Source organism: Lichenostomus cassidix, chromosome 10 (genome assembly GCF_008360975.1).
Source record: "Lichenostomus cassidix isolate B80296 chromosome 10, HeHo_3.0, whole genome shotgun sequence".
Classification (NCBI taxonomy): domain Eukaryota; kingdom Metazoa; phylum Chordata; class Aves; order Passeriformes; family Meliphagidae; genus Lichenostomus; species Lichenostomus cassidix.
Genome location: NC_139491.1, coordinates 949,578 through 1,071,729, shown reverse-complemented (window position 1 = coordinate 1,071,729; position 122,152 = coordinate 949,578). Strand labels below are relative to the sequence as shown.

Sequence of the window (122,152 nt, the reverse complement as noted above, 5' to 3'; positions counted from 1 at the left end):
TTAACGGTGCGGCTAAAGGGTTACTGGTGCTAATAAAGAGTTATGGGGCCGATAACGGGTTCACGGTGCCCATAAAGGGTTCCGGGGCCGATAAAGGGTTATGGGGCCGATAAGGGGTTAGCGATGCCGATAAAAGGTTCCGCTGCCCATAAAGGGTTACCGATGCTGATAAAGGGTTACGGTGCCGATAAAGGGTTAATAGGGCCCGTAAAGAGTTACCGGTGCTAATAAAGGGTTATGGGGCCGATAAAGGGTTCACGGTGCAGATAACGGGTTACCGGTGCCCATAAAGGGTTCCGGGGCCGATAAAGGGTTAGCGGTGCCGATAAAGGGTTAGCGGTGCCGATAAGGGGTTCCGGTGCCCATGAAGGGTTCCGGGGCCCGTAAAGGGTTAAGCAGCGGCAGTCCCGTCCCCCCCCGCCCGGCCGCTCCCGCGGGCGGCGCTGCTGCGGCTCCGTCCCCGCTGACATCACGGCCCGCCGCGCCGAGCTCCGCGGCCGCCGAGCTGCGGGAGCGCTCCCCGCCCGCCCGCGGGGCACGGCCCGCGCCGCCGCCCTGCTCCTCCTCCTCCTTCTCTTCCTCCTCTCCTCTTCCTCCTCTCCTTCTCCCCGGCTCGATTCTCCCCGCCGCCGCCGCGCCGGCCGCATGCTCGTGCCCGAGGTAAGGACCTGCCGTGCGCGCTCCCGCCGCTCCCCGCAGGTGCCGCGCAGCGCTGTCCGCCCTGCCCGCCGCCGAGCCCCGCGGTTCATCCCAGCTCCTCCCGCCGCCGCCGCTCCGGCCCGCAGCTCTGCTGCAGTTTTAACCCTTGGCGGGGCCGGGGGGGCTGGAGAGCCTCGAGCCGCGAGCGAGAAACCCCAAAACCGCGCGTCCCCAAAACCCAGCCTCGGCCGAAACGCGCGTCCCCAAATCGAGCATCGCCCCCGGGCTGCGCATCGCCAAAACCCGCACATGCCCAAAATCCGCCATCGGCCCCAAAATCCAGCATCGGCCCCAAAACCGAGCGGTCCTGAGACCCCCGGACCGCTCAGCCCCAAAGAGGAGCATCCCCCCCAAACTGCGCATCCCCCAAACCTCGCATCCCCCTAACTGAACATCCCCCAAACGGCGCATCCTCCCCTAACTGCGCATCCCCAAAAACGCGCACCTTCCCCGCACGGCGCATCCCCCCGGCCGCTGCCCAGCCCCCCGCACGGCCCGAGCATCCCCCGGGACCCCCTAAGCCGCTTTGGGGCGGCAGATGCTGCCCGGGCCCTACAGGTGGTGGGAAGGGCGGGGAGAACCTCGGGAATGGCGCGGGGGGATTAGGGAGCAGCGCGGGGGGAGCGGGTGGGAGGGGGCGGGGAGGGCTGAGGGGTGGGGAACCCCGAAATCCATCCTGGAGGTGCCTGGAGGGGGAAAGGAATCCCCAAAATCCATCCCGAAGCAGCCCCGGGTGGGAATAGAATCCCTAAATCCATCCTGGAGCAGCCCTGGGTGGGAATGGAATCCCCAAATCCATCCTGGAGGTGCCTGGAGGGGGAAAAGAATCCCCAAATCCACCCTGTAGCAGCCTCAGCTCGGCTCTCCCACATTCCTGCTGCTCCCGAGGGTTATTCCCACCTCTTCCCATCCCGATCCCTCTGAATTCATCCCACTTTCCCAAACCGGGGAAAGCTCCAGCCCCGAGGTTGTGCCCTGGGAGTGACCCAGAGTCCCCAAATCCTGCTGGATTTGGGACACGGAGCAAAGGGACAATTCCAGAGTGTGGGAGCCTTGGGGTTTGGGAGCAGAGAGCTCCGATTCCAGCCTGGATTTGGAATTTCCCATTCCAGGGAGCTCCAAGCTGTCCCCAAGCCGAGGGTGTGGCGCAGACATTCCAGGGAAGCAGCCTCGGGAAGGGTCTGGAGTGACCTCTGTGGGATCTGGGAATGGCACTGCTGATCCCATAAAAACCCTGGGTTGGGATATTGGGACAAACTGGGATGTTGGGAATGGCACTGGAGGAACTGGGAGCGAACTGGGAGCCATTCCCAATCCCTGCCATCCTCCCAGCCCTCCCAGCATCCCTGGAAAAGGGTATTCCCAGGAATCCCAGAGGGGGATTGATGGGCAGGCCTGGATTTGGGTTCTAAAAAAGCACAATTGGGATAAAATAATCCCAAATTCCCAGATATCCAGGGGCTCAGTTGGATATTTGTGGTGCTCATTGATAGGGATTTTTGGGAATGGGAACGGATTTATCTGGAGCTACAGCAGGAAAAGGCCCCAGGAAAAGCACCTGCAGCAGGATGGGGAATTTTCTGTTAAATATCAGGGAATGGGGAATTTTCTGTTAGTTTTCAGGGAATGAACGTGGAAACAGAAAAGTTCTCCATCGTCTGACCCAAAATTCCTTCGGTTAGATCCACATAAAGCTCTCCTGATGGATTTTAACATGGATTGCTGAAATCCCAAGAAAATCCAGGAGCAGATTCCTGACCTGGGACAGTTCCAATTCCAGGGCCTTTCCATCCAAAACTGGGACACGAATCCCAGCGCTGGGAATTTGCCCCTCAATCCCTGGACATCCCCGGGAAGCTGCACAAGGATCTGTGGGAGAGGAGAGGCTTTTCCGGGAATGCTTTTGGCTCTCAGGGTTAGTGTGGATCCAGGAAAGGCTCTGAGGAAATGGTGGGATTTGGGGAATTGTTTCCCACGGCGGGGCAGGAAAAGGGGGAATTCCTGGCTGAACATCCTGCCCTAACTCCCGGCGTTATCCGGGAGAGGCTTTTGGGATTCTCCGGCAGCAGCTCCTCCCACGCTGGAGCCAGGCGGAGCAGGAAACCATGGACAGGCTTCTCCCAAACTTTGCAAATATTCCCGGAGGAAAATCCAGCTGAAAATCAGGAGGCCTAAAGCCAGGCAGAGGCATTGGATAGGGAGCCCTGAAAGCTTTTCCCGGGATTTTCCTGGGATCTGGAGGGCTGGGAGAAGGCTTGGAGTGGGCTGGAATATCTGCTGGGAGTGTGGGGAAGCAGCTGGATCCATCCCTGTCCCGAGCCACCCCCTCCCTTCCCACGGGAAGAGCTGCAGCCTCGCTCCTGGGGGAGCTGGGAAACCGGGAATTGAAAACAGGATGGAGCTGAATCCATGGAAATCCACACCTGAGCTGCCCAAATTCCATGGAACCTCCCGGCATCACAGCACGGATACCTTGGAATGGCCATTCCAGCTTTTTTTCCCCAGCTTTCCATGCTGTAGGAATCAGGGATAACTTCATGCCTTTTGTGGATCATCCAGGCCTGGGAGGGAATGGAAAACCAGCCCAAAAGTGGGAATTTCTCCGTGGTTTATCCCTCATCCTGGGTAACTCTGCTGGGAAGCAGGAGGAGAGGGAAAATGAGGGAAAAGCAGGATTTGAGGGAGAAGGGATATGGGAATGGAAATGGGAGGAGAGAGATTCCTTTGCCATGGAAATGGGATTGCTGGGAATACTCCAGTGGGAATTCTGCAGTCAGGGAAGGGCTGGAGAATTTATCAGGATATCAGGATATCCTTGGATCAGGGCAGGAGTCACTGGTGCTCCCAAATCCCTGGATACAGCTGACAAATTGATGGGAAGAGGGGTTGGAAATGGCTGGAATATTTTCCCTGGAAAATGCTGCTCCGAGGATGATGTTATGTAGGAGATCCCAGGATGATCCCATGGCTCCTCTGGCTTTAATTGGGAAAATCGTGGATCCAAAGGAATGGGAGTGCAGCTAGGAAATGGAGCCAAACCCATTTGGTTTTGGAATTCTGGATCCCAGAGAGGAAATTCCAACTATTCCCTGTCGGGATCAAAGGGAGGAAATCGATGATGCCCTACGGAAGTTCTCCATGGCTGGGAGGTCAGGATATTCCCGGTGGGAATCTCAGTGTCCTCTGCCGCCTTGGAAGGGCAGAATTGGTGTCCGGAGCAAATGCTGATCCATGGAAAAGCTGATATGGGATCAATCAGCCGGAAGCTCGATGGAATCACGGGGCTGGGCGAGCAGGAATTGGGCTTTGGATAACAGGGATCGATTTCCGGGGAATGCAGGGGGAAGGATTCTCCAGGGAGCTGCTAAAAATGGATTGGATATCTCAGCTTGTCCTTGAGAATTCCAGATATCCAAAGGGATGGAGGGACAGGACACAGGGAATGGCTTTAGGCTGAAGAAGGGCAGGGATAGGTGGGATATTGGGAAGGAATTCCTGGCTGGGCTGGCATTCCCAGAGAAGCTGTGGTGCCCCTGGAATGTCCAAGGCCAGGTTGGAGCAGCTGGGATAGTGACAGAGAGAATCCATGGAAGGTGGGAAGTTATTCCTGCTTTGTTATCCCTTCCCTTCCCTTCCCATTCCCAAATTTCTCAAAATCCTGGGAAAAGCCCAGCTGGGATCACCAATCTCTGGGATCGCTGGGGGTTGGGAACAGGGATAAGGAGCCGCTGGGATTTTATGGAAGATCTCTGTTCCAAGAAACATTCCCTTCATCAAAGGCAGCTCGGCTTTTTAATGAGTTCTAATTGGGATTCGGTGGAATTAATTGGGATTGAATGGAATTAATTGGGGTTGTTAATGGGGCCTGGCGGGATCGCTGCGATCCGTAACTCAACCCGGCCAGGCTGGGTCATTCCCACCCCCCTTCCCGCTCTTTTCATGGAATTTTATCAAACCATGAATAGTCCCATTCATCGCCCAGCTCCGAGCAGCCCAATCCCGGATTCCTATCTCCCGAGTCATCCCCCAAATCTGGCAGAGGGGAAAAACTCTCCGGATGGAGGCAGCTGCTCCGGTGAATCCATGAATCCGTGAATCCCGGCGCTCCCGGCTGGCGACGGATCCGTGCCAAGCGCCGCTCCCAGAAATCCACACTCCTTTGTTCACCGGCAAAGGGCTCTGGCTGCGGATCCCGGCGGGAATGGGGCTGGAAAAACTCCGGGAATGGCTGTGCCAGGGAAGGGCTGGAGAGGGCGAGGTGTTGGTGGAGTGGCAGAGAGCGGAAAAATCGGGATAAACAGGGATGAATAGGGATCAACCCTCGGGATGTGAGCCCAGAGCTGGGAGATGCTGTGGGGTGGGAAATGTGGGGATGGTGATGCCACATCCCTGCTTCTCCAAGCTCATCCCAAAGCCAAGGGATTTCAGGATCGGGATGGCAGCTCTGTCTGCCCTCCCTGTCCTGGCATGGAGCTCCATCCCGATGGGATTCCAGGGATTTTCCCCTCTGGAATGGTGGTTTCTTCCAGCAACACCTGCTGTGCAAATCCCAACGAGTTGGGCTTTGTGGAAAAATCCTCCTTTGCTAAAAAGTTGGGAATAGCCGAGTCCAGCGAAATTCCCTGTGGTGCATCCCGGGAAACTGCTGGGAATGGGAATGACCTCAAAGGCTGAGAGCCAAATCCCTGGAATGTCAGCTTGGAGCAGCCTGGAACGGCGGGAGGCATCCCTGCCCATGGAATGGGATGGGATTTTTCCCACCCAAACCATTCCATGATTCCCAGAGATGCTGGTTGGATTGGGATCCCTGCGGAGCCATGGATGTCCCTCTGGAATCAGCCCTTGGAATGCCACCGGGGCTGGAGTTAATCCCAACATCCTCCAGATCCTGATCCCACATTTGGTGCCACCAGGGTTTGGGATCAATCCCGGCTGGAAATCAGGATCAGGCAGCAGCTCTGGTAACCCAAGGGGTTTTCCCCTCTTTTCCAGGCTCCTGGAGCAGCCCTGATTCCCTGAGCTCCGTGTCCATCCCGGAGGATCCGGAGGCTCCCGAGGATCCGGAGCAGAGCAGGGCAGGTGAGAATCCGAGGGAACCACAGAGGGATTGGAACATCCCTGGAATGTGGTGTCATTCCCAGGGTGGGAATCTCCATCCCAGATTTCCCTGCCGGGAGCTGGGAAGGCAATTCCATAGCCAGAGGAGCGTTTTTGATCCACAGGATATCTGTGGCTTTCCTCCCAAAATCTGAGCTGTTATCCCAAAGGATCCCTGTGGAGCAAATCCACGGAATGCTCAGTCTTTGTGGGAATGAGGGAAATGCATGAAGGAAGTGATCCAGGAGGAAAATAATTCATGGGAATATTGGCTTGGGATGAGCATTCCCGGGAGAGATTCCTGCAGGATTTTGGATCCAGAGGGATCATCCCAACCTCTGGAAAAGGGAATCGCTCGAGCAGCAATTGATTAATAATTGATAATACTAATCGAGTATCAGGGGGAAAGAATCCCAATTCCAGAAAAACCCAAGGAAAAGCAGGAAAAAGTCGAGATGGGGTGGGGGAGGGACACCAGCTCCCGGCTCAGCGCCAGGAAAACAAGGAAAACAAGGATAGCAGCAGGGATAACAAGGCTGCCTTGCCTTGCTCCGGAGGGTTCTGCTCATCCCGGAGCACAAGGAAAGGCTTGTCCTGCTCGCATTCCCGGGCTTGGGAAGGGGGGTTGGTGCCTCCCGCATCCCAACCCGTGACCTCCATCCTCCTCCGGCGCTTCCTGGGAATCTTCCAGCCTGGAATATTTAGTGGGTCCTGTTTTGTTCTCCTTTTCCTCTTGGGTTGATGGGTTTTTGCTTTTCTCTTCGCTTTGTTTCCGTTGGAGAAGTTTGACTCCCAGCTGGGAGGAACTTCCCAAAAAAAGGGGTGGTTTGGAAGCTGTAGGGGAGCTGTGGGATGCTCATTCCCGGGAATATTTGGGATTTTTTCCATGGAAAACAGCAAGCAGGAGGAGCTGCTCCCTGGAGCTCTGTTCCCTTGCTTTGGAAAAATCCCAGGATAAATAAATTTCCGTGGTTCACATCCTGTGCGAAGCTGGGGCTTGGAAAGGGATTTTTTTCCAGGCTATCCTGAAGTTTCTGCTCCCGGTGGATTTTTCCTGCAATTCCTTGATCCTCTCCCACCCAGCGATTCCCTAAGGAATTTTTTCCCCATGGAATCCCTTTCCCCAGACACTTCCAGCCCTTTAATCCCCACTTTATGTGGCTTTTCCTCCCTTTTCCAGCTAAAAATCTGACTTTAGGACAGGCTGGATTTACGGGATTTTCCCACCAGAGGATATTCCCTGTTTATTCTGCTCCAAACTGCTGGATCCAGGTTTGAAAACCCTGCTGGATCCAAGGATTTGTGACAGGATGAGAAATAATCCCCACGGATTATCCCCACTCATTCCAACGGGAAGAGAGACTTCCCCCCTCTCTGAATTCCCTAAAATCCTGGGGGTTGGGAAAAAGCCTGGAGCAGTTTATTTCCCTCAAGAAAACCGGAAAATCCCGGGGGTTGGGAATGCTTTGTGCTCCATCCGGAGCTTCCCAGGGTGGGAGGAAAACTGGCTTTGCTTCCGGAATTCCTGGCGGAGGGGGAGATTCGGGATTGTTTTCGGCACGTGGGGCTGGGAAAGTTTGCTTTTCCTCCTCCAGATGTTTTCCCAGAGGGAAAACGATCCAAACTCCGCACCGGGGATGATTTTCCCATCTTTCCCAGCATTCCATGACATCTGTGGGATCGTGGGAAGCAGCTCTAGCATCCCTAGGAAGCCAAAATCCTTGAAAAGTCAAATTCCAGAGAAATCCCAGGCACTTCCAGGCTGGAAAAACCTCAGCTGGAGGTTTAAAACTCCAGGAATGCTCATCCCTCTTGGTGTTCATGGGATGAATCCCAAATATTCGTCCAACCAACCTCCCGCTCTTCCCAAGCTGGAAAAACATGGGAAACAAGCTGGAAAAATCCTCCCTCTTCTCCTTATCCATCTCCTAGGGAACAAGTGGCTTTCCCAACTTCCATCATCCTTTTCCCAACTTCCAGCATTCCTTTCCCAACTTCCATCATCCCTTTCCCAAATTCCAGCATCCCTTTTTCCCCTCCCAGTGGAGTTTTATCTTCCCATGTGTTCTTCAAGGATGGAGGGATTGGGAATGGAGTGTTTTATGGGAAAAGCCTCTTTTCCCAGTTTATTCCCATATTTCTTGGATCCCAAACGTGTTTCCTGGGATGGGAAACTTCCTCCTTTTCCCAGCTGCTCCAGCTGTTTCCGTAGGGAGAAAACAGGGAATTTTCCTGCCTGATGTGGGATTTGGGGTTAGGAATGCTGGGAATGGGGTTTGGCATCAGTCAATATCCCACTTCCCACATTCCATGGATTCCCTCTGTCCCTATCCCAGGAAGCTCCAAGCCCCATCCTGGAATGTTCCAGGCGTGATGCAGCCACAGTTTTTTGGGAATCCTTGGCTTCCCCACTTGCCCAGGGAAGAATTCCTTCCCGACATCCCAAAACCTCATGGAAGTCCATTTTTTTTTGTGGAATGGCTTTGTCCTGTAGAATAAATCAGGAATGGGGAATTATCCCAAACCAGGGAGGAGGAGATGGGGTTGGAGGCACGGAATTCCCTGCCGGGGATCGGCAGGAAGGGTTTGGGGTGTTTTCCCTGGAATTCCCGGGGTGGTGAACGGAATTTTCTCCCTCTCTGCGCAGAGCCCTCGGCGAGTCCATGAGGGACAAGTGTGACGTGCTGGGGAGCAAGCGAGGCCTGGTGAGTGTCCCGAGCCGGGAATTCCCGCAAGGCTGGGACAAAATCCATGGAAAACGCATCCCGAGCGAGCCCAGAGCTCCGGGAATCCCTTGGAGCAAAGGGAATTCCCTGCATTTCCACCGCACATCCCGCATTGCTTTGGGTTTTCCATCGGTGGGGTGAAGCAGCAAGGCTGGAGTGGGAATTCCAACCCCCTGGCCAGGCTGGATTGGGAATTCTAACCCCTTGGCCAGGCTGGATTGGGAATTCCAGCCCTGTTTGCTCTGGATGTCCTTTTTGGGGTGATGCCATTTTCCCATTTTCCTGTTTTCCCATTTTCCCGTTTTCCCATTTTCCTATTTTCCTGTTTTCCCATCCGAGTGGGAAAAATTCCTGGATTGGGATCGGGAGGTGGTTTTGGAGAAGCTCCCCCAGCACGTGGTGTTTTGAGATTTTCCAGCCTGGATTTAGGCTCTGGATATCAATCCCAAAAAAATCTCCTGGCTCCAGGATGTGGGCTCAGCCCAAATCCACGGATAAATGTGCCACATCCTTTGGGATTTAATCCCTGAGGCTCCCAGGGTGCAGAGGATTCCCAAATCCGCAGGAAATTTGGGATCACGGCTCTGTCCTGGGAATCACCCCAGGAATGTGGCACAGCCACGAGTCCAGGGGGGGAATTTTCCCTAAAATAATCCCGATTTTAATGTTTTTTCCCTGTTTTCCACGTGAGGAAACTGTGGGATGTCCGTGGGGTGGGATTGGGCAATTCCAGCTCCTTCCCAGGGATTCCATCTCCCTGCTTTTCCTCTGGAAAAGCAGATCCTGTTTTTTCCGAAGCCTCAATGAGCGATTGATGCTGGAAATGTCAAACTCCAGCACTCCTGACCTTTCCACGGGAAAAGAACTTCCATCGGGATCCGGAGGGAAGGAAAACAACCCCAGGGACAGGGCTGGGATTGGGATGGATTTGGGATTTCCCCCTGAAAAACTCAGCCTGGATTTTATCTGGAAAATCCCAGACAGGGAATGTTTGGCACAACCTCCATGCCAGGAGGGAGGCAGGAAAATCGGGAATAAGGGGATTTTGGAAAGGCTGGAGCTCCTCCAAACGCCCTCCCGAAAACCCTGGATTTTGAAGTGTTAGATTTCCTTTTTCCCAACGCATTTTTCCAGGCAAATCCATAGTTTTTTCCCACTGGTCAACCGAATCCCGAGGAAGGAACCCTTTGTTTCTGTTAAAAATCCACGGGACCTGGGATGTGCCGTGGCACCAACCCAAAGAACTACCAGAAAGGCCACAATTCCCAGGAAAAAAACCCCAGGAATGGAATTTTCACCCCCAAAAATCCCAGGTGAAGGCGGGAATGAATTCCCCCCCGAGCTCCGACGCCCGTGGCAGATTATCCGGAGCTATATTTAGGACATCCAGGTTTTTTCGGGATTAGGGCCGCGGCTCTGCCTGTTGCCGCGTCCGGATCTCCCTTTCCCGAGCTTTCCCTCTCTCCCGCCGTTGCCAAGACTCCCGAGGTTTGAAAAGATCCTTTGAAAAACCCAAACACATGGAGACAAGAGCTGCTGCTCCCGGGAAAGGCTGGAGCTGCCAGGAAAGTGGGAAAACATCCAAGCACGGCTGGGGGCAACTGCCGGCTCCTTATCCTTGTTTTCCAGGCTCTTCCCAGGGAATGAGGGGTTTGTTCCTGGGTTCCTTTCCCGATTTTCCAGGTATTGTTCTTCCCAGGAAACGAGGGGTTTGTCCCTGGGGTCTTTTCCCGATTTTCCAGGCATTGTTCTTCCCAGGGAGAGAGGGGTTTGTTCCTGGGATCTTTTTCCTGGTTTTCCAGGTACAGCTATTCCCAGAGAATGAGGGCAAAGCTGGTGGGAGTTTGCTCCTGGGATCCTTTCCCAATTTTCCAGGCATTGTTCTTCCCAGGGAGAGAGGGATTCGTTCCTGGGGTCTTTTCCTGGTTTTCCAGGCATTGTTCTTCCCAAGGAATGAGGGGTTTGTTCCTGGGATCTTTTCCCGGTTTTCCAGGCATTGCTATTCCCACAACTGTTCCCAGTGGGATTTCTCTGTTCCTGGGTTCAGATCCATGTCCCCCTCAGCGTTCCAATCCCCTTTTCCCGGAGGAAAAACCTCGGGATTCTATCCACATCCTCTGGGAACAGACAGAGGATGGGAAAATATTTCCATGTGGGAACTGTGGGATTTCTTTGTTTTGGGATTTGTGGTCTTCCAGGATCAACTGGAGGATCCTTGGGATCTCTTTCCCCCAGGATCAGCTGATGGATCCTTGGGATCCCTGCTGGATCCCTCGCTGCTCCATATAGGAAAACCTGTGGAAAACGAGCCATGACAGCTGAGTGTGGAATATTCCCACTTCCCGGCATTCCCTCCCATCCCACTCCAATTCCCGCTCCAATTCCAATCCCTTTCCAAGCCATCGCATTCCAAGCCGTAATTCCTTTGGCGTGTTCACCCGGATGAGCATTCCTGCTCCAAAGGAGAGCAGCCGGAATTCCGTGGCGCCGCGGAGGCTTTGAGAGCCTTTCGTGAGCTATTCCGGCACCGCGGGGACGCCTCGGGATTTTTGGGAATTTTCATGGTGGATCAGCGCCATTCCGTGTCCCGCCAGGTAAAACAGGAACAGGAGAGCAACCAGGAATGGGTTTGTTGGGAATGCTGAGCCCTGTTTTGGGATTTGTCCCTCACTCCATGGGGAAGCTTTGGATTTTTCAGGAATGCCTTAGGTTTCTCAGGAATGTTCATGGCGGATCGGCGCCATTCCATGTCCCGCCAGGTAAAAACAGGAACAGGAGAGCAACCAGGAATGAGGTTTTTGGGAATGCTGAGCCCTGTTTTGGTCCAAGGGGACACCTTGGATTTTTCAGGGATGCCTTAGGTTTTTCAGGAATGTTCATGGTGGATCGGGGTCATCCCGACACTTCCATATCCCACCAGGTAGAAACGGGAGAGCAACCGGGAATGGGTTTTTTGGGAATGCTGAGCCCTGTTTTGGTCCAAGGGGCAACTTGGATTTTTCAGGAATGCCTTAGGTTTTTCAGGAATGTTCATGGCGGATCGGCGCCATTCCATGTCCCGCCAGGTAAAAACAGGAACAGGAGAGCAACCAGGAATGGGTTTTTTTGGGCATGCTGAGCTCTCATTCCATCCAGCAGGACACTCTAGATTTTCCAGGATTGTCGCTGGCGGAACGGCCATCCCACACTTCCATATCCCACCGGCTAAAACCGGGAGAGCAGTGTCATATTTTCGGGAATGCTGACGGCCGCGTTTTCCCGCAGATGTCATGGCGGCCGCAGTACCGCAGCTCCAAGTTCCGGAACGTCTACGGGAAGGCGGCGAGCCGGGAGCACTGCTTCGACGGAGTTCCCATCACCAAGAACGTCCACGACAACCATTTCTGCGCCGTCAACGCGCGGTTCCTCGCCATCGTCACCGAGAGCGCCGGCGGCGGGTCCTTCCTCGTCATCCCGCTGGAGCAGGTCAGCGGTCGGGAATGGGATTGGGATCGGGAATGGGATGGATGGAGAAGGTCAGGGATTGGGAATGGGATTGGGATCAGGAATGGGATTGGTGGAGCAGATCAGGGATTGGAAATGGGATTGGGATTGGGAATCAGATTGCTGGAGAAGGTCAGGGATTGGGAATGGGAATGGGATCAGGAATGGGATTGCTGGAGCAGGTCAGGGATTGGGACTGGGATAAGTGGATGGAGCAGATCAGGGAACAGAAATGGGATTGGTGGAGCAGATCGGGGATTGGGATTGGGAATGGGATTGGGAATCAGATTGCTGGAGAAGGTCAGGGATTGGGAATGGGATTGCTGGCCAGAGACAGCCCAGAGGAGCCAAATCCCTGTGGGTTTTCCTGGGGTTTCTTTGTGGATCCCGGGAATGGGATTTCCAACCCAAAGGGGGTAAATCCCTGCTTGTTTTCCTGGGGTTTCCTTGTTATCCCGCTGGAGCAGGTGAGACCTTTGGGAATGGGATTTCCAACTGGAACCATCCCAAAGTGGCCAAATCCCTCTCAGTTTTCCTGGGGTTTCCTCATGGTTCCCAGGAATGTGATTCCCAGCTGGAGTCATCCCAAAGTGTCCAAATCACTCCTGGTTTTCCCAGGATTTTACCTGGAGTTAACTGGGTTTTCTTAAGGTAGAATTTGAAAAGCATTTTTGGAATCTCTCCAGGAGTTTTCCTGGCATTTTGGACACTCTGGGAATGTGTCCATCCTGTCCCACCCCAGTGGAATCTTGGATTCTGGGATTCCCAAGAAATCAGGGATTTGAGGTTGGATATTAGGGAAAAATTCCTCATCCAAAGGGTGCTCAGGCACTTTTCCATGGGAAAAGCAGCGTTTATCCCTCCATCCTCCATCCTGCCAGGATCTTTCTCCTCCTTGGTTGTATTTTTCCTTCTCCATCTCCATCCCGGATTCCCCCCAGCCTTTCCCAGGAATTCCCCCCGGGATTTGCCCATCTCTTCCTCATGCAATTTTAAATTCCCATCAATCCAGCTGCTGCTCCAGCAGCTTCCCGCGGGATCCACGGATGGCTCCGGGAGGGAAAAGCGGCAGCAATGACCTTGAGCTTGGAATTTGTGTTCCCTCGGATAGGGAAGGGGGAGGGCTTGGGTGGGAGGAGAATCCGGAAAAATCGGATAAAAGGAATTTTTCCGAGGAGGGTGGTGAGGCCCTGGCAGAGATTCCCAGAGAAGTGGTTCCCTGGATCCCTGGAATGTTCAGGGCCCTTTGGAGCAGCCTGGGATGGTGGGATGAGATGGAATTCCATCTCAAGATTCTGGGATTCTCGGTTTCTTCGCTTTTCCCTGGGATCCTCCTGCATTCCAAGCTGGAATCCACATTGGGATGCTCCCAGCCTCATTCCCAGTGGGATTTTGGCCATGGAAGAGCTGCACTGCCTGTCCCTCAGGATCCACCATTCCCACATTCCCACATTCCCACCATTCCCACATCCCTCACCCTCCTGGACGGCAAATCCAGAGCCAAACCCACCATTCCCAGATTCCCAAATCCCAAATTCCGGTTGGGAAGGGAAGCTGGGAGAACGGAGGAATTCTCCCCTCCACCCCCCACATCCCATCATTCCTCAGCCCTTTCCCTGCCCAGCATTCCCACCTCTCCCGAATTCCTCCCTCATTCCGGAGGCAGCAGCTCCAGATGGAAGGAATTCTAATCAGGATTTAATTGCAGAGCACAGCTTGAGCCTCATTAATATTCCCGGAGAACCGGGAGCTTTGTCTGAGCACCCGGAGCCTCATCCCTGCTCCTTCCTCACGGGTCCCAGCTGGAATCACCAGCCGCACCCCCCCGATCCCAAATCCTCAGGAATAACCCAACATTCCCAGCAAATCTCCCTTTTTTTTCCGGAAAAATCCCAGCGGGATAAAAGCAGGGATGCTCTTTGCAGCTTGTTCCGAAGGGATGCTCAGAATTCCTGGGATATCCGGCCGATGAATCCCGGCTGGAGCAGCCCTGGATGCTCCGTGAGCTGAGGAGTTAATCAATTCCTGTTTTTTTTTTGACTGGGGCCTGATGAGCTCGTTAAGGAGAAACTCATTTTCCTTGGAAATCAGCAGCCCTCCAATTAATTGGGATCCATAATTAGCACCTAATGAAGGTAACCCGGATACCGCGGAGCAGCTCCGGGTGGGATTCGCCGCCGGATTTTTGGATCCTTTCCCTGGATTTTGCCCTCTAGTTCTGCTCAGTGCAGCTCCCGGAATCTGGGCCGAGCCTTCTGCTCCTCCGCACATCCCAAATCCAGGGTTTTTATGGGATGATCCAGGGCTGTGTGGGTTGGCTCTCCCTCCTCCCGGATCCCGGATTCCCGGCCGTTGGGAATCAGCCTCACCGCCGGGATATAAATATCCCAAGGGAGTGGGCGAAGGAACAGCGCCGAGGGCTGGGAAGAGCGGGATTCGCTCCCCAAACCGAGCCGTGAAAAAATCTTGGAATCCTGGAATGGTTTGGGTGGGAAAGGAGCTTAAATCCCATCCCATTCCATGGGCAGGGAAAGATCCCACCATCCCAGGGTGCTCCAGCCGGATCCAGGATTCCACTGGCGTTTCCATGGAAAATATTCCTTGAAGACAAGGAGCAAAATCCTTGGATGGTGCAATTCCATAGGGAAGCAGCTCCTGGAGCTCATCCTGTTCTCCTGGATCTGCAGGCAGGCCGGGAATGCTGGGAATGGAATCCCTGGAGAAGGGAAGGATCCAGGGAATCCTCAGAGCTCCTGCCAGTGCCCAAAGGAGCTCCAGAGAGCTGCAGAGGGATTTGGGGTTTGGGATAAGGAATTCCCGGGATGAGCACGGATCCCTGGGCAGGGGGTGGTGGCGTCACTTCCATGGGAACAGCGGGATTGGCGTTCCCGGCGGGAATGAGGAGAGGTTGTTTTCCAGACGATGTTATCTCCCCGGGAAGCGCAGCAGGAAGGAGGAGGTTTGCCGCAGGAAGCTGAAATCCAAACTGCTGCTCCCGGCAGGGCTGGGACTGTGGGAATGGCTGGGTGTGGGATTTGGGACAGGGCTGGATTTGGGATTAAATAAGGGTGGATTTGGGATAAAACAGGGGTGGATTTGGGGTAGGATTGGGCTGGGTTTGGGATAGGATAGGGCTGGATTTGGGATAAAACAGGGGCTGGATTTGGGATAGGATAGGGCTGGATTTGGGATTGGACAGGGATGGAGTTGGGTTAGGGTAGGGCTGGATTTGGGATAGGAAAGGGATGAATTAGGGATAGCACAGGGATGGATTTGGGATAGGATAGGGCTGGATTTAGAATTAGACAGAGCTGGATTTGGGATAAAACAGGGCCTGGATTTGGGATAGCACAGGGCAAGGAATTCCCAAACCCCCCGGGATCCCTGAGCAAACAGGGACAACCCATGGCCAAAGCCGCTCCGGCATTCCCTATCCCTCCTCCCGCAGAATCCCGGGATGCGCCATTCCCGATCCCGAGGATCATTCCCGATCCCGAAGATCATTCCCGATCCCGAGGATCATTCCCGATCCCGAGGGTCATTCCCGATCCCGAGGGTCATTCCCGATCCCGAGGGTCATTCCCGATCCCGAGGATCATTCCCGATCCCGAGGATTTGCAGCTCCATCCCTCGGCCGGGCGGATCAGGGACAGCAAATTCCCAGGGGTGACATCACCTCCCAGTGTTCCCCTCGGGAATGTCAGCCTGGCGAGCAGAACATCGGGAATTCCAGGATTCTCTTTATCCCTCCGGACTCTGATCCAATTTCCACCTCCTCGGAGATTTTTTTTCCGCCTTAAAATAAATTCGGGACACGGGAGATTCCCTCGGTCTGAACGAATTTCCTTGGATTTTTTTTTTTTCTCTTCCCGCTTTTAGTCTGCGGGAGAAAATTCCCTTAAAATTCCCTTAAAAAAAAATCGGGATAAGATTTTGATGCTGGAGCAGAGGAGGAAAGGGTTGGGAATGAGGAATGTGGGGTGGAAAATCGGGAATTTTTCCAGGTTTATTTTACGGAGGTCGGGAATTGCTGCGCCGCCCCAGCCCTTCCCGCCCCCTCTGCCGGCTGGAATCCACGGGAATCCCTGGAAAACGGGGCTGGTCATTCCCAAAAGTTCTCTGGAATGTCCCTAATCCCGTTGAAAGGGACATGATGGAGCCTTTTGTTTTTTTAATTAGAAATTAATCCCTGCTCCTCCTTTTCTGGGGAAAAAAAAAATCCTCGGGGGTGTTTAATCCAATTCGTCCCGAAATCCTGGGGGAGTTTGGAATTTTTAGGGATGCAGTTTTTGTGTTCCGGGGTTATTCCAGGTGGGATTCGTGTCGGCTGATGGGATGTGACGGATTTATCTTTAATTTAGGAGCTTTCATGTTTAATGGCTTTCTCCGGGAAGAGCTGGGATTTCAACCTGGGAAAAAGGGTGGATTTCTTCCCTGGTTTTTGGCCTGTGGATAATGGGAAGAGGAGTGAAATCCCAGAGAAATTGCTGGTGGATTTTAGAGGGGCTAAGCTGGAAAATCTGGGAGTTTTTATCCCGAAGGATCCCGAAATGTGGAGTTTGTAGGGTTGGATTTGGGATTTGGGACAAGGAGTGTCCAGGGAAGGGAATGGGGCTGGAAAAAGGCTGGAAAAGCACTGGGAATGGCTGAGGGAGCCAGGAAAGATCAGCCTGCAGAAAAGGAGGATCAGGAGGAACATTTCCCCCTCTGGAATTCCCTGCCGGGTGGGGATCAGGATTTGCTCCCAGGGAACAACGGGAAAAGAGGGAATTGCCTCAATTCCACATTATTTCCTCCTCAACTCTTGAGGAGGAGGGAAATCCTTTTAAAAAGCAGGGAATGAGTTTATCCTTAATCCCTGGAGACTCGTGGGGACTCAGGGATTTCCTGGGAAATCCCCCTGGCTCAGGCAGTGCATCCCTGATCCCAAATCCTGCAGCTAATCTGGGAGCAGCTGCAGAAGCTGCTGGAACAGCAGGAGTGGCCCTGAACTGATATTCCCAAATTTTCCATCTGGGAATATCATCCGGAGGTGCTGCCGTCGGTTTTCCATGTGGGATTGAAGGATAGAGGGGAATTAAGGGATTTTTGCCACATTTGTGGATCTTCCCGGGAAATCTGAGGGTTTGGAAATTCTCCTGGTTTGCCTTTTCCAGGGGAAAAGCAGGTTTTTGGGAATTTCAGATATTGAAATGATTTGTTGGGGATTCCTGTTGGATGGATAGGAAGGAAAAGCAGAATTTAGCCACGGGAAGAGCAGAATTCCCACCCAAGGAATTGGTGGGAACTGTGGGCTTTTCCCACCCTTTGGGTTTGGGATCTGATGGGGAAATTCCTCGGAAATGCTGTGATCCCATTCCCCAGTTCTGGAATGCTGAGAGCATCAATCCCTCTGCCTGCTGCTATTCCAGCCATTCCCAGAATTCCCTCTCCACCCCAAAATCCACAATTTCTCCAATTCCTTTTCCCTTTCCCCAACACAATGATTTTCCCTTTTCCAAGCTCTAAGCAAAGGGAGATGCCGGAAAACAGAAAATTCCCTCTTCTCCGTGGAAAAGCTGGGAGCTGCCGGAGCTGCTGTCCCTGCAGGGTTGGAATCTGGGTCAGTGAGCTTCCCCCAGCAGGGATCAGGGATCCAGGGATTAGGATTCACCTTGGATTAACTCCCGCCTGCCGGCAAGGCCCCTCTGAAAAACGGGAAAACACAGCCGGAATTTGGGATTTTTTAGGGGTTTTTGTCCTTTTTATTGCTTTTATTTTTCCTTCTGCTCTTTCTCCTCCACATTCCTTGTCTCTTCCTACTGTGCTTGACTGATTTTAATCCAAACTCTGGATTTCTTGGGAAAAAAACAATCCCAAATAACCAAACTCAGTGTTGTTCTCTTAAAATCCTAATAAATTTTGGGAAAATCCATCAAATCTTTTCAGAGGAATCCACTGGGCTGATTCCTCAAAATAAAAGGGGGTGGAATATTAACATGTGCTGTTAAAAATTCCATCCACCTGGAATTCTGCAGTTTCTGCAAGAATTTCTCCTCCAGCCAGGGGCTGAACGAGGTCATGGCAATGCAAATTGGAAATTAGGGAAAAGCTGGATAATCCGAGCCATTGGATAAGCGCGGGGGGCTGGAATATTTAATATAACAATGATAAAACCAGGAATTGCATCCCAGGAATTCACTGGGTGAGCAGAACTAAGGACGTTCCAAAATTCCCACATTTCCTTTCCTTCTCTGTCTCATCCTTGGGAATTTTCCTTCCCAAACTTCATCCCCACAGCTCAGGATGAGCAAATCCCAAAAAACCTCGGGAGCCGCAGCTCCGCGGCAGATCCGGCCGATTCCCGGTTGGAATCTCCCAAGGGCAGAATTCCCGGTGCGTTCCCTTTGTTCCCGATAAACGGCGCTCGGTCCGGAGGGAAGATCCATGAAATATTCAGCGCCGTGCCGAGCTGACCCAGTTATTCCGCACGCTCCGCCCGCCGCGCCGGCACGGAGCAGGGAAGGACAGCGGGGTGGCATCCGGACACCGACGGGATGGGAAGGAATTCCGGCAGCCCATCCTGGTGGGAATCTTCCCCCGGATCCCCCGGGTCATTTGTGAAATCTTGGGAAGGATCCCATCCTGCAGGGTTGTGGATTTGGGATCGTTAGGCGGGAATCGGCGATTCCAGAATTTGGGGTTTGATCTGTGGAGGAGCACCTTGGACAGTGGTGCTTCCCGGTTTGGGAAATCCCAAATTTTGGATTTCCTTCCCAAATTTTCCCTCCCAAATCCCGAATCTTTGATTTAGGAGCTTTCATGTTTAATGGATTTCTCTGGGAGGAGCTGGGATTTCAACCTGGGGAAAAGGGTGGATTTCTTCCCTGCTTTTTGGCCTGCGGATAATGGGAAGAGGAGCGAAATCCCGGAGAAATTGCTGGTGGATTTTAGAGGGGCTAACCTGGAAAATCTGGGAGTCTTTATCCCGAAGGATCCCAAAATGTGGGGTTTGTAGGGTCAGATTTGGGATTTGTAGGGTCAGATTTGGGAGGGAAATCCAAAATTTGGGAGGGTAATGCTAAATATTCCAACTCCAGACTGGGCTGGATGATCATGGAACAACCTGGGATAGGGAAAGTATCCCTGGCTGTGGCAGGGGTTGGGATGGGATTTCCTGGAGGGTCCCTTCCCACCCAAACCATTCTGGAATTCTGGGATTCACGGATGGTCTGAGAGCTGAGCTGAGCTGAGAGGTTTTGGAGCCTCTGGAATCCTTTCCGGTCCTTTTGCCGATGGATTTGGACCATCGTGAAAGGAGAGGTTTGGGTGGATATTGGGAAAATCCCCTCAGGGAAAGGGTGGAATTCCCATTCCTGCAGGAATTCCAAATCCATGTGGATGGGGCACTTGGGGACACTGGGGGCAGTGCTGGGAATGGTTGGGCTCCAGGATTTTGGAGTGCTTTTCCAACCCCATAATTCCATGATTCTGGGAATTGCCACTGAGCTCCCGGCTGTCCTTTCCCTGCTCTTTGGAAAAATCCCTGTCCATCCATGGATCAGCTGGGAATTCCGATGGGATAAACCCAATCCCTGCCTTAGCCTCCTCCAGCCAAAACCCCATCTGACCCAGATCTCCCTCCTCCGACAACTTCCCATCCTGGAAAACACCAATTTCTCCCTAAATTTGATGGTTTTCCCATTGTTTTCCTTGATTTTCCATTCCAGACTGGCCGGATCGAGCCGAATTATCCCAAAGTTTGTGGCCACCAGGGGAATGTTTTGGACATCAAATGGAATCCCTTCATTGAGAACATCATCGCCTCCTGCTCCGAGGACACCTCGGTGAGCTGGGATTCTGGGATGAGCTTCCCGGATCCATCCTGATCCCATGGATTCACTGGGGATGGGTTTATATGGTTATGGGTTATGGGTTTATATGGCTTTTTTTGGGGGGGGGTAAATGCTGAGGGAAAGGAGATCAGAGCCAATCGATTCCCAAATTGTGCCCAGCCTGGCTCCTCATCCAGTTAAATCTGGAATTTTTTATCAGCTGGAAGGCTGGATGGGAAAAATTCCCATAATGGCCGTGAGTCACCGGGAGCTGTCTCCCAGAGAATTCCCAGAGAATCTTGGAGACACCATGGAAAAAAGATGTCGGGATGGATGTGGGATACTGGGAACATTCCATGGGGAAACCTGGGAATTCAGGATGAGCATTTCACAATATGGAAAATTCCATCCACATCTCAGCTGGATTTTTCCCAAGGCATGCCAGAGCCGTTCATCCATCATTTACCCCTGAGGGACAACCAGCAGCCAAGCTGATCCTGAAATTCCCAAAACGCTGCTTTTTTGGGATGGAGCTTTGGGAGCCGGACGCCCCGAGCCCATCCCGGCGCTATCCCGTTCCAGGTGCGGATCTGGGAGATTCCGGAGGGAGGGCTGAAGCGGAACATGACGGAGGCGGTGCTGGAGCTGTACGGACACAGCCGCAGGGTCGGCATCGTGGAGTGGCACCCGACCACCAACAACATCCTGCTCAGCGCCGGCTACGACTACAAGGTGGGAATGCTGTTCCCGGGAATGCCATTCCTGAGGCTTTTCCCGGCTTTTGGCACCGCCGGGAGTGACCTGTGCACAGCCGGGATCGTGGAATGCTGGAATGGGTTGGGGTGGAAGGAGCTTAAACGTTGTCTTGTTCCGTGCCTTCCACAGAGCAGGGAGAACTTCCATGGATCAGGGAGAATTCCATGGATCAGGAACAGTTTCCATAAACCAGGAACAACTTCCATAGATCAGGAATGCCTTTCATAGACCAGGAATAGCTTCCATGGATCATGGAGAACTTCTGTAAACCAGAAATAACTTCCATAGACCAGGAACAGTTTCCATAAACCAGGAATAATTTCCATAGACCAGAAACAGTTTCCATAAACCAGGAATAACTTCCGTGGACCATGGAGAACTTCCATAGACCAGGAAGAATTTCCACAAGCCAGGAACAGCTTCCATAGACCAGGAACAGCTTCCATAGACCATGGAGAACTTCCATGCCCCAGGAACAGCTCCCATAGGCCAGGGACACCTCCCGCCATGCCAGGCCGCTCCAAAGGCTCTTCCCGCAGATCCTGATCTGGAACCTGGACATCGGCGAGCCGGTGAAGATGATCGACTGCCACAAGGACGTCATCCTGTGCCTGTCCTTCAACTCGGACGGGAGCCTCCTGGCCACCACCTGCAAGGACAAGAAGCTGCGCGTGGTGGAGCCGCGCTCCGGAAGGGTCCTGCAGGTGCTGTGGGATGCGGGGTCGGAAGGGGATTTTAGGGAAGAATCCTGTGGAATGTCTGGAAATATCCACTGTGGGATGTTTTCCAGGCGTTGGGATGCAATTCCCAGCCTGGTTGTGGGGATGATGGGAAGGGCTTGGTAGGAACAGATTCCATAGGCCAGGGAGAACTTCCATCAACCAGGAACAACTTCCACAGACCAGGAGCAGCTTCTCCTGGGTGTTTCTCCTCATCCCAAGCAGAGGAGTTGGAGGCTTTCATTCCATTTTTAATTAGGGATTTGGGGAAATGGTGGGAATTCTAGGGGAAGTTGGAGGAAGTCTAGAGGAGAATGGGGAGTTCTCCATAAAGGTGGTGTCTGATCTGCAGGAAAATGGGAATTTTTGGCTTTCCAGGGGCAGGGGCTGAGGGACAGAGCTGGAATCTCCCCAGGATGAGGTGGGAGAGGTGAGGGGAGGAAGGAAGGAGTTTTCCTGGGATGAGAGGTGGATCCAGGGAGGATTCCAGAGCTGGATCCAAGGGGAATTCCAGAGCTCATCCCTGTCCTGCAGGAGGCCAGCTGCAAGAACCACCGCGTCAACCGCGTGGTTTTCCTGGGAAGCACCAAACGGCTCCTGACCACCGGAGTGTCCCGCTGGAACACCCGGCAGATCGCGCTCTGGGACCAGGTGGGTGACAGGATCCTGCTCCAGCCCCGCTGGAATTCCTGCTCCATTCCTGCTGGAATTCCTGCTCCATCCCTGCTGGAATTCCTGCTCCATCCCTGTCCACATGTCTGCTCCATCCTCACCACGATCCCTGCTCCCTCCTTGCTGGAATTCCTACTCCATCCCCACCATCATTCCTGCTCCATCCCCAGCAGGATCCACCCACCCAAAACCCCCACCCACAACCCACCCACCCCCAATCCCTGCTCCATCCCCACCAGGATCCCGCTCAGCACACAGCTAACAACGGGATTTTCCTGTTTTCCAGGAAGATCTCTCCATGCCCCTGATCGAGGAGGAGATCGATGGCCTCTCGGGGCTCCTCTTCCCCTTCTACGACGCCGACACCCACATGCTCTACCTGGCTGGGAAGGTATGGATGCGCCGAGCCTCCGGATGCAGCATTCCTAGAAAATCCCCCAGAGGATTGTATCCCAGGATATTTGGCTCATGGAATGGTTTGGGTGGGAAGGGAGCTTAAAAATCATCCAGCTCCACGGGTGTTCCTGCCATGGGATGCATTCCATGATCCCAGGGTTCTCCAAACCCCTTCCAACCTGGCCTTGGACACTTCCAGGGATGGAGAATCCAGAACTTCTCTGGGCACTCTGTGCCAGGACCTCACCCCCCTCCCAGCCAGGAATTCCTTCCCAATATCCCATCTATCCCTGCCCTCTAAATCCTCTTATCCAGGTTTTTCTCCACCTTCCCATACCCAAATCCACATCCACCCCTTTTCCTTGCACCGCTCCAGGGCGACGGCAACATCCGTTACTACGAGATCGGCTCGGAAAAGCCCTACCTGACCTATCTCATGGAATTCCGCTCCCCGGCTCCGCAGAAAGGACTGGGTAAGGATGGATGAGCTGCGGAAGCTTGGAAAGGTGGATGTGGAAGGTGCTGGATTAAATGGCACAGGGAAAAGGGTTTGGATTGGGTTTGGTAGGAGCTGTTCCGGATCTGGAGTTCCTGCAGGGCAACATTCCCATCCCTGTGGTGAATCCCACATGGTGGGCTGGATCCTGGCTGGATGCACATCTGGGGACACCATTCCTGCTGTCCCACCTCATCAGTCTGGGAGTCCCGGGATTATCCCAAATAAAAGCTGCTCATCCTTTCCCCAACATCCCTGCTTCCATAGACCAGGGAGAACTTCCATAGACCAGGAACAGCTTCTGTAGATCAGGAACAGATTCCATAAACCAGGAAGAACTTCCATAGGCCAAGGAAAGCTTCCATAGACCAGGAACAGTCCTGTCTATCACCTCAGGGTGATGCCAAGGATCGATCCAGCAAAGCCCTGGATCTCCTGATGGCGAATTTTGGGATTCTCCATGCCGGGATGGTGGGATGGCTGATCCGTGGGCTCTCCGCAGGGGTGATGCCGAAGCACGGCCTGGATGTCTCCGCCTGTGAAGTTTTCCGTTTCTACAAACTCATCACCCTCAAGGGCCTCATCGAGCCCATCTCCATGATCGTCCCGAGGCGCGTGAGTCCCGGGAATGGGAATGGGAATGGGAATGAGGGGCATCCAGAGCAGGTCTGGAGCCGTGCAGATGCCCCACTTGGAGCAATCCCACGGATGGATCTGTTCCCGCCATCCAGAGCTCTCCATCCTTACAATCCCAAGGGGGTTTCACCTGAGGTTTAATGGGAATGTTTTTAGGGAATGTTTTGCCAAGGGGTTGATCTCACCTGAGGTTTGGGAGCTGGTTTTGGGGAGAGAGCTTGGACTGGGGTTTTCTGAGAGGCAAATCCAGCTGCCAGCCAGGGTTGGGTGGAGGATGCAATCCCAGGTTCTCTGCTCCAGCTAGCACTTCCCAAATTTCCTCTCTGTGTCCTGAGTTTCCCAGCTATCCAGGGGTGTTTATTCCCTCCATGGGATGGGAATTATTCCCATATTCCCGGATCCCATCGCTCTTCTCTTCCCCTATTCCCAGTCGGAGACGTACCAGGAGGACATTTATCCCATGACTCCGGGCACAGAGCCAGCCCTGACCCCGGACGAGTGGCTCAGCGGGGTCAACAGAGGTAAAGCTGCCAGGGGGTTATCCCAAAAATATCTGGGATTTGGGACAGGGCCACATCCCAGCCCTGATCTGCCCCCTGTCCCACAGATCCCATCCTGATGTCGCTGAAGGAAGGATACAAGAGGAATTCCAAGGTTGTTTTCAAGGCGCCGGTGAGGGAGAAGAAGAGTGTGGTGGTCAATGGGATTGACCTCCTGGAAAATGTCCCGCCCCGCACGGAGAACGAGGTGGGTGGGAATTCCATGGGAATGGGAGTGGGATTGGGAATAGGAGGGGGATTGGGAATAGGATGGGAATGGGAATGGGATTGGGAATAGGATGGGAATGGGATGGGAATGGAAATGGGAGTGGAAAAGGGAATGGAATGGGAATGGGATGGGAACAGGAGTGGGAGTGGAAATGGGAATGGAATGGGAACTGGATGGAAACAGGATTGGGAACTGAATGGGAATGGGAGTGGGAATGGGGCAGGACCTGGCTGGATGAAGCCGGAAACGCTCCGAGGCCGGCAGGAGGACAAAATCCCGGGATGAGCGGATGGTGTGATCCCAGCAGCTCCATCCCTTCATCTCCATCCTCCTTTTCCAGCTGCTCCGGATGTTCTTCCGGCAGCAGGACGAGATCCGGCGGCTGAAGGAGGAGCTGGCGCAGAGGGACATTCGGATCCGGCAGCTGCAGCTGGAATTAAAGAACTTCCGGAACAGCCCCAAGAACAATTGATCCCAGGGACCTTTTCTAAATAAACTTCCTTTGTTTCTACCGAATTCCTTGGATCCGCTCGCCCAGAACACAATTCCGGAATTCCGCGGCCGCCGAGAGCCTGGAATCGCGTCTTGTCCGGCACTAATCCCGCTCTAACCCGATCCCTGGGAAGGCCCGGAGGCTCCCAGTAAGTCGGAGCCGCGTCCTGTCCGTCGGGATGAGCCAGCCCGGGGTGGATTCCCCGGAAAGCGCGACGCTTCCTTGCTATTAATTTCTTTTCCTATGCAAAAATGGGATAACGGGAGCGGAACTGGAACGGGGGTGGGAAGTGGGAAGGGCTTGATCGTTGAAGGTGGTGTCCGGGTGGGAATCTGGGATCTTTCCCATGGTGGAATCCCGGGAGTCATCCCAAGGCGGGAGCCCAGGATCCATCCTGTGATCCTTTCCCATGTTGGAATTCCAAGACTCTCCCCACAGTGGGATCTCCCGGGCTCCTTCCCAAGCTGCTCCAGGTGTCCATCCATGCACATCCTCCAATATCCTTTAAAATAACAAAAAAAAATCCCTGGAATTCTCACCTGAGAGGGATTTTTGCTCCCTCCACACCTGGAAAAGTGGGATTTTCCCTCCTCCTGCCTGCTGGGACATGGCCTTGGAGCAGGGGGAAGGATGGATCCGGATGGATGGACCCAGAGTGAGCTCAGCACATTGGACAATCCCAGGATGGATGGAATTTGCCCGGAGCACAGGGAACAACACCGAATCCTGCTGGTTTTCCTCGAGATCCCTGTTTTCACTCGATCCAGGTGGCTGAAATTCCCAGCATTCCCGGTGCTGGTCCTTCCCCTCCGTGTCCCACATTCCTTCCCGGCATTCCCGGTTTTCCTGGCGTTCCCTGCTGCGTTCCATGTGCTGTCGTTGCCGATTATTTATGCTACCACGGGATAGTGATGGAATAAAATCTTTTCAGGATACAACAGCCGTATTCCCGTTTTTTTTCTCTTTTTCTCCAGCTGGGAGCTCGGTGGGAATGCTGCTCCTGCCTCAGGGGGGTGGGAAGATCCCAAGGAAAATTCTTGGATGTGCTTTTCCGGAATGGGGAGCTGATGGTGGCTGGAGGGGAGAGCAGCCAAAGATGGAAATAGGATTCTGAGCTTTATTCCCATTTTTTCCTGGGGCTGGGAATGCGTTACCCTTTGGATTGGGATTTCCCACCTTTATCCTTCCTTAGAGGGCAAATCCAGCTTAGGATTTTAGGGATGTTTAGGGTGAATCCATGACTCCCAACTTTTTCCCTCCCAGATTTTATTTAAAAGCTTCCCGACTATTCCCTGGATTTCCACTCCCCTCCAGGATCCGGAATCCCGAAATTCCCATTTATCTGCAGCCCTTCCCAAGCTGTCCCCATCCCAGTCCAGGCTGGGATCCCACTTTTCCCATCCTCACACCTTCAGGGATCCCAGGATTTCAGGAAAAGTCCTTAGGAATCCAACCCTTCCTTTTCCAGGCGCCACGGGATGATTCCTTTCCCGGTTTTCCCCTTTCCCTTTAATTCCATCCCTCCCTGCTCATCCCAAGCTTCCTGACCTACTTTTGCTTCCCGGAGTTTTCCCTTTGTTCGATGTTTCCCAGCTCCAGGATTTCTGTGGATTCTCCGTTTCCCAGCGTTTCGCGAGGCCCTGCTGGAAGTTAAAACATCAGGATTAGGATTAAAATTCCCTGGAATTTGTATCCCAAATCTGGGATGGGGAATGGGAAATGAAGGAGGAGCTGCTCTGGGTTTATTTTAATTGGGAATTTTCCATGGATTTCAGCCCCCATGGATTCGGCAGCTCCAGCCACACATTCCATGACTCCACCGGAAGCACAATTCCCTCACCGCAATTTTTTAGGAATTTTTCCAAATTTGGTGTATTTTTAAGAATTTCACCCTCTTGGACCTGAGGTGGGATTCCCACAATCCCACTTTTCCCACCCCAAAATCCCTTTTCCAGCCCCAAAATCCCACTTTTCCCACCCCATCCCAGAGGTTTTCAAACACCCAGCTGGGAATTTGGATGTGGAGCTCCCCTGGGATTTATCCAGGAAATGGATCCTTCTCCAGGAGCTCCAGGAAAGCTGGAGAGGGACTGGGAAAAAGCCTGGAATTCCAGGATAACAGGGAATATCTTCCCCCTTCCAGAGGGCATGGATGGAAGGATCCATCATTCCCACCTCCAAATCCAGGCGCTTTTCCCCAAATAAACCCAAAGCGGAATAAATCAGGGATTTTCCACAAAATTCCAGGAGCCTCATCCAACCCCAACCTCTTCCCGGGATTCATCCCAAGGTTTTTTGGGATCAAGGTGCTCCAAACATCCGGGAATTCCCGCTTTTCCGGGGCCGCGATTCCTCCTTTTCCCGGGAAAGAACGCAGAGGCGGAGTTTGTATCAAAAACTTTATTGAAATTCCTCAAAGCCAAACAGACAGAAAACTCCAAAGGTGGCTCTGCTGGGCCCCCAAACTCCCAAAAAAAACCTGGAGCCGATGGATTTATACACATGGAAGCTTCCCTAGGAAATACAAGTCACTTCCAAAGGGATTTTTTTTTCCCCGAGGGATCTGAAAGTTCCGCTGTACATTCCCCCCAAGGATTTTCCTGGATTTTTTTTTTTTTGCCTCCCCACAAGGTAAGAAAATACAATTTTCAGGTATTTGGTGGAATTTCAGGCGTTTCCCTGGAATTCCTGGCTTTCGGGGCTGGAAAATGGGGATTTTTCCAAGTGGTTTTTCCCGGATTAGGGGTGGATATTCCAGAGAGATCTGATTGGGAAAGGGGGGAGGAGTTGGTTTATTCCAAGCGGGAAATTTAGGTTGGGAAATTGGGGAATTTAAGGTATTTTTTATATATATTTCTATTTTTTTTAATGCCTGCCATTTCCAGGGATTTGGCTGCGCTCGAGCCGCAAAAATTCCCAAAAAATTCCGCCCCCCAAAAAATTAAAAAAGGAAGAAAAAAAATCCCCAAAAACCTAAAATTCCCTCCCCAAAATTAAAGGAAAAATGGAAACACACAACACACAGGGCAGGGATTGCAAAGTCCCCCCGGATCCAGCTCCAAACCCATCCCAAAAAAAAAAACATTCCCAAAAGAAACAACATTTGGTCACTATTTACAAAGAGGAAAATCCCAGGGAATTCCCAAAGTCGGGAAAAGGGGCTGAAAATGGCAGTCATTCCCAAAAAAACATGGAGCAAGGTGCCATTCCCACTCCTGGGGCTGGGCAGGGAGGAGGCCTGGCTTCCATTCCAGCAGCATCTCCCAAAAAAAATGCGGATTTTTGGGATTGGCAGAGGTGGGAAAATCCCATCCCAGCGCAGGGCTGGGAATTCTGGGCTCATCCATGGATCTCAAACTTGGTTTTCTCTCCTTGTTTTGCTTCCAAGATGTCCAAGCTCCACTCCAAGAATTCCCACTGGGTTTCTCTCAACTCAACTCTTGCAGCTCCAGGGACTCAAGGAAGGGATCCAAGGAAGAAATTCCCAAAGAATAGGAGGAGGAGTGGCAGTAAAAATAGGATTTTATTCCCTTGCCCACCCTCGCTGCTCCCTCTCGGTTCCCACAGCAACGTTACAATCCGGAAAAAAAAAAAAATAAAACCAAAAAAAAACCAAAAGAAACCAAAAAAAAAAAAAAAAAGGAAAAGAAAAGGAAATCCAAAGGGGTCGGGATGTGGGAAAAAAGGGGGAATTCCGGGATAAAAACAGTCAAATCACAAGAGGGAATTTTCCAGGGAGGGGGGGCTCAGTCGTCTTCATCCCCCTCATCCTCGGGCTCTCGTTTCCTCTTCTGGCCCTGCGCTTCCTCTGGAAAACACAAACACAGCCCGTCATTCCCGCTCTTGTTTTTTGGGAATTCCACCTGAAACGAAACGGAATCCTGGGAAAGCAGGAATCCTGGGAAAGCAGCATCCATACCAGGCTCTTCCTCGTCCTCCTCGTCGTCCACCTCGCCGTCGTTGTATCCCTCCTCGTCCTCCTGCCGCGGGAATGACGGGAAAAAAAAGAGTTGGAATGACTCCAGGAGTTTTCCTGACTTCCCGTTTTTCCAAGGAGAGAAAGTCCTTGGAATAGCCTCAGAAAGGAGCTGATTCCTATGGATTTCCACAAGGGGTTTTTTTGGGGAATAATGGCACTGAAATCCTAGGGAATCCCTGAGGTGAAGTTGGGAATTTGGGTCTCATTCCCGAGTTTGGGAAAACTGGATCAGGCAGGAGGTGGAGAGGGAAAAGCTGGATTTATCCAGAGGCTCAGAGGTGGATTTGGGAGGCTGAGGAACATTCCAGAGGGGCAGGAGAGGATCCAAGGGAAAGCAACTTCCCATAATCCCATTTTCCCTCTTCCCATCCCATTTTTTCTCCCATCCCATTTTCTCCCCTCCAATCCCACTTTTCCCCCACCCCAGAGTTCAGCTGGTCCAGCACCAAGTGGATCCTAAAAATCCCCAAATCCCAGATTTGGTTCCTTTCCCACCCAGCCATTCCCAGCTGGATCCCACTCATTCCCAAATTCCAAGCCCGGAATTCCAAGCCTCACCTCCTCCTCTCCGCTCACGTCCTCCTCTTCCCCTTCCTCCTCCTCTTCCTCGTCCTCCTCATCCTCCACTACCTGAGCGTCGTCGTCGTATTCCTCCTCTGGAAAAACAAAAAAAAATCCATTGAAAAGGTTGAGGTTTGTTACAATTCCACCCAAAAATCTGGGAATCTGAGCAGAGAATTATTAGGGATAGCCCTGGATTTTTGGGAGCTCTGGGAATGCAGCTGCTCCACTTCCCGTTATTCCTAAGGATTTGGGAGCTGTTGGATATTCCAGTTATTCCAGGATCCAGCAGGATGGAGCAGAACTTTCCCATCATCCCAGGGATACGGGATTCCAGCCCCTCAGGGATTTCTGATCTCTTCCCGAAAGGAAAGCCCCCAAATCTAACCATTCCCAGAAAACCGGGAAGTGTTCAGCTCCTGGAATGTTTTCCATGTGTTTGGGAGTTTTTGGGAAGCAGGCAGTGCCAGCCCTTCCCAGAGCTCCTGCTCAGCATTCCAGGGAAAAGTGCACATCCAGCTTTTCTGCTTTTGCTGCGCGGCTGGGATTGGAGAGTCCAGCAAATTCCCCGGGATCGGCCGGATCCTCATCCCGGGAAAGGTGGCACTGGGATTCCCTGAGATTCCCTGGAATTCCAGCTTGTTCCTTCCTGGGTATTGGAGCTCCTAGGTGTTTTCCATGCACTTCCCTCATGGAGCAGCTCCCTAATTTCCGCTGTTTTCCATGGAGCTGCTTCTCCCCTTCCCCTTTTCCATCAGGATTCCCACACCCGCAGGACATTCCTTCTTATCCATGGCTGCTCATCCCTGCTCCCTCAATTCCTCCACTCCCTTTCCCTGGTTCCTTCCCTCGTTCCCAGATTGAGGAATGGGATTTTCCAGGCTCTGCAACCTCCTCCCCTCATTCCCTCAGGATGCAGGAATCCCACGGAGCACATTCCACTCACCATCCTCATCCTCCTCCTCGTCATCCAGCCCCTCCACGTATCCCTCGGCGTCGGAATCCGGCGCTTCCTTGTCGTCCCGGTCTTTCACTACGGATAAAGCTGAGGAAGTTGTTCTTTCAGGCCCTGCCCAGCTCCTTCCCGCCATTCCCTGTCCTTCCCGCCATTCCTTCTTCCTGCCATTCCCCGTCCTTCCCGCCATTCCCTGTCCTTCCCTCATTCCCTCAGGACACTCGGCTCCTTCTCCCGCCATTTCTTCAGGTCCTTTCCCTCATTCCTTCTCCTCATTCCCTCAGAAAGCTGAGGTCCTTTCCCTCACTCCTTTCCCTGATTCGTTCAGAACACCCAGGTCCATTCCCTCGTTCCCTCAGGACACTGAGGTCCTTTTCCCGCCATTCCTTCAGCTCCTTTCCCTCATTCCTTCCCCTCGTTCCCTCAGGACACCAATATCCTTTCCCTCATTCCCGGAGGACACTCAGCTCCTTTCCCTCATTCCCTCAGCTCCTTTCCCTCATGCCTTCCCCTCATTCCCTCAGGAAACTGAGGGACTTTCCCTCATTCCCTCAGGACACCCAGGCCCTTCCCCTCATTTCTTCAGGACACTGAGATCCTTTCCCTTATTCCTTTGGGACACCCAGGTCCTTTCCCTCATTCCCCCAGGAAACTGAGGTCCTTTTGCTCATTCCCTGAGGACAATCAGCTCCTTTCCCTCATTCCATTCCCTTATTCCCTGAGGACACCAAGGTCCTTTCCCCAATTCCTTTCCCTGATTCCTTCAGAACACTGAGGCCCTTTCCCTCATTCCCTCAGCCCCCTTCCCTCATTTCCTCAGCTCCTTTCCCTCCCTCATTCCCTCATTCCTTCCCCTCACTCCCTCAGCTCCTTTCCCTCATTCCCTCACCTCCTTTCCCTCAGGAAACTGAGGTCCTTTTGCTCATTCCCTGAGGACATTCAGCTCCTTTCCCTCATTCCTTTCCCTCATTCCCTGAGGACATTCAGCTCCTTTCCCTCATTCCCTCAGGACACTGAGTTCCTTTTCCTTATTCCTTAGGGTCCTTTCCCTCCCTCATTCCCTCAGGACACCAAGGTCCTTTCCCTCATTCCCTCAGCTTCTTTCCCTCATTCCCTCAGGACAATCAGTTTCTTTCCCTCATTCCCTCAACCCTTTCCTTCATTCCCTCACCTCCTTTCCCTCATTCCCTCTTTCCCTCATTCCCTCATTCCTTCCCCTCATTCCCTCAGGAAACTGAGGTTCTTTTGCTCATTCCTAAGGACATTCTGCTCCTTTCCCTCAGCTCCTTTCCCTCATTCCCTCAGTTCCTTTCCCTCATTCCCTCAGGACATTCAGGTCCTTTCCCTCATTCCCTCAATCCTTTCCCTCAGTCCCTGAACCCCTTTCCCTCAGTCCCTCTTTCCCTCATTCCCTCACCTCCTTTCCCTCATTCCTTTCCCTCATTCCCTCAGGACACTTTCCCTTTTCCTTATTCCTTAGGGTCCTTTCCCTCCCTCATTCCCTCTCACTGAACAGGTCTAAGCTCTTCAGGTTTTCCAACTTTTTCTGGGGAAAACAAAGGGATTTGGGACGTTTGGTGATGCAGGAATTCCTCACAAAGCCAAGGAATGTGCTCCAGGGCTTTCCAAGGGAGTTTTGGGCTCTTCCATTTGGGAATGTGGGAGTGGGAAAGGCTCTCCCTGGAGTGCAGAACCCGAGTCCAAAGTTTGGGAAGAGTTGATGGTGAAAAAGTGGGAATAACTGCCATCCAGGGAGTTATCCCAAAGGAAATCCTGCAGATGGAAGCACGATCAGAGCATTTGGAGCTTTGCTAAGAGAGATTTAAAAGAATGGAATGATTTTCCCTCTACCTCTGGAGAAGGAGAAAAGACCTGAAAAAAAAGACACAAAAATGACACAGGAATTTAATTCCTGGGGTTTTGTGGGATTTTTTTCAGGAAGGTCTGCAGTGCCCACTGCACTTGGGAATCTTAATAATAAAAGCCCAAGGAACTAAGGATTTGTATCCAGGGTTATCCGTGGATAAGAAATATCCAGTCTTAGGGAATCTCTCCCTTCCCTTTAATATGTAGAGCGCTCAGGAAAAAGAGCTGGAACTGGGAAAACTGGGAAAACTGGGAGCAGTTCAAGGCCTCTCTGTGAATTTCACAGCTCTGCCCTTCCCATGTTCTGCAGGAAGGAGATCCAGCAAGGGAACTGCTCCTGGAAGGATTTTCCGGGAATTCTGTGCCTGGAGATGGATCCAGAGCGCAGGGAGTCCTGGGAATGTGCGGTGATTCCCGCAGGGAATGGGGAGCCCAGCCCGGCAGCCACTAGAGGGAAGCAGTGGCTCACCGGGAACAGGGAGAACTCGGGATGTGGGAATGGATCCAGGGGCAGGGATAGCTGGGATTTTGGGAAGGAATGCAGGGAGGAAGGCCTTGGCACAGGTTTTTCAAGGAGCAACATTCCCTGAAGTGTCCAAGGCCAGGCCTTGGGATAGAGAAATGTATTCCAAGGGTTTGGGATGGGATGAATCCCATTCCCTGGAGAATCCCAACTCACCAGGATTTGGGATGTGGGTCTGGATGCAGGGGGTAGAGACAGGATGGGATTTTGGGAAGGAATCAGTGTGGGAAGCCCCACCACAGGTTATTTCCTGGAAGTGTCCAAGGCCAGGCTTGGAGAAATCTCAGATAGAGAAACATATTCCAAGGGTTTGGAAGGGATGAATCCCATTCCCTGGAGAATCCCAACTCGCCAGGATTTGGGATGTGGGTCTGGATCCTAGGGACAGGGATAGATGGAATATTGGGAAGGGATGAGTGTGGGAAGCCCTGAAAGTTATTCCCTGGAAGTGTCCAAGGCCAGGCTTGGAGCAATCCAGGGTACCACAAGGTATTCCAAGGGGTTTGGGACAGGATGAACCCCATTCCCTGGAGAATCCCAACTCACCAGAGGTTCTATTGTCCCGAGATCCTTGATTTTGTTCCCGCTGAGGTTGAGGTGCGTGAGGTTCGGACACTTCTCCGCCAACACTTCCAGGCCTCCTGAGATTCTGTTGTCGCTCAGCTCGAGCTGCAACGGAAACATCCTCAGAAATCCCGATTTTCCCCCGGTGGGAATGGGAAAAGGGCGGGATTTGGGCTGGATTTACCTTCTTGAGTTTGTTTAGCTTTGGTAAGTTCGCGACTGAGGTCAGGCCGACGTTGATTGTGCTGAGGAATTCCAGCTCCTCGAACTCATCCGTCAGGCCCTCGATTTTCCCTTCGTACGACCGGCAGTTGTCCAGAACCAGCTCTCTCACCTGGAGAGGGAGCAAACCCAAGGGAAAATGTGAGGAATTCCAGGGAATCAGCGAGAATCAGGAGGTTTTCAGCAGCAGAACGCAGGAATTTGGGATTACACAGAAAACAAACTCAGGATTGAGGTAGAGCTCCCGATCCCACAGAGATGAGGGGAAAAAACTCCCAAAATTCCCAAAATAAAACTCCCAAACCACTCACTGGGTTGGAATTCAGGTGGGAAATTTGTGGATATTTCCCCTCAGCAGTGTTTATTCTTGGGATTTTCCATTTGGGGATAAACTGAGAGTTTTTTCCATCATGTTCTCCACAATCCCTCACAATTCTCGCCAAAAATATTCCGACTCAAAACATACTCTTAATTAAATATTATCATTATTTATTATATATGAATATAATGAAATAATGTTATTTAAACAGCTAATTCTGTCTCTAAACAAATCTAGAATTAATCACTCATTTAAATTATAATAATTCCATTATATTCCGGGTGAATCCTTTGGCTCAGGAGATTTGGTAAATGAGGCAAAGAATTCCTAAAGACATGGAAACCAAATAAAACATCCCAAAAATCTGCCCCTGAACAGTGAATTTTTAAATTAAAAATTATGGAACTCCACCCAATTCCTGGGATATTACAATATTTTGGTAAAATGCATGGAAAAACTGCATGGAAAAGCTGCTGGAGATTTTTAATCCCTGGAAAACCAGAGCACACCTCAGCAAGGGATTCATGGAGAGGAGGAGCAGGGTTAGACAGGAAAAATCCATGATTTTCCTGGAATTAGGATAGGGAATGACTCCAAAGTCTGCCAGAGGGGGGAGAAGAAACCTAAGATCAAGGTGGTGCTGCTGATCCCACATGGATGAGGAAAAAAAACCCCAAAATTCCCAAAAGAAACTCCCAATCCACCCACTGGATTGAAATTTAGATGGAAAAACCCCCAAAATTACGGAAAATATGTGGATCTTTTCCCTCACCGGTATTTAATTATCAGGAATCTCCAGAGGATCCATTTGGAGATAAACAAGCGGGAAAAGGTGGATTTTGCCTCACAGGAATTTGGGAATTCCTCACAGGAATTTGGGGAGATGAAGGAAATGGGAATGGCAGGAAGGAAAATGCATCTGAGGCTTATCCTGAGGGACAAACAGCTCCCGCCCTGATCCATCCCTGAGCATGGAAAACAGCGAAGTGGGCAACAAAAACAGGGAATTGGACAAAAATTCCCTCAGGAATAGCACAGAGATTTAAGGAGAGCTGGAAAATAGCCTTGGATCTAAAGGAAAACCCTTTGGCGCCATGGCAAATTATCCAACTGGGGTTTTTTTGCTTTTAATTTCCTTTTTTTTAAGAATCCTGGGATATGTGGGGCTGGAAGGGACCTTAAGGATCATCCCATTCCAACCCAACTGTGGAATTTTTAGGGCCTTTTTTTTAGGCAATCTTTTCCTCTCCACTTTTCAGGAATTTTGATGCACAAGAATTGCTACTCCCTCCTTCCCTGTTCCCAACCTCCTGGAATCCAACTGGCCACGTTTGGAAAGCCTGGATGAGTCCAGAAGTTCTTTGGGAAGAGCAGAGCACATTCCCAACCCTTCCCAAACCATGTCAGTGCTTACACCCTGAATCCCTGGAAAGAACAGCATTCCAAACAAAATTCCAGGATGGCTCCACGCCCCAAGATCCCCAAGGAAATCCAGGTGTGCCAAAGGAGGAGGAACTGAGTTTGTGGGATTTTTCAACTTCCACACATCCCACTCCTGCTTTTCCATGGGACATTCCACCTCCATAAAAACCCGGAGTTTCCATGGAGGAGCAGCCAATGTCCCTCAGGAGCTCCCCCAGGCCATTCCCAGGGCTCTCCCTGTCCCCAGGCCATCCCAAATCCCCTTCCCGACATTCCCAGGGTCTAGGGATGCTGCCTCTGGATTGAACATTCCCTGGAGCTCCCGAGGAATTCCCCCAGAATTCCTGCTGGAGGTGAGAAATTGCATGGATTTCCCACTCAGATCCCACCTGGAATGTGACCAGGCCAAGAAAAGCTTGGATGAGAATCCTGCTGAATCCCTGGATTTCAGAGCTGCTCCGAAGGCTGGGATGAGTCAATCCCTGCTCCAAGATCATGACTCCCAAAATCCCACATTTTCCCCACATTTCCATAACCACATCAATAAATCAGGAACACAATAAATCCAGTGCCACAGAAAACTTTGGGAATTCTTAGGGTTATTACTCCTGGAGCAGCACAACTCCATAAAAACTTCCAACACTGAGGAACAACCTAATTACAAGAATTCCTTAATTAATTAAGGACAGCACCATTTCCCAAGCCCTCTGGGATCCAGCTCCCGATGGAAAAGAGGGAAGGAGAACATGGAATCTCTCCAGCCTGGATCAGAGCAGCTGCTCAGTGTCCACTTGGCCACAGCTCCAGAGCTCCTGAGCTCTTCCAGGTTTTCCAGAGCCCTGGAATGCTGCCCAGGGCAGGGAGGGCAGCAGGTGCTGTGGCCTGTTTCCATGGGATTCCCATTCCAGGGGGATCCCCAGCTGCTCAGGAATGAGGATGTGACCTCCAGCAGGATTCGATTCCCGAGGAAAGGGAAAATTCCCAAGGTGTTCCCACCCTTTTCCTCTCCTTCAGGTGACAATGGATGGGTTTTCCATACCCAAAGCCCCACGGGATTTGGAATTTGGATTCATCCCTCCAGGGTTTCTTAGGAATATCTAAGATGGGATACACTGATTTCCAGCCAGTTATCCATGACCATGATCCTGGATTTGGGATACACTTGGAGCAGAGGAGCAGGAATGTGGATTTATTCCTTGATAAACAGCACAGAATTCCTGCAATTCCTGCCGCAAGGCTGGGTTAACCCAGCAAGATTCCAACTGGGATTTTCCCACCCTTTTCCCAGCAAATTAAAGGCAGGAAGAGAATCTGCAGGAAACTCCTGGAGTTTGGGAATTTGGCAGTGGTTGGGAAAGATTTTTCCCGGATTTTTCCCTCAAAGCTGCTCCGTGGTTGGAGACAGCTCCAGCAAAAATCCTGGCTCAATATCCAGAATTTTTTACCAATATTTTGTATTTCCCAACTATAAATCCTAGGAAAAAAATACCTATGGATGGATGGCTCCAATTATTTTACATCCCTTTGCTCCATTCTGGGAGAATCCAAAGATCCAAGGGAAATACTGAATGGCAGAAAGGTGGAGAATCCTGGGAATCTCTGGCTCCAATTATGGGACACCTCCAGGGACTGAAGAAACTCCAGAAGGAAAAATCCATCCTTGACCCCCAACACATTCCCTAAATCCCACAAATCCCCTTTCCCACGTTTCCAGCTCAGTGTCCATAACCACATCCATTAATAAATCAGGATTTATCAGGATTTAAGTGCCATGGAAAACTTTGGGAATTCTTGGGGTTGTTCCTCCTGGAGCAGCACAGAAACTCCCGATACTCCAGACACACTGGGAATAAACAAATCTGGGAATAAACAGCTTCACCTTTCCATTTAATTCCATTCCACTCCAATATTCCCATTATTTCCCAGCAGCTGGGATCACTTTGCTCCTGCCTGGAATTGCCCCAAATCCAGGGATTTTTTTCCCTGGAGAAGCAGCACTGCCACATTCCAAACGTTTTTCCTCCACTGCCAGCTCTCAAATCCGATAAAACAGAAGGAAAAATCGGGATTGCAGCACATTTTTTTTCCCTGGAAAACTCTGCAGGTTGGGATTGGGAGCCTTTGGATGTGGAGCTGGGCATTCCCGGGATGAGGTGGAGACAGGGAAAAAAAATCCCTGCATTTAAATGAAGATTAATTAGGATTAATTAGGACAAATATTTGGGAAATAGAAGCTTTTCCTGCTTTTTTTGTGGTTTTGGAGTGAAACTATCCAAGCAAATCCAGGGACAAACTCCAGAGCATAACTTCACTCTGTGGTGGAAAGGCAATCCATGGATATTTTTCCCTGATTTTGGAAGGAATTCAGGGATTGGGTTTCCACAAATTTAGGGATTGATTGGGGCAATCCAGGAAATTCCCAGACTCCTCATTTCCCAGTTATTTTATCTGCAGGAAAGGAGAGACAAGGAAAAATTCCTGCAGGGAAAGAAAGTGCAGCAGTGCCATGGGAAAAGCATTCCATGGATATTTGGGATGGATCACCAATGGAAATATTGGGATTTTTTCAAACACGGCAAAGCAGAAAATATTTCCAAAGTCCTAAATCCCTAAAAGGACCCATGAGATTCCCAGGTTTTGGGAGAAGAGCAGGAATGGGGATTTATTCCTTGAAAAACAACACAGAATTCCTGCTTTTCCTGCTCCAAGGTTAACCCAGGAAGGGTTGGAATGAGATTTTCCCAAGGATTTAAAAGCAGGAAGAAAACCTTTGATCTCTCAGGAATTGCATGGAATTCCAGGAGGTGGAATCCAACAGAATTCCATCAGTTCCACCCCAGCTTTCCCTCTTAATCCATTTTTCCACCAGGAATTTCGACACCTGAACGCCAGAGAATATCAGGAGCTGCACTTCCCGAAAAAAAGGGAATTTTCAAGAGGCAAAAAGTCATTCCAATATTGTTTCTTCCCAGAAAAAAATGGGAAAACAAAGGGAAAAAAAGACTTTTTAGGATATTTTTAATTTTAATGAGAATTTCGCCCATGTTTTTGTGTCAATCCCCTCCAAAATTAAAATTTACAGGGGGAAAATAAAAGAAGAATGAGAATATCAGGAAGTTTTAAAGGAGAGCAGAGCTGGAATGGGGAGGAATAAAAGTTGGAATTTGATCAGCACCAGGATTTTGAGTGGATAAAGGATTCCTTTCCCATATTAAATCCAATTTTGGGCCTCTTTTTAACCCCCCCTTGCCCCTGCTCCCAAATATTTGGATCTGATTATGGATTTTCCGATGGGAATGAACAGGAAAGTACCAAAATCTGCCCAGGTGAGAACTTCCGGAAGGGAATTAATGGGAAATAATTACAGTTTCTGGGAGGTGATTAATTATAATTGAAAGTGATATTGATAAGAGAAAGCAAGTGATGATTTTAATGTGACTTGCAAATATAATTGGATTAAAAGTGGGAAAATCTGGGGAGAAAAGGAGAGGTACAAACAAAACTCTGAACAACACTAAAAAACCCCAAATTTCCAGTGCTGAAATCCAGATTTTCACAACATTGGATTCATATGGAAAAGAAAGGGGAAATTTTAAAAATAAACAACAAAAATGAGATTGAGGAAGAAATCTCTGCCACAGCATCCACGTGAGGACATTTATGGGATGTTTTCTGGGATTATCCGATGGAAAAGCCCAGAATTCCATAGAAAAATAGGAGATGCAGCTATAAAATATCCCAAACAGGCTCAGAAGCACAAAACCCCCATTATTTAACCCTGATTTATAAAAATGTTGGTCCTGCCTGATTTCAGGATATAAGAAATTAGGAAAGCAGCACAGAATTCAAGGAAACTCCAAAATTCAGGGATATTTAATCAGGATTTTTTCTATTCCATATAAAAACCGGGAAATCATGAGAAAGACAAACACCGACTGTCACAACTTAAGGACAACAATTCCCAAGCCCATCCTTCCCATACCCCAAAACCTCCCAAAATCCATCAACAAATCACTTTAGCATTAATATTCCTCGGAAATCCCACTGTCGGAGGGTGGATTCAGCAGAATTTCCCTTTAACGCTTGTTTTAGAGGAGCAGAATTCAACCCACCCGCTCCATCCCCTCACAAACACGTGCGCGCAGCCGGAACAACTCGCAACACAACAACATTCCCGACGGGAATTTCCATCCCTCCTCCTGAAAAACGGCAGAGTTTGGGTTTAAAACACCCAAGACACCAAACTCCCGGATAGATCCCAAGGGTGTCGAGGGAAAACAAGAGGTGCCGGGTGGGATAATCCTGATTTTCCAGCCCAGCAGGGAATTCCCTGCTGCTCCCAGCTTTCCTAACTTTCTTCGGCGTGAGGCAAAAGCAGAACAAAATCCGAACGTGGAAATGAGGGGGAAAAGTCCACTTAACACCTCGGGATGATGCTTTGGGATAAAATGGGCAATCAGCCTCCGGCAACAGGAGCGAGGCGGGAGGGGAAAACGACCGAACCCGATAGAAAACGATGCCAAAATGATGAAAAAGCCACTAAAAGGCAGGATGGGAAGGAGGCAAAGGCTTCCCCCAGCGCAGCGCTCGCTCCGCAGGCCCGGCCCAGGAAGGAGGAGGGTTCTGCCCGCCGCTCCGCGCTCGGTGGGCCGCAGGGCTCTCCCTCCGCCTGCCCGGCCCCGCCGTGCCCCGAACACTCAATAAACGCCATCTGTAAAGCCTTTTTCGCCCCGCCGCGGCCCTCGCCAGCCTCCTCCCGCCCGCGGCCGGCGACAAAATGGCAGCGGCGGCGCTCTGCCCGTCATGTCGGGAAGGCCCCGCGCGGCCTCCGCGCCGCCTCAGCCCCTCGGCGGCGGCACCGCGCTCCCTCCCGGCCCCGCGGGGCCAACCGCGGCCGCGGCAGCGGCGGCACAAGGAGGAGGAGGCGGCGGCGGCGAGGGAAGGCGGGGGGGCAGCACAGAACATGGCGCCGCGTCCTACTTGCGGCGCTGCCCCGCTCGCCTGACGGAGCTCCCCGCGCCGCACGGAGCTCATCGCGCCGGCCATGGCGGCCGTGCAGCTCCGCGCCGCGTCCTCCCCCTCAGCCCGGCCGCCCTCCTCCTCCTCCTCCTGCCCGCCGCTCGCCCAGGAGTTTTTAAACTTTAAAGCGCAGCTTCCGCTGCCCCGCGCCCGCCTTTGTCCCCCGGCCGAGCCCGCGCTCGGTGGTGCCGCCGCGCTGCCCCGCTGAGGTACGTTCGGCCCCCGGTGCTCCCTTCCCGCTCCCTCCGGCGGGCGTGTGGCGGGGCCGGGTGTGGTGAGCCCTGCCCGGTGAGCCCTGCCGGTCACCGCCGAGCCCAGCCGAGCCGAGCCGGGGGCGCTGAGGGGAAGGAAGGCGCTGAGGGGAGGGAAGGGGCTGAAGGGAAGGAATGGGCTGAGGGGAAGGGAATGCTGAGGGGAAGGGAACGCTGAGGGGGGAAGGAGCTTCCCGCGCCCCGCCTGCCCCCGGCCGCCTCCCGCCCACTCTTTTTGGGGTGCTTTGCCTTTTTTTTTTAACCTCCCATTCCCCCCCGCCCCGCGCTATTTTCTCTCTCGGTTTTGGGGTTGGTTGTTTTTTTTCGGCTTTTTTTTTTTTTTTTTTTCCCCCGTCCTGCCAAAGTTTTTCTCCGTCCGTCCCCCGTTTATTCCGCGGAACAACAAGCTGAAGTCCGGCCCCGGGGGAAGGGAGGGGGAAAGGGGGAAGAAGGAAAAACACGCACACACATCCAGCCTTTTTGTGCGTGTGTGGGGATGGAGGGGGTGGAGAGTGCCTTCATCCCTTCCGATATTTTTTTTTTTTGGGGCATTATTGTGATGATTATGATTATTGTTATTATTATTCAACGCTCGCGCTACCGGCGGCGATGCCCCATCGCCCGCAAGAAAAAAAAAAAAAAAAAAAAAAGGGGGGGAGAGGAAAAAAAAAATAAAAAAAAAGCCCAAAGCGAACCCAACCAACGCTAAGCATTGGTTTCAAAATTCTTTCCTTTTATCTTCTCAGCATCTGGAGAGAGGGAGAGAGAGAGAGAGAAAGGGCGCGTTCATGAGGACTACAAAGTTACAAATATGGCTCCCCAGTCTCTCCTGCCTGATCACTGCAAAGAAATGAAGACGCACTTTAAACTAAACCATTCGCAACTCACTCGCGGTCCCTGTCTGCCTCTCCCTGCCCGGCACCCTGCACAAATATTTGCCAACTAAACACGCCGAGAGAGAGAGCAGCGAGCAACTTATTTTTATTTAAAGCACGGCGAGCCCTGGCCGAGGCATCGCAGCCCGGCGCGGGCAGAGCGGCTCGGGGATCCCCCGGAGCTGCCCGGAGCGCCCCGCGCCCCCCAAAGCGGGGGGCTGAGCCCCCCACACACACAGGTAGGCACCTCAAGGGCAGCGCCGGCCCCGCCGACACCTGGCACGCTCCACCCCGCCAAAAAAAAAAAAAAAATTAACCGTGGGATGCCTTTTTATTATTCTCATCATTAGCGTTATTATCATTAATTTTTTTTTTTTTTTTTTTTTTGGCATTGCATTGCTTACATCTGAGGGCGTCCTGTTCCGCAGCTCTAAGTGGATCCTTTTCTTCATGTCCATGTCCGTGGCTGGCGGGAGGCGCGGAGGGTGCCCGGCTCGGCTGGCGCAGTGACCCCTGTGCAGAGCCCCCCGATCGCGGGGCGCGGAGGGACTCGGGCTCGCCCAGCGCCGCTCGGAAGCCCGAGCGCAGCACCGCGGCGCGCACTAACCTGATAACCGCGGGGGCGGGCGCTCCGGGGGCTCCGCCGTGACGGGCGGCGCTCACGGCCAATCACCGCGCGCCGCCGCCGCGTTTCGGCCAATCGGCGGCGCGAGGCGCGGCGGAAGCCAATGGGGGAGCGGCTCGGCCGGGCAGGGGGACAGCCCGGCGCCGAGCCCAGGCTCATTCCGCGCTGCCGCCCGATGGGGACGGAGTGGCCGCGGCTCCGCCGCGCCTGCCGCGCCGCGCGCTGCGCCCTCCGCCCGCCCGAGCCCTGGGGGAGGCGCCGGGGCGGGGAGCGGCGGCCGAGCCGGAGCCGCCCGGGCAGGGGCGCGCAGCCAGGAGGGAGGGAAAGGTGCGGAGCGGGGCACGGGAATGGCGCGGGCAATGGCGCGGGCCCCGGCGGCGGGGGGCGGGCGGAGCGCGAGCGGCGGGCGGAGCGCGGCCGGGGAGGGAGGGGCGGCGGCTCTGAAGGAGGGGGGGAGCCGCCCGGGCCGCCCTCGGCGGGTCCGCTGGGCTCTGGGGGAGAGAGAGCCGCCTTCAGCAGGGTCCGCTGGGCTCTGAGGGGAGGAGAGCCGCCCTTATTGGGGTCCGCTCGGCTCTGAGGGAGGGAGAGCCACCCTCGGCGGGGTCTGCTGGGCTCTGAGGGGAAGGACAGCCACCCTCGGCGGGGTCTGCTGGGCTCTGAGGGGAAGGACAGCCACCCTCGGCGGGGTCTGCTTGGCTCTGAGGGGAGGAGAGCCGCCCTTATTGGGGTCCTCTCGGCTCTGAGGGAGGGAGAGCCGCCCTTATTGGGGTCCGCTGGGCTCTGAGGGGAGGAGAGCCGCCCTTATTGGGGTCCACTGGGCTCTGAGGGGAGGAGAGCCGCCCTCAGCAGGGTCTGCTTGGCTCTGAGGGGAAGGAGAGCCGCCCTTATTGGGGTTCTCTCGGCTCTGAGGGAAGGAGAGGCGCCCTTATTGGGGTCCGCTGGGCTCTGAGGGAGGGAGAGCCGCCCTCGGCGGGGTCTGCTCGGCCGGGGCGGCTCTGAGGGAAGGGCCGGGCAGCAAGGCCCGCTGTCCCCTCAGGAAGGCCCTGGGTGGCTCTCGGGGACTCGCTGGGCCGCGAGGAGGTGGGACAGGGATGAGAATCCTCGGGTTCACCACAGGAAGGAGGGAATGGGATTTGTTACTCGCTGTGCCAGGACAAGGGGGATGGATTGAGGCTGGAGGAGGGCAGGGTTAGGTGGGATATTGGGAAGGAATTCCTGGCTGGGCTGGAATTCCCAGAGAAGCCCCTGGATCCCTGGAATATCCAAGGCCAGGCTGGGATAACCTGGGATAGTGGGAATATCCCTACCCATGGGATGGGATGGGATTTAAACTCCTTTCCATCCCAAACCATTCCATGCTCCTTTTCCAGGCACTGCTGGGCTGAGGTTCCAGCTGGTGGATGAAGGATCCAAACTCACACCTGCTCCTCTCTAAGGATTTGGGATTCCCAAACTTTTTCCCATCAGCTGGAGCAGAACACAGGTAAAAAAAGCTTTTTTTCTCCATTGTAAAATTCCTGTTTCTCCCTTCCTGCTGTCCCTGGACTTGCCCAGCTTTCCCTGGCAAACACAGGGCTGGAAAAAATCCTTAAGAGCTGTTGGAAAGCATCAAAAGAATGAAGAAAATCCCTGGAAAACTTTTATTTGATCAAAATATTTTGCAGTGCAGGATGAAGATGAAGTCTCAGCTCCGTGTGGATAAATCCCAGGAATGTGGATGATAACAGCAGGAACTGTGTTGGGAATGGGACAGGAAAAGGTGATGAAAATCCAGCTCCAGGTAAAAATTGTAATGTAAGGAAAGCAAAACTGATATTCTGCAATAAGTTCATCTTTTTGGGATGTTTTAGGCGCTTATGATAAAATTCTGGGATTGGCTGACAAATCCTGGCTTGGAAATCAATATTCCAAACTTTCAGAAGTGTTCAGGAGTTGGGAATGAGAGGGAAGTTTATCTGAGCTCTGTCTGAACTTCTCCTTTCCAGGTGTGAGCAAAGGTGCCTCCTGGGCTGATTCTTCAGGAATTTCGGGTGGAATTTGTGCTCCTGGCACTGCTGAAGAGCTTTGGAAAATGACTTTTCCCATGGAAGGAAAACTGCTGGAAGAACAGGAGATTTTCAAGGAATTTCTGGGAGTCCAGAGCTGCTTTTTCCATTGTTTTCCCAGAAGGAAAAATGTGTGTTTGGGTTGTTTAAGGGTGCAGAAAATTCTTCTTTTTTTAATTATTGAGGGAATTCATTCCAAGTTCAACCCCAAAATTCTAAAGTTGATTCTTTCATTGTTTGTATTCCAAGAGTTTGGGAATGCTGGGGAATTAAATGGGAATTACAATATTGGAAATAAATGGTAAAGAAGATTTTTGCAGGGTACAACTCTAATCAACAATTAGTACATTTGTGGGGTTGTTCCTTGTTTGTTTTTAAGAGGATTTTTTTTAATTTCTGGTTTTATTTCTTTGTCTGTTTTTAAGAGGAATTTGAGGGGTTTTTTCCTCTTTGTTTTTGACATGAAATTTGAATTCGTGGGGTTTGTATTTACCAGGAATTTAGAATTTGTGGGATTTTTCCTTGTTTGTTTTTAACAGGAATTTGAGGTTTTTTCCTCTTTGTCTTTAACAGAAATTTTTAATTTGTGGGTTTTGTTTCCTTGTTTATTTTTAACAGGGATTTTAAATGTGTGGGATTTGTTAACAGGAATTCTGTATTTATGGGGATTGTTTTACCAGGAATTTTTATCTCAATTTGTGGGATGGCATTTTTCCTCTTTAATCTTACCAGGAATTTTTAATTGGTGGTTTTGTTTCCTTAACAGGAAATTGTGAGTTTGAAAAAATTTTTTGTAGGAATTTTAAATATAATTTGTGGGATTTTCTTGTTTATTTTTAAAAGGAATTTTTAGTTTATGGGGTTTGTTTTCACCAGGAATTTTTAATTGGTGGTTTTGTTTCCTAGTTTGTTTTTATCAGGAATTCATGGTTAATTTCCCCTTTTTTTAACAGCAATTTTAAATCTAATTTGTGGCATTTTTAACTTAACTTTTGGGAATTCTCCTGTTTGTTTTTACCAGGAATCTTTACTTTGTGAGATTTGTTTACAACAGGAATTTTTAACTTGTGCTTAAAAACAAACAAACATGAAATTGTGATTTTTTTTTAACAGGAATTCTTAATTTAATTTTTGGGATTTTTACCCTAATTTATGTGATTTTTCCTGTTTACCTTTACCAGGAATCTTTACTTTGTGGGATTTGTTTTTAACAGGAAATTGTGATTTTTTTAAACAGGAATTTTAAACTTAATTTGTGAGATTTTTAACTTTACTTCTGGGATTTTCCTGTTTATCTTTACCAGAAATCTTGAGTTTGTGGGATTTGTTTTTAATGGGGATTTTAAACTTAATTTGTGGGATTTTAAACTTAATTTATGGGATTTTCCTGTTTATCTTTACTAGAAATCCTCAGTTTGTATGATTTGTTTTTAACAGGAATTGAAGTTTTTTTTTTTTTCCCTGTTTGCCTTTAAGAATTGAAATTTTTCCCTTAATTTTCCCCAAAATTCCTTCTCCTTCCCTTCGTTTTTCCAGGATTTTTCCCACTGAATTCCCACTGGAAAATCCCTGCCAAAGCTGCACATTTGTTTCTCCATCCCTAAGAATCTCCCTTTGTTTTCCCACACAAAGAATTCCTTCTTCTTCCCTGCAGCAGCTGGGAATGGCGATGGGAAAAAAATTCCCATTTTTCCACCCTCAGCATTCCCAGCTGAGCTCCCTGAGGGGAATTTGGGAATCAAACAAACCTCTGGGATCCAAGAATTCCATGGAAAAAAACCTTGGAATTCCCTGACCTCCTTAGTTTGTGGTTTAGCTCCTTAAAATCGGATTTTTTGCAGCATTTCAGGGGAGAAAATTGGGAAAATCCAATTAAAAAATGGGAAAATCCAATTAAAAATATGAGGAAAAGTGATTTTAAATTAAAAAATTAGAGAGGAAAAAAGGAAAAAATGCTGGTATGGCTCCAAATTCCCCCAAAAAGTTGAGTGGAAAACATTCCCATTTTTAAAAAATTAATATTAAATATATTTTGTTTTTTCCTGGCAAAATTTGTAGTGGATAATTGGAATATTCCTTCTTGTAGAATTGAATATTCCAAGATTTTCCTGCTTTGCTCGCCTTGGATTAATAGGGAAAATTTTGGTAAAATCCCTTGGAAGCCAAAAAAAATCAGGAATACTTAAAAATTCCATGAATTCTGGGAGAAACCTTCATAAAATGGGTGGAAAATACGGGAAAAAATGGGATTAGTTGGAAGTGGAATCAGCAACCTTTTGGGAATTAAAATCAAATCCCTTCAGATGTGGGAAAGGATTTAAAATCCAGTTTTTTTGGGGAATTTTTGGTGTCAGAAATCCACGAGGAGGATGAGAAAAAAGCAGGAAAACAAAATTTCAGAGATCCTTGGAAAATCCCTGAGAAAATTCCTTGGAAAATCAGAGAGAGGGAAAAAAAGGAAGGAGGAAGAGGAAGAAATACCAATTTTGGAGATAAAAACTTCAGGAAGTTGCAGGAAATTTAAGGATAAAACCCAAAATATTTAGGTTTTCTGTAAAAAATGGATGGAAAGGATGAAATTCCTTAGGTTAGAAGCAAATCCAAAGAAAACTTTGGGATTAAACTCAGGAAAAGCCGATGATTAATCAATTAATAATGTAATTAATGAATTCTTTTAAAATTCCAATCCCTTTGGAAGCCGATAAACCAAAAAGAATTCCCAAAAAATCCTGTTTTTAATGGAAAATCCGTTTTTTCCAGGGAATTCCAGGGATGTCCCAAGCAGCTGCTGCTCCCTGGAAGTGCTGAATTCCCCTTTTTTTTAATTGGAAAAGCTTCATTGGGAACAATTCCAGCTTTTCAGAGGCACCAGGTGGCTCTGGCACCACTTTGGGGAAAAATCCCTTTAAATTGGGATTGGCAGCTGCAGGGAGAGCAGCAGCTCCGGGAAAATCTGGGAATAAATTGGAATTACTGGGAATAAAACTCCTCCAGTCCCGGACTGAAGGTGAGGGGAAATAATGGGAATTTGATATGGGATTAGCCACTAAAAAAGGGTTTTTTTCCCCACTTTTGCTGGAATTTAAGGAGAGATTTTCCCATTTTTCATGGGATTTAATTCATAATTAATAAAATATAGTATCAAATATCATTAAGTAATATTAATATTGGATTGTAATGAATTCTGATTCGGTTCTGTTCCATTTGGAATTTGGGTTTTTTTGCTTAGTGTAAAACAGGAGAGACTCAAATATTTGTGTATCAATTAAATGAAATTGTTTATCAAATTAATTGTGAATAATAAAATATTAAGTATCATTAAATGAATAAAGAACTTATTATAGAATATCTAATAAGATATTTATTTATAATAATTAAAAAATTAATACAAATTAATAACACAAATACAAATTAACACCAGATTAATCCTTAAAATAATACATTTTAATAAATATTAATAAAATAATCAATATAAAATTATTAAAATGTTTATATCTTTTATATATTTCTATAAATATTTCTATTTCTTGTTTTGCTATTGATAAATTTTATTCTGATATTGATATATTAATAATTATTGTTTTAACAAACTCTTAATACATTTCCCAGAAAACTGGGAATTTGGGAAAGGAGGGAATGGGAAAATCCCCCTCAGTGAGTTCCACTGCAGAGCTGATCCCAATCCCAATCCTGATCCCAAATTCCAGAGGACTTGGAGCTGCTGCAGCAATTCCAGAGCAGGGAGTTGGGAATGCTCTGGCTGGGAATGTTGGGAATGTTCTCCTGGAGAAGGGAAGAGTCCAGGGAATCCTTGGAGCTCCAGGAGAGCTGGAGAGGGATTGGGATTTGGGATGGAGAGACAGGAAACAGGGAATGGCTTCCCACTGGGAAAGGGGATTCAGATAGATATTGGGAAGGAATTCTGGCTGGGCTGGAATTCCCAAAAAAGCTGTGGCTGCCCCTGGATCCCTGCAATGTCCAAGGGCAGGCTGGGATAAGCTGGGATAATGGGATCATCCCACCCACCCCATCCCAGGATTCCCCAGCAGAATCCCAGGATTCAGGGTCTCCATGGGAACCATCCCTGCCCTTCCCACCAATCCAGAGCGGGAATTTGCTCCCAACTCACCCACCTTCCCAAAAACCAGCGGGCAGGATGGGATTTTCCAACCAGGATCAGCATCCAAACCCTCCCCGGCATTCCCTGCCCGGAGCAGCCGCAGGAAATCAGGGAATCAGGAATGTTTTCCCACCTGGATTCTGCTCCTGACATTCCCATGGCAACCTCAGCCCACTCTGGAGCTGCACCAGGCGGATCTGGCCGGGAAGGAATAAAGGATGCAGCCTGGAAAAGACATTCCCAGTGTGCTCCTGACGGGCGGGAATTCGGGAATGAGCTCCCCGGGAGTGCCGGAGAGCAGCTGGATTTGGCAGGACACACCATTCCCGAGGGTGGGAGGGGCAGGGAGCAGCAAATCCTGGGAATATCGAGTTTGGGGTGTTGGATAAAGAACAGCTGGGAAAAGCAGGATCACCTCGGAGTGAGGTGGGATAACGGGAATGAGGTGGGAGAGGGAATTTGGGATCCATCCCGGGATCCTTTTCCGGGATCACCCTTGGGAGCCGCTGGAGATGGGAAAAGGGTCCCAGAACCCCGATTTTCCTTTGGATTCCCGGGATAAAGGGATCCTGGGGTGGTTTGGGATTCTGGGAAGTGCAGCTGGATCTCACGGGGGATTGGAGGAATTGTGGGGTCGGGAGGAGGGAGGGAAAGGATGGAATGGGATGGAGCAGGAGGAGCATCCGGAGAGGAATGGGGATGGGAGACAGAACCAGCATTCCCGTTCCCTGCTCCGGCTTTCAGGGAAAAGGGAATCCCCAGGGATGCCCCGTGATTGTCCCAGAAATTTGGCTCAGCAGCTCCTTCCCTTGATCCATGGAAATTTGGGATTCCATGTGCATTGTCAGCACTGCTGGAATCCCAGCTCATCCCAGATGGATCTGATTTTGGGATGCTCCATCCCTGGAGCTCTCTGGGATGAGGCTGGAGGTGCTGGAAGTGCAGCAGGAGCTGGAAAAGAGGGAATTCTGAGGGAATTCCGATGGATTCTGAGTGTCCTGCGCAGGCTCCAGAGCCATGGCAGCGCCGCAGGACAGCGAGTGGCTGCGCTGGGTGAGCAAACAATTCGGGAATATCGCCGGGAAAGACAAGGAAATCAGCCTGGAGGAGTTCAAATCCGCCCTGCAAGTGAAGGAGGTGAGGGATCCGTGGGAATGAGGGGCAGGATCCGTGGGAATGAGGGGAAGAATCCGTGGGAATGAGGGGAAGGATCTATGGGAATGGCTCAGGGTTTTTCCCACCTTTCCCCCCTCAGGTGAGGTCCCACCTGTGGAGCTTTTCCAGCTCCAAATCCCAAAATCCAGAGGATTTGGGAGCAATTCCAGAGGAGGCCATGGAGCTGCTCCAAGGGCTGAGCCAGGCTGGGAATTCTGGGAATGTTCACCTGGAGAAGGGAAGGATCCAGGGAATCCTTGGAGACTTTTCCAGGATCTAAAGGGGCTGCAGAGAGCTGGAGAGGGATTGGGACAAGGGATGGAGGGACAGGAATGGCTTCCCACTGGAAAAGTGGAGATTTAGATGGATATGGGGAAGAAATTCCCAGCTGGGCTGGAATTCCCAGAGAAGCTGTTCTGCCCCTAGATCCCTGGAATGTCCAAGGCCAGGCTGGATGGGGTTTGGAGCAACCTGGGATAGGGAAAGCTGTGAGAATCCCACCTGAGCATTCCCTGATCCCACAATCCTTGGGGAATTCCTGCAGTCCTTCTTCGCCGAGAGGTTTTTCGCGCTCTTCGACTCAGACGGCAGTGGCTCCATCAGCCTGGAGGAGCTGCTGGGATCCCTGCGGATGCTGATCCATGGGAATGCCATGGATAAACTCCAATTCCTCTTCCGGGTGTACGACGTGGATGGTGAGAGTGGGAAAACTGGATTAAGTGGGAGTTTTTGGGGATGGAGTTGGGAATTGCTCTGCTCTGAGTCCAGGAATTGCTCAGTCCAGGATGAGGCTGCTGCCCTCGTTCCATGTGGGAATATCCAAAATCCAGCTGGGAGCATTGGATATTCCCAACACTGGTCACACAGCAGGATTTCCCAGGAAGTGCTTTCCCCAGGCTCTGCTCTGCTCCAATCCCAACTCCCCATCCCGCTGTCCTGGGATTGTGGGATCGTTTGGGTCAGAAAAACCCTCTGGGATCATGTCCAAGCATTCCTCTGTCCCCATGGAATACCAGGATCCTCCTGTCCGTTCCAATGCCAGCCTTTCCATGAGGGAACATTCCCAAAAATCCAACCCAAACCTTCCCCCGCCCCACTCATTCCCAGGAGTGAATCCCAACCCACCCAGATTTTTCCTCCCTGTGAGGAAAATTCCCAGATCAGAACTGGAAAACAAGGCTGGAGATGACCCTGTGAGGCTGGGAAATACCGGGATATTCCAAATTTTCCAGGGAATGGCTCCATCGAGGCGGAGGAGCTGCAGCTGGTGCTGCGCTGGTGCCTCAGGGAGAGCTCCCTGGTGCTTCCCGAGGAGCGGCTGGAAGTGCTGAGCCAGGCTCTGCTCCAGGCGGCTGACAGGGACCACAGCGGATCCATCACCTTCCCGGAGCTCCAGGAGCAGCTGGAGGCATTCCCGGAGCTCCTGGAGAACCTGACCATCGGGTGGATTCCATGGGGAGCCCGGGCTGGGCTTGGGAATAGCTTGGGCTGGGATGTGGGGATGGAATTGGGGTGGGGCAGGGTTTGGATCCAGGGATGGGGAAGGGATGGATGCAGGGATGGGATTGGGATGGGGCAGGGTTTGGGATGCAGGGATGGATTGGGATGATGTCACTGTGGATGCAGGATCTGGATGCAGGGATGATGCAGGGATGGGGTTGGAATGGATACAGGGATGGATTGGGATGCAGGGATGATGCAGGGATCGATCCCGGATAAGGGTACAGGGATGGATTGGGATGCTATCCCCGTGGCTGCAGGCCCGGCTACCCCCGGCACTCCCCATCTCCCATTCCCCATCCCAATCCCCCATTCCCATTTTCCCAGCGCCGCCAGCTGGCTGAAGCCCCCAACTCCCGCCGAGCGGCGGCCGCGCTGCTTTTCCCGGGAATTCTGGCAGGAGCGGCGGCCGCGCTGCTTTTCCCGGGAATTCTGGCGGGAGCGCCGGGCCGGGCTGGGCTGCCTGGCGGGCTGGGTCGCCCTCAACGCGCTGCTGTTCGCCCTGGGCGCCCTGCGGCACCTTGGCCACGGCGCTGCGCTGCCGCTAGCCCGGGGCTGCGGGCTGTGCCTCAACCTCAACTGCGCCCTGCTCGCCGTGAGTGCCACACCACACCAACAACACCAACAACACCAACACACCAACACACCAACACACCGGGACACCGGGATACCGGGAGACTGGGACACCGGGAGACTGGGATACCGGGAGACTGGGATGGGAGCTGGGAAGGGCGGCGGGATCTCGGCGGAGCCAGGAGCGATGTTGTCCCCAAAGTTTCCTGTTGCCCCCGGGATGTCCCATCGCCTTCCGACACTTCCCACTGTCCCCTGGCATCTCCCCCAACATCTCCCAGTGCTCCCGACATTTCCCGTTGCCCCCATTCCCTCCAACGTTCCCCACTGTCCCGTGATATCTCCCGCTGTTCCCTGGTGTTTCCCATTGTCCCCATCATCTCCCAGTTGCCCCCCAGGATCCCTTATTGCCCGCTGGCATCTCCCATTGACCCATCGTGCCCCCAACATCTCCCGGTTGCCCCCTGGGATCTCGGGTTGCCCCTGGCCCCATCCTTGCCCCCTGTCTCCCTCCCTGTCCCCCATCCTCTTGCCGTGTCCCCATCTCCATCATCTCCATCATCTCCATCATCATCTCCATCATCTCTCTCCATCTCTCTCCATCTCCTCCACCACCCCATTCCCGCTGCAGGCGCTGATGCTGCGCCGCTCCCTGACTCAGCTCCGCCGCACGCCGCTGGCAGAGCTGTTCCCGCTGGAGCAGCACGTGTGGGGACACCAGCTCGTGGGCTACCTGGTGCTGGCGCTGGCCACCGCGCACTCGGGGGCACACCTGGCCCACGCTGGTCAGTGCCGGGATGGGGATGGGGATGGGATGGGATGGGATGGGATGGGATGGGGTGGGGTGGGCATCGCGCCTCAGCTGGGACAGGGGACATCAGGGCACAGGGCATGGACAGGGCACAGGGGAGAGACGGGCACGGGCAGGGCAAGGATAGCACGGACAGGGCACAGTTGACAACAGGGCACGGACAGGGCACAGGGCACGGACAGGGGACAGCAGGGCACGGACAGGGCACGGACAGGGCACAGGGCACGGACAGGGGACAGCAGGGCACGGACAGGGGACAGCAGGGCACGGACAGGGCACAGGGGACAGCAGCCGCGGGCTCTGATCCCCCTCTAGCGGCTCCCGCCGGGCAGCCCAGAGCTCCTTCTCCCTGCGCTGCTCCCGAGCGGGATCCCAATCCCTGCAACCCACATCCCCAAATCCCTGCAGCAGCCGGAGGGTGGCAGCACAGTCGGGGGTGGCGGTGCTGAGTGTCGCCGCTGTCCCCAGGCCTGGCCCGGCAGGTGGCCCTGGGCGAGTTCCTGCGGCGGGCGCGGCCGGGCGCTGGTGGCGTTGGTGGCACTGCCCCCCAGACCGGGCTGGCGCTGCTGGCGCTGCTGCTGGCCATGCTGCTCTGCTCCCTGCCCTGCGTGCGGCGCGGCGGACACTTCCAGGTGATTCCCGTGGGAATTCCGGCGGGGTGGGGGCGCCGCGGAGGGGCTGTGGTCCCCAAAACCCCCTGGGACAGCCCACACTGCCAGTTTGGGGATGGAAGGGATTTGGGATGTGGGATGGATGGGGTTTCAGATGTTTGGGATTTGGGATGGAGGAACAGGACACATGGAATGGTTTCCCACTGCCACAGGGTAGGGATAGATGGGATATTGGGAAGGAATTCCTGGCTGGCATGGAATTCCCAGAGAAGCTGTGGCTGCCCCTGGATCCCTGGAATGTCCAACGCCAGGCTGGAGCACCCTGGGATAGTGGGAGGTGTCAGGGTTGGAACCAGATGGGTTTAAGGTCCTTTCCAACCCAAATCCCAGAGATTCCAGGATTCCCTTGGGAATTCCCTTTTCCCGCTGGGATTCCCAAACAGCCCCAGCAGGAACCACTTGGCTCCAGCATTTCCCATTCCCACCATTCCAGGTTTTCTACTGGAGCCACCTGTCCTACATCTCCGTGTGGCTCCTGCTGCTCCTGCACGGCCCTCACTTCTGGAAGTGGTTCCTCCTTCCCGGCTCCCTGTTTTTCCTGGAGAAGGTGCTGGGCTGGGCCTGGCGCCGTGCGGGGAATCTGCGCATCCTGGAGGCCAAGCTGCTCCCCTCCAGGGTGGGTGAACATCCCACATCCCATTTATCTCAAATCCCAAGCATCCCAAATCCTGAACATCCCAAATCCTATCAATCCCAAAGCCCAAGAATCCCAAATTCCAAATCTCATCCATCCCAAGCATTCCAAATCCCGAACATCCCAAATCCTATCAATCCCGAAGCCCAAAAATCCCAAGCATCCCAAATCCCACCCATCCCAAATCCCAAACATCCCCTCCATCCCAAATCCCACCCATCCCACCTCCTCCTGGGACACTGGGATGAAGGAACAAACAACTGTGGAAAAGATGGGGGATTGCAGTGGAAGCTGCAAGGAATTCCTTTATTTCCCAGCCTTTTCTCCTGTTTTTTCAAGTGAACAACTAGAGCAGAATGAAAAATCCTGGAACTCTGAATCTTTCCCCAAAATCCCGCAGTTTGAGGCCAATCCGAACTGGGATTTCATTCAATCCAAACTGGGCAGCAGTTGGGGAACAATCCCATTTTTAGGGCACATCCCTGAGTGTTCAAACTGGGAACAAAACCTGGCATTCCAGCTGCACTTCCCGGGACGGAGACCGGAATCCTTTGGCCATTCCCAGATTTTCCACTCCGTTTTCCCACAGGTGACCCACCTGGTGATCCAGAGGCCACAATCCTTCCGTTTCCAGCCGGGAGATTACGTCTTCCTGAACATCCCGGCCATCGCTGCCTACGAGTGGCATCCCTTCTCTATCAGCAGCGCTCCCGAGCAGCCAGGTCAGCCTGGAATTCCTCCTTTTCCATCCTTGGAATGTTTTCCATCCCTGGGATCTTTTTTCCATCCCTGGGATCCATTTGGCATCACCTAGGTGATGTTTTTCCCGCTTGGAGCACCCTGGGATAGCGGAAGGTGGCCCTGATGAACTTTGAGTTCTTCCCAACCCAAAGAATTCCAGGATTCCGTGCTTTATCCCACAGAAACCCTCTGGCTGCACATCCGGGCTCTGGGCCAATGGACCAACAAGCTCTACGAGTATTTCCAGCAGCTGGAATCATCCGGCTCGGAGCTGAACCCGCCCGGGAAGAGCCGGAGCTGGGAATGGGTCAGTGGGATTGGGATCAGAGCGAGGGGACAGCTCCAGCTGCATGCTGATCCCATGGGATCATCCCGATTTGCGGCCGGGTGGGATCCAGGGAATCCCTTGGGATGCACATTGCTTACTTGTGCTGCCCTGAAGGATTTTGTGTCCCATGGAATGGGGTTTTGAGTCCCACAGAACTGGATTTTTGTGTCCCATGGAATGGGATTTTTTGTCCCATGTGTCCCTCTGCCGAGGCCGTGTGACCCTGGCGCAGAGCCAGCAGATCCCTGGGATTATCCCAGCCTTGATTCCCACCTTGTTTTCCCAGGAATGCTCAGCCAGTGGCTCCGTGGCCACCGGCAGGGATGGAGCCGTGGAGCTGATGTCATTCCGAGCCGCCGGAGCTGCTTTCCCGGGAAAGGACCCGGAGCAGGGGGTGAGGAGTACTGTCCCCAACCCCAGGGGTGACAGCCATGGGATCACCCAAAGAGATGATCCCAAATGGGATAAAGCTCCTAAAAAAGCTCTTTTTGAAGCAATTCCTTGGATAGAATCATGGCACTGTCAGGATAGCTGGAAGTGTGTGCGGCCTGGTGGGAAATCCAGGGAACAGCAGAGTTGGGAAGGGTTGGGAAGGGAGGAGCTGTCCCTGCTCTCCTCTCCCTGCAGGGATCCTCTGGGATAGGGGAAAAACATCAGAGCTGCAGCGTCAAGGTGAGGATATTCCTGCATTTCCTGGCTCCTGGGAGCTGGGCTGGGATCAGCATTCCGGGGGGGATCATGTGTGTGCCTGGACATCCCATCCATGTTCCTGACCATCCCATCCGTGTGTCCAACCACATCTGTGTTCTTGACCTTCTCATCCATGTTCCTGTCCATCCCATGTCTCTGCCTGGGTTTGGATCACTCCCTGATTTTCGATCTCCCTGGGTTTGGATCTCTCCCAGTGCTACCTGGACGGTCCCTACGGAACTCCGAGCCGGCGGATCTTCTCCTCGGAACACGCGGTGCTCATCGGAGCTGGCATCGGGATCACGCCCTTCGCCTCCATCCTGCAGAGCATCATGTTCAGGTGGCTCCCATGGCACCCCAGGAACTCAGGAATATCCCAGGGAACTGGATCTGGCATGCACGCCAAATCCAAAATCGTATCCCAAACATCCCAAATCCCATACATTCATCCATCCAACACACCACAGAGCTGCTCTCCAATGCTTCTTCCTTGGGATTCTAACTAGGCAATGGGACGAAAAGGGAAGGAAGGAGCAGGAAGGGGTGGGAAAGAACAGGAAGGGGAAGGAAGGACCAGGAAAAGGCAGGAAGGAGCAGGAGAGGCAGGAAGTGCCGACTTTCCTGGGAAAGGCAGGAAGTGTCCACCTTCCATGCAGGTACCGCCGGAGGAAGCAGAGCTGCCCCAACTGCCATTTCTCCTGGAGCGAGGAACGGCGGGATGAGGAGATGGCGCTCCGGAAGGTGGGAATGGGAGCAGCATGGGATGGAGATCCAGGTGTGCTCTGGGATGGGCTGCAGGCTCCAGAGCATGGAGAGCCCTCGGATCCAGGAGGTTTGGGAAGAGGGGGATGGATGTGGTGATGGATCCGGTGACGGATTAACTGATGGATCTGGTGATGGACCTGATGGTGGATCTGGTGATGGATCCAGTGGTGCATCCATGATGGATTGATGATGGATCCAGTGATGGATCTGGTGATGGATTGATGATGGATTTGGTGATGGATCTGATGCCTGCCCCAGCTGACGCTCCATGTCCTCCCAGGTGGATTTCATCTGGCTAACGCGGGATCAGCAGCACTTTGAGTGGTTCCTCAGCCTCCTGGCCAAGCTGGAGACGGAGCAGGCGGAGCTGGAGCCGGGAGGTGAGCGGGAAGTGCCCAGCAGCATTCCCAGGAAAACCCGCATCCCAACCTGGGAGCCCGGAGCAGGGCTGGATCCTGTGGGCAGCCAGGATTCCCTGGAATTCCCAGGGAAGTTCCTGGAGCTGCACCTGTACATGACCTCAGCCCTGGGTAAGGGGGACATGAAGGCCTTGGGGCTCCAGGTGGCCTTGGATCTGCTGGCAGCCCAGGAAAACCGGGATTCCATCACTGGGCTGCGCACCCGCACCCAGCCTGGCCGCCCCGACTGGGGCAAGGTGAGCGCCCGAATTCCGGATCTGCCAGGAAGGCCAGAGCCAGGGAATGGGAGTGCCGGGGGATCATGGAGAGGCTGGGCTGTGCCAGAGCAGGAAGGGATCGTGGGATCATGGAATGGGATCATGGGATCATGGAATGGAATGGGTTGGGTTGGAAGGGAATAGAAAGATGATCTCGTTTCAGCCCTCTGATCTGTCTCAGGCATCATGGAATCATGGAATGGGATCAGAGAACCATGGAATATGGGTTGGGTTGGGTTGGGTTGGGAAGGAATAGAAAGGTCATCTCATTCCATCATCTCATTCCAGCCCTCTGATCCAGCTCAGGGATCATGGAATAACTGGGGTTGGAAAAGATCTGAAAGTTCATCTCATTCCAACCCTTTAATCTGGCTCAGGGATCATGGAATAAGTTGGGAGGGAATGCAAAGATCATCTCATTCCAGCCCTCTGATCTGGCTCAGGGATCGTGGAATGGGATCAGAGAATCCTGGGATGGGTTGGGTTAGGAGGGAATGGAAAGTTCACCTCACTCCAAACCTCTGATCCAGCTCAGGGATTGGAGAATCATGGAATGGGGAAAATCATGGAATAGGCTGGGTTGGAAGGGAATGGAAAGGTCATCTCATTCCAGCCCTCTGATCTGGATCAGGGAATCACGGAATGGGTTGGGCTGGGAGGGAATTGCAGACTCCCTCATTCCCTGGATCCAGGCTGCTCCCATTCCAGGTTTTTGGGAAGCTGGCCCAGGAGCAGCGCGGGAAGGTCCAGGTGTTCTTCTGTGGCTCCCGGAGCCTCGCCAAAGTCATCCGCGAGCACTGCCGGCGCTTCGGATTCCGCTTTTCCAAGGAAAACTTCTGAGCGAGCTCTTCCCACCTTTCCCGCCAATCCTAGGGTGGAGTGAATCCCATGCTCTGCTCTCCCTGCTTCCAAGGAATTCCCAATGGAATAAATCCCTATCCATCTGCTGAGCGGCACTTCCATCCCTCGTTCCCGCTGAATTCCAGGACCTCGGAATTCCAGGTTTTTTTAAATCCCAGCATTTCCAGCTCTTTTCCAGCATCCTGGCACTGCTGGGATGGATTCGGAGGGGAAATCACGGAAAACACCCAGGAAAGGGGAATGGCAGCCTGCTGGGAAGCACACGGCTGTGTTTTCCAAGGAAAGGAGGGATTTCTGGGAAAAATGAGATTTGTTTTTGCAGATGGAATGTGCCAGAAGGGGATGGAGGCAGGATCAAGGTCAGGATGAATCCGGAGCTGCTCCAATCCCAGCCCCATCCATGAAAAATTCATGGAGTTCTTCCCTCTCCATCTGCCGTTATTCCCTCCATCCCTAGTTTCCTTTGGATCTGAGGAGCAAACGAGGAAAAAATGGGAATGTTGGGGTTGATGTTCATGGAAGCAATTCCAGCTCCTTGGGAAAACTGGGATGGGCAGAGCTGTGCAGGAGGTGCTGCTCCCTCCAACGCTGGACTGGGGTTGGTTTTCCTGGTAAATCAACGGGAATTTGGGAATCCGGAGCTTGGCAGGCAGGTGGGGAGCCTGGATTTCCTGGGATTCCCCTCGCAATTCCCGCTTTTCCCGCCGGCTCCCGGTTTGGCAAGGCGCAGCATTCTCGGGATCTGATCGCGTTCATCCTCCGCCGGGTTTATCCTCCAATCCTCCCGGGTGGATTTTAGGGATGGAGGGTTGGACACCCTTTGGAATCCCGGGATGGTTGATGGTGGAAAATCCCTCGCAGTTCAAGCATTCCCAGCACTGCCAAGGCCACCTCCAGCCGGCTGGAATTCCCTCGGGGATGTCGCGATGTCACTCCAGGGTTGGATCTTTTCCACGCGGGAATTTTCCCAATTTTCCCAAAATTCCCAATATTCCCAACATTCCCAATATTCCCAACATTCCCTGACCTCCCCAGGCTCAGCCGCCGCCCCGCTCTCCCCGCGGCCCTCCCCAGCAAAGCCGCTTTTCCCGCAGCCCCGCTCGCTCCCTTGAATTCATTAATTAATCACTAATTAACTCCCCCGGTAATTATCAGAACCAAACCCAGCAGCGCCTGCGTCACGCCCCAGCGCCACGTGACATGCCCGGTGGGCGGAGCCTAGCTCAGCCAATCAGCTGCGCCGCCAGCCAGGAAGCCCCGCCCCCCAAACCCGCCGTGCTGATTGGCTGCCGCGGGCCGCTCTCGCGGGAAGGCTGGGCGGGGTCGCTGAGGGAGGCCGCGGGGAGGCGAGAGCGGAGCGCCGGGCCGCGTGAGGGAGAGCACAGCGCTCCGGCTGTCCCGCTGTCCCCTCTGTCCCTGCTGTCCCCGCTGTCCCCAGGGCGGTGGCTCCTCCGCCTCTCCCCGCCCCGCCCGGCGCCCTTGTGGCGGCAGCACCGCCGCGCCGCGCGCTCCGATTGGCCGCCGCCCCGCGCGCGCACCGCCCCCCGCGCTCTCCCATTGGCTGGCGGGCGGGGGGGCGTGGCGCGGCGCTGCCCCTCCGTGCTCCCCCCGCTGCCCCGCGCGGAGGTTCCGCCGGCAGGCAGGCCCGGGAGCAGGTAGGGGAGAACCGGGAATGGATACCGGGAATGGATACCGGGAATGGATACCGGGAATGGATACCGGGAACAACGGGAATAACGGGAATAGCGGGAATGGTGGGAATGCGAGAGACGCGGGCCAGCGCGATCCAGCGGGGCTGCCGGGGCTGGGCGTGCTCGGGCCGCCTGGCGCTTGCTGAGAGAGCCTGGGAGGGAATGGGGAATGTGGGATTTGGGAATTGTTTGGGATTTGGGATACGGGAATGGGGGCTGGGAGAGGCTGGAGTACAGGATACGGGCTGGGGGAGTAGGGGCTGAGGGGGCGGGAATAGGGGCTGTGGGATTCAGCGATATGAGGTTATGGAATTTTGGGATATGGAGCTGTGGAATTTTGGGATATGGGGCTGTGGAATTCAGGAATTGGCCTGTGGAGTTGAGGAAAACCCGCAGGAACTCCCTGCCTTCCCCCCCGTGGGATTCCTGATTGTTCCCAGATTTTTTTCCTGATTTTTCCCGGATTTTTCCCAGAGCAGGAATTCCTTATCCAACCCCTTTCCCCGCCCTGGCAGAGCTCCAAGCCATTCCCAGAGCTGGGAGAACCAACCTGCAATCCCGGCTGGAAAACCTGGAATTCCATGGGATCCAAATCCAGCCAAGGGGGATCATCGTGGGGAAAAATCCTGGAAAATCCTAGAGAAATCCTGGGAAATCCCGAGATTTCTGAGCAATTCCAGGGATTTCTGTGCAATTCCAGGGATTTCCGTGGCCTCAGGGAGCACAGATCCCACCGGGAATGTTGGTTTGGATATTCCAAGGAATGTCAGCCCATGGAATTCCCATCCTGAATTTCCAGCTGTTTCTGGAATCTGCAGAGATATTCCAGCTGGGAATTCCATTTCCTGTTTTCCTGGGAAAATCCAGGATTTAAGGAGCTGCAGCTCTGGGAGTTTTCTGTGGGAATAATCCTGGATGGGATTGAATTCCAAGGAATGGAATGAGGTTTTTTTTTTTTTTGGGAATTCTCAGCCTCTGGACCAGCTGGAAATCCTGAGGATCATCAGGAAAATCCAAATAATCTCCAAATTTCCTGGCAGGAAAAGAGGGAAAATCCACCCCATCCCAACTTTTGTGGGAGCTGGGATGAGGAGAACATTGCAGGGTGTGGAAAACTGGGAGAAATCCCAGAATTTGGGAGATTTTGGGTGTTTTTTTAATCCCGGAAATCAGGAGGATACAAATGGGAGGAATTTCTTGGAGTTCCCATCCCAAAAAAATACTTTGGAATTCCTTTCCCCTCTTCCCAGGATTCCTGTAAATCCAGGGATTGAATCTTCCCATTATTCCCCTTGGAATGTGGGAATTGCAGCCCAAAAAAAAAAGTGGGAATTGGAAATTTTGAATTATTTTTCCAGGGAAATTGAAGCCTTTTGGTTTTTCCATCAACCAGGAAAATTCCAAGTCTTCCTGCTTCAAACTGAGCATGGAAAAAAAAGGGAATTTCAGGATATTTTGAGATTCCCAATTTGATATAACTCGGGATAACAATCCTGAAAAAAATCCATGGATGTGTTTGGGGTTGGAATTCCCTGGGGAATTTGGGATCAAAAAGGTGTTTTTCCCCCTCTGGTGACTCCTAAAGTTTGGGAATATGTTGGGAATTCTGGAAAATTGAGGTCATTCTGCTTTTCCAGGTGATCTTTGGACCTCAGGGCAAACAGGGAGTGTGGAAATTCCATGGAAATTTGGGTTTTCCTGGAATGGCTTGGAGCTCTGCCAGGGCGGGAAAAGGGATTGGATAAGGAATTCGTGCTGTGGGAAAATTCTGGGGAAATCTGGGAAAAATCTGGGAAAATGAGGGGAAAATCTAGGAAAAGTCAGGGAAAAAAATCTGGGAAAAATCAGGGAAAAAATCTGGAAAAAATTAGGAAAAATCTTGGAAAAAATCTGGGAAAAAATCAGGAAAAATCAGGGAAAAATCAGGAGAAAATCAGGAAAAAATCTGGGAAAATCAGGAGAAAATCGGGGAAAAATCAGGAAGAAATCTGGGGAAAAATCTGGGAAAATTAGGGGAAAATCAGGAAAAAATGTGGGGAAGGAAAATCAGGAAAAAACCTGGGAAAAAATCTAGGAAAATTAGGAAAAAAATCTGGGAAAATCAGGGAAAAATCAGGGAAAACTTGCCTTTGGATTGTGCACAAAACACTGGGGAGAAAAGGAGGGAATTCCTGGTGTTCCATGGAAAGGATGGGATGGGAAAAGGGAGAATTCCAGAGGTTGGAGGCAGGCTGGGAATGCTGGGAAGGATTCAGGGATGAGGCAGCAGTGAAATCCTCTGGAATTTCCTCTGCAATCCTCGGGAATGCTGAAGAATTCCGAGGAAATTGGGAATTCCCAATTTCCCCCTCAGCTTCTCCATGACAATTCCCTTTCCCTGGACGATGCAGCAGCGTGGAAATCCCTGGATTTGCTTCCATGTTTTCCCTGATTCCAGCATGGAAGAGCTCTGGGATCAGGCTGCTCATTCCCAGGTTTTTTGGGAAATTCCGAGCAAATCCATGCTCGGGATTGCCGGGAAGGACTTTTCCAAAGCATCCCAGAATTTCAGGATTCCTTGGGAATTGAGAATTGAGCCTGGAATTTGCCTTTGGATGTGATTGGATTTGGAATTCCTGGAGGACTCAGAGCCCAAATCCTTTTCCCAGTGCTTTTTCCAGAGCCATTCCAGAGGGATTTCTCTGGAATTCCAAGGATTTCTCCCTTGGATCTCTTTTCCAGCATTCCCAGCTGCTGGAGGCTCATCCCAGCTTTCCAGGGAAATCGGAATTTTTAGGAATTAGGGAATGGAACTTCCAGCAGGGAGGATGAGAGGGAACAAAAAAAATTCCCAGCAGGAATTGGGATCAAAGGGATTTATGGAGTTAATTCCGGGAGAAAATTCCCAAGGGATTTGGAAAAGGCCAGGAGTGTGTTGGATGTGGCTGGAAAAACCTGGAATGCTGGTTGGCTTTGGAATCCTTGGGAAAACCAAACCTTTCCCAGGAGAATCTGACAGCTGAGGTTTTGTGGGATTGGGATAATCTGGGAAGAGAAGGAGGGAAAGATTTTCCAGGCTGAGAAAGGCTGGGAGAGAATTCCAGAGGTTGGGATCCTGATTCCCGAAAAATCCATGGATCCTGAGGCTGCTCTGGGCTCATCCCTGCTTGAAGGAACAAAAAATCCAAAGGGTTTTTCCCTGGATTTGATCCGGGAAAACACAACAGCTGGAGGGGAAAAAAAAATTAATCCTCTTCTGGGAATAAAAACTGGAATTTGGGGAGTTAAATCCTGGAGAATTCCAGAGCCTCAGCGCGGATCCGAGGCTGCAAATTCCAAGGGATTTTCCCTCGGGAATTCTTCCCTCCGCGGCATCATTTGGGGCTAAACCAGCGATCTTTCCGTGGTGGTTTTCCTTTGGAATTCTTCCTTTCCCTTTGGAATTCTTCCTTTCCCTTTGGAATTCTTCGGGAGAAGCTCCTGGAAGCGACCCCGGGATTTCCTCGGGATCGGGAGGGGGAGGAGGAAGTGACATCCCAGCTGCCGATCCTTCGGGAATCCCGCCCAGCCTGGAATTCGGGAGCCGGCAATCCCAGGGTTTCTCCGGGAATAGCAGGATTTTTTTGGCAATCCGAGGGTTTTTTCCAGGGAAAACTCCACTCCGGAGCTGCTGGAGTTCGTCCACGTTTCCCTGTTTTCCCTGCAGGAATCGCCTGAAATCCCGGGAATTGCTGCCGCTGGAAGATGCGTTAGAATTCCAAGAATTCCCTTTGCCTGAGGTAAGGGAGGAGCTGCTTTTCCCTATTCCCAGGTTTTTTCCGGATAACTGGAGTTTGTATCCCGATTTTCCAGCTTTTCCCTGAAGGGTTAAGGCTGATCCTGGAGAATTCCCAGGTGACTCCGGGTTTTCAGGGATAGCTGGGATGAGCCAGAGGGGTTATTAATCCCAATTTTTCCAAGGTTTTCCTGGATCCAGAGCGATTCCCGAGGGTGGGAATGAGGGGGAGGAGGTGAAGCCTCACCTTGGAAAAGTGGGAATTGCAGAATTCCCTGGGTTTGGGAGTTGTTTCCATCAATCCCTGGGGAGTTATTCCCGGGGAAATTCTGGGATCGTTTGATGTGGGGGATATGTTAATGAGCTTCATTTGCATATCGCATCTCATTATCCCTGTGGATAGCAGGGAAAACCCTGGAATTCCACTTCCTGGGATTTGGGATCGTGTGGGAAATCCAGGAATCAAACTGCAGCTTGGATCTTCCCAAGCAAATTCCCTGATTTTATCCCGTTTTTCCAGTTTATCCTAAAATTTCGGGATTATTTTTAGATTTCTCCCAGTTTTTATCACTTGGGGCTGATCCCACTGTGGAAAACTTCAGGAAAAACCAAATTCCCAAGGGAAAAAAAGCTTGAAATTCCAATTTTTGAAAACTCCATCGTTTGAAAATTCCATTGATTGAAAATTCCAATTGTTGAAAATTCCAATGCTTGGAATTCCAGTTGTTGGAAGTTCCAATTGTTGAAAATTCCAAGGCTCTGCTCCCTCCTGGGTGACTGTCCCTGTTTTCTGGGATCTTTCCCAGGCCCCATTCCATCCCAAATCCATGCTCTGATCCCATATCCATCCCTGTTTTCTGGGACACTGATCTGGATGCAATTCCCAGTCAGGACCATCCCAAATCCCTGTCCTGATCCATGTTTTCCATGTTTTTCCCAGGAATGCTGCACCACGCACTGCCTGGCAGCTCAGCTGAGCTCCAAGGCTCTCCTGGTGTTTTGTTCACTGCTGGGTGACTTTCCCTGTCCTCATTTTCTAGGATGTTTCCCAGGCACCATTCCCAGTCATTCCCATTCCCAAACTCCTGTCCTGATCCCTGTTTATCCCTGTTCTTATCCCATATTCATCCATGTTTTTCCCAGGAAAGCTGCACCACGCACTGCCTGGCAGCTCAACTCAGCTCCAAGGCTCTGCTCCCTCCTGGATGACTTTCCCTGTCCCTGTTTTCTGGGATACCAATGGGATGTTTCCCAGGCACCATTCCCAGTTAGGACCATCCTAAACCCCTCTCCTGATCCCTGTTTTTCCATGTTTTTCCCAGGAATGCTGGCACCATGCGCTGCCTAGCAGCTCAGCTGCGCTCCAAGGCTCTGCTCCCTCCTGGGTGACTTTCCTTGTCCCTATTTTCTGGGATACCAATGGGATGTTTCCCAAGCACCATTCCATCCCGAATCCCTGTTTTTCCCTCTCCTGATCCCTGTTTTTCTATGTTTTCCCAGGAATGCTGACCCGATGCACTGCCTGGTGGCTCAGCTCAGCTCCAAGACTCTGGTCCCTCCTGGGTGACTTTCCCTGTCCCTATTTTTTGGGATGTTTCCCAGGCACCATTCCATCCCGAATCCCTGTTTTTCCCTCTCCTGATCCATGTTTTTCCATGTTTTTCCCAGGAATGCTGGCACCATGTGCTGCCTGGCGGCTCGGCTCAGCTCCAAGCCATTCCTGGTGCTCTGCTCCCTGCTGGGTGACTTTCCCTGTCCCCATTTTCTGGGATACCGATGGGATACCATTCCCAGTTAGGACCATCCTAAACCCCTCTCCTGATCCCTGTTTTTCCACGTTTTTCCCAGGAATGCTGGCACCATGCGCTGCCTGGCGGCTCGGCTCAGCTCCAAGGCTCTCCTGGTGCTCTGCTCCCTGCTGGCTCTGCTCTCCCTGCTGCTCTGGACTCGCTGCTCCTCCTCCTCCTCCAGCCGCTCCTCCCCGGTCCCACGGATCCCCGCGGAGAACCCCGGGAACAGCAACCCCGCTTCCGACCCCGCCGGCGTGCGGCCGCAGAGCGAGGAAGCCTCTCCGCCGCGGGATCACCCCAAAATCCCGGCGGGCTCGGCGGGAATCGCCGGCAGGTTGAGATACGAGGAGATCGACTGCGTCATCAACGAGGAGCACACGGTCAAGGGGCGCCGCGAGGGCAGCGAGGTGTTCCTGCCCTTCTCCTGGGTGGAGAAATACTTCCAGGTGTACGGCAGGATTTCCCAGTCTGATGGCAACGAGAGGTTCGAGTTTTCCCACAGCTACTCCAAGGTTTACGCGCAGCGCGCTCCGTACCGGCCGGACGGCGTGTTCATGTCCTTCGAGGGTTACAACGTGGAGCTGCGCGATCGCGTCAAGTGCATCAGCGGGGTGGAAGGTGAGGGAAGGGGTTGGGAGTGGGGTGATCCCGGAAATGTGTGGAGTGGAGGGAGCTGGGGGTGGTGGTGGGAGTGGGGGAGTTGGGGTTTGGTGGTGGGAATGGGAAAATGGGGGTTTGGTAGTGGGAGTGGGAAAATGGGGATTTGGTGGTGGGAATTGGAAAATGGGGATTTGGTGGTGGGAGTGGGAAAATGGGGGTTTGGTGTTCGTGGATTTGGTGTTGGGAATGGGAAAGTGGAGATTTGGTGCTGGGAATGGGGAAATAGGGATTTGGCATTAGTGGATTTGGTGTTAGGAATGGGAAAATGGGGATTTGACATTGGTGGATTTGGTGGTAGGAATGGAAAAATGGAGATTTGGTGTTGGCAGATTTGGCAGTGGGAATGGAAAAATGGGGATTTAGCATTGGATTAGCGTTGGGAATGGAAAAGTGCGGATTTGGCATTGAGAATGGGAAAACAGGGATTTGGTTTTGGGAATGGAAAAATGGGGGTGTGGTGTTGGGAATAGAGAAATGGGAATTCGGTGTTGGCAGTGGCACCTCCATCCCTGGGAATCCTCGAGGATGAGTTGGATTGGCCTGGAGGGACACAGGGAATGTCTGCCACTGCCAGAGGGCAGGGATGGGTGGGATATTGGGATGGGATATGGGATGAGATATTTTATGAGATTCCTCCCTGGGAGGGTGAGGAAGGAATTTCTGGCTGGAATTCCCAGAGAAGCTGTGGATCCCTGGAATGCCCAAGGCCAGGCTGGAGCAGCCTGGGATAGCAGGAGGCTGGGATGGGATGAGCATTAAATTCCCTTCCCTTCCCAACCCATTCCATGCTGGAAACTCTTCCTGTTCCACGTTCCTCTTCTCTCCTGCTGTTCCATCCGGTGACCTGGAAAATTCCATCCTGGCAGGGCTTGGAAATCTCTAGTGAAGCTTTTACAGCAAATTCCGGGTTTTTTTTCCATGTCTTTCATTCCTGGCGAGCTCCTCTTTAACTGGGAATGCTTACTGAGCTTCCAGGAGCTCCCAGGATCCAGAGGATTTCCACCTTTCCTGGGATGGTTTTTCCATAGGCAGCAGGAAAAGATCCCATCAGGAACATGGATGAACACCAAAATAAGTGGGAAAATTGCTGTTTTTATGTTTAATTGGAATAATTTTCCTGTTCTCAGCATTCCCAGCTTGTGGAAGAAATTCCAGGTTCTTTTAGACCTGGAATGATCCTAAATTAGGGAAGGATTTGTGCTCTCCTGGGAGGATTTTGGGATTTTTCCTGTGGGGGAAAACTCAATCCCAAGGATGGCTGGAAAAATCAGGGCAGATCCTGCTTGGAGAGTCTGGGAATTCTCCTGGGGAAAATGGGAGAGATTTGTGACTCTGTTAGCATCAAATAACTCTTGGAAAAAAAAATCTCCTGGAACAGATGGACTCAATTTGCATGGATTTATGGGATGTTAAAGGGATTGTGGGGGATGGAAGAGACTTTGGGATTAACCAGGACCCAGAGGGGGGGAAAATCCATGGGGGAAAATCTGTTCAGGGCTTTGGAAATGTTTGGGATGAGTGGCAATGGGATGGGGATGGAGCCAGGCTGGGAATGCTGGGAATGTTCTCCTGGAGAAGGGAAGGATTCAGGGAATCCTCAGGGCCTGAAGGAGAGCTGGAGAGGGATTGGGATTTGGGATGGAGGGACAGGAAACAGGGAATGGCTTCCCACTGGGAAAGGGGAGATTTAGATGGATATTGGGAAGGAATTCCTGGCTGGGCTGGAATTCCCAGAGGAGCTGTGGCTGCCCCTGGATCCCTGCAATGTCCAAGGAAAGGTTGGGATAACCTGGGATCATGGAAGGAGTTGGAACAGGAGGAGCTTTAAGGTCCTTTCCACCCAACCCATTCCAGCATCCCATGACTGTTGGGAAGACAACACCAGGAATTCCTCCTAAAAATCCCAAAATTCTGGATTTTAGCAGGAAAAATCCCAACCCCCTCCTTTCCCAGGCCTTCCACATTCCCTTTTCCAGAGGCACCGGCCCAGAGGAGGAATTCCAGAGTGCATTCTGCTGACTATTCCATGTTTTTTCCCTGGACTTTTCCATGTTTTTCCCGGCAGGAGTTCCCCTGTCCACCCAGTGGGGCCCCCAGGGCTACTTCTACCCCATCCAGATCGCCCAGTACGGCCTGAGCCACTACAGCAAGAACCTGACAGAGAACCCTCCTCGCGTGGAGGTGTATGAGACCGGCGGGGATAACCGGGAAAACCGGGAAAACCGGGAAAACCGGGATCAGGACACCGATGGGGAATGGACAGTGCCCAAGGGCTGCTCCCTCTCCACCGTCTGGGACAAATCCAGGCTCACCAGGGTCAGGGAGTTCTCCTGTCCAGGTGGGTGGTGGGAATTCTGGGGGGTGGTGAGAATTCTTGGGATTGTGGGGGTGCTGTGGTTTTGGTTGTCCTGCATTCCCATTTTTCATTCCTCATCCTTCATTCCTAGTTCTTTTCATTCCCTGTCCTTCTTTCCCCATCCTTCCTTCTCCATCATTTTCTTTCCCCATCTTCATTCCCCATCCTTCTTTTCCCATCCTTCACTTCCTATCATTCATTCTCCATCCTTTTCCTTCCCCATCTTCATTCCCAAACCTTTTAATTCCCAATCATTTTCTTTCCTCATCCTTCATTTCCAATCCTTTTCATTCCCCATCCTTCTTTTCCCATCCTTCATTCCCCATCTTTCATTCTCCATCCTTTTCCTTCCCCTTCATTCCCCATCTTCATTCTCCATCCTTCATTCCCAATCCTTTTCCTTCCCCACCCTTCATTCCCCATCTTTTCCTTCCCCACCTTTCCATTTCCCATCCTTTTCCTTCCTCATTTCCTGGAACATTCAGCTTTGGAAGTGGAATTCCTCTCATCCATTCCCTTGATTTCTATCCCTCTGGATTTTTCCCTTGATTTTCTCCCTCATCCCTGCTTTTCCAGCTCCATTTTCCTCCAGAGAAACGCTGGATTCAGTCACAGAGGGAGATGAGGAGTCACATTCCCTGAGCCTTTCAGCTCAAAATAGAAGCTGGAAAAAGACCTGGAAGCAGCAGTGGAGGCTGGGAAAGGCTGGGAATGTGATAAGCAGCTGCTGACAGATGGGAGATAAGGGCTATTCCCAGCCTCCCGGGAATTCTGGGATATCTTCCCCCTTTCCCTGGGATGCAGCTGCTTTTGTCAGATGGAGGATTGGAATTCCAGAGCCACGGAATATCCTGAGCTGGGAGAGATTCCCAGGGATTGAGTCCTGGCTCTGGACATCCCAAAATCCCTGCTCCAGAACTTTGGAAAATGAGAACGTTCCAATGCCCAACTCAGCTCTTGGGGTCGCTTTTCCACAATTCTCCAAGGGTGTCTCCCTGCTCCAAAGCTTTGGGAATGGGAATGTTTCAGTGCTGAATGTGGCTCTTTGGGGTTGGTTTTCCAGAATCCTCTGAGGACATTTCCCTGCTCCAAAGCTTTGGGAACAGAAATGTGCTGGTGCTGAATGAGGATCTGCTTTTGCAGAATCCTCCAAGGGTGTCTCCCTGCTCCAAACCTTTGGAAAATGGGAATGTTTTGGTCCTGAACTCAGCTCTTTGGGTTAGTTTTCCATAATCCTCCAAGGGCATCTCCATGCTCCAAACCTTTGGAAAATGGGAACATTCTGATGCCAAACTCACCTCTTTGGGTTAATTTTCCAGAATCCTCCAGGGGTGTCTCCCTGCTCCAAACCTTTGGAAAACAGGAATGTTCCAATGCCAAACTCAGCTCTTTGGGTTCATTTTCCAGAATCCTCCGAAGGCGTCTCCCTTCAGCTGGACAACAGCCGTGATTTCATCATCTCCTTCGACCTGAAGCTGCTGACCAACGGCAGCGTCTCGGTGGTGCTGGAGACCACGGAGAAGAACCAGCTGTTCACCGTGCACTACGTGTCCACCACGCAGCTCATCGCCCTCAAGGACAAGGACATCTTTTACGGGATCGGCGCCCGCAGCAGCTGGAGCACGCTGACCCGCGACCTCCTCACCGATCTCCGCAAAGGCGTCGGCCTCTCCAACACCAAGGCGGTGAAGCAAACCAAAATCATGCCCAAGAGGGTGCTGAGGTTGGTGGCCAAAGGCCACGGCATGCTGGACAACGTCACCATCTCGGCCACGGCGCACATGGCCGCCTTCTTCGCCGCCAGCCGCTGGCTGCTGCGCAACCAGGACGAGCGGGGCGGCTGGCCCATCATGGTCACCAGGAAGCTGGGAGAGGGCTTCAAATCCCTGGAGCCGGGCTGGTACTCGGCCATGGCGCAGGGCCAGGCCATGTCCACGCTGGTCAGAGCCTACCTGCTGACCAAGGACGCGGCGTACCTGAGCGCGGCGCTGAGAGCCACGGCGCCCTTCAAGCTGCCGGCGGAGCGGCGCGGCGTCAAGGCGGTGTTCATGGACAGGCACGAGTGGTACGAGGAGTACCCCACCCAGCCCAGCTCCTTCGTGCTCAACGGCTTCATGTACTCCCTGATCGGCCTCTACGACCTCAAGGAGACGGCGGGGGACAAGCTGGGCAGGGAGGCCAGGCTGCTGTACGAGAGGGGCTTGGCGTCGCTCAAGGCCATGCTGCCGCTGTTCGACACCGGCTCGGGCAGCGTCTACGACCTGCGGCACTTCATGCTGGGCACGGCGCCCAACCTGGCGCGCTGGGACTACCACACCACCCACATCAACCAGCTCCAGCTGCTGGCCTCCGTCGACCCCGCGCCCATCTTCAGGGACTTCCTCAAGAGGTGGAAGAGTTACCTGAGGGGAGGGCGGGCCAAGCACAACTGAGGTTTTTCCCGCGCCGGCGCTGTGCTGGGATTTTTTACGGAGCGTTGCGGAGGAGGAGAGATCCTTCAGACTGCTCTGGGGAAGGTGTGCCACCTCTGGAACCTTTTTACAGGAAGTTCAGGAGGAGGAGAGGTCCTTCAAACTGCTCCAGCATGGGAAGATTTGGGATCAGGGAGTTCCACTCATCCTCGGCACTCCACTGAGCTCCTCTCCTTCCATCCTGCTTTTTTATGGAGCGTTCCGGGGGAGGAGAGATCCTTCCAACTGCTCGGGGAAGGTGTGCCACCTCTGGAATTTTTTACAGAGTGTTCTGGAGGAGGAGAGTTCCTTCAAATTGCTCCAGGGAGGGTGTGCTCCCTATGGAACTTTTTTACGGAGCGTTCTGGAGGAGGAGGAGAGATCCTTTAAAGTGCTCCGGGGAAGGTGTTCCCCATCCGGAATTTTTTACAGAGCGTTCCAGAGGAGGAGAGATCCTTCAAACTGCTCCAGGGCAGGAAGGTTCTGGATCAGGGAGTTCCGCCTGTCCTTGGCGCTCTGCTGAGCTCCTCCCCTCCCATCCCGCTTTTTTATGGAGTGTTGCAGAGAAGTAACGATCCTTCCAACTGCTCCAGGGAAGGCGTTCCCCCTCTGGAACTTTTTTACGGAGTGTTCCGGAGAAAGAGCGATCCTTCAAACTGCTCTGGTGTGGGAAGGTTTGGGATTGGGGAGTTCCATCCATTCTGCTGAGCTCCTCCTCTCCCATCCCGCTTTTTTGCGGATCATCTGGAAGAAGCGATCCTTTCGAACCGTTCCGGGGAGGGCACAGCGTTCCGGTGCGGGGATTTGGGATCAGGGATTTGGGATCAGGGATTTGGGATCGGGGATTTGGGATCAGGGAGTTCCACCCACCCTCGGCACTCCGCTGAGCTCCTCCCCTCCCATCCCGCTTTTTTGTGGAGCATTCTGGAGAAGAAGCGATCCCTAAAACTGCTCCAGGGAAGGCTTTCCCCCTCTGGAATTTTTTACAGAGCGTTCTGGAGAAGGAGAGATCCTTCAAATTGCTCTGGGGAAGGTTTGGGATTGGGGAGTTCCACCCATCCTCAGCATTCCAGGCCCGGAATTCGAGGCTGGGCTTGGGTTGGGATTGGTTTTTCCTTCTCGAGGAAAACGTTTGCAGAAGCCATAGAAGTCTTGGAAGCGCAATCCTGGCCTGGAGGGTTCATCCGGAGCCTCCGGAGTGGGAATTGTGTCCATGCCGGAGCAGCTCCCGTGGGAATCGCCCGGAGCCTGGGGAGTGCAAGGTGTGGCTGTAAAGGAGGGTGGTTCCGTAGGGATTCTCTTTTTCGGGAGGAAAAATCCACGTTTGGAATTTTTTGCCGCTTCTCTGCCTGGAGATCCTGGAGCTGGAGGGTTTTTTCATGGAAAAGATGTGTCCGGAGTCATGGAAGCACAACTGGGAGCCTGGATCACCCCCAGGTCACCATCCTGGAATTCCCTCAGAGCTGGGATCCCTTATCCTGGAATTCCCTCAGAGCTGGGATCCCTTATCCTGGAATTCCCTCAGAGCTGGGATCCCTTATCCTGGAATTCCCTCAGAGCTGGGATCCCTTATCCCAGAATTCCCTCAGAGCTGGGATCCCTTATCCTGGAATTCCCTCAGAGCTGGGATCCCTTATCCTGGAATTCCCTCAGAGCTGGGATCCCTTATCCCAGAATTCCCTCAGAGCTGGGATCCCTTATCCCAGAACTCCACATTTTCTCTTGGATTTTGTAATTCCATCTGGGAGGTTCCTCTGAGCTTTGGCCATTTCTGGGGACATTTGGGGACATTTGCTGGTTGGAGCTCGTCTGGAGTCCCTCAGGGAATTCAGGAATTCCAGAAGCTTTTCCTGGGGTGGTTTTGATTTTTATGCTGCTCGGGTTCATCCAGCATTTTAAAAATGGAATTTATCCCAGAGGGCTTGGCAGCTTTCCCTGGGATGGAATTCCCAGAGAATTCCCTGGATCCCTGGAATGTCCAAAGCCAGGCTGGACAGGGCTGGGAGCAGCCTGGGACGGTGGAATTATCCCATGGAATGGGATGAGCTTTAAGGAATTCCCACCCAGCCATTCCATGATTCCATGATCCCAGCCTGACCCCAGCTGGGAATTCCCACTGCTCCCATTCCATGTCGTTGGTGACAGAGCTCATCCCAAAATCCCAAAATCCCAAAATCCCAGGCACAAGGACAAATCCCATCTCCATCTTTTTATTGCTTTGATTTTTTAGGCTTTTTAAAAAATTCCTCACCAATCTCGGAAATTACTTTTTCCTGACTTTTCTGATCGGATCCATCCAGAGGAGAAATCCCAATACCAAAGCTAGCAGAGGGGAATTTTTTTCCATGGAAACCCAACACTCACACAAAACCACCCCAAAATCAGGCTTCATTCCCAAAAATCCCCTCCTTCCCCCTCCCGTGTGTTCCATCCTTCATTTTCCCAGCTGGAAATCCTGGAGAGACTCCAGGCTGCTCCAGGGATGGTTTTGGTGCCTTAGAGGCCACAATTCCTCTGGGTTGGTTTTTTTGGGAATCTGGCAGTGGTGGGGTTGGAGCTTGGCCTTGGCACAGGTGGGAATCCAGGAATTCCCACTGAGGCTGCAAAACCGTGGAGAATCCATGGGGAATTCTCCTGGTATTCCTTAAATTGAGTTGTGAATTGGAGGAGAATCCTTGGATGTGGAGTCAACGCCAGCAGTGCCCAGAAGTTCATGGAATTCATTACAATTTGGGATTTTTGTTCATTTTCCACCTTCAAATTCCCAAAGATCTTTGGGACCAAAATCCTGGATCTTCACCCCGAGGATCCATCGGCTCTTCCCACAGAATTCCCTCTCCTTGGCCACCCCTGGAATTTCGGGATGGCCATTCCAAGTTATTCCTATCCCACCTCCTGTCCTTCCATCACCTTATCCCAGGTGGGAATCCAGGAATTCCCACTGAGGCTGCAAAACCATGGAGAATCCATGAGGAATTCCCCTGATATTCCTTACATTGAATTGGAAGAGGATCCTTGGCTGTGGAGCCAAGAGCCAGCAGTGCCCAAAACTTTGTGGAATTCATTCCGATTTGGGATTTTTGTTCATTTTCCACCTTCAAACTCCCTAAGATCTTTGGGACCAAAATCCTGGATCTTCACCCCGAGGATCCATCGGCTCTTCCCACGGAATTCCCTCTCCATGCTCCCCAGCAGCACAAGCACAACCCTCCCACGGGCTGGGAATTCCCTGGAATCCTCTCCTTCCCTGGAATCCTCTCCTTCCCTGGAATCCTTCCCGTTCTCCTCCTCCCCGGGCGCCGCTTGGACGGGATTCCCGCGGGGATTCTCCCGAGGATCCCGATGGAAAATATGCAATAATTTGTTTACAGGATGCTCTGGGCAGGGAGATCCTTCGGAAAGCTGCCGAGCCTTCGGAGTTTAAGCACAATGTGCACAGGATAGTTTTGTATTCCGCCCCTCCGGAATTTTTTTGGCGGGAAGAGGTTCTACTATGTTTCTATAAGGATTTTGGGGATGGGGGAAGCCTTTGGGATTCGCGGAAAGCTGCTTTCTAAGACTGGAAAAATAAATTTTTTTATCTTAAGGGAAGTGCGGTTTGTCATCCTCATTTCAGGGGGGTTTGCAGATTTTTCCCTGGAGGTGATGATTTTTGGGAGGTTTTTTCCCTGGAGAAGTGGGAAATGTTGAATTTTTTTTTTCCCTAAAATTAAGATTTTTTTTTTTTAATCTTGAAATTAAGATTTTTATCCCCGAAATTAAGGGTTTGCTGATGGAGGGAAGGAGCACAAATGGATGTCCTGTCTCAGTGTTCCCCTGGTGGGAGTTATTCCTCTTAAATCCAGGTTTGGAATTTTATGGGATTTGTTAAATAAGGATTTTAACCAAGTGGTCACTAAAAATATCGTAATTTGGGATATGTTGGGAATGTGGAAATGCAGCTCCTGAGAGATCCCAGAGCTCCTTCCAGGGCTTAAAGGCATTCCAGGAGAGCTGGAGAGGGATTGGGGTTTGGGATGGAGGGACAGGAAACAGGGAATGGCTTCCCACTGGGAAAGGGGAGATTCAGATGGATATTGGGAAGGAATTCTGGCTGGGCTGGAATTCCCAGAGAAGCTGTGGCTGCACCTGGATCCCTGGAATATTCTGGGATTCTCCCATTCCTTAGCAGCCTGGGATTGCAAACAGCCTTGGATTTCAATCCCAGTTTCAGGATCGATGGGTTCGGATGTTGGGCTGGAAGGATCCTCATTCCCACCGGCGGCAGGCTGGAATTCCAGCAGTTTTCCCGAGGCGCTGGGAGCGGGAGATGCGCGGGGAGGGAGGGAGGGAGGGAGGGAGGGAGGGCTGGGAGTTGATCCTTTTTCCTGCCTTTTTTCCACTTCCTCGCGGTTTGGATCCGATCCCGGCCGCCTTTGGCCGCGCCGATTTCCGGGTTTTTTTTTTTGGGTTCCCTTTTCCCATCCCGCTCCGGGCCGAGCCGGGATTCATCCCACCTCCCAAAATTTGGGATCCTCCCGAGCCCGGCCGGCTGTGGAATCCTCCAAACGCTTCCTGCCGGGATCCTTTGGAAAAAAACCCTTTGGAAAAGCTGCCTCCGCCCCGGCCGGGCCATGTGGGCTGTGTTTGTACACAGATGAGTAATCCCGGGATTTGCGGCCAGCGCTGGGAAACGCAGCATCCAACGGCAGCTCCGTAAGTTCCCGGCTCGCTTTTCCCCTCCAGCATTCCCGTTTTCCCGCTGATCCCCAGGCTCGGCGCGGCTCCCATCCCCGGGAATGTGGGAAAGGCGCCGGGAGCATTCCCGGGGATTCCTGAGTTTCGGGATTCCCGAGTTTCGCCCGGGACGGGGCGCTGGGATATCCCGAGCCCGGGGAAGGGCGGGTGGATTGCCGGGATGGAAAAGCCGCGATCCAGGCGGATTCCAGCGATTCCAGCGGCAACAACAACTCCCACAAAGCCTCCCTTGTCCTGCCGGGAAAGGTCCTGGCACGGCCCGGTGCCGCCCGCCGCTCCCGGAGCTTTTCCAGCGCCGCTCCGGGAGTTTTCCAGCGCGGCTCCGGGAGTTTTCCATCTCTTCTCCCAGGAGTTTTCCAGCTCCGCTCCCGGGAGTTTTCCAGCTCCTCTCCCGGGAGTTTTCCAGCTCCTCTCCGGGAGTTTTCCAGCTCCTCTCCCGGGAGTTTTCCAGCTCCTCTCCGGGAGTTTTCCAGCTCCTCTCCCGGGAGTTTTCCAGCTCCTCTCCGGGAGTTTTCCAGCGCCGCTCCGGGAGTTTTCCAGCGCCGCTCCGGGAGTTTTCCAGCTCCGTTCCCGGGAGTTTTCCAGCGCCGCTCCAGGAGTTTTCCAGCTCCGCTCTGCTCTGTCCGAAGGCGCTGAGGGATGATGAACTCCGCAAATATTCCCGGCCATGGAAAGGCAGCGCTGGGAGGCGCGGAGGGATGGGCAGGAGGTGACAGGGAAAGTGTGGCCGTGGGGAGGGAAGGATTTTCCATGGAGAAGGATATTCCAGAGGGAAGGACGTGCCGTGGGGAAGGAAGGAGGAAAGGAAAGGAAAGGAAAGGAAAGGAAAGGAAAGGAAAGGAAAGGAAAGGAAAGGAAAGGAAAGGAAAGGAAAGGAAAGGAAAGGAAAGGAAAGGAAAGGAAAGGAAAGGAAAGGAAAGGAAAGGAAAGGAAAGGAAAGGAAAGGAAAGGAAAGGAAAGGAAAGGAAAGGAAAGGAAAGGAAAGGTTTTCCATGGAGAAGGATATTCCAGAGGGAAAGCTGGAGCTGCGGCTGGACAGCCCTGGGAGGGGTCGGGGGGACAACGGGGAGGGAGGAGGAGGAGATGAAGGAGGAGGAGGAGGAAAAGGAGAAAGAAGAGGAGCAGGAGGTGAAGGAGGAGAGGAACAGAAGGGGAACAAGGAAGAGGAGGAGGAGGAGGAGGAGGAAGAAAGAAGGAGGAGGAGAAGGAGGAGGAAGGGAGGGTTGCAGCCACCTCGGTGACCCTGCGGGTTTCAGCCCCGCTGCTGGCACAGGTGACTCACAGAGCTCCCAGCCCCGCTGGGTCCCAATCCCATCCCATCCCAACGCCAGTGCCATTCCCGGCGGGAAGAGCCGGAGGAGGAGGAGGAGGAGAGGAGGAGGAGGCCGAGGCCCGCAGGGTGTGCCCGGCGCTGCCCCGGTGACTCATTCCGCTCCTCGCAGCACGAATTCCTGGGAAAGGCTGCGCCCGGAGCTTCCTCCTGCCTCCCGGTGCGCGGGGAGCGATCCCTGCCTCGGGAATGGCCCGGCCGGCATGGATCCAGGCGATCCCATCCCAGGATTCCCATCCCGGGGCTCAGCAGGATCCTGGGAAAAGCTCCTGGACTGGCTCGTGCCCCCTGGAAGAGCCCTGGATGCTGGGAATGTGAGATTATCCCTGTCGCCCTGCCCTCCGAGAATCCCAAAGAATCCCAGAATTCCAGGTCGGAAAAGACCATAAAAGGTGTCTCATTGCATCCCCTGCATCTCGTGCCTGGCTTTGGACATTGCAGGGATCCAGGGGCAGCCACAGCTTCTCCGGGAATTCCAGCCCAGCCGGGAATTCCTTCCCAATATCCATCTGAATCTCCCCTTTCCCAGTGGGAAGCCATTCCCTGTGTCCTGTTCCTCCATCCCAAATCCCAATCCCTCTCCAGCTCTCCTGGGGCTCCTTTAGGCCCTGCAAGGATCTCTGAGCTCTCCCTGATCCTCCCCTTGATCCAGATCCTGTTTCCACCATGGAAAACCCCAGGAATCCCATGGGAGACTCCGAGGAGCTCTCAGGCAGCTCTCGGTGGCTCCAGAGCCCCGGAAAGCTCCGGATTCCCGTCTAATCTTTAACCCACGGCGTTTATTCCCGGTGGGGTTTGGTTGGTTGGTCGCTCGTTAATTTTTTCCCTCCCTCTCCGGCCGTTCCCGGTTTTCCGCCGCCTTTTCCCGGCGCTGCCTCATTCCAGAGCTGCCCGGCCGAGGGGACAGGTAGAGCCAGAGGGGAATTCCAGGGGCTGGGAAAGGGCAGCCGAGGGCGTTATTTGGGAATGCAGAGCGTATTCCGAAGGGAAATTTCCCTCTTTCCCCTTCCTGACCTCCCGGCTTGCCCAATCCCTGATCCAAGCCTTTATCTCCAGTTTGTCCCGGTGGGAATTTCGGCTGGAATGTCAGCCCAGGAGGCTGCAAGGCTCTTCCCTGTGGCTCTGAGAGCTCCTAGAATCCCGGGAATCCAGAATTTTGCATTCTGTGGGATTCCCGAGCCAGCACTGGGAGCAGGGGATTCCTTCCCGCTTTTCCTGCTCCAGGAGGGAACCAGGGAATATTTTCTCTTTCCTTCCCGGAGCTGAGGTGTTGCCAACCCCGGGAATGGGTGAGAGCCGGAGCTGGGATATTCCATGGGATTGGGAAGGGGATCCAGCCGGGATCCTTCCTGAGGAACCCCAGGGATCCCTGTGGGATCACTTCCCACATCCCCCCTGGCTGTGGGATCAGGGAATTCCCGTCCCTCTGGAAGGGACACCGGGATGTGGGGCTTTGTCCCTCTGAAGGGATGGACGCTGCTTCCCTCCCATCCCACCGGGACACAATTCCATGGAATCCTCAGGAATTCTCGTCCCTTCCAGGCCGTCCCGATCCCGGGATCGTCGCTTCCCCCGGATCAGCCCCATTCCCATGGGATGAGAGGTTTGAAGCACCGCCGGGTTCATCCCTAGGGAATTCGAGCTGGAAAATCCCTGCGATCCGGAGCCATGCTGAGCCTCAAGCTGCCGCGGCTGCTCAGCATCCACCAAGTGCCCAAGGTCAGCCGGGAATTCGGGAATTAATTCGGGAATTCCCTCCCCTAATCCCGAGGATTTTGGGATGTGACGATGGGGGCAGCGCGGCTGCATCCCAGCTCCGGAATTCCGGGGATGCTCCCCACCCTTTTCCCACTTTTCCTCCCTCGCAGAGCTACCGGGAGCCGGGAATTCTGCTGGGCTATCGGCGCCCGCGGAGCTCCGCCTGCGCCTGCCTGCTCAGCCTCTTCCAGATGAACAACGAGACTCTCAACATCTGGACACACCTGGTGCCTGCCTGGTGCGTCAGCGGCGAGCCCCAGCTCACTCCCAGCATTCCCGTTATTCCCATTATTCCCATTATTCCTGTTCTCATTCCTGTTCCCATTCCTGTTCCCTTTCCTATTCCCATTCCCATTTTTCCCATTATTCCCATTTTCCCCATTATTCCAATTATTCCCATTCCCATTATTCCCATTCCTATTATTCCTGTTCCCATTCCCATTTTTCCCATTTTTCCCTTTATTCCCATTATTCCAATTATTCCTATTCCCATTATTCCTGTTATTCCCATTATTCCCGTTATTCCCATTACTGCCGTTATTCCCATTCCCATTTTTTCCTGTTATTCCCATTATTTCTGTTCCCATTATCCCCGTTATTCCCCTTATTGCCACCATCCCCATCCTTCCCCTAATGCCCGTTCTCCCCGCAGCTATTTCCTGTGGCTGTTCCTGGCCCAGCTGGCTCAGGGATGGCCGGATCCCGGGATTTGGCCATTCCTGGCCTTCCTGGCCACCTGCAGCCTCTACCCGCTGGCCTCCAGCGCCGCGCACACCTTCAGCGCCGCCTCGGGCAGGGCGCGGCACCTGGGCTACTGCTGCGACTACGCCGCGCTCAGCCTCTACAGCCTGGGTCAGCTCGGGATTGTGGGATTTGGGGATTTGGGAATGAGGGAATTTGGAGATTGGGGGATTTGGGAGCTGGGATCAGCCCCAGCTCTGTGCTCGCCACCTGGGCTACTGCTGCGACTACACTGCGCTCAGCCTCTACAGCCTGGGTCAGAGCCATGGGGATTTGGGATTTTGGGAGGGATTTGGGAATTTGGGAATGCAGGAATTATTTGGGAATTTGGGAATTGAGGAGCTGGGATCAACCCCAGAACCATCCCGGCACCCACCTGGGCTACTGCTGGGACTATGCTGTGCTCAGCCTCTGCAGCCTGGTCAGCTTGGGATTCTGGGAATTCAGGAGGAATTTGGGAATTTGGGAATTCGGGAGCTCTGCAGGAGCTGGGATCACCCCTGGCTACTGCTGTGACTGCACTGCTCTCAGCCTCTACAGCCTGGGTTAGCCCAGATCTATGGGATTCTGGGAATTCGGGAGGAATCTGGAATTTTGGGATTTTGGGAATTCAGGAATTTGGGATTTTAGGAATTCAGGAATGTGGGAACTCTGCAGGAGCTGGGATCACCCCCAGCACTGCCCCAGCACCCACAGGGTTCACCCAGCTCATCCCATGGAACGAGATTTGAGGATCAATGATTTGGAAATCAGCAATTTGAGGATCAGATTCGAGGATCAGCAATTCCAACCTCCCACCCGTCACCTCCAAATTTATCCCAAAATCCCAAGTTCCACATCCAGAGGGGGAGGAAGGTCCTGCTCCTCCTTTTCCTGCTCCCCGGGGTTTGGGAATGGCCACAAATCATTTGGGACAGCTCCAGCTCGGTGAGCCCTGCTGGGATTTGGAGAGGAGGGAATGAGGGAAAATCCCACATTTTCCCCAGCTGGAGCAGCAGCAATTCCAGGATATTCCCATGGCTCCATGCCCCTCTGGAATGCTGCCTGCAGGAGATTCCTGCTGCTCCAAGCTCTCCCAGCTCCCAGTTTGGGAAATTCCCATCCTTTCCCAACCCAGAGGTCACAGGGGTGGGAGGATGAGGAATTCCGTGGGAATTCCAGGATTTGGAGCTGACCAGATCCTGCTATGAGGAATTCCGTGGGAATTCCAGGATTTGGAGCTGACCTGATCCTGCCATGAGGAATTCCGTGGGAATTCCAGGATTCGGAGCTGAACTGATCCTGCTATGAGGAATTCCGTGGGAATTCCAGGATTTGGAGCTGACCAGATCCTGCCATGAGGAATTCCGTGGGAATTCCAGGATTTGGAGCTGACCGGATCCCGCTGTGCTCCCAGGCTCGGCTCTGGCGTACTCAGCCTACGTTTTCCCGCTGGAATGGGTCGGGAGCACATTCCATGATTTCTACATTCCCGTGGCTGTGATCAACACCGTCCTCAGCTCCGGACTCTCCTGCTATTCCCGGTGAGATCCAGCGGCACCGGGAATTTGGGATAAAGGGTTGGATCAGGGATTGGGTGAGCCTGGAGTTCGGGGAGGAGAAAGAGGGAATTTTTCCTTTGGAATTTTTCCTTTTCCTGGGAATTCTCTGTGTGTTTCCCAGTGTATCCCATGCTCTCCATGTGGAATTCCCTGTGTGTTTCCCAGTGTATCCCATGCTCTCCACATGCAATTCCCTGTGGAATTCCCTGCGTTTCCCGGTTTATCCCATGGTTTCATGGAGAATTCCCTGTATGTTTCCTGGGAATTCCCATACTCTCAATGTGGAATTCCCCATGTATTTCCCAGGAATTCCCTGAGTGTTTCCCGGTTTATCCCACGCTCTCTTTGTGGAATTCCCTGTGTGTTTCCCAGTGTATCCCATGCTCTCCACATGCAATTCCCTGTGGAATTCCCTGTGTGTTTCCCAGTTTATCCCATGCTCTCCCTACACAATTCCCTGTCATTCCCAGGTTTCTGGAGGCAGAGCAGCCCCGGCTCAGCAAGGCTTCCCGAACTCTGGCCTTCGTTTATCCCTACATTTTCGACAGCATCCCGCTTTTCTACAGGGTGTGTATCCCACAGAATCCCCGGGAATGTCTGCCTCCTCACCTTCGCCTGGAATTATTTGGGAAAACAGGCTCAGCTCCGAGTTTCCAAGGCAAACAAACTCCGGCAGGAAAAGGCTCTTGGATATTTTTTCCTGCTCCTCCGGCCAGGCAGATTCCTTCCACTTCAAAGGGCTGGAAAATTACTGCCTGTGGAAGCTGGGAAAGGCATTTTCCAGGGATTTAACCGGAGCAGGGTGGGAATTCCGGGAGGGATGTGGGGATGGAGCAGAGGCGATGGGGGTGGGTGGGGAACTGTGGATTTTGGGAGTGGCTGGGTTTGGAATGACCGATGTCCGTTTTTTCCCGGGAAGCTGTGGCGGTGTTTGGCGCAGGGATGCGCCGATGGATCCATCCCGCTGCACCTCCGGCATTCCCTGTGCGCCTTCCTCACCTGCTTCATCTTCACCTCCCGCATCCCCGAGATCCTGGCGCCGGGAGCCTTCGACTTCATCGGTGAGAATTCCATGGAATTCCGGGAATGAACACCCTGGGAATGGCTGGGTATTCCCTGGGATGGGAATTTAGGTGGGAGGAAGGGCGGCGTCACTTCCCGGCTTTTCCATGGACGTTTTCCGCCTGAAAAATTGGGATTTCTTGGGAAAATCCTCACCTAGGAACAGCCGTGGCAAGGCAGGAGGGAATTGGGATGGAAGGCCTGGAAACGCCGGGATTTTCCCTGTTTTACCCCATCCGGATGCCTCATTCCCGTTCCTGCCAGCTGGATTTTGGGATGGAGCAGCTCCGTGTGTGAGGATGAAACCGCAGGAATTCGGGATGGGAATGAATAGGAGGATAAAACTGCAGGAATTCGGGATGGGAAGGAATAGGAGGATAAAACCACGGGAATTGGGAACAGGAATTTGTGGGATGAATCTTTAATGGATGCCAGGCGGAGTGGGCTGAGTGTGTTTTAATCCTGGAATTCTGGAATTCCGGGATGGTTTGGGTGGGAAAGGATCTTACAGCTCATCCCATTATCCCTGTGTATTTCCCTGTTTATCCATGCTTTCCATGTGGAATTCCCTGTGTGTTTCCCGGTTTATCCCGTGCTTCCCATGTGGAATTCCCTGCCTATTTCCCTGTATCCCATGTTTTCATGTGGAATTTCCTGTGTATTTTCCAGGAATTCCCTGCTCGTTTCCCGGGAATTCTCTGCGTATTTCCCGCTGTATCCCATGCTCTCCATGTGGAATTCCCTGTGTGTTTCCCAGGAATTCTCTGTGTGTTTCCTGGTGTATCCCATATTTTCATGTGGCATTCCCTGTGTGTTTCCCAGGAATTTCCTGTGTATTTTCCGGGAATTCCCTGCTCATTTCCCAGGAATTCTCTGTGTATTTCTCGGTTTTTCCCATGCTCTCCATGTGGAATTCCCTGTGTGATTCCTGGGAATTTCCTGCGTATTTCTCAGTATATCCCGTGCTCTCCATGTGGAATTCTCTGTGCGTTTCCCAGGAATTCCCTGCATTCCAGAGCCGCGGGATCCACCCGGACCCAGCCGAATTCCCACAGAATTCCCATTTTTTCCCTCTGCAGGGCACAGCCACCAGGTTTTCCACGTCTGCGGGATCCTGGGGACGCATTTCCAGCTGGAGGCGATCTCCCTGGACGTGGCGGAGCGGCGCGCTCACCTCCCGCTTCCCTCTGCCCTGGAAACCTTGGGATCCTTGGGAATGGGCGCCGCCGCCAGCCTGGCCATCGTGGGGGTTTGCTCCCTGGCTCTCCCGCCGGAAAAATCCCACTAGGAGCTCGGGATCCCATGTGGGGATCCGGCGCCTCATCCCACAGGTGGATCGGGGGGGATTTGTCGCCTGCAAAGATTTTTTTTTGGGATTTTCCCAAGGGAAAAACCTCTCTGGTTGTACCCGTGGAGCTTTTAAAGCTCCCAGCTTCCCATCATGGGGTTATCTGTGGGAAAAGTGGGAAATCGTTGGGATTTGATCCCTAAAAATGGGAGAGATTTGATCCCTAAAAATGGGATTTGATCCCTAAAAATGGGAGAGATTTGATCTCTAAAAATGGGAGAGATTTGATCCCTAAAAATGGGATTTGATCCTTAAAAAAAAAAACCTGGATCCGTCAGGTCTGCCTTAGGGAGGAATCCAGGGAATGTTGGAGATTCCTGGTGAATCCGAGGGATTCCCGAATTCCCGTTTTCCCCTTGGAAGTGGAATTATTCTGGAATTCCAAGCCTTACGCTCAGCCCAAGTGCCTGAAAAAGCGGGATGGAGGGATTGGGGTTTCCCTCGGGATGATTTCCCACTGGTTTCACTCATTATCCAGGAAAAGGGATTCCAGGAGACATTCCATGGGATTTTCCTGCAGGAAAACTCCTCCGGGCTCTGATTGTGATGAATCCCAGGAATTCCATTCCCGTGGGAATGCCAAGTTTCCAGGTGGGGATGGAATTAGGGAATTGGAGATGGGACACTGGGATGGATGGATTCCGGGATGGAGGGTGGGAATTCAACCTCCAGACCTCGCTGGATTTGGGATTTTGGATTTGGGAAAAGGTTTTCCATGTTTTCCTTGGATGAGAGGTCAGGATGGGAATGAGATCTGTGCTTGGAGAGCTGCCAGGAGAAAAGCAGGATTTGGGAGAGCTCAGGGATCAAAGCTCGCTGGGATTTAAGGAATTCCCAGGATTTTCCCTCAGCTCATCCCTCTGTTTCCCTTGACTTCTGGATTTTTCAGGCAGAGCCTGGAATCCTCAGCCTTTTTCAGGTTTTCCCTTCGGATTTTCCTGCTGCACACACAGCTTATCCTTTGGGAACATTATCCCAAATAATCACACGGGTCCGTCATTAATTCGCTTTAATTGCCTCTGACTGCTGCACTTTTGGAGCTCTGTAAATATGGGATATAAATGTGGGATATAAATGTGGGATCACACGATAAAATCTGGGATCAAAGGGTTAAAACGGGATGAATCCATCCCTGGGAAAGCCGACCAGGATTTCTCGGGATATTTATAAGCACTGGAATTGTTTCTGCAAAGGTTTTGCGGAATGAAAATTAAATGTAAATCACTGATGTTAATCTGCTTTGTCTGGTTTAATAAAAATATTGCTGGGATGATGAATTCCCTTCGGAGATAATTGCTGATAATTCCAGGGTTTATTTACTTTGGGAGCTGCTGTGACCGGGGAGGAATCCAGCAGGGATTGGAGAGGCTGGAAAAACCCCAGGAATCATCCCGGAATTATTCCAGGTCGTTCAACTTTTGAACTCCTTGTCCCCTTCGGTGACAGGGATTTTAGGAGAACTGCATTAAAAAAATGATAACTTTGGTATGGAATGCCAGAATTCCACAGGATCCTCTGGCTGAACTCATGGGATGGGCGATGGGATGGATTTTTTCCTTCTTTTTAACAAAAAAAAAATCGTTATTTTGCTCAATTCCCTTCCTAGGAGAATGAAAAACTCCGTCCCTTGTTGTTCCAAGGAAACAAACTGGGATATTTATTTGCCAGAATATTTCCTTTCCTGTCTGTACCCAATCCACGGCAAATCCCAAAGAAATCCAGGAATTTTAGGACCAAATGGTATCAAACTTCCCACATTCCTGCTCAGCCACATGGGTTTGGAGAGGCTGGAAAAAATAAAGCATTTAGGGCTCCTTCAGGTCATTTTATCCCTTTTTAAAAAAATCCTTGAAGTGTGGTATGGAAACATTCAGGAATTTGGACTAAAGCTGGGAATCTTATGCATTTTAAAAGGAATTGTGTCCTTCACCCCAATTCCCCCGCTGGAATGCATTCCCTCGGCAGGAAGTTTGCCCTTCTGCAGACTTGTTCTGCCGGCTTTTTCCCACGTGTCCCAACACCGCGTTTCAGTGTTTATTTTTCCACCACGGATCATTTCCCACGGGTTGGGAATTAACTCGTTTCCCGCAGGTTGGGAATTAACTCGTTTCCAACTCGTTGTTAATTAACTGATTGACTGAGTCACCTCCAGGCAGGCAGGCAGGCAGGGAAGCCCTGAGCGTGCAGACGAGATGATTTCGACCAGTTTAACTCAGAGATCGGAATGAGGCGCATAAAAAGGGGAAAAAACCAGGGAAAACCGGGAAAAACTCCCGGGAAAAGCGGGACCCGCCGGGACCGGGATTCGAACCCGCGGTCGCTCCACCGTCTACCCCGCAGCCACCAGGCGGCGCACTCTCCCCGGGCCGCGCCCCTTCGCCGTCGCCATGGAGATGCCGTGCCGTGATGACGTCGCCACGGGCGCGAGCGCTGATTGGCCGGATTTGAATCGCGGCGGGCGCGCGGCCGCAGCTCGCTCTCAGCCCGCAGCCACCCTCGGGCCTGTCGCGACAGCGGCGGCGACAGCGACATGAAGGCGGCGTGAGTGGCGAGCGGGGGCGGCTGCGGGGCGCGGGCCGGGGCTCCCCGGTGTAGGGTGTGGCCGCCGCCCCTGGCGGCTCCCCCCCCGCCCGGCTCTTCCCCCTGTCTCCCGGCTCTTCCCAGCCCTTCCCGGTCCTCCTCCGGTCCCTCGGTTGTCCCCCTGGTCCCCTCACGGCTCCCCGCTCTCCCCCGGTTCCTTTCCCCCTTTCTCTCCCGGTTTTTAACCCCTTCTCCCTGTTCTCCGCCCCTTCCCGATTCCTTTCCCGTCCCTGTCCCCCTTTTCCCGGTTTCCCTTCACTGTTTCTCCCCTTTTCCTGTTTCCCCTCACGGTTTCTCCCCTTTTCCCGGTTTCCCCTCACGGTTTCTCCCTTTTCCCTGTTTCCCCTCACGGTCTCTCCCCTCAGTAGGGCCAAGACGCCGCGGCGGCCGAAGAAGCCCACGAACCCCACTCTGAAGGACCCCGTGGGGGTGAGTTCGGCCCCCTGGGTATCCCGGTATCCCCTCATTCCCACCTCTCCCATTCCAGGTTTTTTACCGGGGGGGTTCCTCCCGATTCCCCCTCATTCCTACCTCTCCTTATTCCCGGCTTTTTACCTGATTCCCTGGGAGTTCATCCCGATCCCCCCTCGTTCCCAGCTCTCCCATTCCAGGTTTTTACCCAGGGGTTCATCCCGATCCCTCCTCATTCCCATCTCCTTATTCCCGGTTTTTTACCGGCTGCCCGGAGGATTCATCCCGATCCCTCCTCACTCCCAGCTCTCCCATTCCAGGTTTCTCGTCATTTCCAGCTCTCCCGTTCCAGGTTTATCCTCATTCCCAGCTCTCCCAGGTTTCTCTTCACTCCCAGCTCTCCCGTTCCAGGTTTCTCCTCACTCCCAGCTCTCCCGTTCCAGGTGTACTGCCGGGTTCGGCCGCTGAGCCGAGCCGATCAGGAGTGCTGCATCGAGGTGATCAACGAGAGCACCGTGCAGATCCACCCTCCCGAGGGCTACCGGGTGTTCCGCAATGGCGAGTACCGCGAGGTGAGCATCGGGATCGCTGCATTCCAGCCGGGAATTCCCATGGAATCGCTGCCCCATCCCTGGGAATTGTTACAGCAATCTGAGCTAGTGGGAGGTGTCCCTATCCATTGTCTTTAAGGTCTCTTCCCACTCAAACCATTTTGGAATTCCATGGATTCAGTATCCAAATCCTTTTCCCTGCTTTCCATGTTTTTCCCCTGGTTTGTGGGACTTGCGGAGTGCAAAATCAGGATTTTTTCAACCTCCCAAAAAAAAATCACTTCCTTAAATTTAAAATCTATGGAAGTGACCCAAAAGCTCATGCAATTCCATCCCTATCCACACTTTCCACTATTCCAGGCTGCTCCAGCCTGGCCTTGGACACTTCCAGGGATGAGGAATCCACAAGTTCTCTATGCAGGAATGTCAGCTGGGATGCAGAATATTTTGATTCCAATTTTAGCTGGAAAATCCTTACGGGAAATGCATGAAGGGATCTTCAAAGGTTTCAATCCAACAGGCAAAGGTTAATTAAATTTTGGTAAATGGAGTTTTGTTCGGAAACTTAAAATTCAGGTATTTACCCAAACAAGTGTTCTGGTGGAAAAATGATTGGATTAATTAAAAAAAAAAAACAGATTTGAACTGAAAATGAGGCTACCCTGGGAAAATATCCAAATAAAATCACATTAAATGAGAGATCAGCTCCATGATTGATGCTCCTTTGCTCAGCTTTTGTGTGGATTACAGTGGGAACTCCCAGGGAATTCCAGGTGCAGCTGCAAACTGGGAATTCTCTCCTCCATGGGAGGTCCAGGCTGGTTTTCCCTCTCTCGGCAGACCCAGTATTCCTTCAAGGAGGTGTTTGGCACTCTGGTGCTGCAGAAGGAGCTCTTTGACGTGGTGGCCAAACCTCTGGTGGAGGATCTGATCCGCGGCAAAAACGGTGAGAAAAATTCCCTGTGCCTGGAGTGACTCCCTTTCCCAGGATTTCATGGCTCTGACCTTGTTTGTGTGGAATTGTGGCTCAGCTCCTCACACAACACCCCTGGAAGCTCTTAAACCTGGCTGTGGAATAGCCATGTGGAATAATTCATAATGGAGTTATTAATGGTTATGGAATATTTGGAATGGAATATGGAATAATTCATGGTTTAATTAATATGGAATTAAACCATTTTGGAGTTCTGGAATGGTTTGGGTGGGAAGGGATGATCCAGTCACCTGGGCAGGGACACCTTCCACTATCCCAGTTTTCTCCAAACTCCATCCAGCCTGGCGTGGAACATTCCAGGGATTGGGACAACCTCTGCCAGCACCGATTTTTGCTTCCAGGTGGATCTTGGAGAGGGCAATGGATATTCCCAATTTTTGTGACGATCAACAAGAGCCACAAACCCTTTTAACTGGAATATTTCCACTGGTTTTTTTTTCCCTAAATCCCACTGCTGACTCTTTTCCTGCCCTTCCCAGGTCTGCTGTTCACCTACGGCGTGACGGGCAGCGGGAAAACCCACACCATGACGGGATCCCCCGGGGATGGGGGGCTCCTGCCACGCTGCCTGGCCATGATCTTCAACAGCATCGGCCCCTACCAGGCCAAGAGATTCGTGAGTGCCTCCTCCTGAATCCCAGGAATCCCTGGGATAATCCCAGAAATCCCTGGATCATGGGTTTGCTCTGAACAAATCCCGCCTGGGAGCAGAGGGCTTGGAAGAGAAAAACACCCAATGCCTTTGGGATGTGAGGAGCAGGGCTGAGGATGGAGATCTGGGGTCTGGTTATTCTGAAATAGTTGATTGTTCTTTAATTAAAGATAATTAAATAGGAATTTTTCCAGATTCTGGAATGAGCTCCACACAATCCAAAAGCAACAGGAATTCATCTCCAAAATCACCAAATCATTGAGGTTGGGAAAGACCTCCAAGATCAGTCTGACCTTTGATCACCATCTTGGCAACCAAATCAGAGGGACTGGGAGGCTTTTCCCAAAATTCCTCAGGATTTTTGGTGTCTAAATATACTGAAATAATCCTGGAATTCTCATCCTCGGGAGCTTTTATAAAATATTCTTTTGGAAATCATTGCTGTCAGATCTCAGTGGGTTGAGTGCCAGTGAGGAGCATGGTATTAATTAATACCAACCTAATCAAACTAATTAATTACCAAATCAAACCATGGTTTCTCAGCCACCACAGAATGTTGGAATTGGCTGAAATTCCTGGTTTTTCCTGCAGGTTTTCAAGCTGGATGACAAGAACGGGGTGGAAGTGCAGAGCGACGTGGATGCTCTGCTGGAGCGCCAGAGGAGAGAGGCTCTGCCTGTCCCAAAAACTCCAGCTGGGAAGTGAGTGACTCTGGAGAAAGGCAGGGAATTCATTCCCAGGAAATGGGGCTCTTTCAGGGTGGCTTCATTCCTTTTGGGCCTCTTGCCTGGAAGAAATGAGAGGAAAATTGGAAAATTCCAATTGGGAGGGAACTTAAATTGATCTAGTTCCATCCCCTGCCATGGGGGGTTATTAATAGTAATTAATTAAATATTAATGGAAAATGAGTGTATTCCATGGGGTTTGAGGGATTATTTAGGGGATCAGAATTAGGGTCAGCCTAGCTTTTTATACCTGTTAAAGCCAGGATTAAATGTTGAGTAAGGATCCTGTGGGATTCCTTTTTGAGATATTTCCATAGACCCATGTAATTTCCTCAGTTGGATCATGGAATTTCAACTGTGGAATTTCCTCAGTTGGATCATGGAATTTCAGCTGTGGAATTCTCTCAGATCATGGCATTTCAACCATGGAATTTCAACTGTGGAATTTCCTCAGATCATGGAATTTTAACCGTGGAATTTCCTCAGATCATAGAATTCCAACCAAGAAATTTCCTCAGTTGACTCATGGAATTTCAGCATGGGATTTCCTCATTGAATCGTGGAATTTCCTTGGTTGGATCATGGAATTTCCTTTAGTTGGATCATGGAATTTCCTTTAGTTGGATCCTGGAATTTCAACCCTGGAATTCCAACTCCTGGCAGTGCCCAGCACACCCCAAACCCCAAATCTTGGGAATTCTTGCTCATTTCCCCACCCCAACCCCGCCGATCCGCGCTGAGCTGGGAATGACTCCCAGGAGGGAATTCCATCCCTGTGTGTTTCCCGCAGGAGGCAGCTGGATCCGGAATTTGCCGACATGATCCAGGTGCAGGATCAGTGCCGGGCCGAGGAGGTGGATGAGGACAATGTCTATGGAGTGTTTGTGTCCTACATTGAGATCTACAACAACTACATCTACGACCTGCTGGAGGAAACCCCTGGGGATTCCATCAAACCCAAGTGAGTCTGGGAATCCGGGATTTTCCACAGGAATCTGGGCTTTGGGAATCCGGGATTTTCCACAGGAATCTGGGCTTTGGGAATCGACAGCAAAACGCTGGGAGAGCAGGATGAGGATAAAAATCCCACGTTGAGATCTACAACCTCCTTTTGAACTCGTCAAACCCTTGGAGTTTGGGAATTCCCACATTCCCACTCCGGGGAGGATTTTGTAGGATCTCCACTGTGGATTTTTGGCTGTGATCTTAGGGATCCTGGCTTGGAATTCCTGGGAATTGCTGTTAAAAACACACGGAAAAGAATCCAGACAGGAATATTTCAGTTCTGGTGGCCAAGACTTGGTGCTCCCTCATTAAGATGGGTGATTAAGAAACAAACCTTTAATTAATTAGTCAATTGTATCACTTTGGATACAATCCCAATTGAAATTCCCAGTCTATCCCTGCTGTTCTAACATGGAATTTCAATTTGGAACAAAACCACTCCAGAGCTTTTTTTCCTCTGGAAAAAGTGAAAACCACTGGTTTGCTGCTCTGCATTTCCATATTATTCCATTGATATCAGCAATTCCCATAAAACCAGAAATTCATTGTCCCTTTAATTAAATCATGGATATTTTTCCAAAGGTTTGCACTTGGGATACCTAAAATTAGCAGGAAAAATCCAACTTGGAATCCATTTATTAAAATTCCAATAATAGTAATTAAATAAATAATGAAATAATTAAAGGAATCCATCAGAACTGTGTTAATTAAAGGAGACCCACATGGTTTGAAGTTTATTCCCAAAGCCCATCCTAGAAAAAAACCTTGGATGATTTCTCCCTCTTGGAATCTCAGTGAGACATGGGAAGATTTGGGGCAGAAATCCAGGATTTAACCTTTTTTCCCCCATTTTTTTGCTAGGTGGAACAATTGCAACACCCCCGTGAGAAATGGAGACTTTCTGTATGTCCAGCATGTCATTCCCATTTTTCCAGTGCCATTCCCCTCGAGTAGAAGCAGAAAATTCCTTAGCTTCCCTTGCTTTTTTCCTAGGAAATCTAGGATGCTCTCCTCGCTTCTGTGTGCTTGTAGAAAAGCCATCACTGCCACCGCAGCAATTAACGGCAATTCATTAATTAATTAGCTGCTAATTCGAGCGGTAGCTGGAGTGTCACTAATCCTGCCTGTGTGTCTGTGTCCTGTGGTCCCATTTTTCCAGCTTTTTGATGGATCGTTGAACTTTTCCCCAGGAATCTGGAGCTTTCCCTCTGAGAATTTTGAGCTTTTCCCTCCACATTTTGGACGTTTTCCCTTTGAATTTTTGATGTTTTTCCTCAGAATTCTTGACCTTTCTCCTCTGATTTTTTGACATTTTTCCCCAGAATTGTGGACAATTTCCCTCTGAATTTTTGACATTTTCCCCTCAGAATTTTGGATGTTTTCCCGTGGAATATTTGACATTTTCCCCCTTGAATTTTTGAGGTTTTCCCTTAGAATTTTGGTTGTTTTTCCCCTGGAATTCTGGACATTTTTCCCCTGGAATTCTGGACATTTTTCCCCTGGAATTCTGGACATTTTTCCCTGGGAATTTTGGACATTTTTGACGTTTTTCCCCAGAATTTTGGGCATTTTTCCCTTGGAATTTTGAACGTTTTTCCCTCAAAATTGTTTACCTTTTCCCCCTGAATTTTCGACGGGTTTTCCCTGGAATTTTTTTATATTTTTCCCTTGGAATTTTTGACATTTTTCCCCTTGAATTTTTGAGGTTTTCCCTCAGAATTTTTGACCTTTTACCCCCCAGAATTTTGGTAATTTTTCCCCTGGAATTCTGGACATTTTTTCCCTTGGAATTGTGGACATTTTCCCCCTGAATTGTCAATATGTTTTCCCTCACAATTTTGGACATTTTCCCCCTGGAATTTTGGACATTTTTCCCTTGCAATTTTGCACTTTTTTCCTTGGATTTTGGACATTTTTCCCTCAGAATTTTTTACATTTTCCCTCAGAATTTTTGTCATTTCTCCCCCAGAATTTTGGACATTTTTCCCCTGAAATTTTTTACGTTTTCCCTCCAAATTTTGGACATTTCCCCCCAAGAATTTTGAACATTTTCCCCTGGAATTTTGGACATTTCCTCCACAAATTTCAACATTTCCCCCATAATTTCACTCATTTCCCTCACCAAATTCCCCTTTTCCCCCCAAATTTCACCCTTCAAAAACCACACCCAACACCAAATCATCCCAAAACCTCCCCTCTAACAGGATCTTTCTTTTCCCTCTTTCCCATTATCCCAAAGACCTCCCCAGTCCAAAATCCTGCGGGAAGATCAGAACCACAACATGTATGTCACTGGCTGCACCGAGGTGGAGGTCAAATCCACTGAGGAAGCTTTTGAGGTCTTCTGGAGAGGTAAAAATCTTGGGATTCTGGGCTTTTGGTGAGATAAATCTTGGAATTCAGGAGTTTTGGGGAGGGAAATCTTGGAATTCAGGTCTTTTGGAGAGGGAAATCTTGGAATTCAGGGCTTTTGGAGAGGGAAATCTTGGAATACAGGGATTTTGGAGAGGGAAATCTTGGAATTCAGGGCTTTTGGAGTGGGAAATCTTGGAATTCAGGGATTTTGGAGTGGGAAATCTTGGAATTCTGGGTTCTTCCCACATCCCAGCACCTTCAACATCCATGGGTGAGGAGAATTCCATGGAATTGGGCACTTCCAGGGATGGAGTATTCCCTGGGTGTTCATTCCCATTCCCAACCCTTCCCAATATCCCTGTGAGATCTGGTGATGGAATGGGTGGGAAATGTGGGAATTTTGGGAATTAAATGTGGGAATTTTTGGGAATTGTGTGTGTTGGAGCTGTGACTTCTGATGCTAGAATAGGTGGGAAATGTGGGAATAGGTGGGAAATGTGTGAATTTTGGGAATTGTGTGTGCTGGAGCTGTGAGATCTGATGCCAGAATAGGTGGAAATGTGGGAGTTTTTGGGAATGGTGTGTTGGACCTGTGAGATCTCATGCTGGAATAAATGTGGGAATTTTGGGAATTGTGTGTGCTGGATCTGTGAGATCTCATGCTGGAATAAGTGGGAATTTTTGGGAAATGTGGGAATTTTTGGGAATAGGTGGAAAATGTGGGAATTTTTGGGAATTGTGTGTGTTGGAGCTGTGAGATCTGCTGTGAATTTTGGGAATTTTTGGGAATTGTGTGTGTTGTAGCTGCGAGATCTAATGCTGGAATAGGTGGGAAATGTGGGAATAGGTGAAAATGTGAGAATTTTGGGAATTGTGTGTTGGAGCTGTGAGATCTCATGCTGGAATAGGTGGAAATGTGGGAATAGGTGGGAATTTTTGGGAATTGCTGGGAATTTTCTGTCGGAGCAGGGCAGAAGAAGCGGCGCATCGCCAACACGCAGCTCAACCGCGAGTCCAGCCGATCGCACTCGGTGTTCATCATCAAACTGGCCCAGGCTCCTCTGGATGCTGATGGGGACAATGTGCTCCAGGTGGGTTCTGTTTATCCCACGGGAATTTCCTGCAGGTGACCTTGGAAACCTCCAGTTTGGAGAAGGAATCTTCTCTTAATGGAAACACCGTTAGAATGGAGGTTAATTCCCTGCTGATTCCTTGGGTTTGCTTTGTTGGGAATCTCAAATTGGGTGATCTGACTATGATTTCAGTCCTGTGGCCCAAGGCAGGAGGGAATCTGCCAAACCTCTTCCCAAAAAAGCTGGGATGGGTTTTTCCAAATAAAGCTGGTATGACTTTTCCCAAAAAAAAATGGTCCGGCTTTTCCCCAATAAAGCTCATATGGCTCTTCCCAAAAAATCTGGTATGGCTTTTCCCAAAAAATGTGGTTTGGCTTTTCCCAAAAAAATTGATATGGCTTTTCCCAAATAAAACTGGTAAAGTTTTTCCCAAAAAAAGCTGGTATGGGTTTTCTGGTATGGCTTTTCCCAAAAAAAGCTGTGCAGCTCCCTGTGCTGTACAAATCCCTCTGAGCTTGCATCCCTCACATTCTTTGGAATGATTCTTTGGAATGATCCTTTGGAATGATTCTCTGGAATGCTCTGGGATGAGGTGTCCCCAGCCCCTGGGCAGGATTCCCTCGGGGATCCAGGCTGATGGGATTTGCTGTGATCCAGGAAAAGGAGCAGATCACCCTGAGCCAGCTGTCCCTGGTGGATCTGGCGGGAAGCGAGAGAACCAACAGGACCAAAGCCGAGGGCAACAGGCTGAGGGAAGCAGGTAGGAACCTCCCCTGCTAATTAACTCTGCTAATTAACTCTGCTAATGAAGCTCCTGCTAATCCTGGCTCCTGGGGAAGAATCCCAGGAATTGTCTGTTGTGATCAGTCAGGATTTGATGACCTTAAGTCTTGCTGTTTGGAAACCACGAGTTTGCAGCAGCACTTCAATTAATTAGAGCAATTATCTGGAGCAAACATCATTAATTAATTAGGCAGTTTGTTCTTCTGGAGAATTTGGGAATGTGATCCAAGGGAGTTTATTCTTCTGGATAATTTGGGAACGTGCTCCAAGGGAGTTTTTTCCTTGTCTTTGCTGGTTTTTAGGGAATATCAACCAATCACTGATGACACTAAGGACATGCATCGAGGTTCTCCGGGAAAACCAACTGTATGGAACAAACAAGGTGGGAATTCCTTATCTGATTATCCTTTATTTTGGTCATGGGGATAATGGAAATTGACAGGGAATTCCCTGGGCTCTATTCCCAGATGGTTCCATACAGAGATTCCAAACTGACTCACCTCTTCAAGAACTACTTCGATGGAGAAGGGAAGGTTCGGATGATCGTGTGTGTGAATCCCAAGGCTGAGGACTATGAGGAGAGCCTGGTAAATTCCCTTTTCCCATTCCTTCCTGCTCCTTTTCCCTGTCATTTCCTGTAATTCCTATCCCTGGATTCCTGGATTCCAGTGGATATGAGGAATAATAATTGTTTGAACACTCCAGTTATGATTTTATAAGAAAATCTTCCCTATAAATCTGATTTTTCCTGTTCAAATTCCACACGCTCCTTGCTTGGAGAGTGGGAAAGATTTTCTTCTTCCCAGAATTCCATGGAGTCCTTTAGTTGCTTAATCCCTACCATTCCAAGAATTCCAGCTCTCTCTGCCCAAAGTTTTGGGGAGATATTCCTGGGAAAGTTTCCTAATGATCCCAAAACTACCACTGGCAACTCCTTGAGATTTCACCTGGATAATTCTTTTTTTTTTTCTTTTTTTGACATTTTTCCATGAGAATTTTGGACATTTTCCACTGGAATTTTGGACATTTTTCCCTCAGAATTTTTGACCTTTTCCTGCTGAAGTTTCAACAGTTTTTCCCCAGAATTTCGGACATTTTTTCCTTCAAATTTTGGATACCTTTGAATTACCCTAATCACTTTTCCCTGATTTTAGCCACTCCAGTTCCAGCTCCAGCAGCTCCAGGTGTATTTTCCCTGTTTTCTTGCAGCAAGTGATGCGTTTTGCAGAGATGACCCAGGAGGTGGAGGTGGCCAGGCCTGTGGACAAACCCCTGTGTGGTCTCACTCCCGGCCGGCGCTTCCGGAACCTGGCGTTCCGCGAGGAGTTAGCCCGGAAACTCGAGATGAGGGGAGGTCCTGTGGGAGTGGGTGAGTGCTGGGGGGAATTCTGCTTGGGAATGTTTGCCTGGAGAGGGAATTCTGCTTGGGAATGTTTATCTGGACAGGGAATTCTGCTTGGGAATGTTTGCCTGGATAGGGGAATTCTGCTCTGGAATGTTTATCTGGACAGGGAATTCTGCTTGGGAATGTTCATCTGGAGAAGGAATTCTGCTCTGGGATGTTCATCTAGAGAGGGAATTCTGCTCTGGGAATGTTTACTTGGAGTGGGAATTCTGCTCTGGAATGTTCATCTGAAATGGGAATTCTGCTCTGGAAATGTTCATCTGGAGTGGGGAATTGACATTCCTGGAGTGGGAATTCTGCTCTGGAATGTTTGCCTGGAGAGGGAATTCTGTCCTGGCATGTTCACCAGGATAGGGAATTCTGCTCTGGGAATGTTACTTGGAGTGGGAATTGGAATTCTGATCTGGAATATTTACCTGGATAGAGGAATTCTGCTCTGGAATGTTCACTTGGAGAGGGGAATTAACATTCCTGGAGAGAGAATTCTGCTCTGGAATATTCACCTGGAGTGGGAATTCTGCTCTGGAATGTTCACCTGGAGAGGGGAAACTCCAGGAAGAACTCAGAGCTCCTTCCAGAGCCTAAAGGAGCTCCAGGAAAGCTGGAGAGGGACTGGGATAAAGGGATGGAGGAACAGGGAATGGTTTCCCACTGGGAAGGGGAGATTCAGATGGATATTGGGAAGGAATTCTGGCTGGGCTGGAATTTCCAGAGAAGCTGTGGCTGCCCCTGGATCCCTGGAATGTCCAAGGCCAGGCTGGGATGACCTGGGATAATGGGAATATCCCTGCCTGTGGAATGGGATCCCTTTAATATCCCTTCCAACCCAAACCATTCCATAATCCCACAATCCCATCCCAGTTTTCTTTTAGGAACTATAAGCTGGGAATTCCATTTTGAACCAATTCCTTGGAGCTTTAACAGAGCCACAGCATCCCCAATGCCCTGGGATTTGGGAGCCTCCACAGTATCCCTGTGGAATCTCAGGAATTCCACGGGATTGGGATAAATCCATGCTCCCAACATTCCAGGAAATCATGCCAAGGAAATTATGGGATGTTCCTGCATGTCCAGGAGCTGCTTTTAAAATAAAGCAAGAATTCCAGGTTGTCCCATTTAACCCTTTCCCAACCCCTTGGAAACTCCCAGCTCCCATTAATCATTCCCAGTCCTGCCTGCAATCCATTGGAATTTTCCCCTCTCCTGACGGATTTTCCATCCCACAGAACCAGAGGAGCCATCAGCAGCTGAGCTGCTTTTCCAGAACTTTCCTCCTCTCCCTTCCTGTGAACTCCTGGATATCAATGATGACCAAACTCTCCCAAAGCTGATCCAGGCGCTGGAGCAGCGCCACAAATCCAGGCAGATGCTGGCTGAGGAATTCGCCAAAAACGGTAGGAATTTCCCAAAATTGGGACAGCAGGGCAAAACTCAGGTTTGGTGCTCTTTTTACTCCTCCAAGGGATCCCTCCTGTCCTGATTTTCATGGTTAGATTGATCTTAGATTGATCATTCCCACCTTTTTTTGAGGAATTTTAGGCTGTAAATTGAGTGTATTCCAATTGGAATTGGAATTGCTTTGGTCAATAATAATTGACCTAAATAATTGAGTAATTTGGGTGAGCATAATAATAAAAAAAAAAAAAAAAAAGAATTTTTCCCAATTATTTTCCAATTTGGAAATATTGGAAAAAATTCTGTTGTTTCCCAGATTGGTTGGGAAAAAGCAGAATTTTGGATATGATGGAGATAAGGGAGAAAATTAAGGATAAAAGCTAAAATAGCTCAAAATTCTCTTCCAGTTCTTGCCTTTAAAACGATGCTGCAGGAATTTGACTCCAGTGTGATATCCAGGGAAAACTATATCCAAGGAAAACTGGCTGAGAAGGAGAAAACCATCACAGGGCAGAGGACAGAGCTGGAACGCCTGGAGAAGAAGATTAAAACCTTGGAATACAAGGTCAGTTGGGTCATTTTGGAGCAAAAAAGCTCATTTTGGAGCACAAATCCCGTTTTTTTATGGATCATTTGGTAAATTCCTTGATGCCAGGAATAAATATTTTATGGGGAATTTTTTCCTGAGTGCTTTTTTACAAGGTGAGACTTTTAAAAAACATCCAAATGGGTGATTTGTAATTGAAAAATTATAAAATTATAATTACTTTATCATTGATTTATAACTGAAAATTGGGATTTCCAGAGAAATATAAGCAGGAATGGTAGGAATTTCCCAAAATTGGGACATCAGGACAAAACTCAGATGTAGTGCCCTTTTTACTCCTCCCTTCTATCCCAGTTTTCTTGTTTAGATGGATCATTCCCACCTTTTTTTTTTGAGGAATTTTAGGTTGGAAATTGAGTGTATTCCGTGTGGTTTGAGCAATTAATTAGGTGAGCATGGAAGTGATAAATGCATGCTAAGTCATCCCATTGGGAATCTTTCACTGGGAAAATCCCACTAAATGGCCTGGTGATCCCATATTTCACTGGGAAAATCCCACTAAATGGCCTGGTGATCCCTTTGGGAATATTTCAGTGGGAAAATCCCACTAAATGGCCTGGTGATCCCTTTGGGAATCTTCCACTGGGAAAATCCCACACATCCTTTTGCTCCCATTGGTTAAAACAAGGGGAAGTTGGGCTGGGAAGGTTTTCCTGGAGGGTGACACTTCACTTCCTGCCCATCCTGCTCCAGGAATTATCCCTGGAATTATCATGCAGGGACAGCAGAAAAAGAAGAAAAAGAAGGGAAAAAACCCAAACCAGCAGGCGATTTATAATTGCAAATTTCCAATGCGATTTCTAACGGGAAATGTGGATTTCCAGCAGAACACAAGCAGGAATTCCCACTTGGATTGGTTGTATTCCCACCCTAATCCTTGCCCTTTTCCCACAGATCGAGATCCTGGAGAAAACAGCGTCGATTTACGAGGAGGACAAGAGGAACCTGCAGCAGGAGCTGGAGAGCCAGAGCCAGAGGCTGCAGCGGCAGGCGTCCGACAAGAGGAGGCTGGAGGCTCGGCTGCAGGGCATGGTGGCTGAGACCTCCAGCAAGTGGGAGAAGGAGTGTGTGAGTGCTGGGAATGAGTGGGGAAAGTGGGGGAAAATAAACTGGGGTTTGGGATTTGGGGCTGGGATGCTCTTAAGGAGGGATTGGCTGTGTCTGGGGGAGTCCTGGGTTGGAATTTCTCTTTGGCGTTGTGGGAGTTCTTGATAGGGAAAGGGAAAGGGAAGGGAAGGAAAGGGAAGGAAAGAGAAGGAAAGGAAAGGAAAGGAAAGGAAAGGAAAGGAAAGGAAAGGAAAGGAAAGGAAAGGAAAGGAAAGGAAAGGAAAGGAAAGGAAAGGAAAGGAAAGGAAAAAGAGGAGAAGAGAAAAAAAAAAGAAAAAAAATGGAATTGAAAGGAAAGGAATGGAAAGGAATGGAAGGGAAGGGAGAGGAAAAGAAAAACTGGAAGGGAAGGGAAAGGAAAGGAAAATAAAAAAAGAATGGAAAGGAAGGGAAAGGAATGGAATAGAAGGCAAGGGAGAGGAGAGGAAAAGAAAAAAGAAAGAAAAAAAAGAAAAGACTGGAAAGGTATGGAAAAGAAAGGGAAGGAATGGAAGGGGAAGGAAAGGGGTGCAACAGCTGGGGTGTCAGGCTTTGCTCTCAGGGAACAATTGATGGGATGACAGGAAATGGCCTCAAGCTGCCCCAGGAAAGGCTCAGGTTGCATACTGGGAACATTTCCCCATGGAAAGGGTTGTCAACATGGGAACTGCCCAGGGAGGTTTGGAATCCCCATCCCTGCAGGTGTCCAAGGAATTCCTGGAAGTGACACTCTGAGCTGGTTTCATCCCAGCCTGCACTCTGGGACCTTGGAGGCTTTTCCAAGCTCAGCCATTCCCTGTTTTCCCGCAGGAGCGCCGCGTGGCTGCCAAGCAGCTGGAGATGCAGAACAAGCTGTGGGTGAAGGACGAGAAGCTGAAGCAGCTCAAGGCCATTGTCACTGAGCCCAGGGCGGAGAGACCAGAGAGGCCAGAGCGACCTTCCCGGGAAAGGGACCGGGAGAAGCCTGTCCCCAGATCCGTGTCACCTTCCCCTCTGCCTGTGAGTCACTCCTGCATCCAGGGAAAAGCTTTTTGAGGGATGAAGTGTTTTTAGGGATGAAGTGTTTTTACAGATGAAGTGTTTTTAGGGATTGCAGTCCTTAGCACTCCCCAAGCACGGAGCTTGAGCCGCTTACTTGGAACTCCTCATGTCCTGTTGATTCTTGACCCATTCTCCCACCTGCTGCCATCCTTAGGGATGGGAAAGCCCTGGATCCTGTCTGTCCCTGCTGGGAAAAGCTTTTTTAGGGACAAAGTGCAGGCATTTTTAGGGATGAAGTTCATCCTCAATCATCCCCAAGCACAGAGCTCGAGCCTCTTGCTTCGCATTCCTCATCTCCTATCCATTCCTGATCCACTCTCCCCTCTCCTGCTAGGTTTTCCATGCCAGGATGGGAACTCCTGGATGTTCTCTGTCCCTCCCTGTATCCCTGTTGGATTGTTCCTGTGTCTCACTGCCTCTCTCCCTTCCCTGCAGAGCCCTGCAGACCCTGAGCAAAGCCCTGTGGCCCCCAGGCGCTCCAACTCCTGCAGCAGCATCTCCGTGGCCTCCTGCGTGCTGGAGTGGGAGCAGAGGGGTCCTTCCTGCAAGCAAGGCATTCCCAAAGCCAGGAAAAAAGCAGGAGTGGAGCCAGGCAGAGCCGGGCAGCTCCCCAGCAGGAGGAGAGGGATGTGCTGGACAGGAGTGCTGGAGGTGCCCAGGGCTAGAGAGGAGGGAGAGCAGGAAGAGGAGCCAAGCTGCAGGGTCAGTCTGAGCCTAGGCTGGGCCTGAGGGGATCTGGGTCTGCCTGATGTAGAGTAGAGCTGTTCCCAAATCTGTCCCTATCCGGGGATTTGGAGCTTCCTCGGAAGCTGAGAATTCCCACTAGTAGGGAGCTCTGAGGTGACCTCACTCTGCTCCAGCTGGGGTGTCCTTGTGGTTTTCCTTGGGTTTCCCTTTCCCTGGTGTCTCACTTTTCCCTTCCCCTGGTGTCTCCCTTTTCCTTTCCCTGGTGTCTCACTTTTCCCTTTCCCTGGTGTTTCCCTTTTCCCTTTCCCTTTCCTTTCCCTTTCCCCTCCAATCCATCCTGCAATTCCCCAGCTTCCAAGGTGCTCTGACCTTGTCCTGCCTGCCAACATTCCTTGGATATAAACCTCTACTGCTCCTCAGCTTGAACTCCTCTAAGAGATTTAAACTCATCCCCAATTCCCATTAAAATCAGGAGCTGATTCCATAAATTTCCATGGAAGATTTCCATGGAGCTGCTCTCGGTGTTGGTGTTGCCCCATTTTATAGCATTGCAGGAAATCCTGGAGTTGTGCAACCCCAGCTCCTGGCAGGGGGGAAGTGTCTCATGGTGTGCAACAGATTCGACAACAATTCCCAAAAAATAGTAATTGGCCTGGAATATTCCTTGAATAATTTGATGCCCAAGAAATGGGAATTGGCCTGGAATATTCTGTGAATAATTCAATGCCCAAAGAATAGGGATTGACCTGGAATATTCCTTGAATAATTTGATGCCCAAAAAATGGGATTGGCCTGGAATATTCCATGAATAATTGATGCTGAAGAAACGGAAATTGGCCTGGAATATTCCATGAAGAATTTGATGCCCAAGAAACGGGAATTGGCCTGGAATATTCCTTGACTAATTTGATGCCCAAGGAATAGGGATTGACTTGGAATATTCCATGAGTTGTTTAATGCCCCAGAAACAGGATTGGCCTGGAATATTCCATGATAAATTCAATGCCACCCTCTCAGTGGTGTTACCCTCAGCACTGGGCCCAACTCCCCAAGCTCTGCCATCCCCCAGCCCACCCCCCATTCCCTGAGCTCATTCCCTCTCTCCCTGCTCCCAGAGCACTCCGGCGGCTCGGCTGCGGCACCGGCGCTCCCGCTCGGCCGGCGAGCGCTGGGTGGATCACAAACCACCATCCCACATTCCCACCGAGACGCTGCTCCAGCCCCACATTCCCAAGGCCATCCCGGTGGTCGCTCCGGACGAGAAGGCGCTGGCCAAGTGTGATCGATACCTGCTGACCCACCAGGAGCTGGCTTCTGATGGAGAGATCCAGACCAAGCTCATCAAGGTGAAACTCCAGAATGGGAGTGTTGGAATCGCCGGAATTTGGTTCGGGGTTGGAAGTTTAGTTGGGATTTTCCATGGGAATTCTCAGTGCTGGGTCATTATTTGCTCAAAATCATTCCAAATTTAGTTGGGTTCCATGATTTTCCCTGGGAATTCTCAGTGCTTGGTCATCGTGTCCTCAAAACCATTCCAAACTTAGTTGGGTTCCATGATTTTTCCATGGGAATTTTCGGTCATTGTGTGCTCAGAACCATTCCAAATTTAGTTGGGTTCCAAGATTTTCCCTGGGAATTCTCAGCACTCCATCATTGTGTCCTCAAAACCATTCCAAATTTAGTTGAGTTCCATGATTTTCCCTGGGAATTCTCAGCACTCCATCATTGTGTCCTCAAAACCATTCCAGGCTGGCTTATCTGCAATGGTTTTCTAGATAAAATAATTTTATCAGCATTTTCCAGCAGGGATTTTTTCATGGAAAAGGGTGGTCAGCCATTGGAATTGCCCAGGGAGATTTGGAGTCTCCATCTCTGGAATCTCAATCCCAAGGAGATTCCAAGTCCCCCAATCCCAAGGAATTCTGGGATGTGGCACTCGGAGCTCTGGGCTGGGTGACACCATGGATCCATCCCAGGTTGGATTTGATGATCCCAGAGATCTTTTCCAGCCTCAGGGATTCCCTGGAAGTGAAAAACAGGGCAGTGATGGAATCCCCATCCATGGAAATGTCTGGAAATCCCACGGATGTGGCATTTGGGGACAACATTCAGTGGTGCTGCATCCCAAAGATTATCCCAAAGATCTTTTCCAACCTCAACAATTCCATAATCCCACGATTTGTGTGTATTCCACGATTTTTGGGATGCCATGATTTTTGGGATTCCATGATTTACGTGTTTTCCCATGATAAAAAGCACCAATCCATCACCATGGAAACAGGAGGAGCTTATTTGTGTCCATAATTCCTTGCGCTGGAATTCCGGGATGAATCCCGGTGTTGTTCCCATCCCAATCCCCCTTTTCCTTGTGCTGCTCCCATTCCAGGGGGATGTTTTCCAGACCAGGGGAGGTGGCCAGGCTGTGCAGTTCACCGACATCGAGACGCTCCGGCAGGAATCTCCCACGGGGTGAGTGGAGCTCCGGGAATTGGGGAATTCCAAAGGTTCCCATTGTGGAACATTGAATTTGAGCTTTGGGAATTGTGGAATTCCAAAGGTTCCAATCGTGGAACATTGAATTTGAGCTCCTGGGATTGTGGAAATTCCAAAGGTTCCAGTAGTGGAAACTTGAATTTGAGCTTTGGGAATTGTGGAATTCCTAAGGTTCTGATCGTGGAACATTGAATTTGAGTTCTGGAATTGTGGAATTCCAAAGGTTCTGATCGTGGAACATTGAATTTGAGTTCTTGAATTGCGGAATTCCGAAGGTTCCAATTGTGGAACATTTAATCTGAGCTGGAATTGTGGAATTTCAAAGGCTCTGATTGTGGAGCCTTGAATTTGAGCTCCTGGAATTGTGGAATTCCAAAGGTTCAGGTTGTGGAACATTGAATTTGAGCTCCTGGGATTGTGGAATTCCAGGAATGCACATGGAGCCACCTCCAGTCTGTATGATCCAACGGGAAAATCCAACTTGAAATCCTATAAATGTGACCTGGAGGAATTCAGGGATGCAGGAGGTGCTGCTGAAGCCGAGATTTATTCAGGAAGCACCAAATGGGTTTTCCAGCATCTGGGAATGTCCCACATTCCATGAGATTTGTGCTTTAATCCCCCAAATTCCCATTCCAGGCGGAAGCGCCGCTCATCCCCTCCCGATCCCGATCCTGCCGGGGACACTCCGGACTCGGAATGGACTGACGTGGAAACCAGGGTGAGCTGGAAAAACGGGAATGTTTCCTTCATCCTGGAATTCTGGGATGGCTTGGGAAGGACCCGAAATCATCCCATTCCAGCCTTTCCGTGGCTGCTCCATCCAACCCTGGGAATTCTGGGGAGGGGGAATACAGAGCCGCTTGGGATGAAGATTTGGGATAATTCTGGGAATTGGGAAGAGCAGATCCTGACTGTTTTGTGTTCCCAGTGCTCCGTGGCTGTGGAGATGAGGGCAGGATCAGCGTTGGGCCCTGGATATCAGCACCATGCCCAGCCCAAGTGAGTGCTGCTTCCCAAAAATTCCCAAATTCAGGGAATTCCCCCTTGCTCTGCTGTCCTTCCCACTCTAGGTTTGCATTCCTGACTGGCATAGGGTTGGGAATTCCCTGGATTCCTACTCCTTTCCCAAATTTTGATAGCAAGGAATGCTCATTTTATCCTAAGGAAATTCCTGCCCAGAGCTAAAATTCCAGCTGAATGGTTATGGAACCAGTTGGGAATCACAGAGAATTCCCTCTTTCCCAAATTATCCCCGAGGCATCCCTGGGAATTCCAAATTTCCCAAATTATCCATAAGGTGTCCCTGGGAATTCCAGCACCATGCTCAGCCCATGGAATTGCTCCTGGAATGCTGCTTTTCCTTTCCTGACAACTTCCAAATTTAGGGAATGTTTTCCCCCCTGGTTTTGCTGCCATTCCCACTTCAGGTTTGCATTCCCAAGTGGAATAGGGTTGGGAATGTACTGGATTCCCTCTCCTGCCCCTTTCCCAAATTCTGATTGGAAGGAATTCTCATTTTATCCATCAGGAAATTTTGGTTTCTTGGGATTCTAACTCCCTGTGGGAAGAGGGAATTGAAGAATTGGAATCGACTTGGTTTGATGCTCTCACTGCCTAAAAAAACATGGAAAATACTGGATTTTTTGGAGATTCCTTGGATTAAATGTTGGATTTTTTTAAGGAGGTGTGGGATTTGGGGGTGGAAAAAACCGGGAATGGGGTGTTGGTTGCTCCCAAAATTCCTCTGGATTAACCCTTTGTGGCTTTTTCCCGTTCCAGGCGCAGGAAGCCCTGAGTTTCTCCCGCTGCAATCCTGGATTTTCCCAGCCTGAGGAATTCCCTGCTGCCACTGCTCCTCGGGAACTGCTTTGTGCTCACTCCAGGAGGTGTTTCTGGGAATCCTGTGCTGGGAAAAGGTTCCCTGGGTGATCCCAAAGAATTTACGGATGGACACTTGTCCATTCCCACAGATTTAGGGAATCTTCCAGCTCCCTCTGGAATTCCAAACCCTTCCTGTCCATATGGAGCTGTATTCATAGATAGAACCTCAAAGCCTTTCCCTTGGAGATTTTCCCAGCTTTTTCCCAGTTTTTTTAATCCCAAATCCATCTTTTCCCATCATTCCCTCTTTTCCAGAGCCTCCCTTTGGAGGAGGGAATTTTTTGAGCTGCTATTTCAGTCCAGCACTTTAAGAGTGTTCTTTGGCCATTCCCGATTTTTAGCGGAACTGGGAAAAGCTTGGGAATACAGATTTCTCCGGGAAGGAATGAATTTGGAATATTTAATGTGCAAAAGGAGCTCTCAGAACATTCCAGAGTCACCAAATTCCCGCTCAGAGCAGCGGGGATTGGACATCTGACCTGCTTTGGGAATGATGGAATGTTTTCCATCCGGGAATGGGGGGAAAAGTGGGATTTCCTCACGGCTGGGGTGGGAATTTTCTCTGTCTCTGTGTGTATCTGAAAACGTAAATAAATCCTTTTATTCCAAACCCTGGTATTTAGGGAATGCTGAGGGGGAGCAGCTTCCCTAAAAAAACCCCAAAATGCTGGGATGAGAGGGATTTTTTGGGATGATTTCTGATGTTAAATCCTGGGATTTGCTTAGATTCAGGGATGGGGTTGGGATGATTGTATCTCCAGGTCTGCAAAGGGAATTTGGGGTTGGTTTTGAGGGATTTCCCTGATCCAAGGGATTCCAACCTATGGAAAAGCTTTTCTTCCTGAGGTTTGGGATCAGCACATCCCAAAATGGATTGGATTGGGAGAAAACTTGGAGATGATCCCATTCCATGGCAGGGATGATCCCACTATCCCAGGTTATCCCAGCCTGGCCTTGGACATTGCAGGGATCCAGGGGCAGCCACAGCTTTTTTGGGAATTCCAGCCCAGCCAGAATTCCTTCTCAATATCAATCTGAATCCCCTTTCCCAGTGGGAAGCCATTCCCTGTTTCCTGTCCCTCCATCCCAAATCCCAATCCCTCTCCAGCTCTCCTGGAGCTCTGAGGATTCCCTGGATCCTTCCCTTCTCCAGGAGAACATTCCCAGAGCAGAGTTGGGACAAAGGGTGAGGTTTTCCCATCCCAAAGAATTCCATGAATTCCAGAGCAGCTCCCAGCTGGATCCATGGGAAGCAACTCTCCCGGAGCACCACTAGATGGGGTGGGAAAACCACCGGGAATGGCAGAGGATTGGGATTGGGATAACCACTGGAAATCATGGAAAACACTTGGAAAAGCTCTTATATTTCTGGGATCTAAATGAGTGAAAATAATCCATGGATGAGGGGCAAACGTCTGGATTTGGATCCAAAGATTCCAAGGTAAGACCTGCTGGAATTGTCCTTTGGAAAACTGGGAGCTACAAGGAGCTGATGCTCCAAACTTTCCAAGTTTGGATGCAGAAAATGGTTGGAAAAGCAGTGGGAATTCTGGATTAGCTCCCGAATTGCTCCTTTTGGTATCCCTGCTGTGTGGAGCCAAAGGATTCTCTCCCAGCCCTTTCCCAGCTCCGTGTTTTCCTCTGGAATTCCTGCTCTGGAAGTTGTCAGAATTCCAGGCCAGCTCCTCCCAGCCAGGAATTCCTTCCCAATATCCCACCTATCCCTGCCCCATCCCTAGAAACATCCAACCCCCCAAAAAATTGGGATAATAAAAATATTTAAGCATAATCCTGATACTTAAAGGAGCAGGGAGAAGTTTTTGGATTTAGACGTGGAGCAGAGCTGGAAAACACAATTCCAGAGGCACTTGGAAAACAATTCCAGGTCCACTTGGAGAAATTCCATTGGAAAACGAGGCAAAGTAAATATTTATTCCAGCCTGGCTGATCCGAATGTTTGACTGCAGTGGGAATTCTTCCCTCTGGAATGTTAATTCCTTCATCTGCTGTGCTAACAAACCCCTGGCAGTGGGAAGGAATTCCAACATTCCCACTTTTCCCCCCTCCCTGCTTTTCCCACCTCTTCTTCAAACACAAATCCAGATTTTTAATGAATTCCTGGGATGCAAATGAGCTTCCCAATAATGAGGAATTAACTTGATCCAGTTGACATTCCTGCTCTATCCCAGAGTCAACAGAGCTTTTCCAAACAATAGGAGCTGCTGATCCACAGGGGGTGGGAAAGGCAGGAAAACCCAGAGGAGGAGAAATCCCTGGATTTGGGACGGGAGCTTTTCCAAAGGGATCCCAAGGATGCCAGGCTGGGATAACTCCATCCCAAATCCCTCTGAGCTATTCCAGGTAAAACTTTGGGATAAATCCATCTTCAAGCTGAGTTTAAATCCAAGCTGGGTTTAGCTGAGGTTGATTCCAGAGGTGTCAATCATGGGAAAGTCTCTTTATCCAGGCCTTGGAATGTTGGAACATCCCTGGGATCAGGAGCAGAGTTTGGGATTGTCAGGATAATCCTTGTTTTTGGAAATGACAGGTAAATGGTAAGTGATCCCAGTGGGAATCTTGCACCAGGAAAATCCCCCTAAATGGCCCTGTGATCCCACTGGGAATATTTCACGGGGAGAATCCCACAAAATGAGCAGCAAAACCCAAGCCTTTATCCCAAAAATCTCCCTGGAATTGCAAGGAACTCTTCTTCCAGGAGATGTCAGTGTGGCACTGGAATTGCCATCCCTGTTTTTTCCAGCCGAGCAGGAATCCAGGGCTGGAAACCATGGAAAAGCTTCCTCTGGATCACCAAATCCCAGCTCATTCCCAGCCCGGGGCATTCCCTGTTCCATGGAGAAGGACAGGATTCGATCCCAATCCATGGAAAGTTCCCACATTCCAGCCAAGCTCCACAATTCCCTCTTTTCACTCAAATCCCATCCCAATCCCAGTAGGATTTCTCCTCTCTTTAGGATCTCAGTGCTGATCAACATCCTCGTCCCAGGCTTTCCCGCTGTTCCCTGAATTCCCACAGCCTCGGGAAGCAGCGGATCATCCCAGGGATCTGCCGGAGCCATCCCGGTGCTAATTCCCTACAAATAATCCTAATGGGAAGAGACACTGTCTGCTCCCATCCGGCAGCCCCGGGAGAGGCGTTTGGAATTATCCAGAGGAGGGAAAAATGGGAAATTTCCTCAGCTGTTCTAGGAAATTCCTGGTGGCACCAGGAGAGCCAAGAGCTCCCTGGAATTCCCAGTTTCCTCATGGAATTCCCAACTTCCTCATGGAATTCCCAACTTCCTAACTCGGGAATCTTTCCTATTCCTTGTGTTTCCCAGCCACTTCTGGTTGCTTTTCCAACCCTTGGCACTCTGGAATCCCAATTTTAATTCTTGAATTAAAATCCTGAATCCCAGATTTCATTCCTGAACTTTTTGCTCCCAATTTTTGCTCCTGAATCTTCAGCTCCTCAGTTTTATTCCCAGATCCTGAGCTCTTCACCTTTACTCCCAAACCTTGGGCTCCCAATTTTTGTTCCTAAATCCAGGATCCTATTTTTTCTTCCTAAACTTTTGGGCTCCTATTTTTCCCTCCCAAACCCTGAGATCCTAATTTTTACTCCTAAATCTTGGCTCCTAATCTTTATTTCCAAATTCTGACCTCCTAATCTTTACTCCAAAACCTCAGGCTCCCAATTTTTATCCCTAAATCCAGGATCCCAGGTTTCGCTCCCAAACCCTGACATCTTAATTTTCAGTCCTAAAACTTGTTTTCCTGACTTTTTTGCTTCATCCAACCTCGTTTTTTCCACGCTTGGCTTTTCCTCCTCCTCTGCTCCAACAGACTTTTCCAGCTTATCCAGAAAAGGAGGAAAATGATCCCAAATCCCTGTTTAATTCTGGAATATCAGCAGGTAACGTTTTCAATATGGCAGGAGAGTCCCAACCTCGGGTCAAGGGGGGAGCTGGGATTGGGAGCGATAAACAAAACCAGCTTTGAATTATTCCCGGGAAATTCCTTGATCCCCTCCTGATTAAAGGTTCATCCCGAGGAACGAGATCCTTTGGATCTGGATCCCAAAAAATCTGAGCTGGAGCTCTGCCCGCCCCACACAGCTCGTAAATTCCTTTGGAAGTGCCGCAGCTCCGGAGATTTTTTTTCCCTTTTTTTCTCCTCTCCTCATCCCATTTGGATCCAAACCTTACCTGGGATGCACATGGAATATTCCAGGATGGAATTTCGGGGGGAAAAACCCAAAGTGACTCCCAGACTTTGGTTTTTCCAACCAATTCCGGAATTGTCCGAGAGGGAAAAATATCCCTGCTTTTCAAGCGGAGCCAGGGCCGACGTAAATATTTATGGAATATTTTATTACAGCCTGAATTTACTCCTTGATTGGAAACATTTCCTAATAACCCTCTGGAAAATCCAATTAAAGTGTAATTTCAGGGTCCTGCTTTGGGGTTTTTTGTTGGAATTGCTGTTGTGCCAGGAATGCTGATCCCGAGGTCGGGTGGAGAGGTTGGGGTTGGGGAATTCCATGGGGGTTGGATGTCCATGGAGGAGTCTGGATATAAAAATATAGGGAAAAATCGCTGCTTCCTTGGGAAATCATGGTTCTTCCTGGGAATTGGACATTTCAGCCTTTCCAGCTGGTTTTTTTCCCTGTTTTTCCAGGCTTGGGGCTCATCAACACATCCCGGGAATCCCATTGGCTCCAGAGGGATCAGGGAATGGAAGGACCTGGAAATTCCCCAACTGTGAGTGTGAGAGGCTTTGGGATTTCTGTCCTGATGGGAATCCCAAAGGATAACAATCCCAAAAGGATCACTGGGGTTTGGGATGCTCAGCCAGGAGCTGCTGCTCCAAGAACTGTGGGATTTTGCCATGGAATTGTCCAGCTGTGGCTGAATTCCCAATATTAATTTGCCATCCCAAAACTCATTCCCTGATATATTCCATATCAAACCTTCCTCTGCTTTTTTCCCTGAATCCTTCATCCCAGATTTTCCCATCCCAACAAAAGGATGTTCCATCCAATGAGGATGCCAGGAATGCTTAGGAAGTTTTATTTTTATTGTGCTGGACAAAAAATAATCCAGTTTTTTTGGAATCAGGAATTCCTTGGAGACCCAAGACTTCAAGGAGGGGGAAAGAGGCTCCTTTTAAATTTAAAATCAGGGAATGCTGGAATTATAACGAGCACTAAACGATGGGAAAGGCAATTATCTGCCTGGAAAACATTGGATTCATTAGGATGAAAATAAAGGCAAACTTTGGGGAGATAATTGGATCTTTTAAATCTCTCTGTTCTTGATCCCTGCTCGTCTCATAAATATGGATTTTTATATAATCCCTAAAAAAACCCAGGCTTAATAAGAAGCACAAAAAGCGCTATAAATGTCGGAATTCTTGACATGGAATCAAACAAAAAAGGAACAAAAGGGGAAAGATTGGAGTTCCAAGGCTCCTCCTGGCACATTCCGGGTGTTGCTGGGAGCTGAGGGGATGGGGAAGGGAAGGATCCATCCCCGTGCCGTTGGGAAAAGGCTTTTCCCAAAAAACCCAGGTGTGGCACTGGGAATTTTTTGGTTTCCATGACAAAACGATCCACGGCTGGATAATTCCAGGATGCAACGATCCATCGGACACATTCCAGGGTCATTTCCAGCGGATACCTCTGGAGCAAAACCTGGTCATTCCCTGTTCAATCAACCCTGCCGTTAGTCTCCCAATTCCAGGTCAATCCTCGGGAAAATCCAACTCCTTTCCCTCCTTCCCGATGACGAATCCATCGATCAGCGGCGGCCGTTCAATCTCTCTCGCTGTAAACAGCAGGGCCGGCCAGATGGGCGGATAATTTACAACATCGCTTGGAATCCATCGGAGTTTCTGGGAAGCCTGGCTCGGGAAAAAGCCTGGAATGTCCCAGGGATGCCCATGCAATCACACGGCCAATTTGCGGGGGTAATTAGCTCGACTCCGCGCGCGCTCCCGCTAATTGGCGCCGCAGATGGCGTTGGGACGCACGGATGGCTGCTTGTGCGTGGAGAGCCTCGCCGCGGGAATTGCACGTGGGAATCCAACGTGGATCCCAATATTCCGAGTGTCCCCCGTGTCCCAGAGCGGGAATTGCTGTGGTCGGGGTGGGATTGAGGATTTCTGTAGGATGCGGAGTGTGGAAGGTTGGAAGGGAGCCATGAGGAGCATCCAAGGACAGCCGCAGGAATTTTGGGAAGTGCCCTGGAGAGAGGGAGGAGCCTGCAGGGTGTCTGTGAGTATCCGGAATCCATCCGCGTGTCCCGGCTGGGGAATGCCATGGGCAGCTGGAGCAGGGGGTGTGGGAGTGGAGCTCTGGGATTCCCACAGGATAAATCTACCTTCAGACGCCTTTTCCAAGGCTGTCCTGTGAGTGAATCCAAGGGCCTTTCCATAGGTGTGTCCCTGTCCCATCGCAGCCATGCATCCATGTTCTGATCCATCAATCCATCCCTGTGCCATCCCATAGGTGCATCCATGTTCCATCCCATCAGTGATCCCACTGCCATCCCACCAATCCATCCATGTTCTATCCTATCCATTCATCCCTCTGCCACCCCATTGGTGATCTCTGTGCCACCCCATCGATGTGTCCATGTTCTATCCCATCCCATCCCATCCCATCCCACTGGTGAATGGCTGTTCCATCCCATCAATCTATCCATGTTCTAATCCATCAATCCACCCCTGTGCCATCCCACACTTGCATCCATGTGCTATCCCATCAATCCATCCATGTTCTATCCTATCTTATCCATTCATCCCTGTGCCACCCCATTGGTGATCCATGTGCCATCTCATCGGTGATCCATGTGCCACCCCATTGGTGTATCCAAGTTCCATCCCATCAATCCATCCATGTTCTAATCCATCAATTCACCCCTGTGCCATCCCACGGGTGTATCTATCCCGTGGGATGTTCTATCCCATCAGTCCATCCATGTTCTATCCCATCAACAATCCCTGTGCCATCCCATCAGTGATCCCTCTGCCATCCCACCAATCCATCCCTGTGCCACCCCATAGGTGTGTCCGTGTTCCATCCCATCCGTGATCCCACTGCTATCCCATCAGTGATGCCTGTTCCATCCCACCAGTCCATCCCTGTTCCATCCCACCACTCCATCCCTGTCCCACCCGCGGCTCACCATTCCCAGCTCTCCCTCCCCGCTCTCCTCCAATCCCCACCATGGATCGGTAGGCCGATCCCCTCCCGGCGCTGCCCTTCCCGGGAGGAGCCACTCCATCCCTCCTCATTATCCCGGTTTATTGCTCCGCCGCGGCTCTGGAGCTCGGGCAGAAGATAAATTCCAAGGAGCGCTCGGAGCCGGCGCGGCCGGCGGGGCTGAGCGCTAACATTTACATTCCGCAGGGTCGATATCCCGCTGATCCCACTCAATCTGCTCCCTGAGCAAACCCCGCGCCGCCTCCCCCCGGATCAATCCCTCCTCCAAAGGTTACGTGAAGGTGGCCGGATTCTTCTAAGCTGTTTGCAGAGCCTCCGTTTGCTCTGCTAACACAGCCCGGAGCTGCTTCCAAGGATTCTGTTTGCCTTGGATTAGGGCTGTTTGCCCAAACACCTTCCCGAATCCAATCGAGGCCGGGCTTTCCAAACATTTGGGCACATCTGTCAATCAATAGCGGCAATCGCCATCCTGATCCAAACAGCAAACTCGGCCAAATCCAATATTTATCCAAACTTTTACTGACTCGGGCTGGTTTTAAACAATCCCGAGCCGTTGGTGCCGAAAGGTCCTGGATAATGTGTAACTGCGGGCAAACAGAGCGCGATTCCAGCGAGGAGCGCAGCAAAACCAAACACCGCGGTTGTTGTCCCGCTTTTATTGCGGATAATTTGCCTAAATGTCCAGCGGTTATCTGCTAATGAGGCCGGGGTTAATTAGGCGGGGCCCGAGGCTGAGCCTGGCTCAAGGGCAGGGCGCAGTTCCCGAACTTTGGCCCTCGGGACGGAGCGTGTTTGGGCAGGTGACTCGGGGATGTTATCGGGCTGGAAAACACCTGAGTCCAAACAGAAAGAACTGCGGGGAAAAAAACCCTGGGAGGACTCCAGGCAAAGCTGGACTGGGGCTGGAAACAGAGAGGAACGAGAGAGGCCAAGTGTTTTTCGGGAGAGGCTGCCAGGCGGGAATGGCCGGCCGGGAATCGGCCCAAGGAGCTGTCGGAAGGCGGGAGATGTTTTTCATCCTCAGCCCGAAGGAATGGGAGACGCGCCGGGAATGACACCCAAACACGAGCAGGGCCTGGATCCAGCCCGCGGGGGAGCCGGGGAGGAAAAGGGATGGGAATGCTTTCCCAAAATCGTGGAATCACAGGATGGTTGGGGTTGGAAGGGCAGCAACACCTTCCCTTTTCCCAGGCTGCTCCAAGCCCTGTCCAGCCTGGCCTTGGACATTCCAGGGATCCAGGGGCAGCCGCAGCTTCTCTGGGAATTCCAGCCCAGCTCTCCCCACCTTGCCAGGGAATATCCCCTCCCAATATCCCACCCAAACCTCTCCTTTTCCCATTGAAAACTGTCCCTTGTCTCTAAATTCCCTCTCCTCTTTTTTGGATTCCCCCTTTATGCACCGGGAACTTAAAAAAGGACGGAGAGAGACTTTTTTCCATATTATCCCTAGTTCTTCCCAAAAAATTCCACCACCCCCTTCCAGGTGGCTCCTCCGGCTGACCCTGGTTGGATCAGGCTGTGACAACGCTCTCCATCCTTAACTCCTGGTGCTGTGGAAGGAGAAAAGCTGGACAGAGAACAATCCACACGATTTTCCCTCTGGATACCCAAATATATCCTCCTGACAAGCGACAATTCCCATTTCGAAAGCCTCTTTGCAGGCGAGACGCTCCAGCTCCGCCGTTTTCCCGGGAAAAGGAGCCTAATTGGGCTCTGATCGAGAGCAAACAGCGCCTAAAAGATGCAGGGAGCGATGTTTTCCCTAAATAAGGGCATTTGGAATTCAGGGAGGAACAATGGATGAGCTGCGTTATTCGTCTCCGACGCTTTGTTTATGGCAGAGGGATAAATATTGGATAAGGGCGCTTAGGGAGCGATTTGTGAGGGAAAACTCCGCAGGAGTGAAGGAGAGGCTCCTGCAGCTGGCAGTGTTTTGTGGAATGGGATCGTTTATGGAATGGCAGGGACCGAATGGGAAGATTCCAAATTCCTTCTAAGCTGGAGAGGGATTGGGACAAGGGGTGGAGGGACAGGGCACGGGGAATGGCTTCCCACTGGGAAAGGGGAGATTCAGATGGATATTGGGAAGGAATTCCTGGCTGGGAGGGTGGGGAGGGACTGGGTTGGAACTTCCTTCCTTCCTTCCTTCCTTCCTTCCTTCCTTCCTTCCTTCCTTCCTTCCTTCCTTCCTTCCTTCCTTCCTTCCTTCCTTCCTTCCTTCCTTCCTTCCTTCCCTCCTTCCTTCCTTCCTTCCTTCCTTCCTTCCTTCCTTCCTTCCTTCCTTCCTTCCTTCCTCCCTTCCTTCCTTCCTCCCTTCCTTCCCTTCCTTCCCTTCCTTCCCTTCCTTCCCTTCCTTCCCTTCCTTCCCTTCCTTCCCTTCCTTCCCTTCCTTCCCTTCCTTCCCTCCCTCCATCCCCAGACAATTCTGGGAAGCCCCAGAAGCCCGGGAATGGGACACCATCCCATAAAAACTCCTTGGAATGTCACCCAAGGTGACAAACAGCAGCGGCGCCATTCCAGAGCACGCAATTCCATAACCTCGGGATGTCCGCAGGCGCCTGGAGCATCCCTGCCAGCACCGCATCCCCGTTTTTCTGGGATTTTCCCGCCGGAATTCCCGCGGCAGGGCGGGACGGGATGGCGCTGCCCACGCCGCGATCTCCGCGCTGTCCCCACGCTCTCCACCCCGCGGGAATTGCGCTCGCTGGGAGCAGCGCCGGGCAGCAAAGTCAATATTGGCTGAACAAACAAGGAGCTGCTGTTTGCCGAGCGCGGCGATGGGGAGCTCGGCGGCTGAACGGAGCGCTTGGAATTGGGAATAATCCCTGGAATCCGCGGGTTTTCCAAGGTTTTTCATGGAGGGGAGAGCAGGCGGCTCCGAGGGAATTTCCCGGTTGGGGTTGGGATGGGAAGTGGCTGCACTGGGAGGTCGCTGACCTTAAATCCATAAAAAAAGCGGGAATCCAGCCGAGGCAAGAGCTGAAGCAGGAGGTGACATGGAGTTATCCATGGAAAAGCAGCTTCTGGAGCAGCTGGAGTCTCCCAGCAAACCCACAGGTGCTCCAGAGGGTTGTTGGATCCTTTTCCAGCTGGGGATGGATTTGCCGCGTTCCATTTTCCATGGAATCTCCATCCCGGGATGCTGCAGGGAAATAATAATAGAGCCGGGGGATTAAATAATTCATCCCAAAAAAAGGGAGAGGAGGTGGGAGCTGCAGGCGAGGGAATAAATAGAAATAAAAATAATATCATTTATAAATGTAATATTTTTAAAATTTTAATCCTTTATAAATTTATAATTCCTAGCTGTAAATCTATAAATATTTATTTATGGATAATGGGAATGCTGGGAGCAGCCACCAAACTGGGGCAGAAATCCCAAATTTGAATACATTATTAGCCATAGATTTCCATAAATGTTCCAAGATGGACCTTTCCTTCCTTTGTCCTGAAGTTTCCCTTCAGTTTAAAAAGTGGGAAAAGGAAACAAGAAATCCAGGAAAAGAAAAAAGAAATCCAGGAAAAGAAGAAATTAAATTCAAGGAGGGCCTTGAGCAGCAGGGATTTGCTTGTTTATTTTCCCCTTTTTTTTTTTTTCAGGGAGGAAGGGGAAGGAAAAGGACTCAGATGAAGGAAAAAAGGCTCGAGTGAAAGGAAAAGCTGGAATTTCCTGGTAAGGTTCCTGGGAAATGCGGAGGGAGCAGCAGGGTGATGATCCCAATCCCTGCTCCTGTCCCCACTGTTTTCCTGGGATGCTGCTTCCCAAATTCCCACCGATCCCAAAAATCCCACTGGATTTCTAACCCCAGAAGAGGCCAAACCCTTTTCCACCCATTTTCTTCCAACTTCCCACTTCCCATTGTGCAACATTCCCTCAGAACCGATCGGCTCCTGGCAAATTCCACATTCTTCATTCCTTTTGGACGAAGGAAATGGAAAAACTGACCAACAATTCCATGCATCCAAGGCCTCCCTTCGGAGGGGTGTTTATGGAAAACTCCCATGCCAACCTCCCCTCATTTTTCCTGCTGCTCTGGCACCGGGAAGGACAAATATTTATATTCCAGGCTTTTCCGATTGTTTTCGTGTCGAGCTGCTTTCCAGGCACTTCGTGTGGTTCCAAGGGTTTGCTGCTAATTTTTGCTCCCAATTGGATCCAGGTTTCTCCGAGGTTTTTAAAGTTGGGAAGGATTTGTTCTGGGAATGTGGTTGGTGCCTGATTGGCAAAGCTCCGGGGGTGGGAATGTCACATTCCTGGTTTGTTTAAAGGAGAATTGAACTTGGAATGTTCCGTTCCCCATCCTTGGAAGTGCTCCAGGCCAGGTTGGAGCAACCTGGATGAGTGGGAGTTGTCCCTGGAATGGCAGGGGGTGGAATAGGATGGATTTAAGATCCTTTCCCAAAATTCTATGATTAAAATACTGTTCCTCTTTAGGAGAAATCAATCCAGTGGAGAAATCCACTTCCAAATCCCAGGAAATGCTCCATGGGATGCTCAGGTTCATCCATCCCATCCCATCCCATCCCATCCCATTATCCCATCCCATCCCATTTTCCCATTATCCCATTATCCCGTTATCCCATCCCATCCCATCCCTGGATTTGCCATTCCCTCCTCTCCACCCCTTTTGGGAAAGCAGGAAGAAGGAAAGCAGTTCCCTCCCTGATCCTTCACTTCCACATTTAATAAAGGGAATAAAAGATCAGAAACCTGGGGAAAATCCTCAATAATTCACCAGCCTCGAGCTCGTTCATTAGCTAGGATTTGTGAATATTCCAGCAGTTCCTGACTCCTTCCCTCACTCTCCATCCGATCCCAAAAAACCCGGGAATGTGGGCTGGACCCACCTGTGCTCATGTGTGAACCCTGGATGTGCCTGGAAGGGGAAAACACAGCGGGTTTGGTCCGGAATGGTTGAGAAGAGAAAGGGAAAACCACTCCGGGGCTTTTCCCGGCATTGATAATCCAGGGATTATCTGGCATCCCATTTCTTCCGGGAATTCTGGGATCTCCAATCCCACCCAGCCTCTCCAGGTGCTTTTCCTTGGTGTTTTCAGCTCTCCCGATCTCCTCCCAGCAGCAATTCACCTCCCGACAGTCAACCACCAACCCCAAAAAATCCATGAAAACCCCAGGAAGCAACCCAGCGAGCCCTGCAGCGCTCCGGGAGCATCATTCCCGGGGATTGGCAGGGAATGAAAGCATTCCCGGCTCTCCTGCCAGCTCCGGGCCGAGGCGCTGCGAAATCCCGACTGCTCTCCTGCCACGCATCCCTAACGAGCCAAGAGCCCCGAGGAGCTCAGCTTCGCCTCATTCCCGCTTTTCCGCCTTCCCTGGCGCATCCCGGAGCATCCCCTGACCTGACAGAGCAGCGCCAGGGCCTCGTCTGCGGGAATCAGAGCTGCCAGAGGGAAATCCATGGAGCGGCGGGAAGCAGGCAGGGAGAGGGGATGGACTGTGGGATGGAGGGTGGCAGTTGTGGTGGGATGTGGAGCTCGGGTGGGGTTGGGAGGTCTTTTAGTGGTTTCTTGCTGGAGATGATTTTTTCGCTTTCATTTCCTCCCTTTCCCTTTTTCCCCTCTTTTCCCCTTCCCTTTCTCCTTTTCCCTTTCTCCTTTTCCCTTTCTCCTTTCCCCTTTCCCCTTTCCCCTTTCCCCTTTCCCCTCTTCCCTCTTTTCCCTTTCCCTTTCCCTTTCCCTTTCCCTTTCCCTTTCCCTTTCCCTTTCCCTTTCCCCTTTTTTTCCTCAGGATTGTTCCTCAGGACTTTTTCTGCAGGCCTTTTTTTCCTCAGGGTTTGTCCTCAGGATTTTTGCTCTGGATTTTTCCTTAGGATTTTTGCTTAGGATTCTTCCTCAGAAATTTTTCCCTCAGGACTTTTTTCCTCAGGATTTTTTTCCTCAGGATTCTTCCTCAGGAGTTTTCCTCAGGGTATTTTCCCCTCAGGATTTTCTCTTAGGATTTTTTGCTCTGAATTTTTGCTCAGGTTTTTTTTCCTCAGGACTTTTTTCCCTCAGGATTTTTCCTTAAGATTTTTGCTCAGGAATTTTTTTCCACAGGGCTTTTCCTTAGGATTTTTGCACTGGATTCTCCCTCAGGATTTTTTCCTCGGGAACTTTTTCCTCAGGTTTTTTGCTCAGGATTTTTTCCCTCAGAATTCTTCCTCAGGATTTTTCCTCATCAGGATTTTTCCTCAGGGTTTTCCCTCAGGATTTTTCCTCAGGGTTTCCCCACAAGCCTCTGGGCAGCATTGGGATGCTCTGGATAGATAACGCCCACTCTGTCACTCACTGGGCAGGAATCTCATTTTTCCTGCTCTAGCCTTGATCCTGTATTTTAAAGCATCCCTTAAAGAGCTGCAGAACTTCCTGGATATCTTTGGATCTGTGAGGATCCTTCAGGGCAGCCCGGCTCACTTTGCTTTCCCAAAAATTCACTCAGTGTGGGATAACGGTGGCATTTCTGATGAAAAATGGGATTTGGGAAGAGAAGGCTCCAGGGAAACCTTGGAGCAGCTTCCAGAGCCTAAAGGAGCTCCAGGAGAGCTGGAGAGGGATTGGGATAAAGGGATGGAGGGACAGGAGACAGGGAATGGCTTCATGGTGGGAAAATGGAGATTTGGATGGATATTGGGAAGGAATTGTTCCCTGGGATGGTGGGGAGGGTCTGGAATTCCCAGAGAAGCTGTGGCTGCCCCTGGATCCCGGGAATGTCCAAGTCTGGACAGGATTTGTCTCTCCCATTCCCCTCCAGGGGCACCTGGCAGAGCCAGAGGTTGAGTTTTCCACGGCTGCACCTTCCCAAAAATTCCATCTTCACCTTATCCCGGGATAAATCAACCAATAGGGGGAAATCCCCCATTTCCCCACTTTCCCTGCCCCTCTGGAGACGAAGCTGCAGCTGTTTTCCCCGAGGCTGGGCAGCAATGTGGCATCTCGGGGATGCTGGCAGCCCTGCTGCCCATAAATCATCCCCAGGATTTCCAAGGCCTTTCCTGCCAGCTGCTCTCCTGCATCCAGACCCTTTTCCGTGCAGTAGCCTGGGAAAATATTGAATCCATGCCCAGAGCAACACCAGGATATGAAGGGGAAAACTTTCGGGATGTTTTGTAACTCCATTTTTAATTTTTTTTTTTTTTTTCCCTCCCAGATCTTGCCAACTCTTAATTTTTCCAGTTTGGAATAAGAGGCTCGGAACCATCTGTTTGCTGTCAGGAGATGTTTGTTTGGAAAGGGATTTTATGGATTTTTTCCAGCTCACACTCCTGTTCTTACACCCGCTTTACTGAACTCCATAAATGTCAGCTCGGGCAGTTTTTTGGGGGAGTTCTGATTTAGGGTTTAATCAAAACGGGGCAGTCAGTGTCTTTAATCAATGGGAGTGGAGATCAAAACCAAAGGAATGAAATATTTAATGGATCCCTTTGAAAGTGGCTGATTCCCGACCTAATGGCTACCAGTGATCATTAGGACAAACTTCCCCAAAAAAAAAAAAATATAACCTCCAAAATCTGCTCACTGTGGTTTTTAAAGATAAAAAGGGAGAAGGCAATTTAAGGCTTAAAAGCAATTCCAGCCTTTTATTCCATTAAATATTAAAAATAAACCAGCGCCAGCGGCTCTGGGGTTGCTGGAGCTCCTGGGGACAGGGATTGGTGTCCGAAGATCCCTGCTCTGATCCCGGTGCTGGGCTGTGGGGATGGAGCTGAGCTGGCCTGGACTGTGCTGTGCTCTCCATGGATGGTGGCACTGGAATTCCCTGCCCAGGGGATGCATGGATTTAGTGTGGAATGAATCAGTGTCAGGGGAAGTGCAGCCATTGCTCCCTGGGTGTGCTTCACAGCCAAAATTCCATCCCTTCAAACTTCCATCCATCCCTCCATTCATCCTCCATCCTTCCATCCTCCATCCCTCCAGACTTCTATCCATCCCTCCATCCTCCATCCCTCCATCCCTTCATTCTCCCAACCTCCCATTTTCCATCCCTCCATCCTCCTAAACTTCCATCCTTCCAACCCTCCATCCTCCATCCATTCATCCTTCATCCTTCCATGCTCCATCCCTCCAAACTTCCATCCCTCCATCCATTCATCCTTCATCCTTCCATGCTCCATCCCTCCAAACTTCCATCCCGCCATCCTTCTTCCCTCCATCCTCCATCCCTCCATCCATTCATTCTCCCAACCTCCCATTTTCCGTCCCTCCGTGACTCCAAACTTCCATCCCTCCATCCTCCTAAACTTCCGTCCCTTCATCCCTCCATCCTCCATCCATTCATCCTTCCATGCTCCATCCCTCCAAACTTCCATCCCTCCATCCTTCATCCTTCATCCTCCGTCCTCCATCCCTCCATCCCTTCATTCTCCCAACCTCCCATTCTCCATCCATCCTTCCATCCATACCTCCATCCATCCCTCCAAACTTCCATCCCTCCATTCTTTCCTCCTCCCAAACTTCCATCCCTCCATCCTCCATCGTCCATCCATTAATCCTTCATCCTTCCATCCTCCATCCCTCCAAATTTCTATCCCTTCATCCTCCATCCTTCATCCTCCATCCCTCCATCTCTTCATTCTCCCAACTTCTCTTCATCCTTCATCCCTCCCTCCCTCCCTCCCTCCCTCCCTCCCTCCCTCCCCTCCCTCCCTCCTCCCTCCCTCCCTCCCTCCCTCCGGCTCGGCGCTCTCTGTCTCCCCCTGCCGGCCTTTCCCAGTACTGAGCCCATAACCATGGAAAGGTAAAATCCTGGAATGGTTTGGGTGGGAAATGACATTAAAATCCATCCAGTGCCACCCCAGCCATGGCAGGGACACCTCCCACTGTCCCAGGCTGCTCCAAGCCCTGTCCAGCCTGGCCTGGGACACTTTCAAGGATCCAGGGGCAGCCACAGCTTCTCTGGGCACGCCAAGATCCCTGCTCTGTATTCCCAGATAAACCCAGGATATCAGGACACCTGTGGCTTCAAGGAGCAGCTCCCCCAGCCTCCTTCCGGCACGGCTGCGTTTTTAATCAGCTTTTTTAAATTTAATTTTCAGCCTCTTTCTTCTCGCGGCGTTTTTATCTCCGCTTTGGATGCACAAATCCCGCCTGTTGTGTTCCCGGAGTCAGCGGGATGATCAAGGCGTTCGCAGCCTCCTGAATTATTCAGGATAACGGAGTTCCTCACTAAATATTTTTGCTTCCAGCCTGTCAGGGAGAAGATCACAGGAATATTTTGTTCATTCCAAGATCTCTCTCCGAGCGTCGGTGACAGGAAAAGCACTCCCACCATTTACGGAGGTGCTCGTTAAGGGAGGGGCTCGTTAATTAGAGCAGGAGCAATGTCATTGTCACCCCCAGAGTGGCTCTGGGGACACGGGAATGGCTGGGAATCTTCTGCAGGGTTGGAGAGGGAATGGGGTTGTGCTGGTGCTGCTGGATTGGGGTGGGGTGGGAAGTCCCCCCAGGTGTCCCTGGCTGGAGGTGGCACTGCCACCCCTGCGGGTCAGGGGACAGCAGTGTCCATCTGGAGTGTCCTGGGCTGAGCCATCCCTGATCCCAGGGAGGAATGGCAGCAGAATCCCAGAATTCTGGAATAGCTGGGGTGGGAATGGCCACCTGCCCAGGGTGGGTGACACAGCAGGTGACAGAGACACATCCAGGTGGGTTTGGAATGGCTCCGGGAAGGGGGACAATGGCATGGCCTTGGTGAGATGGTGGCACATCCTTGGTGGGACAATGGCATGGCCTTGGTGGGACGATGGAATAACCCTGGCTGGATAGGGGAATGGCCTTGGTGGGCCAATGGAATGTCCCCAGTGGGCCAATGGAATGTCCCTGGTGGGACAATGGCATGGCCTTGGTGGGACAATGCAATGTTCCTGGTGGGACAATGGAATGTCCCTGGTGGGTTGGTGGCACATCCCTGGTGGGCCAATGGAATGTCCCCCGTGGGACAGTGACACCTCCCCAGAGCTGCTGCCCCTCCCCACCCATGCCTGGCTCTTCCCCACCGACATTTTTTGGGATTTCCGGCATTTTTCCCCAACCTTTCCACCCCAAACACCTCTGAGATCCCCAAACACCACCTGCTCCCCATCGCCAGTCTTTGCTCCCCAAATTCCTCCTCCCAGTGCTGCATTCCCGCTCTACTCCTCCCCATACTGCCACCACCATCCCACCTCCCCTCGTGGTCACATCACAAAACCCCTGGGCTCCGGGAAGCATCCCGGGAATATTTGCACATGGACATTCCTCCTTCCCGCGCTCAGCCTGCCGCCAGATGGGAAAACCCGCGGATTGATCGGTTCATCCGCCGCAGGGGAAACGAGGTGGTTTTCCAGCCCAACCTCGGGGTGTTTCCACAGGGATTGGGGGGAAAGGGGAGGAGAACCACAAGGAATCCATAAAAAGCCGTTTCCCGAGGTTGGTTTGTGTAACGGTGGGGAGAAGATTCCTTGTGGGGCTTTGGAGGAATGGGATTATGGCACTGGCTGG

At 51.2% G+C, this 122,152-nt stretch overlaps 6 protein-coding genes and 1 long non-coding RNA gene across 19 annotated transcripts; 6 read left to right on the top strand and 1 right to left on the bottom strand.

Annotated features, from left to right (window-relative positions):
• The first annotated feature begins 459 nt into the window (after positions 1 to 459).
• On the top strand, positions 460 to 25,693 carry CORO2B (coronin 2B). 2 transcript variants are annotated; one of them, XM_085070229.1, is made up of 14 exons: positions 460 to 660; positions 5,692 to 5,778; positions 8,444 to 8,501; positions 11,787 to 11,987; positions 19,715 to 19,831; positions 20,402 to 20,551; positions 21,115 to 21,279; positions 21,829 to 21,945; positions 22,253 to 22,357; positions 22,739 to 22,835; positions 23,361 to 23,473; positions 23,925 to 24,015; positions 24,102 to 24,241; positions 24,603 to 25,693. In XM_085070229.1, exons 3-14 carry the CDS (start codon positions 8,460 to 8,462, stop codon positions 24,732 to 24,734), a joined length of 1,470 nt encoding a protein of 489 aa, XP_084926355.1. In that variant the 5' UTR covers positions 460 to 660; positions 5,692 to 5,778; positions 8,444 to 8,459; the 3' UTR covers positions 24,735 to 25,693. The 2 variants fall into 2 exon arrangements, with proteins under 2 accessions (XP_084926355.1, XP_084926356.1); XM_085070230.1 differs by lacking the exon at positions 8,444 to 8,501 and having other exon boundaries at positions 461 to 660.
• A 1,447-nt stretch (positions 25,694 to 27,140) lies between these two features.
• ANP32A (acidic nuclear phosphoprotein 32 family member A) lies at positions 27,141 to 42,044 on the bottom strand. Its single transcript, XM_085070599.1, has 8 exons — positions 41,716 to 42,044; positions 33,388 to 33,537; positions 33,186 to 33,308; positions 31,760 to 31,796; positions 30,242 to 30,478; positions 29,293 to 29,390; positions 28,675 to 28,735; positions 27,141 to 28,563 (listed from the first exon to the last, which is right to left on the bottom strand). Exons 1-8 carry the CDS (start codon positions 41,767 to 41,769, stop codon positions 28,502 to 28,504), a joined length of 822 nt encoding a protein of 273 aa, XP_084926725.1. The 5' UTR covers positions 41,770 to 42,044; the 3' UTR covers positions 27,141 to 28,501.
• Positions 42,045 to 42,807: 763 nt separating this feature from the next.
• Positions 42,808 to 44,308, top strand: LOC146432516 (uncharacterized). 3 transcript variants are annotated; one of them, XR_014854224.1, is made up of 4 exons: positions 42,808 to 42,828; positions 43,307 to 43,419; positions 43,606 to 43,716; positions 43,922 to 44,308. It is a non-coding gene; the product is annotated as an uncharacterized LOC146432516 (long non-coding RNA). The 3 variants fall into 3 exon arrangements; XR_014854225.1 differs by lacking the exon at positions 42,808 to 42,828 and adding an exon at positions 42,886 to 42,910 and having other exon boundaries at positions 43,601 to 43,716; XR_014854223.1 differs by lacking the exon at positions 42,808 to 42,828 and adding an exon at positions 42,889 to 42,910.
• Positions 44,309 to 47,533: 3,225 nt separating this feature from the next.
• NOX5 (NADPH oxidase 5) lies at positions 47,534 to 57,646 on the top strand. 4 transcript variants are annotated; one of them, XM_085070225.1, is made up of 17 exons: positions 47,534 to 48,344; positions 49,108 to 49,238; positions 49,801 to 49,951; positions 50,489 to 50,699; positions 51,084 to 51,351; positions 51,961 to 52,114; positions 52,609 to 52,772; positions 53,245 to 53,427; positions 54,035 to 54,167; positions 54,369 to 54,493; positions 54,801 to 54,908; positions 55,142 to 55,186; positions 55,420 to 55,544; positions 55,861 to 55,945; positions 56,250 to 56,349; positions 56,458 to 56,624; positions 57,338 to 57,646. In XM_085070225.1, the coding sequence occupies exons 1-17, from the start codon at positions 48,320 to 48,322 to the stop codon at positions 57,593 to 57,595; spliced, it is 2,433 nt and encodes an 810-aa protein (XP_084926351.1). In that variant the 5' UTR covers positions 47,534 to 48,319; the 3' UTR covers positions 57,596 to 57,646. The 4 variants fall into 4 exon arrangements, with proteins under 4 accessions (XP_084926351.1, XP_084926352.1, XP_084926354.1 ...); XM_085070226.1 differs by having other exon boundaries at positions 47,534 to 48,527; XM_085070228.1 differs by having other exon boundaries at positions 57,354 to 57,604.
• A 1,363-nt stretch (positions 57,647 to 59,009) lies between these two features.
• On the top strand, positions 59,010 to 73,798 carry GLCE (glucuronic acid epimerase). Of its 2 annotated transcripts, XR_014854222.1 has the most exons (6): positions 59,010 to 59,161; positions 62,883 to 62,955; positions 64,800 to 65,359; positions 67,467 to 67,739; positions 69,165 to 70,466; positions 70,537 to 73,798. XR_014854222.1 is itself a non-coding variant. In XM_085070224.1 (5 exons), the coding sequence occupies exons 3-5, from the start codon at positions 64,813 to 64,815 to the stop codon at positions 70,187 to 70,189; spliced, it is 1,845 nt and encodes a 614-aa protein (XP_084926350.1). In that variant the 5' UTR covers positions 59,010 to 59,161; positions 62,883 to 62,955; positions 64,800 to 64,812; the 3' UTR covers positions 70,190 to 73,798. The 2 variants fall into 2 exon arrangements, 1 of the variants encoding a protein (XP_084926350.1); XM_085070224.1 differs by having other exon boundaries at positions 69,165 to 73,798.
• An 853-nt stretch (positions 73,799 to 74,651) lies between these two features.
• PAQR5 (progestin and adipoQ receptor family member 5) lies at positions 74,652 to 84,017 on the top strand. Of its 3 annotated transcripts, none has more exons than XM_085070222.1 (8): positions 74,652 to 74,902; positions 77,817 to 77,993; positions 78,143 to 78,270; positions 78,685 to 78,884; positions 80,170 to 80,296; positions 80,785 to 80,881; positions 81,234 to 81,375; positions 82,456 to 84,017. In XM_085070222.1, exons 2-8 carry the CDS (start codon positions 77,943 to 77,945, stop codon positions 82,662 to 82,664), a joined length of 954 nt encoding a protein of 317 aa, XP_084926348.1. In that variant the 5' UTR covers positions 74,652 to 74,902; positions 77,817 to 77,942; the 3' UTR covers positions 82,665 to 84,017. The 3 variants fall into 3 exon arrangements, with proteins under 3 accessions (XP_084926348.1, XP_084926349.1, XP_084926347.1); XM_085070223.1 differs by lacking the exon at positions 74,652 to 74,902 and adding an exon at positions 76,163 to 76,217; XM_085070221.1 differs by lacking the exon at positions 74,652 to 74,902 and adding an exon at positions 76,942 to 77,181.
• Positions 84,018 to 85,124: 1,107 nt separating this feature from the next.
• Positions 85,125 to 105,061, top strand: KIF23 (kinesin family member 23). 4 transcript variants are annotated; one of them, XM_085070210.1, is made up of 24 exons: positions 85,125 to 85,265; positions 85,673 to 85,733; positions 86,159 to 86,287; positions 87,107 to 87,212; positions 87,740 to 87,876; positions 88,504 to 88,613; positions 89,428 to 89,598; positions 90,504 to 90,545; positions 91,882 to 91,994; positions 92,967 to 93,088; positions 93,728 to 93,830; positions 94,156 to 94,235; positions 94,321 to 94,440; positions 95,063 to 95,222; positions 96,485 to 96,652; positions 97,061 to 97,218; positions 98,155 to 98,328; positions 99,157 to 99,345; positions 99,823 to 100,089; positions 101,190 to 101,420; positions 102,461 to 102,543; positions 103,207 to 103,288; positions 103,499 to 103,569; positions 104,350 to 105,061. In XM_085070210.1, the coding sequence occupies exons 1-24, from the start codon at positions 85,255 to 85,257 to the stop codon at positions 104,363 to 104,365; spliced, it is 2,904 nt and encodes a 967-aa protein (XP_084926336.1). In that variant the 5' UTR covers positions 85,125 to 85,254; the 3' UTR covers positions 104,366 to 105,061. The 4 variants fall into 4 exon arrangements, with proteins under 4 accessions (XP_084926336.1, XP_084926334.1, XP_084926337.1 ...); XM_085070208.1 differs by having other exon boundaries at positions 85,138 to 85,265; positions 85,670 to 85,733; XM_085070211.1 differs by lacking the exon at positions 90,504 to 90,545 and having other exon boundaries at positions 85,138 to 85,265; positions 85,670 to 85,733.
• Positions 105,062 to 122,152: the final 17,091 nt, after the last annotated feature.

What these genes read in the sequence shown, in the direction of transcription:
- GLCE (XM_085070224.1), top strand. Translation starts at nt 64,813, where the DNA reads ATGCGCTGCCTGGCGGCTCGGCTCAGCTCCAAGGCTCTCCTGGTGCTC. An exon ending in GTGCATCAGCGGGGTGGAAG is followed by an intron (nt 65,360 to 67,466) that starts GTGAGGGAAGGG and finishes TTTTCCCGGCAG; the next exon opens with GAGTTCCCCTGTCCACCCAG. An exon ending in CAGGGAGTTCTCCTGTCCAG is followed by an intron (nt 67,740 to 69,164) that starts GTGGGTGGTGGG and finishes TTCATTTTCCAG; the next exon opens with AATCCTCCGAAGGCGTCTCC.
- CORO2B (XM_085070229.1), top strand. Translation starts at nt 8,460, where the DNA reads ATGAGGGACAAGTGTGACGTGCTGGGGAGCAAGCGAGGCCTG. An exon ending in TGGGGAGCAAGCGAGGCCTG is followed by an intron (nt 8,502 to 11,786) that starts GTGAGTGTCCCG and finishes GTTTTCCCGCAG; the next exon opens with ATGTCATGGCGGCCGCAGTA. An exon ending in CCTGCTCCGAGGACACCTCG is followed by an intron (nt 19,832 to 20,401) that starts GTGAGCTGGGAT and finishes ATCCCGTTCCAG; the next exon opens with GTGCGGATCTGGGAGATTCC.
- ANP32A (XM_085070599.1), bottom strand. Translation starts at nt 41,769, where the DNA reads ATGGACATGAAGAAAAGGATCCACTTAGAGCTGCGGAACAGGACGCCC. An exon ending in CGAGGAGGAGGATGAGGATG is followed by an intron (nt 29,391 to 30,241) that starts GTGAGTGGAATG and finishes TTGTTTTTCCAG; the next exon opens with AGGAGGAATACGACGACGAC. An exon ending in ACGTGAGCGGAGAGGAGGAG is followed by an intron (nt 28,736 to 29,292) that starts GTGAGGCTTGGA and finishes TTCCCGCGGCAG; the next exon opens with GAGGACGAGGAGGGATACAA.
- KIF23 (XM_085070208.1), top strand. An exon ending in CTCTGAAGGACCCCGTGGGG is followed by an intron (nt 85,734 to 86,158) that starts GTGAGTTCGGCC and finishes CTCCCGTTCCAG; the next exon opens with GTGTACTGCCGGGTTCGGCC. An exon ending in AGGACTATGAGGAGAGCCTG is followed by an intron (nt 94,441 to 95,062) that starts GTAAATTCCCTT and finishes GTTTTCTTGCAG; the next exon opens with CAAGTGATGCGTTTTGCAGA.
- NOX5 (XM_085070225.1), top strand. Translation starts at nt 48,320, where the DNA reads ATGCAGCCTGGAAAAGACATTCCCA. An exon ending in CAGCGCTCCCGAGCAGCCAG is followed by an intron (nt 54,168 to 54,368) that starts GTCAGCCTGGAA and finishes TTTATCCCACAG; the next exon opens with AAACCCTCTGGCTGCACATC. An exon ending in GGCGGAGCTGGAGCCGGGAG is followed by an intron (nt 56,350 to 56,457) that starts GTGAGCGGGAAG and finishes TGGAATTCCCAG; the next exon opens with GGAAGTTCCTGGAGCTGCAC.
- PAQR5 (XM_085070222.1), top strand. Translation starts at nt 77,943, where the DNA reads ATGCTGAGCCTCAAGCTGCCGCGGCTGCTCAGCATCCACCAAGTGCCC. An exon ending in GCATCCACCAAGTGCCCAAG is followed by an intron (nt 77,994 to 78,142) that starts GTCAGCCGGGAA and finishes CCTCCCTCGCAG; the next exon opens with AGCTACCGGGAGCCGGGAAT. An exon ending in ACACACCTGGTGCCTGCCTG is followed by an intron (nt 78,271 to 78,684) that starts GTGCGTCAGCGG and finishes TTCTCCCCGCAG; the next exon opens with CTATTTCCTGTGGCTGTTCC.